A 144,179-nucleotide genomic window follows, 5' to 3' on the forward strand; every position below is an offset into this window, starting at 1 on the left:
TATATTGGAATTGTTACAAAAGGTTCTTTTAAACGTAACTTAGTACATTAATTTATTTTGGAAGTTCAAAACGTATTAAGAGCCCTTCAGAGTACTATAAAAGGATTTCATTTACAAACTAAATTAATATTTTCTTCAAACTTTCAATTCGTTATAATTTGAATTTAAATGAAAACATCATGGATTATAGGTGCGTAATCTACTATTAGACCGAACTAATTAAAAAAATACTTAAAGTAAGTGGTTTTACTGATAAACTCTAAAGGAATTTTGGAATTTTCTAGAATAGCAAAGTAAAACTAAAACGTAAACCAAGTTTAAAACGAAACTAATAACTGGGAGAAAGGTCGAAGTAAGTAATTTTTTTGATTTTTCGTTTTTTAATTTTTGAGTTCCTTATATTATTATAAACTAAATTAAATATAATTTATGAAAATTTGTGATAAAAGATCTGCTCCTTCGTGTTTTACATATATTTAAAAACTCGAGATTTTAATGAATTGTTTTCAAAGCATGAAAAATATAGCAGATCCTTTGATTTTAATTGTAGTTAGTAGTTACTTAAAAAAAAAGTCGCTAGCTGACTTGGAGCTGGTGTAGTTAAATTTTAAAAATGTGTATTTTAAATTTTGTTTGTAAAAGTTTTTTTTGAAAAAGTTTAGTATTATAGTTTAAATTTATTAAATAAAATAAAATATAAATTATACATTTGGTTTAGTATTTTACTATTGCAAGTAAAATTAATAGTAATTTCAATTACTTTTTTAGTTTTTTTTTGACAAATATGCAAACTATTTAGTTATTTCAAAAACAAATACGTCGAATTATTTGGTATTCGAAATACTATTGGTTAGTTTTTATATCGTTAATTTTATTTTTCAGAACAATTTCTCTTTGTCTAGCTTCTTCTAACTTTAATTTAGATGGCCTTAAAGCCAAGTATTTAACAAATTTTGTAACCAAGTAGATGGAGCTTTAAACAATTTTTCTGTCATGTAGTCAAGGAAATGTTCAAATATACGTGTATTTGGTCATTTTGATGGTCAAATAGCCCAGTATGGAACTGCGAGATGATAGTCAGACATTGAGACGCGGGTGGCGCCCGTGCCCCAGCGTCCGCGCCCTCGCCTTGATGGTGCCCCGAGCCTCCGTCGACGTCTGAAATGTGAAATGGGGCACCGACGGGGCTGGCGCGGACGCTGGGGCACGGGCGCCACCCGCGTCTCAATGTCTGACTATCATCTCGCAGTTCCATACTGGGCTATTTGACCATCAAAATGACCAAATACACGTATATTTGAACATTTCCTTGACTACATGACTGAAAAATTGTTTAAAGCTCCATCTACTTGGTTACAAATTTTTTTTAAATACTTGGCTTTAAGGCCATCTAAATTAAAGTTAGAAGAAGCTAGACAAAGAGAAATTGTTCTGAAAAATAAAATTAAAGATTTAAAAACTAACCAATAGTATTTCGAATACCAAATAATTCGACGTATTTGTTTTTGAAATAACTAAATAGTTTGCATATTTGTCAAAAAAAAAACTAAAAAAGTAATTGAAATTACTATTAATTTTACTTGCAATAGTAAAATACTAAACCAAATGTATAATTTATATTTTATTTTATTTAATAAATTTAAACTATAATACTAAACTTTTTCAAAAAAAACTTTTACAAACAAAATTTTAAATACACATTTTTAAAATTTAACTACACCAGCTCCAAGTCAGCTAGCGACTTTTTTTTTAAATAACTACTAACTACAATTAAAATCAAAGGATCTGCTATATTTTTCATGCTTTGAAAACAATTCATTAAAATCTCGAGTTTTTAAATATATGTAAAACACGAAGGAGCAGATCTTTTATCACAAATTTTCATAAATTATATTTAATTTAGTTTATAATAATATAGGGAACTCAAAAATTAAAAAACGAAAAATCAAAAAAATTACTTACTTCAACCTTTCTCCCAGTTATTAGTTTCGTTTTAAACTTGGTTTACGTTTTAGTTTTACTTTGCTATTCTAGAAAATTCCAAAATTCCTTTAGAGTTTATCAGTAAAACCACTTACTTTAAGTATTTTTTTAATTAGTTCGGTCTAATAGTAGATTACGCACCTATAATCCATGATGTTTTCATTTAAATTCAAATTATAACGAATTGAAAGTTTGAAGAAAATATTAATTTAGTTTGTAAATGAAATCCTTTTATAGTACTCTGAAGGGCTCTTAATACGTTTTGAACTTCCAAAATAAATTAATGTACTAAGTTACGTTTAAAAGAACCTTTTGTAACAATTCCAATATATATGTATATATATAAAAAACCGTGATTAATAGTAAAACCCACTTATTTTTCAATTAATACATTTCAGATACACAAATTAATTAAATAAAAGTATTTAAATAAGAATTGCTTCACTAAATTATGCATTTGTACTTTAAATAATACCTGATTTTGAAATTTTATTAGAATAATTATATTGTTAAACTTCTTTCATTTTTAAAAATGTAGTAGAAAATGAAAGATATTTTAATTAAAACATTTCTTAATTTCTTTATTACCTAAAAATATTTACAATATTTACAAATTTTTATATTGTTTAACTTCTTTCATTTTTAAAAATGTAATTGCTTGACTTAAATAAAGCGTGAAAATTATTAGTTTCAAATGATATTTACAAATCTTATCAACTCTAAAGTCTGTTTGTTTTATTTAAAAAATAGGCTTGTTCACTTTCGATTATTTAAACATTTAACAATTTTTATTTAACTATTGGTTATTTAAATAAATACCACTTTTATTCAAATAAATGCTTGGTTGGGTAAAAAACACAATTTAATAAGTTAAAATGATATTCTTTTTACCAACGTTTTTTAAATAAATCGGAAAATTTGTGGATAAAAATTAATCGACTGTCGAACACTAGAAGCAATTCTAATTTAAATGCGTATATTTAAATAGGAAAAAATGAACGATTCGATCGGAGGCATATCATTAATTTAACGTATTGAACGTAGAGTAAGAGGCTTTTGTAGTAATTACTACCTATATTTGCATTTCAGAAATCTATTTTAACATATTGAACGCCAAGAAAAGAGAGTGTTGTAGTATTTTTCTTCCTACGTGACTACACCGGAAACGTCTCTGTGTTATTCGCTTTAGTAATCAAGCCGACTCTGAACATATGTTTTACTCTTTATTCTACGAGGTTTAAACATACACCATTTCAGTACATTCTTAACTTATTCCATACGCTATTTAAAACACATGCGATAAAGATAACGAGGAAACAAGTTAACTCTCAACATATATGTTATGCTCTATACGTGAAGGATGTTGTAAGCTTAAATTCATAATGGTTAATGTGTAGTATTTTTCTACCTTTTTACATTTTATAGTATTTCTTTATCTATATTTGTGTATCGGAAATGTATTTTAACGTATCTAACGTAGAGTAAATTTTTTTTTATATTTTCTTTATATATTTGCGTCTCAGAGTTGTGTGTTGTCGTATTAAAAGAAGAAAAAGGAACTTTTCATAGTGTTATTCTACCTATTTACATATCGGAAATGTATTTATATTTTACCGTATTTAAAATATAGGTAATTGTTTTTATTGGCTTGACTTAAATAAAGCGTGAAAGTTATTAGTTTCAAAATGATATTTACAAATCTTATCCACACAAATTTAATTTAATTTTAATTTTAGTGTTTTATAGTATCTTTCTGACTATATTTGTGTATAAGAATTATATTTTACCGTATTTAAATAGTAATAAAAGCGAATTGAAAGTTTGAAGAAAATATGAATTAAGTTCGTAAATAAAATCCTTTTATAGTACTTTGAAGGACTCTTAATACGTTTTCAACTTGAATAAAATTAAAAACAATAATCTAAGATACCCTTTAAAGTTAAATTCCTTTAGAGTTTATCAGTAAAACCACTTTAAGTATTTTTTCAATCCTTATACCTATATTTACATATTGGAATTGCTACAAAAGGTTCTTTTAAACGTAACTTAGTACACTAATTAAGTATTTTTAATTTACCGTAATTAAAATATAGGTAAGTGGTTTTTATCTTATTTGATACCTACGGAAGCGATAAATAAATTAAAGCAATAAATTTTTGGAGTTTGGAGATGGGTGGAAAAAAAAATAAGGCTCTTCGTTTTTCCAACTGCTTTTCTGATGTACCCAAAAATGGACCAAAATAGAACAAAAGTACCCTTAAAACGACCAAAGTCACCATTTTCGGCCCTATGTACCCCATTTCGGACCAAAAGTACCCCAAACTGGACCTATTAGCTTTATTGTAATGTTAAACTCCCATAGAGATTCCCCTAAAAGAAAAAAACTTGCGGTCCAATTTTGGGTACATGAATTATTTCGGAGAGGGAATCCATGTTTTAAATTCAAATTAACTGCGCGCCCGGGCAATCCGCGCCTCCCAGGTAATCCACGCACGCGCGCGCTATCTTCCTGCCTAGGTTATCAAGTATCATACAACTTACATAATTTCCACTTATTTCGTACGATAAAACGCGATCGAGATATTCGTTTTAAGAAATACTCGTGAGATTGGTTCAAGTGTCAAGCATACTACAATGATATTAAAATGAAGTTTAAAAATATTTCCATTCTACTTTAACAACGAATATTCCATGACGTCAAAACACTCTTAAATTCAAATTAACCGCGTCCCCCGGGGTAATCTGCGCACGCGTCGCCTAGGTTATCAATTTTTACATCATTTCAACTTATTCCGTACGATAAAACTTGATAAGATATACGTTCAAGTATCTTTCGAGATAAGCGTAGATAAATGAACAAGTTGGCCTGGACACAATATGTTGATATACGAAAAAACAAATCGTCGCGAGAAATACCCTAAATACATTGACTTTTCGACGATTTTACCCCCATTTCACCCCTTAAATCCTGGATCCTCGATCCTCGATCCTAGGATCGGAGTGTCGACCTTACTTTCCTTCTACTCACTCGCACCCTTTAGTGGAGTAACGATGCTCGTAAGAGTCGTCAGCTGTGATAGTATGAATTGGAGGAGGTAACTCAAAGGTTATATAACGGTGGTCGCTACAGGACGGTTCATCCAGCACCGCCCAGTTACGCAGGTGTAAAGCACATTCGTTAGAGCAGATAGTTAAGTCGATCCAACTTTCCCCGTTAGGAGAAAAGAAAGTTGGCAAGGAATGAGGATCGTTAGAGACATATAGATCGTGTGTATTTAAAAAGTCGATCACTGCATCGCCTCTGGAGTCATTAGTGGGTGACCCCCAGAGGGTGTTTTTGGAGTTGAAATCCCCGGTGATTACCTTGTAGGGGTCATCGTGGGAGGTCAAGAGCACCGATAATTCGGATAATACAACACTTATATCCACGGAGGGCGGACAATAGACAGAGTATAAATTAAAAGTCGTGGTAGACGTGGTAATGTTCGCAGCACATATATGCCTGGAAGCATAGAGATTCAGCATATCAACAGTTGAGGTAAAAACAGCGACACCAGTTAAGGCATCGGGAGCGTGACATAGACGGGAAGTAACTGGGAAACCCAGCACCTTGCCGTCCCGAAGCATAGGCTCTTGAAAAGACAAGAAGTCAATTTTCCTATTAAGGAGAAATACCCGAGCTGCGGCTGTAGCAGCCCGGGAGTGGGCAAGATTGATTCCCAGGTAGCAAAACCACGTGTATTTATAGTGGAATTTTCGTAATTTTCGTGGATAATACGTGTTTGAAAATTACACACGTGTAGAACACGTGGAATTTAGGGTTAATAGCTCACGAAACACAGTTCGTGTAATTTAACACGTGATCTCCTGGTGTCTTAAAGGCTTTTATCTCACGATGTTTTTTTTGGTGTGAATTTACACGTGCCCTGAAGGTGTTTTTAAATGTTCAATTACATGAAAATCAGTTCGTGTAATTTCACACGTGATCTCCGCGTGTTTTAAAGGTTTTTAACTCACGATGGTTTTTTTATGTTAATTTACGCGTGCCCTGAAGGTGTTTTTACATGTTCAATTTCACAAAAATCAGTTCGTGTAATTTCACACGTGATCACCGCGTGTTTTAAAGGTTTTTTAACTCACGATGTTTTTTTGGTGTGAATTTACACGTGGCCTGAAGGTGTTTTTTAAATGTTCAGTTACACGAAAATCGGTTCGTGTAATTTCACACGTGATATCTGCGTGTTTTAAAGGTTTTTAACTCACGATGGTTTTTTGATGATAATTTACACGTGCCCTGAAGGTGTTTTTACATGTTCAATTACACGAAAATCAGTTCGTGTAATTTCACACGTGATCACCGCGTGTTTTAAAGGTTTTTTAACTCACGATGGTTTTTTGATGTTAATTTACACGTGCCCTGAAGGTGTTTTTTTAATGTTAAATTACACAAAAATCGGTTCGTGTAATTTTACACGGGATCTCCGCTTGTCTTAAAGGTTTTTAACTCATGATGTTTTTTTTTGTGTGGATTTACACGTGGCCTGATGGTGTTTTTTAAATGATCAATTACACGACACAAATTATTTTACTTTTACTTAACCTGATTTTTAATTATGTAATTAAGCTTTGAAGTGAAGAATATCTAAGCGTATAGGTCGAACATAGATGAAGCTTCTGCTATGTCGTCCGGCACTCATAATCTCAATCAAACCTAAAACGTATGGCTATTTAAAAAAAATAACGGTTATCTTTTCGCCACCCTGAAGGATTAAGGACGTAGAAATAGGCCTCTTTTTATTAATTTCTTAACAAAAATCTAAATTATTTGATAATTTATAATAAATAAACCTTTCGTCCGACCCGTAAGTGTTTTAGTTTATACATTTCTTAGAAGAAACGTTCAACTTGAAATTTACACTTTAAATTCCACAACACTAGATGTAACAATCAATTGTAAATATGTATATATGTGTGACCGTGGATATATTTTGTTTGTGATACCGGCGTTGCAGGTTGCTGTGAATAGCCCAAACAAACTTAACGCATTAGAAGGATTGTGTGTATTCTGACCGTCGTACGTCTTGTTCTTGCCTATACTGTTGGAATCTCTGGCCTAAAAATTTTCACTTTTGATATAAAAATCTTAACGTTGGAATTCGACGGAAGCCCGAGCGTTAAAGATGTCTGCTGAATAGCGACCGCCATGCAATAATTGGTGAAGAATTTCACTATAAGTTGCAATTGACTGCTCACATATAGGGCACTCTGAATGTTTATTAGATATACTGATATCGGCAGATTTCCGAGGACAACCAGAGTTCCTACGTAGTACTGATAAGCCCCAAAAGGGCAAAGCCGGTCTATTATTGGAATCCTTTTGTTCATTTTGCTTTTTTTATTGAAAAATTCATGTCAATAAAAAATTATTTGAAAATATTTTTTAAATGGAAAGTTTATAAATAATATTGGACATAAAATTTATTAATGCTATTTAATATTTAATTTAAGGCGAGTTAAAAAATTTAAAATAAAAAGTTGTGGGTGTTTTTAATTAACAATAACGCAATATTTTCATTTATGAATGTAGGAGAATTACTAGGTTTAAAGAATGGAAGTTCGATGTTCGTTTAATGTTACTACGGTGTTTGAACACGTACAATTAAAGTTATTATACAGGAACAAAGTATGTGTTCGAACACGTGTATTGAATGGTACCCTAAACCTTAATTACCGGTGTTATAACCCGTGGACGATCAATATATGATCCCGTGAACGATTCGTGTTTAAACACGTGCATGGTACGTATTTAGACACGTAGCGATTGATGAATATACACGTGGACGGTCGGTGTATGTACACGTGGACGGTCGGTGTATGTACACGTGGACGGTCGGTGTATGCACACATGCGAAAAACGTAACCAAATCGTGCTGTAACACGTGTTTGAGGGTGACACGCTCGCCGTTTTCCCCACGTGTACCGCACTATCATATTACTCGTGTTTAACACGTGTTTTTGCAATGCATCTAGGTTAAGTGCAAAAGAGTGGGTAGGTGTCCGCCTAGGAAGGCGGCCTCCCGTAATCTGTGCGTTGCTTGCGGAGTTCGAACTCTCGTTTAAAGAGAGGGCAGTTAGGATCAGTGAAAAAATGGGTAGTTTTATAAGTCGTCTTGAACTTATCGTTAGACTTACAAGCCAGGCAGCACTTGACCTTTGGCTTGCAGTCTGGGTCGTCATGTTTAGCACCACACTTCGTGCAGTGCTTGTCAGCGGTCGGACAGTGGTTCTTGGTGTGACCCAGAGAACAACACTGGTAGCAGCGTGGAACGTAGATGTACTCTTTTAAATGACACATTGTCCAGCCAATGTGAACTTTACCTAGGGCAATGAGTGTTTTGAAGCACTCTGGCGAAGCCTCTAGGACCCAGTGGTTTGTATTGCGTTTTCCCTTGAGAGGGAATTTAGCTACCAGATCTGTAGCCTCAATTTGTAGATCGTTTTGGTCGATGAGAACATCGACGATGTCGTTGTGCGAAATGTCAGAGTCAACTCCAAAGAATATTACCTTTGGTTTTGAACGTGAAGGGTGCGAAGTTTTAATAACATTTTTAAGGTTTTTGTTTTGCTTGATTGAGGATTGAAGCTTACAAGCATCCTCGGCGCTGTTACAACGAACAACCAAGTCTTGACGACCAGTGCGAATTGATTGAATGCCGATTTTGTCGGCTCTGGGATTTATCTCTTTGCAAATTGAAGTTTTTAACTGATCAGCAGTTATAGCTTGATCAGAATGTTTTAAGAGTACAACATGATTAGTCGGTGCTAATTTCGGTTGGGTGCGCTAACGACCCGTTGATTGTGGTCCCTTCTTTGAGGGACCAGGTTGCGGTTACAAATGGTTTTTCACAGAGTGAGCATAGGAGGGTTGTGACAAGAGTTTATCACAAAGCCCTGCCCTCTCTCGAAGTTGGGTGAGTTCGAGCTCTTGCGCAACGAGCACGTCAGCGAGTAAATTAAAGTGAGCCCTGATCAATTTACGGAACTCACTGTTAACACGCTGATCTTTTTGTTCCTAAGCATTGTCGACGGCGCTGCGAACCTGAGTAAGCACCGACATGTTGCTCATTCCATCAGCAGAAAGAGCGGGGTCTAGAGGGTTTTGTGTGTTTTGAGTGTTTGAAGTTAAATTATCCATGGTAAAAGAGTTTAAAGATTCATCCGTCCCGCCCCCACCCACCATGGAGCCCAACAAGGGGACCTTGAAAATAAGGCCAGGGATACGGGTAAATTCTTCCAAGGAAGAAACCAGATATACCCGAGCCCAGCCAACGAGTGACCGAAGCCCAGTTGACCTAGACCAGTTCGCAAAAGAAGCTGGAAAGCCAATTGATCGGTAGCGGCCACCACCGACCACCCGTCTACACCAGACGCAAGGACCGAAGAAGCGTGTTGTCCCGCAAACCGCCGGGCTGTATGTTAGCCTCGACGAATTAACAGAACTCAACCTCCAGGACTCCCATTGCCCAGTTTACGGGACGCCACCCACGGCAAACAGGTGGGTTGAACTGCTGGTCGAGACCAACACTCCAACATTTGGTACAATCAGTCGGGAGTCTAAGCACGGCCAATCTGGTATAGGAAGCGTTAACCCAGCATAGCCCGCACGTCAAACAACTCCCTTAAGCCCCACACCATCAAGGCGTAACCACTAGGGGATCAGTCACTTCACTCGGGGTCTCGCCACCGGGACGAGCTGGACGCAGGATAAATCAACTGCGCTAACGGCCCTTTGGGTCAACAATCTCCTTAAGCTCCCCACCATACAAGGCGTGACCATCGGGGAAACTGGGTCGCGTTTAGTCCGGAGTTGGAGGAACACATCCGGTTTCTGGCGTTCGAAGACCCACCAGTCGCCGTCAGCTTAGCCCCAACCCACGCTAGCCCCCTTACCACGGCAAGGAACGACCCTCAAGGGGGTTTTCGCATTAAGTGTAATCAAGATCGAATTTATTTTTATTGAGGGATATTGAGTACGTTGAGACAATCCTCAACCGGCATCATAGCCGAATTTTCCCCGCCACGAGACGGCGGAACGGAACCGATGAGATACCACGCGGGCTCGATTGGGAGCAAGGAGCTTACTTTTTCGAGAAAGCGTGGACTCAAATGTCTAACTAACATTTATTTTGGTTTTAATGGAACTTAATTGTTACACGTAAAAGCCTAAAGAAGTAATTTAGTACGGCAATATAATGTATTTTGAATATATTTTCGTGTACATGCGATTGGCCATCGGAAAATATTGGCTTAGTAGACCAAAATACAGTAGCTAGGTAAACTTATCGGGTGATTTGCTATTTCGCTCTATGCTAACTGAAAGTGCCGTGCAATAATCTGATCAGTGACACGAAAACTAATTCGCGACCGAAACGAGTCTAGGTGGCTTCTTCGAGGTAGCGCCTAAGATTTAACGTCTGTTACAGACAAATTAAAAAGTCATAGGAACGTTTTTCCTTAAATAAACTTATCAAAATATAAGCAAACGATGCAAAAAATATTTTAAAATCTAAGTACCATTATTTATAACAATGAGGAATAACTAATAGCGTCTACTTTAGCTGCTATCTATCTAGGTTTCAATGGTGAAACAAAGGGGGCGTTGCGATAGTTTTCGGTCGCTAATACCTTTGTCGTTTTCATGTCCCTGTGCATTTTGAAGAGATTTCTGCCACGTCGTTTTCCAAATGGCACTTTTGTTACCTTTTATTGAAAGGCCAACGCAAATGGCCATGCAGGGGATAAATTATCTTCTTGATAAAAAGAACGACTGCGCATGCGCTATCTGCCATAGCTTTTACCTCTAAAAAAGCAGAACCACATTTGCCGCGTTTATTTTATACAAATGCGCCTCTCGTGGTGCTTATGCGATAGCAAAATCCAGGCATTCTTTACTCTTTAATAGCGAAAGTGGTCGAGGAAAGTGACGTTTTAGAGCTTACCGATAAATCAGATCCTTTATACCAAATAAACTAAGGCAAATATAGTAAAACTAAGATAAATATTCTGTCGAGGTATAATGATTGGGAGGCTGGATATAGAGCCGAGTGTGTGAGGCTAGCGTCTGAGAAATACCGCGTCAAAGGGCTAATGTTTCAACCTCCATAATTGAAAATATTCAATTGGCAAATAAAACATTGTTAAAACGAAAATATCAACGTCAAATTCTCGGAAACTAACTTAGTTCTTTTCTTCATAATAAATAAATTAAGCTTAACCTAAAATCCGTGGTTCGTTGATAGTGAGCAAAGAAATTCGAAAAATTCGCGAATGAGAGCGAAATTGTACCACGTGGTTACACCAAGGAGAATAACGTTTTCGCGCGGAAAAAAATACTCCTTGAAAAACCAACTTTCGACTTGTAGAAGAAAACATAGTTCCAAATCAAGCGCCACTTGTGTTGCCCTTTATGAACTAGAGGAAAGTTTGAAGTAGAAAAATAGTAAAAATCCAAGTCAAATAAATGGAATTTAACAATGACTTTCGATATTAAATGAAAACCGTAGTCTTTAAAAACCCTTCTTAAAAAGTATGTTTTTGGGCTACATGCTCCAAAATTGTTACAGAACGTTAGTATTTTCACATTCCAAAGGCCATGGCTTCCTAGTTTGATTTGATGTTGAACGCAAATGAGTGATCTAACCAAGAATGTAGTACAACAATTTTTAGCGTTGCATCTAATCTATTTAATGGTCGAAGAGCCCCATTAAAAAAAAACAAATCAATAGAGTATCTCATTGGTTCACCAAAAAACTGACGTCTTCTTACGTTTTTCCTTTTCACCTCTCGTTCCGGGGGAAAATTGTACCAACCAAAAATTATTTATCTAACAGTATGCTTTAGTAAAATTTAAATTAATTCCAAAGAAATAAAAAATATTTTAATTGTGTGTATACAAAACTGCGGACAAATAAAATACTATTCAAATAAAAGGTAAGAAAAAGTTAAAATATTCTTTAAGATTTGATCTATGGTTTATTAAGTTGTAGTGTTTTTTTTTAAGTTATACTAAACAATCTTTTCTGTGGTATTATTTGATTTCTACAAAGTTTATGTATATATTGTAGTTTTTCTTACGAAAGATATATTTTTGAACGAAATGGCGGATTCGAAGAACTTGTGACTCTAAACATAGACGAGGCCATTTCGCCCGCTGTGGTGAATTCTTCTTCTAACGTATCACTTCTCACCGGAGAAACCACAAATGGAACGAATTTCCTGATTGAATGGTTCGTTGATTTTGGAGGCGAGTCTTGTAGCTGGAATTCCTCTTCCCTACATTTCATTGCTAAGAAATATTCTTGTTCGATCAAACTCGTTAATGCCGGAAATTCGTCTTCACTGACACTCGATGAATATGACAACGTGTGTTCCGGATAAACCTCACTTGGTCTAGTTGACGCGGAATGTTCCCGATCAAATCGTCTCGATATTGACGAAGGTTCGCGTTCAATCCGTTTTGATGATGGCGTAGGCTCCTGTTTCAGCGGTTTTAATGTTGGTGAAGGTTCCAGTTCAAACCGTTTTGGTCTTGCCGAAGATTCTCGCTCAATCGTTTTTGATATGCACGAAGGTTCCCGTTCAATCTCTTTCGATGTTGGCGACGGCTCTTCGTAATTTCCTCTCAAGGTTAACGAAGGGCCTTGAGGGTTTCCTGGCGAACGTTCTTGATGATTTCGTTTTACTGTTTGCGACGGCTTCTTTTGCATTGACATAGGGCTCGTTACCGATGGTGGTTCCGGTTGAAACAGCCTCCTAGAAGATGAAGAACTTTTCTGTGGAATTTTCCTTTTTGATAATGTTGGAGTCGCTATCTTCGACAGGGTTTTACGTTGAATTTTACTCTTCAATAATTTAGGTTGCCGCTGAAGACTAATCTTTGGTAGCAAGTCTTTCGTAGTAACTCCCAGGTTAGCATATTTTGTTTCCGGTCTAATATTCGAGAGTGACGACACCGGTTGGTCAGTAGTAACGGTTGAGGCAGCCGACGTAGCTTCAATTCGCCCCAAAGTGGGTGCCAGTAATTTATTAAGCAGTATTGATACAGGCTTAGTTAATCTTTGAATTTGATTTTCCAGCGGGACTGACATCCGTAACATACTCGAATATAAATTTCTTGGACTAGGCGGTGGCCGAAATACCACAACGATTGGTCTCGCGGCTGGTATTTGGGCAGAAGACACATTTTGAAGTGTAGATGGTGGACGTCCATTTGATGCCAGATGAACTGGGATTTTATCTGGCATAACCACTTTCCGTAATTTATCTCTGGTTGGTTCCGATTTCTTAGCTGAAATATCAGTTTTCACAAGTGTTGGTTGAACTGAATTTCGAGCCCTATTAAGTAATTTCCGAACTGATATCGGGTCTCTTGGTCGGCGATTGTTTGAAATTGAGTTTTCTAACTTTTGTACTGGAAATTTAGTAGTCGGGTCGTCCGTTATGGTCAATAGTTGTTGGGTAGAATGCTCCGGTTTTGGGATTATAATTGTGTATTGAGCTAAGTTGGAACCTCGACTGGGAGACTGTTCATTATCATTTGGTTTTTCAATTACCGGAGATTCGTTCGTATTTAGCATCCCAAGTTCTAATTTCCGAAAAGGGGATTTTACTCTAAGTAAAGGGCGCTGAACAGTTGTCCCTGCGCCGAAAATTAGTTGTTGTACGGTTGCTGCCGTTCCTAATGCCACCGGCATCAAAGTTTTTTGTTGTACTGATTGCAAGTTGCTCATTACAGTGGCATATATATTAGCCGAATTAGAACAATTAATTTGTTTGTATGCTTCAGGTGTATTTCCGTTTTCCAACGAGTTAAATGGCACATCCAGATTCACTCCTCTAAAATGTAGCGTAGGATTTACGTGCATACGCGAATACTCAACCGTCTTTTTTTGTTGATGTGGAGATGAAGGTGAATGCACTTCTCCAATAGGTTGCACACGTGAATTTCCCCTCCGATTTATAATTTCGTTTGAAATTGCTCTTCCATTGGCATTTTCTGAGGTCTTACAATCTTCAAGAATTGTGTCTCTATTTGCTGACTCATTGAAATTTGACGCCATATCAGTACTTTAATTTCTATTTATTTTGATATTATAAATAACGAATTAATTAAATAACTAGACTAATTGATATACAAAATACTTACGTGGCAGAATTTCAGTCGTTATGACCAGTAATACGGCCAGAAATTGGTTTCGACACCGTAATGGAAATGACGATTTCAAGGTGGACCCAATTTCTCAGCAGACTTACAATTTTAGAAAGAAACAAAGTAAAGTGTAATGGTCACTTTTCCAATTTGGCATGTACGAAATTTTCACCTTCCTAAAAATACTTTATAACTCGCCCTTCTGGAATCTAAGGTTAAGTCTTAAAAAATGGAAATTAAGAAAACCCGTTTTTCAAAACTTTATACCGGACAATTGGTTTAAAATTCCACAGTTTTTTAATTAAAAGAAGGAAATTTTTAATGTCATTGAAACGGTATAGGACTATCTGAATCTGCTAATACATCGAAACCACCAAAGTTCTAGCTACGCCATTTTTTAAATTTCTAAATCAGGAATCCTTGCTGCTTTTATCACTTATAATTTATAGAATATTTATTCTAAGTAAAACATGCACATAACATGACGTCGTGCATTAGCCTCTCCTTATTTTTTACGCTATAACGTATATATTTTAATAACTTCTGTAACGTCTTTTCGAAAGAATAGACTTGGGTATAGCACGCCATCCAGGTCAAAATTTAAAAACAAAGTAACACTGTGGGGAAAACTATAATATTGATAAAAAATTATGAAATTTGAATTGAATATCGATAAGCTTTATTTTTATTGCAAAAATTGGGGGGAAAAGTAATTTTTATTTCGACCTAGATGGTGTGCCATATATGCTATGTGTAAATAAACCAACAGAGAGTGTATATTTACAGCCCGTTGGAAGTCGCTCGCTTCGCGGAATTTCAAAAGATAAATGTCTCTTAATCATGTAACCATAAGTAACATCAAAAGTAAATATTGAGATATTTACTTTTGGTAACATGCGTTTGGTGCGAAACTATTTTGCTGAAAGAAAATTTGCGGCAAAGCGATTGCGTACATTTCGACACAGGCCGTCTGGTAAATCGGTCGATCTGAAAATTCATTTGGAACGTGAAAATATGTGTAAGAGTTTAAAAGCAGGTAAATTATCCTACTAGACCTCATGATGAAGAGTGCAAAAGTGTAATTTTTAAATCGGTCAATTATTATTTTCAATTTACTTAAGAGTCCTGTAGAAACCAACGTAAGAAGTGCTGTATTTTCGTCTGCTAAGCAGTCGATAAATCACAAAGCTTCTGCTTAGCAGACACCAGCAGTTAATGAGCTTCGCTTCTCCTGTTGGTGTAAAACTGTAAACTGAAAGTGCTATTTACCTGTCGCGAGATCACCATTGTCAGTGTCGAGATCGCTGTGTGAATAGCAGTTATTTTTATCATAAGATTTAAGTATATTTTGAGAAAAAATATATGATAGAGATCGCATTTTTTAATTGCGGTGTGGTTTTGTGTATTACATGTAGCTGCATACTATTATTATTGTTATTATACTATGTTTTATTTTTATCAGATATAAAAAAGCAAGTCTAGAAGGGAGAGTGTGAGCCCTTTGCGCTGTGTGATCTAGACACCTTGTCTTAGGTCAAACTTTAGATAAACAAATGAAATATATCGAAAAATCATTTGTTCGGTTGCAAATGCCTCTCTTCACAATTAAAATTACCAAATTCATGCAAGGCTTTATAGAATAAGGAGCACCTGGCGCCACCTAACGAAACTGCCTGATACGACATTTTTATGGTATAAGGACGTTGAATATATTGAGTGAAAACTTAAACTCGTAGGTATATTTTTATATTAAAAAAAACATTGTTAATTACTCAAACATCGTTGACGGTGCGAACTTTCGAGTACTATTTGTAATCGCGAATTTTACAAAATCTACTCAATTTTCATTTTTAACAAATTAGTTTTTAATAAAAATTGTAATTTATTAGTATAATTTATGTATGAAATCATCCTTGGATCATTAATAACGGTTTTTATTTTAAAATGCTTCAACACTTACGTCGTTAGAGTAGGGTGCATTGTATTATGTTTCGTCGCGTCTCCTACGTCACTATAAAATATCCTCTCTAAAGGATTTTCTTAGTTTTTCTATTTTAATCCTGTGGAATTTGGGTTCTGACTTTTTTAAAGAGTTTTAAGTTCTAGATAGTCGATAAATTAAAGAGATATAACTCATGTAAGTATTTCCAAAATCACTATAACATGTAACATTATGATTATGTACCTAGTATGTGCGTTGTTCTTAGAATACATTTAAATCATACCGTTGTCTGTTTCCTGTAAAGGCTGTAATACGAACGCGAGGCAACGGCTTAATATGTCACACTACTGTTACAAAATTAGGTATCGCAGGATACGTTAATATATATTGAATACCCCTCTTAAATCATAACTAACAATATAAGCAATTAGTTATGAGACGTAAAAATGAATTAAAATACACAATATTATTTATTTAACCGAGACGTAGAATTTTTATTATTATTATTATTATTAACATTTTGTTAAACTTGATTAAAGGATCAAAATTTTTCATGGCTCCTATAGTTTGTCAAGTATCAGCGGGGTAGGGAGGGGGTGGAATTCAAACGTAAACAATGGTGCTCGCACATAAGCTGAGCAGCAACCAAATATAATAAAAGTGAATTGCGTAAGTACAATTATTTATTTAGCATGAAAAGTTTTCTTATTCCTTAAATTAAAAGATACTTAAACGGTTTTCAATTCAGAATATATTTATTTATAATAAAATATCAGGGAATTATATTGTTGACAAAAAATTCAGGGAAATGTTTTTGTAAAGGTCAGGGTAATTTATGAGGGCTCAGATCGTTTTTCTTAAAAAGTTAAAATTTACATCAATACGTTTATTAATTAAAGATTTGACTTAATTACTTATTTTATGTATTGTAATATGGAACCAATTAAGTTCAAATGTCTATCATGAAATGAGTAAATCTGTACCGGTTTTTTTAAATTGAGGTTATCTTGCACCTGGAAAAATCTGGGAAATAGGACTGGGCGATCCTGGAAATATTAGGGAAGTCGATTCGATAATAGTTGTATGAACCCTGTCTAACACAGAGAGCACAACAATATTAACAGATATCATTGCCGGGAATTTTGATTTGGGCAGCTTCACAGTGCAATTTATGTATGTATATGGTGGAAAATAAAGTTAAGTTCGGTATAAATTGTGGAGTTACATCTGGCTAAAATCCACATGGAACTTATTCATTCAGTGCATCGGTCTTGACACCAAAAATAATATATGAAGTAAGCAAATCAAAATGTACACATTACCAGTTTCGGTTTGTATTTTCTGCATCTTGGAAAATGGCCATCATTTTGGTTACGTGTGATTAAAAGGGCCACATATTTATAATTAAGAGGCCCCATATTTGAATTTATGATTTTTTTTTATCTCTAGAAATTTGTTTTATTGCTAAGAAACGTATTTCTGGAAAAAAAATCTTTCAAAATCAATTCGTTTACTCAAGAGGATATTAGACCATTAACAGACAGATTCGGGAGGAAGGGAGCAGAAATTGAGAGAAAGTTGAATGGCCAATAGAAAGAAAAGAAAGGGGCTTAAGGCAAGGGTCGAAAAACTGCCTCGGGCCGAGGCCGAGGCCGAGGCAACGGTTAAATAGTCAAATGGATAAATAAAGCTTCCAAATAAAAGTTTTAATATCAAATATTGTAGATGTTTCGTCCCTCCAAGAAGCCGCGCGCCCTAAACCCAAAGTTACAAAACTAAAACTAAAACTTTCGAGTATTGACTCCTCCTCCGCGCAAGAGAGGGGAAAAAGCGTTAAAGGTGCCAGTAGCCGGACGATCGTCTCCACATATTCATTCTCCTTAGATATAAATTTTACGGTAGAAAATGGGCCAAAATTTCAGTTATCCATGTTTTTAATAAGAGCGAAAAAATCCTCGGTTCCTCGGCTATTTTTAGATGACCCTCGTACCGAGGCCGAGGGTTTTCCAAATGGCCGAGGCTCGGTTCGATCCTTGGCTTAAGGGAATTTAGGGAAATACCTCGGGAATGTACGTGTCCCCTCCAGGTCCAGTAGGGGTCCAGTAAACGCGACGAGAGCCGCAACAATAAAACGACCTTGCATTTCTCGCTTGCTAGAAAATATTGGGTTTTTTCGATTTCACCACTTTTGCGAAATATGGCCAATCCAAGGTTCCCGCTAAGGGCCACAAAATTCTTAGGGGCCACAAAATAATAAGCCCACGTGTGAGAAAACCTTAGCGCCGCTACTGCTACGAATGCTAATTGGATAATTGGTAAGAGAAAAGATCGCCTTTGTAAATCTCAATTGAAATCGAAGTTAAAGTTTGAGTTGATCAATAAAATTTAAAATTTTAACCACCTGGTAATTAATTTATTTAATTTCAGAGTTGCTGAACCAAACGGTCTTTGAGTGAAATGGCTAGAGCTAACGTGGTTTGTTATTCTTCAATGAACCATACCTCAAAAGATGGGACTGATATGAAGGATATCCAGGAAGATCCTTTTTATACCATAGTTGATGACGATGATGATGATTCTACAATCGTAGCTCTTGTAAGTCCAGAAACGTCAAAATGTATTTACAGAACTGACGATAAGGCGTCTCTGAGTAAGACTGAATTGAGAACTCAATCTCCTTCTCGGTTAATTCGGTGTTCGTGTAGTTATTCTACCGCTGATGCCTTTGATTTCGAAAGACACCTAGTGCAACACGGTTCTTCAGAACCGTTTCGTAACCCCGAAAAAACGGACATAAATTTAAAGCGTCACGTGGGAATTCAAGCTATCGAAAACCAGTTTTCTTGTTCACATTGTACTGCCTCGTTTAGACAGAAAGCTAATTTAACGGAGCACTTGAAAGCTCATTTCGAGGAAGCTTATTTCAGTGAAACGCCATTTAAGTGTACGAGGTGTAGTTTTAGCACTCTGCAGATGAGCGACATGGCGAAGCACGAAAATACCCACAACGAGAAAGTCGTAAACACTGACAACTACAATAAATATTTGAAACCGTTCTATATCGACGACAAGATTCGCGCTCCTTGTTACGTTCTAATTAAAAAGTTGGAAATAGGACAACTGCAAACACAGCCACTCGTATCATCAAGGGATAAAGATATTTTAAATTTTCATAAACCAGAACAGATGAATTCAAATGTCATAAATATTTCTGATAGTGAAGATTCGAGTTATGATTGTTCCAGCGAGGAATATCCGGCGAGATATTACCCACCCGAAGAGTCCAATGCGAGAGCTACGAACGTTTTTGATATCGAAGAATTAAGTTATGACAATCCCAGTGCTGATACGGAAGAGCCGTGCTCAGTAATGGAGCCTCTGGTCACCTTTGATGAATCTAGCGACTGCAGTGTTATTTCTTCTGGAAATGTGTCTTTGGAAAACGGAGAGGAGTTTAGTTGCAGTCAGTGTACTTACAGCACGGCGGTTAAATCGAACTTACAGATTCACCAATTAATTCATTCGCCAAGTTCGCCAGACGGAGCTGTTTTTAATTGCCAATATTGCACGTACAGCACAGTGGTGAAAACGTCTTTCAAGCGCCATGTAAGAACACACACCGATGAAAATCCTTATAAATGCTCAAACTGTAATTACCGCACCAAGTGTAAAGACCACTTAAAATCCCACGAGACACTGAACGAGAGAATGGGAGCAGACTGGATGGCTAAAGATCGTTCTCAAATACGCTATCAATGTATCACTTGTAGGTTCACTACGTCTAGCAGATACGTGTTCGAAAAGCATTCGTTAGAACACGACCCATCAAGAGCTTTTCACTGCCCTCATTGCTCCTACAGCACCGTGTGGCACCCTCACATGAAAAGTCACCTCAAATCCCATAATAATGACAAGCCGTTTTCGTGTCCACACTGCGACTACGTTAGCGTGTGGCAGCATCAGTTGAGAGAGCATATGAAAGTACACTCCAGTGATAAACCGTTTCATTGTACGCAGTGCAGTTTCACTACGAAATGGAAAAAGTATTTGAAGATACACGAGTTGAAGCATGGCAACCGTGGACCGTTTAAATGTGATCTATGTAGTTACTCGAGCAAATTGAAACGGGATCTGACCAAGCATACGATTAAATATCACGCATCTGAAAACTCACCGGATCCTGATGAACCGGAAGTAGAATTTTTAGCCGAATGTGACAATGGACTAAGTGACAATTCAGCTGCTCAGTCGATTCCTTTCGAATACACCATCGTTAGTTTTCAAACTTCCTCGAATGAAGTTATTGTCCTCGAATAATATATAACGTTATTTCATTAATCCCGGGTTTTCCAATTTTAACATCAACCATTTAGAAGGTCGATATCGTCGTAAATATGCCATGATTTATGTCTTTTTTGTATCATTTTCCTTGCCGTTTATTAATTATGATATGCTTTAATTTGTTGAGAGCAATTTATGGTCCTGGATTAACCACCAAGCTATAGTTTTACTAAATCTTAAATTCACATTTTGTTAATTTTTAAATCCATTTTTTTTATGAGAATGACGTAGAAGGTTGTATGGAGTTTGTTTTATTTTGTTAAATAGGCAATAATTTAAAATCTGTTCAGAAAATATTTAGATAATTTATTATATTATAAAACTAATTAAATAGACATTTAAATCACACTTTAGCCATCGTTCCAAAAATTCCACTTTTGTCGAATATTGTGCATACTACTGGTAAGTAGTGGTAAATTATGGTAAATATTGGTTTAGGTTTATATTGTATGATAAATAATATGTGAAATCAAGAAAATAATTCAAAAAGTGGAATATATCACCTTAAACTTAAAGAGATCTTAAACTTTATTTTCATTACTCTACAAGTCTGTAACAGAAACTTGTCATAACGTTATTAACCATTATTTACCACTTTTCCCATTTTATACCATAGCTTTATTTACAACTTTGCCCATTTTATACTATAATATAATTAAACACCCCTTAAAAACCACTTCGGAACCCTGTTATAGCGCCTAATAGATTCGGTTTTTCTATTATTTATTAGTTTTAAAACTTCTAAACACGTAACAACTGTTATTTTTTATTTTGCTTATTTTTTGGCCGAGATATGAATGAATAAAAATACAATGTTTCGAACGTGCAGGTTCATACTAGATAATTTATTTAAGCGATGCTCTAAGGGAGTATTTACCTCATCGGTTGGCAGAAAATGTTATTAAACATTAACAAGGTTCCCTTTAACTTTTCTTTCGAAAATGTCAAAAGAGGCGTTTTGTTTTTTAAATGTTTAAATTTTGTAACCAGATTTATTATTAATTGTATAAAATAAAATTTATAATATCTCTATTTTAAGATAACATCGAGTTTTGTTAATATAAAAATAGATTAAATTTACTTTATTGATAAAAACAGAATAATCTTGATGACCGATTGCAACGATATGTAACGACTTCATTATTTTTCAATAAACATTTCTATTAATGTTATTAGTTAGACTTATAATTATTTTACCGTTTTCTTGGAAAAATTCTTATATCATATGGTATAGACCTTTAACGAAATTGTTATCTGTAATATCAGGAATTCAACATCAGGATTGAATGATTTAAATGGCTATTTAAAACAAGAGCATTTCAAAAAATCATTTATTTAAATTTCCTATTATACTGCAATGTATCCTGGATTTATTTCACCCATGAATATTAAACTCACATTACCATTTGGTCCCCTCACCAGCGGCCAATGGAATGACGCCAAGACAGTGCCCGCTACTTCTACGCCTGTATTCTATCCGTGGCTTAGAATTAGCATTCTCACGCGGGAAATCTGGATTTAAATCCTGATGTCTATGGGGAAAATTTGCATTACTATTCTGTATTTAAGTAAAATCAGGTTTCATACATCCCTGGAAATCCTGGAAATATCAGGGAATTAGTCTGTCGACAGAAACGTCAAGGAAATACCAGGGAATGAAATGATCGACAGGATAGTTAGGGAAATATCAGGGTATTAGATGCTCGACACTCGACAGTAACGACAAGGAAATTTCAATTTTTTATTACAAATCATGGAAATGTATGAGGGCTCAGAAAATTGGCCCAATATAGTATAAATTGACAAAAATAAGTTTTCTTATAAAAGATTTGGCTTCATTACTTCTATCCTATAATAATATGAAACCAATTTAGTTTAAATGTCCATCATGAAATGAGTCACAATATACTGCTTCAAGAAAAGTTTGTTTAATTTGCAATGGCATGGTGAGTTACGCTAAGTAAGTGTAACACGGGCACCTGAATTAATGGCATTATAAGTTGCGTCTAAGGAGATCCCTTGGGCATTAGCCCAGCTGATTATTTATTATTATTTAAATGTTTGTGAAATAATAAGATCATAGGCTATCTTAATACATTAGGTGCAATTGCACCTGGAAAAATCATAGAAATCAGTTTTACAATTGTTGTATATAACTTTATTTTAACGCTTTTAAAAATATTTTACACGTATCTCTGTAACTATACACATTTTATAAAACCAAAAAAGTTATGGTAGTATTGAAAATGCTCAGTGGAGTTACCAAGATTCGATCCTCGAGCAAAGCTATGCTACCACCAAGCCAGGCAGAACTTGAGAAAATGCCGGGACGTTTGGCGTAGTTTTTTTAGTTTTAATTGATGAAATGAATGTAAGTATAATTTTCGTTACAATTTGTAAATGCTTATTCGTTAGTTAGGTTCTCTCTTAACAACCAATCACGGTGTTTTACGTTTTTAATAGCTCCGATTTCGACCTCGTGAGTCGTGAGAATATTCACGAGTGAAAAAATTCATCAGTGTATTTATGAAAATGTACAAAAGTAGGATCTCTAGCATAGTCATTTCAGTACAAACTAAATAACAATATGTAATGAAATTTTACAAATATTAATTTAAATTTTAGTAAATTATTAAGAGGCATAAAATGATTACAAATTAAATCAATTAAAATTAAAGCAAGTGGCGGCTCCGGTCTAGTTGAATTCGCTCGCACTAGATGTCGCTGGCATAATAATCAAAACAAGTTGGGTAAGCACAAAACATTAGCCTAAAAGTCGTGTCAAATTGGTAGCTCCTCGCGTTGATTGACTTTTCTGAATCACGTGATTATTAACACGTGGTTTTGGTAAGCCAATAGATGGCAGAAAACTAGCTGTTCGGTTTCCCCTTCCATAAAAACCTGCTGAGGTTAAAGGTAATAGTTAGTGTAGTTGGCGTGGCATGAAGGGCTTGCCACCACCCTCAGACGCATTGTAACCCGTCCCTCTGAATTAATGGCTTTAAAAGTCGCTTAGGCCTTAGGTGGAGCCTGGGGTATTAGCCTAGAAAACAATCTACACTGCAATACGGCCCCTCTGCACGTTATCCTGTCTAATAAAAATACGATTGAAATAAATTTAATCAATTTTTTAGATTTAAAAAACACAACCTCTGTGTTCAACTTAGGCTACTTAGCGTGTTTTGGCTAAATGGCGTAAAACTGTGGAAATTCGACTTAAACTTTCCAGTGGCTTTTATAAAATGGCGATATCGTCTAGCCGTGACAAAAAAAAGGGAGATGCAGGATTGAACATGAACACACCATAAAATGGATTTAAGAAACCCAGGGGCGCGATTCTAGTCTTTTCGGTAAGAAACTGAACGATAAAAAATGATCGTTCAACTTGAAAATTGTCGTTAAACTAAATAATTGGTATTCTACTTTGATCGTTAGGAAAGTTTGTCGTTGTAAACTACCAAAATTTTTCGTTCACTGAACGACAGGGTAAGAGGTGTCGTTGGCGTAAGTAACGACTGAAATTGTTAATTTTTCAATATAAAAATGGCGGCTAACTTAGTACGGTGCGAAATTCTTCGATTAGCCGAACTTGCGGATTTTTTAGCACGCCGTGATTTAAGAAGAGCCAGGGTCCTTCGGGATAAATCACGGGCTTTTGAACTTAGTGAAAAAGAATTTAAAAGACTTTTCAGACTGGACAAAGACATGGTTATTCATTTGTGTGATCGGCTTGAAGGAAGGCTTACTGGAAACCACACATTAGCTATTCCAGCTGATACAAAGGTAGGAACGGGGGGTACAGGGATACAGGGGTTAAATGTACCCCCTTGGAATTGGTAAGGGTTGCCAAATTGGTTTGAAAAAGGTGCCAAATTGGTTTAAAAAATGCGCCAAATTGTTTTAGAAGAGACGCAAAAAGCCTGCCGATGAGGGGGCGCCAAATTTAGTATTCAAACTGTAACCCCCCCTTAATCCAAAACGTTCCTACGCGCTTGCTACAAAATAATATTATTATAAAAAATTAAATATTCAATTTAGGTCCTAGTTGCTCTTCGTTTCTATGCAGTTGGCAGTTATCAATTATCTGTAGGGCAGGATTTGTTCCTGGCAGTAAGCCAAGCCACTGTGAGTCGTTGCGTGTCAGCTGTTACTAACGCTTTAATTGAAATGGTTTTGCCTGAGTACATAAAGTTCCCTGAAACCGATGAAGAGCAAATTAAAATTAAGATGAGGTTTTAAATCCTAACGAGGGATTATTGATAAAGTATATCTAAATTAAATGTTATTTTTTTAAGATACCATGAAAAAACAGACTTCCCAGGCTGTATTGGCGCTGTGGATGGTACCCATATAGCCATAGTTGCCCCTGCAAAGCAAGGTGATAGAGTGACTGAGTTTGTCTATGTGAATCGTAAAGGTTTCCACTCATTGAATGTGCAAATTGTAAGTACACCATTTCGTTATGGTACAATAAATTTCCCAAACCTCTGTCCATATGCTTTTCTTTTCATAGATATGTGATTATGATTTGCAAATATTAAATGTGAATGCCAAATTCCCAGGGTCATCTCATGATTCTCATATTTTCCGAATGTCCAAGGTGTCAAATTACTTAGAGAGAAAATATATTGAGGGGAATAGAAACTTCTGGCTTATCGGTTTGTACTCAACATATATATAAGGGATCCATCACTCGCAACAGGGGGAGGCATAGGGGTAACATAAAATCCAGACTTGCAGTGTGCTTCAAAACCAGTTTTTTGTGACCCCTATGCCTTCCCCTGTTGTGAGTGAGGGATCCCTTTAAGAATGTTAATGACTATTTGTAACTGTAGGCGATAGTGGGTATCCACTTCGACCGTGGCTTATGACACCTATCCTCGATGCTGAGGATGGCTCAAGGGAAGAAGCTTACACAAAAGCTTTATGTAAAGCCCGTTGTTCTGTGGAGAGATGTATTGGAACACTAAAGCAAACATTCCGCTGTTTACTACAACACCGCACTTTACACTATGACCCAACTGCTGCAGGAAAAATAGTTTATGCTTGTTGCACGTTACACAATATGCGCAGAAAGAGGCGATTGGAATTGAGAGGCGATAGTGAGGACGAAAGTGAGAATGAACTGCCAAATGAAGAGAACATACAGGAAGTGGGAGTCGATAATTATGTTCCACAACCAAACGACAATTGGTTTTCACCTGGCCAGCAACAGAGAGCAAGAATAGTAAGGCAATTTAATCTTATGAAATAAGTTAAAACACCTTACGCTAGTGAATTAAAATAATAGTTTATTAGGCCGACTAGTTTCGGCACAACTTTGTACCATTTTCAAGACGAAAAATAAATTAAAAAAATTCGTCTGGACAATGGCACAAAGTTGTGCCGAAACTAGTCGTCCTAGTAAAATCAAAGAGTATGGAGGAAATAGAGATAAAAATAACCGGGAGAGGTCCGCAACGAAACATTCACCACCGAGGGGGTAGACAATGGGGTAAAACATCTGTAAACCGAGCTTCAAAATAGCGCTGCGGTAGCTATTTTGAAGCTTGGTTTAAAGATGATTTTCCCCAAAGACGTCACGTTCTGTGAAGTGCGTGTGTCGGGCATCTTACGTAAACCGAGGAAAGAGAAAACCCGTAAACGGAGAGACGACAACGTAGCGGAGGACACCGAAACCAAGTGATGAGTAGAATTTCCATCATAACCCCCCCCCCCTTGTAGAGTACCCAGGGTCGAAATACGAAGTAGCCAGTGAAAAGTAGAGAAAAAGTTTTAGAAAAGAAAGCTTAATCCCTCGCTATTGTCCGAGAAAAGGATTTAAGACAGGTCTGCTCGAGGTTGAGAGTTCATTCTGCTTCTTGTATTTATACAGTTCAGATTACTTTTTCCGTTCGCGTTGTGCCCTCGCCGTTGTTATTATTTTGAGTTAATTATTGTCATTGTTTAATTGTAGAATCTTTAATTGTAGTATTTAATTGTAGTGTTTATTATCATTTAGTGTAAGTGTATATTTGTTTCTGCCCCCTCCATCCTTTGAAACCAAGATGCCTGAGAGTAGGGATACCGGAACTGATCCCATAGAAAATAGTAAGAGATAGTTTAATTATCAAATTTAAGGTCAAAGAGTGTATTTTTAGTGTTTAAATTCCCCTCGTGTATTGGAAAAAGCTAAAAGAACCATAGTAGAGATGGCCTAACCATCACTAGAAGCAAACTAAGATTATCCCCTCAGTTCCCCCCGCAATTTTGTTCATTTGTTTTTGTAATTTAGTGTTATTTATAAATTTGAGTGTTAAATAAAGATTTTGTGATTGATTAACGATAAAGGGTTTCCATTCTGAATTCGAATCTCCCCCTCTTTTTTTATTTTTTTTCTTTCCCCTGTATTGTAACCCCCTCTCTCAGATTTAATTCACTCCACGATAAGGCCACGACTCGCATTTTGTCGCCATCTTCCCCCCGCCTTGGTGAATTAAAATCTATGAGCAAGGGTTAGGAATATTTCCGTCCATCAATTGTATGACGAATTCCTTAAAAACCTTACAATATACCCGAACAATAAGCCTTGGACCGACGCGTTTTTCGAGACCGGAAATCGTCTGCTGTTATTTGTATTTTTGTTTTGTAACGTCTTCTTCTATTGGATGATAGTAAGCAATGACGTCATTGCATGTTACTAGGGAAAATTCTTGTCGTCCATACTACTTATCGTAGAAGTTCGTAACGAATGTTGCAAACTATAAGAGTAGAATACCATTTTTTTAAATTCACAACGATTTTCGTTAAAACGTTCGTTGAAATACGATCGTTTAGTATTTTCTCGTTGGAATAACGAAAAGAGTAGAATCGCGCCCCAGATTCGATAATTGAAATGTTCATCGCAAAATTTAAAGGTAATAGTGAATATCCTGGGTACGCCCTTGGTGAAGTCTACAAAATTTATGAGAAAATAATTCATTTACACTAGTAAAAGCACTTTGTAAAATTTCCACAACGGCATGTATTCGCGACTGAAAGCTATCGCAAGGCCCTTTTTTCGGTAGTCGACGAAAACTAAACAGGTGGCGTATTAGCCGTCGCTATTTTTAAGCCCATTGCGCTGTATGATCTAGACACCGTGTCTAAGGTTAAATTTCAGATAAAAAATTTTAGAATTTAAAAATTGATTCAAGGCTTTATAAAATAAGGAGCAAAAAGAAATTGAAATTATTAGTATAATTTATATATGAAATCGTCCTTGGTTCACTAATAACGGTTTTACTTTAAAATGCTTCAACATTTAGTGTAGGGTACATTATATTTTGTTACGTCCCGTTTTCTACGTTACTATAAGATATCTAAACGATTTTCTAATCCTGGTTCCTGTGTATTTTGGACTTTGTCTATCTTAAGCGTTAAGCGGTCACGTTATGCTGGTTAAAGTTCTAGATAGTCGAGAAATTAAAGATATATAACTTTTGTAAATATTTCCAAAATCACTATAACAAATATGATTACGTTCCTAGTATGTGCCTTACTCGTAGAATATATTTAAATCATACCATTGTCCGTTTCCTGTAATACAAACCCAAGACTTAAAATGTCACACTACTGTAACAAAATTAGGTATCGCAGGATACGTGAGTATATATTGATTACCGCTCTTAAGTCTTAACTAACAATATAGAATATTAGTTATGACACGTAAAAATGAATTAAAATTCACAATACAATATATTTAACCGAAACGTAGAATTAAAAAAAAATTATACTGTAAATTTAAACCGATTAAAAAAGACTGGTTCTAGTGTTACCTGAAATACATAATAAACAATGAAAGTTAAACAACAAATTTGGAACTAAGATTCTTTAAAAATTTGCCTACATACATACATCAAATGACCCTAAATAGAATTTAAAACATGCCTTTAATGAATAAAAGTTATTAAATTTAAACTCATTTCTTAAACAAATATTGATTTGTAAATGGTTTTTAGAAGTCGTAAAAACGCTAACTTCGTTAAAATTTAAAGCCAGATAAAATCTCAGAAGCCAGTAGACTCTAACCAGGGATCCTAAAACCTGGGAACCCTGAAAATATCAGGGAAATATATTGTTGACAGAAAATTCAGGTAAATTAATATTTTATTTTGGTAAAAATCAGGGTAATTTATGAGGGTTCATAACGTTTTTCTTAAAAAGTTAAAATTTACATCAATAAGTTTTTTAATTAAAGATTTGACTTCATTACTTTTTATGTATTGTAATATGGAATCAATTTAGTTTAAATGTCAATCATGAAATGAGTAAATCTGTACCGCTTTTTTGTAATTGAGGTTATCATGCACCTGGAAAAATCAGGGAAATAAGAGTGGGCGATCCTGAAAATATCAAGGAAGTCGATTCGCCAATAGTTGTATGAACCCTGTCTAACATAGAGAGCACAACAATATTAACAGATATTTCCGGAATATCATTGCCGGGAATTTTGATTTGGGCAGCTTCACAGTGCAATTTATGTATGTATCTGGTGGAAAATAAAGTTAAGTTCGGTATAAATTGTGGAGTTACATCTGGCTAAAATCCATATGGAACTTATTCATTCAGTGCATCTGTCTTGACACCAAAAACAATATGGAGTAAGCAAATGAAATGTACACATTACCAGTTTCGGTTTGTATTTTCTGCATCTTGGAAAATGGCCATCATTTTGGTTACGTGTGAAATTTAGATAAACTCCGAATTTAACAAATGAGGAGTCATATGTAGAACTACGAATGCTAATTGGCAAATCGCATTTTTAGCGTGTTGTGACCAAATTGCGTAAAACTGCGGAACTTCGACTTAAACTTTCCAGTGGCTTTTATAAGAATGGGGATATCGTGTAGCCGCAACAAAAAATGGGAAATGCAGGATTGAAAATGAACGCACCATAAAGTAGATTTAAGAGACCCGATTCGATAAAAAACTATCGAGCTCCAATTAGACGCAAAAATTTTAATTAATACAAATCCCTTTAAAATCAGGGAGGAGTAAATAAGCTGGATCCGTGAGCAGATTGAACTAAAAGACAAGCACTAATAAAAGCCCTTTGTATAAGTTCCACCATAAGCCTATCATAAGGTCCCCATAAGCAAAGGTCTAGGCCAAATTTTGACGATCACATTCCCGTTATTAAGAGGTAGTTATTCAAAATCTGCACCTCCTAGTGGCTAGGTCCTCAACTATGCATTTCGGAAATAAATTTCGCGAAATGCTTTATGAATGCGCACAAGCCGTTCGCGAACGTTTTTAAACATAGAACCACGCGGAGAAATCTCTACCGCGAGCCCTTAGCACCGTAGCCAAGGTTATTCATAATTTTATCGCTTTAAAACTTAACACTTAACACTTAACTTTGCAAAATCATTCATCAGAACCCAAAACTGGCTATTAGAAATAAGGTTTGTGTTTTTGAAGGTATTTATTTTTTAAATGTGAGATTTAGACTCGTTTGGTGTGGCATTTATCAACCCGAGCGGGGCTGCTCTACCAAGTATTAAAATATTTTAGATGCATAAATTTTGAAAAAGAATATGTCGTTACTGCCCTATCGTCGTTTGATAATTTTTTTATCGCATGGACAATACCGTAAACATAGGTCTCTATGCTAGACCTTTACTTATGGAGACTTATGATAGGCTTCTGGTTCCACCCGCAAAGTTACGCCACAATGGCATGTATTCGCGACCGAAAGCTGTTGCAACGCCCTTATTTGGTTGTCGACGAAAACTAAACAGGTGGCGTATTAGCGATCGTTATTTGTGTTTGTCAGCCAATAGCATATTAGAGGACTATGGTGGATGAAATAGAAGCTTTAAAAAGGTCATATTTGCATGTTAGTATAATTTTATAGAATCTGTTCCATTGCGCCGAATCTCATTCGACCGAAAAACCCGCACTTCTCCGGGTTTAGGATTCGGTTTTTTCCGTTTTAGCATCTGTCAGAACAGCATGCAGTGTTACCTAACCTAACCTTACCTAACCTAACAGACTTAAAAATAAATTAAAACGCTTCCATAAAAAATCAAAAGGAGTAGAAAGAAAAACTATTTTTTTTGCGGTTGCTCAATTGTGAGTATGGCGTCGGTCGATTAGAAAAATACAAAACCCGCCTTTGGGCTAATTTCATCAAAAACATTGGCGGAATTCGGTCGAATGGGATTCGGCGCAGTGGGAAGATACCATTATATACTGTTTGGCGTTTTCTTCATGGTAACACAGAGCAATTACGACGTCCAGATTTAACATTTGATTGTCTAATTTGACAATAGCAGACACTAGAACCGAGGCGCTACCTCGGAAGAGCGTGACGCTCAGCACCACCTACACTCGTTTCGGTCGCGTATATAGCATTCTCGACTCCTGCTAATATAGAATTTTGATATGATAGGTAGAATCAAGAATGCTATAATTTAACGAAAAATAAGAGGTCATCAATATGTTCGTCTCCTGATTCTCTGGAAGAAAAACCACGCCCATCAGCCTTTTCTCGTGTAGTTTCTGCTGGTAAGGAAGGGGAAACACAATGGTACGATACCAGGCTCTGCCTCCGTGTGGATGGATAATATTTTCTGGGTATCAAGAAAACAGAGGCTGAAGCTTTATAGCTTCATATTATATGTTAATCTAAACGCATTCGCCCTAGCATATAATATACTCAAAGATGATAAGTGTTAACTGCTTATAAAGTATAATCGAAACTTGTAGTAAAATATATTTTCCTCTTCAAATACCCACCATCAATGTATGAATTAATCGCAACATAACTGTATAATTCAATTTATTTTTGCAAACCACTCAATTTATCATTTCAAATATACGCCATTTCATTCATCATCTGTTGTTCGAGATTTTTAGAATGTATCCGTAGTGCTTAAGCCTTGGTGGACGATAACGAACCCAGTTGGGACACAATGTTTGGTACAGTCTCGACAACAACTATCTCGCGATGAAAAGAGCGGACCAATTACAAATAAAACATTTAACATATAAACAGAACAACTATATAATTTATACGTTTAAAATTTTGCTCGCCTTTCAACGTTTAGTACTCTTTGTTGTGTGAATATCACGGGATGTGTGTGTTTTACAGGACCCAAGCTCATTTTGTACAATCGTACCAGTAATAAAACTAGGCTGATATTATTATCACGTTACACTTATTCAGCCTTTTAAAAATACAATTAGCGTCACTCCTTCTCTGTCTACTAAAAATGAGCTGATATTGTATATATTTTGTCATTACATTTTTATTGACCGCGATTTGGTATTATATTAACCATCTATATAAACATTTTTTTATTTCATTTGATGTATAACACTTTTTTAATTTTTAATGATGTATATTTATTTGTTTAATATTTATAATGTTTTCTCAATATGATATTTAGAACAGTTAAATCGGCTTTTTCATTACGGCCGGGACTCATGGCTCGGCGAGGAAACGACCAATACAAACGTGAGCTTTGTAACACAAGGGGTTAATGCTTCGCTTGTAGAACACCCTGCGTTCCCTGAGTGGCGCCAAGATTTTCGTCAAATCGTGAGGTTCGCACTTGTCGCCTTCCAGGCTGCAAATTTGCGCCGTCTCCCTCAGAAACTGGACGTCACAGATTGAAGCGGTTAAACCGAATGCTTCACCCTGTAATTGTTAAAAAGATATCATATCTACTTGGGTGGTTGCTTCGTAGGAAAAAATGGAATGGAATGATAAACAATAAAAAATATTATTATTATTATTATTATTATAGCGTAGTAGGTATACGTCGTAGCTAAGCCCCGCCTTGCAAAGGCTGCTATGACTTTAATTTGACGACATTGATCACGAGGCAAAACGCCACACGATCTTGGGAAATAATCACGTGACCGCCATGGGCGTCTAATGTCATCGTCGACCCATATGCGTTACCATGGCAACGAGCACAAGCCTTAAATAGTACCGTTAGAATTACATGGTCGCGTTCGGGGGTCGTGGTTTCTTGAATCAAATTTTGAAATTTCGAGTCTGTGCACTCAGCCCTCAACTCTATCATTATACGGGTGGTGCCATCTATTACTTTCAAAGTACATTAGTACTATTAATTCAACAGCGGATGGCGCCACCGACAAATGACAGAGTTCTCAATTTTGATAAAATTCAATGAGCACAAGTCACACCCACGAGCCAGTTACGAATAGAGGCTAATAGTCTTAGTAGATACATTAATAGGCTTTTCTATAAAATAAAAATTTTCAAAGTATGAAGGGTTTTTACCGTGTCACGGAGCTTTTTAATACTTTTTTTGGCGTGCGCGTTTCGCAGGTGGACTTCAAATTCCCAAATCTTTATCGAGTCCGGCGCGTGCTCTCTATTTTTAATAACTAGAGCTAAACATTTACACGTGAACTTCCCTATTTTATGGAAACTCCCATTCAAAATAGCGTTCGAAAAGCCAACGACCAGGGTTAGATATATTTTCGTAAATGTCCGCCATTTTCGGTGTGGAAAAACAACGCTGAACCCAAAATCGTGGTTACACCACTTGTTTTCTTAGTAAATGTGAGGTAGAAATGAATAATATACTTCGTAGATGAGTCTACTTTTGTTTTATAGGCTATGTGGTTGTATTAATAATAAGGGCGAAGTAGTATCGACTAGGACTATAAGATGAGTGATATTTCGTAGAAAAGAAGTTTAAAAATTTAATATCCAGTGTAATATACCAATTATTTTCAAGTTGAATTTTGAATTTATATCATAGTCTTATCGCCAGTTAGATGGCGATAGCTTCCTTCAAGATATCTGTGCATCATCTAACTACACAGTTCTCCCTATAACCTAACTTCAAGGATGTTCAAGGCCGGTTTCTATATTCCAAATAATCCTATATTTCTAATTTTTGTGTGATTAGATTAATTTAATTTCATTTTTAATAAAAGCGACTAAAAGCAGTAGCGGTTTCAACATTTGTTTTCTGCTATTTGGTCTTTTCTGAGGCTCTATGAATCGATGGATACTCTTGGTTTTTTGTGTTTTGCTTAATTGAGCGAAGGCTTAGCTGAAGGAAAATTAATTTGGTAACCGTTGCTAGGTTTTTTAAATAATTTACAAAGTGGCATCGGTACTGAGGTGAATTTAGTGGATATTTTCGACTCTCAATTCAGGACTTTGGTACAATAAGAGTGCCTTTGTTGAACCTTCATACAGAGAATCGAGCTTTATCGCAATGAAAGCAAAGAACTTACGCAAGTGTAGCAGACTTCATGTTTGTTGCATGTATGCTTTAACTCTGGAGAGACGCTGGTGTCGGGCGGCAGGATATCATTGAGACTAGAGCAATCACTTGTTATCAGACGAAGTTCGGGACAGTCAACTAAAACAAAAGAACAACAATAATGTATTTATTTCAACTTCAGGAGAATGACTAGGCTGAGGGGATGCGCGGGCGAATTTTTCCCTGTCATGAGAGGTGGGGGGGGGGGGGGGGGATAATCTCAACTAGTCATTCTCCTCTAAATATAATTAAATACATTCTTGGTAAAAATACGGTTAGTAAATGTATCCTAGCAAACGAGCTAAAATATATAAATTTTTTATAGAGTCGCCAAGTATAGTAAAAATTGTAATAAAAAGATAAAGGCTTGTTAGGAATTTAAAGCACTTTTTTGGGGCAAATGAAGGGCTTTTACCTTTCGAAAACCTTTAATTATTGAAGGAAATAAAAGTAATAGTAAAACACGTAAGGAGAACTTGTAGAAGTGTAGATTGTACACCAAAGCTACCTCTACGCTCAGCTACAAGTTTCCCCGTTCACGTTTTGAGGGCTGTCTTAACCTGCCTAATGTATATTTTACCCAAATTACTTAATTTATAGTAATTAAAATTTAGGTACAAGAATATTCCAATTTGATACGCGTATGTAAAAATTATTCGTTGTTGTTTTGTTGGTAAAATTTGGTTTTACACAATTCTGTACGTACCCGAAAATTCATTACATTTGATCGAATAGCGTGTGAACTTAAATATCTAAGGTCACATGGCTAATAAGAAGGGCCGCTTCATTTTAGTAGGTGGCTTTTTATTTAATTTAAGTTTAGTTTAGGATCAGCACGTATGGCTTCGGAAATCGGACTTAAACAAAATGGTATACGGTCGTCTACAACGAAATGGCTTTTGAATACTCTTAGACCGGTTAGATAAATACTTTTTCTTTAATTTTATTTGGATATTCTAAAAAAAAGATTTACTGATTGAATAGTGTTTTATAAGTAAGTTTATGGTAACAAAATGTAATGTAAACGAAAAGTATATTGTTACTATCACAAGGCTACATGTAGTTAGGCAAGGCAAAAGTAACAACCTAATTTAGTTCAGGGAAGATTTCAGTGCCATGGTCTAAAGCTACAACACATTTTCGTTGCTGTGTAATTTACAGCCTTTGGTTTCACTCACCGACTTCCGGTCTTCGCTTCATATCATTTGATGACATTCCGCTCAAAGCTTCAGCAAGGTTTCCTTAACGTAGAAAAATTTAAAATATATCTGTAATTGCTGTATATTCTACATAAAGGCGTTTATAAAATTTGAATCTTAAGCTGGAATCACATTCCTTCGAGAGAGTGTTTGAAAAAAATATCAAAACCAAATGCGGTAATTTCTATTTTGCCCAAAAACTTACATTCTAGTTTGAATATGGTATAATAAATTATGAAATAAGTTTTAAAAGTAACCTGTTTACTAAAATGAAATTGTTATATTAGGTGTACAAATGTATTTTCCCTGGAAATCGTGTTACATAAGAACAAACCTTTTAAATAAATTTTTTAAGCAAAGTATCATCTGACATGGCAGCTCATTTGATTTACTGTGCAGCTTTAATCAGAAGCTTGTAAACTTGAAAGATCTTATGATTTTGTTCAGAAGCATGCATTTTTGACGCGTCATTTTATGGTGAGAAGCGTGAAATGTTTAATTTTTTTCTGCTAAGTTTTTTTCTAACAGTAAACACCGTAGGCAACTATGTCCTATGGAGTAATAATAATCAGCTAGGCTAATACCCAAGGCACCACCTTAGGCCTAAGTCATCAAGCGACTTTTGAAGCCATTAATTCAGGTGGCCGGGTTACAATGCGTAGGAGGGTGGTGGCAAGCCCTGCATGCCACGAGATCGAGCCAACAGCTCCCTACACTAACTATTACCGTTAACCTCGACAAGTTTTTATGGAACGACCCATTTGACGTAGCTTAAGAAAATGTATAGAAGATCATACCTCTTTTAATTGGTCCCTCTTCGTCAAAGTCTACAGTCTCTCTGTCTGCTGGTCTCCAGGTGTCTTCATCTCTGTTGTCGTCGCCTTCATCGTCCGCTTCCTCGACGACATTGCGAAAAGGTATTCTCGAAGGCTTCTTCTGATGAATGGCCACCGCATTCGGCTTAGAAAATTTATCTTCTATTGCCTAATTTCAATATGAAAAAAGAGGCTATGACAATTTCGAGCTATGGGCATTTAATAAGAAGCTCTTTTTTTAAAATAGCTAGTTCGAAAGAGCTCTCAAGATAAGATTATTTCAAAAAGTTGCTATAATCAGTGAAGCTGTAAAATTTCAGTAGCTGGCCCAACATTTACGGTGGTGAGTACAACAGAACTTTATCATTGATGTCTTGTCACATCTTCTGGATCCAGTCAGCAGGAAAACTGAGAATAATCTTTGTTCATGACCAAACATTTTCATAATTTAGCTTGTCTAGATAGAGTAGTCAGTGGTTTAATAACACTAGCCTTTGTTTGTATTGACGAAAATGTTATAAAGCTTTTACAGTAGCGTCAATATCGAAACCGGAACCGATAAATTAAAAAAATTAAGAACCATGACCGTAACCGGAATGGATAATGCAAAAACTTAAGAACCGTAACCGAGATACTCCAAAAAAGGGGAACCGTTGCTTCCCTAATAGACGCTTCAATAAAACATCTTCAAGAAAATCGCCAAGAAGTAATGTTTCCGAGATATAGGACCTGCAAAATACTGTTTATACAGTGGTTGTTGAAACAATGGAAACTTTTCACCTGTTCGGTATGCACCAAGTGTTTCTTTTTAACCGGGTAGCTTTTTTTTGACATATTAAGGCTTAAAAAAAACACGACGTTTACAAGTGAAAAGTTCCCATTATATCAACAAGTATTATATCAACAGTAACTTGCAGATCCTGGCTTTCGGATATATTCCTTCTTGGCGATTTCCTTAAAGATGTTTTAGATAAATCACAATATATAAAACTTCACTAAGATATTAGTCTACCCATTTACCTTTACAGTTATTACTTTGAAACATGTATCTTTGCAGGTTATGTTGCTTTTTCTTAATGCGTTTAGGGCGAATTACATATTTTTTCGAACATGTCGTTAACTAATTAATGATCCGAACTCACAATGTCAGTGGAATATTTCAATTTTAGTGGTCCCTTTTTAAAATAAAATCGGGGTATGCTTCCCAAAAGACATTGATTCCCAGTTAAACACTCGTGCTTGAAGCTTTACGTATCACTTTTCTGGCCTAGAAATAGTTACATTATCCGCGTTTCTTATAATTCGAACATTATTCGAAATTACCTCTTGTAATTTCTCCAGGTAAAAGGCTTCGGCGAGTCTCTGGGCGACCCGTTCTTTGGCCGCCTCCGCCATCGCCGACTCTCTGGCTCTCTCGACAATCTTCTCGACTGCTTCAGTTAAGACGGCGTTCTCTAGCATTTGCAGACGCCTTTGAACCGTTTCGGGATCGAAATCGGCTGGAAGCACTGTTTTGACGTCATCGTCTACGGCATTTCTCATTGGTTTCTCCATTTCGAAGTCTTCGTCGTCTCCCTGTAAATAAAATTAATCAATGGTTACAAGTGTAATTTCTTGATTTAAAAAAATTTGAATTCAATTAGACCAATGGTTGTCTTGTTAAAAACGGGATTTTATTTAAAGTATAGACTCTTAAACGCGCCTCCCCAATCGACCGCCATTACCTTACAATCTACGGGGAGGGTGATGGAAAAACCGGTTTTGGGGGGATGGAATTTCTGCGGTAGAGCGCTTGTTCGTCGGTTGCCTGTACGATAATGGCGGCGACCAGTAAACGTTTCTAAAAAGAGTGTATATAATAGGTGGTTTCTTTTCGCTTGTTCCGGGATTTCGGAGTGGGGTAAGAAGAGTAAAGCTATGATGTCATTTTACTCCGATTCTGTGGTGGCGAATAGTTTGATTCGGAGTAAAAACGTTTTTCCAAAATGGCTGCCTGTGGCCTTTTTAGCAGATAAATTCTGGCTAACAGACGACAAAATCCGATTTACTCCTTTACATCTCCTTTTCAGAAGGAATAAAAAGAGTAGCCCTAATACTCCAGAAGAAGCAAATAGTTTATGGGGCGGAGAAATTCTTATCCCCGGAACAAGCGAATAAAACGTTTTCGGGTTAAGAAGAGTAGACTTAAGAAGAGCAGACTTAATTCCCTAAAGCTAACTTGGCAGAACTATTCCAAAGTTGCAATTCAATATTTGACAGGCAACCTAGAACGTCTTTATTACTAAAGGACCTTTGAAATAGTGGACTCGATGCTAAGAAACGTCTAAACATAGGCGAAAGGACAACTCTTACGAATTAAGGGTAACGAGGAATGAGAAGCGAGGGGAAGTTATGAATAAAATACTATTTTTGTGTAATTAGAATTAAAATGTTTGCGTTTTAGACTGTTGGCGCTATCTGGTAAAACGTCGGGTAGTAAAAAACGTTTGCTTCAAATTGCGTAAAACAGATATGTTTTAGAGAGTGGAAAACTAAACTTCCTCCTCAAAAGTTAGTCTTTTTTACTATTTTGAGGAGTTGAATGTCCTCACAATCCAGACCAAAGGTGGCTCTATTCACTCTAATAGCTTTAGAACCAAGAAAGGAGATCATCCCTTAACATATAATATCAGTCTTGGCACCCTCCCCCCTGAGGTAGATTATAGACCAAGTAACAATTTGAGCGTTTGATCGAGCTCTCGATACTACCTCGGTATCGAATTCCGGTCCTTCAAACTCCAAGTCCACGGTTCGTTTCGTTCTCAAGTCTTCCGATCCGAAGTTTGAAGGAGAGTTCCTCTTCCGTTTGGCCGTTGACATGGAGAGTGCCATATTTCTAAAATACTCGTTCCTCAACCATTCGTCGAAGGCCTTTCTGTCGGACTTGGAACTCAGCGCTGTCAACCTTCCTCCGTGGTCCTTCTCCTTGGCGACTGGCTGTCGCTGTTCCGAAACGCCTTCGCCTTGGGCTTCCTCGAAAGAAGCTTGCCTCTTGACGTCGGGTGGAATTCTTTTGGTTTCTTTGTCATCGTCCTTCAGGATCTCTCCCAGTTCGCTGATGAACCTCCGATGCTCTTCGTGGCTGCTCGCTTTATTGTCGCTGCGTTTCCTCACTGTGAGCGCCTTTGACGATTCTTTGTGGCTGGCCGTTGTAGTGGCTGTGTTATTTGCCGGAGAAGGTTTCACTCCTGAAATTATAACTCAAATGTTATATCATATTACAGGGATGCACAAATTTTCAAATTAAATTTTATAGGTCGAGATCAACATTTTCATGGTCTCGACTGCGTTATTGATATTTGATTTGTTTGTAAGATTTTAGTATATTTTCTAGATAAACCTTAATTTAGCAGGTTGAGATCACCATTTTCAAGGTCGAGATCCCCATTTAGTCCCCTGTCAAATACTTTAAAGGATTATTTTCATGCCGTCCTAAACACCAGCTAATACATCACTTCAGTAATACGGCCTATACGCAAGTGATTGACTACTATCAGATAATATATTAGCTTAGTAATGCAGTTTCTACAAACTTAAAATAGTATTTGCAAGAATGTATTTATTTATATTTAGGGATATAGTGACTCTGTTGACACGACCTGTCGAATTTTCCCTGGCCACGAGAAGGGGAAAAGCAGAAATGACACTGGAGTGTGCTTCGATAGCTTCGGAAGACGTCAGTTTTAGGGGTCGAATGAGAGACAGAGCTGATTTTATTTATTTTAGGGAAAAGGAGCTTATTCTTCGAGCGTGATTGGAGCTTAAAATCGTCTCATCAAAGTCATTATCCCCAAGTATAAATAAATACATTGTTGGTATTTCCGTAGATGACGCCACATTCCCACTGAAGTGGTAAATTGCTTTTTATACTACTTGTACAAAACAGGCTATGGAAATGACACAATTGTGAATTAATTATTTTAAAAAATTCTAAGATTTCTATTAAATTTAAAAGATAAATATATTTTTTTATACGGTATCTGTTATAAACTAAACAAAATATTATAGAAGTTACTATTTACATATAAATGTGTTCCTAAAAATATTCAAAATATTCCAAAACTTAAATTTTCTGAAAATTCCACCCTTAGATATCGCGGCAAGTTGAAACGTTCAAAAAAGATTTCGAGCGAAAGCCGGAAATTATTTTATATTTTTAAAGAGACTGTGAACTAAATCAAAAAATCGTCTACTAAAACGTGATATAGCTTGTTTTTAACATAAATGGGTCATTCCATGACAAAACGCCTGCCACAGAACACCCGACCCCTTTCGATTTTGCCCAAATTTTGTATACAGGGTTTTTTGGGCCTAGGAAAACGATTTTGACAGTTTCATAACGATCGGTTCAGCCGTTTACGAGATACAGCATACGCGTTTTTTCAAAAGTTCGCCTTGACCCCCTAAATGTTTTCTAGTATATCTTAAGACATAATTATCGCAAAATCACATGTAATACCTCATTTTAAAGACAATGCGCACCCTAATATGAATATTTAATCAGAGTTGTCATTTGACGTAAATGTCATTAAAATCTGGGCCTTTAAATAATTTGACCTTTGACCTTGCCCAGACACCTCAGTCGTAGGTCAACGATTTTAGCATTTTTAAAATTCCCACTATCGAATACATAATAATCACTCAAAATCTCAAAGTAATATTTGTAGTTTTCGAGATATTAATTTTTGAAATTTACCCCTCAAATTAATGAAAATGCTATTTTATACACGAAACTAGTTGACCTACTAAATAAATTAAAAATATTATTATTTTGGTAATTTTGAGTTTAGAATATCAAATACACTAATTCTTAAATTAAGTTGAGTTATTTACATATTATTTTTAGTTTTGCATGTTATCTGTAGACAGAAGACATCACTAAATTGCTTGTCCTTAGTATAGTCGGGCGTTCAATATTATTGTAGCGTATCTTACTGCACCCTAAAATGGAAATGTGCTAGATATCTCAAGAAAACCCAATATTGCTCTTAGTCATATCGATTACGTTTTTAATAACGTAAAAATGTTTTAATATCTTTTTAATATATAATAGTTATAATTGAGTAGTTAAATATATTAACAGCGATAATTGAGTAGCGAAATAGAATTTATTTAACTGTATATTCTCGAACAAAGCCCTGAAATGGATCGAAATTGTTCGTTTTGGAGAGACAGTAGTAAATGTCATTTGCAAACACTTTCGAAAACAGTTGGTATCAACAACCATCTGTCCGAGGATGACAAATTAGTTCTTAGCAGCCGAACAGCTATACCTATGTCCAAAATAAGAAACATATGTCGTCACCATGAAGAACTTTTTATGAAAAGGTATTCAACGAGTCAAAAGAAGTGTATGAATCCTTTTGGGACTCACGACGCTGAAAGAAAGAGTGGACTAAAAACTATTTCATTGGATTTGTTCAAAAAATTAAAGTTACGAGGAATTGAAGTTATCGCTGGAAATAAGTTGTGCATCCAGTGTTTTATGTCTGCTGGAAAAAAAGTAAAGGATGAACTCCACAGTTGGACGTTTCAGAAGTTCACACTGCACAAGAATCGCAAGAAAGCGATTCTTTTTCATTTAGTCAACCTTGTTCATCGGGAGATGCGACGCAAGACGACAAAGCTATAGCTTTAGTGGCAGTTAACGAAACTCTAATAAACTTGGGAGAATCTCCTGTTAAAAGAAGTAAGAAATATATTCAATTTGAAAGAATTTATATATGTATACATATATAAATACATATATTTTTTAACTTTTGTACAGAAGGTTTGTCATCTCGCCAAAAAACAATTCTAAGCAGGACTAAGTTAAACGCTGTGAACAATTCATTGAAACGCAAATTAGAAGAGTCAATGGAAATTTATCTTGATGAAACAGACGATAATATGGTTACGGACGATGTTTTTAGAAAGCTCGAAGAACATCGATTATATGAGAATATTTTGAACGAACTGAGAGAGAAATTCAATAACTCCAAGACATCATACGGCGAAAAGCTTCAGATCCTGACCTTGTCACCATTTGGAATACAACGCACAATGGAGGAATTTGGAGCACCAGAATACATGGTCAAACGAAGCAGGAATCTTAAATCTAGTCAAGGAATTCTTTCGCTACCAGAGAAACAATCGAAGGGATTAATATTGACCGAAGACGTTAAATCAAAGGTCGTTGAATTTTACGAAAATGACGATAACAGTCGTATGACACCTGGACAAAAGGAGTTTGTGTCAGTTAGAAACCACGAGACAGGTCAAAAAGAACATCATCAAAAGAGGCTTGTACTGCTGAACCCGAGAGAGCTCTATAACAAATTCAAGGAAGAGCATGATTTGACGTTAGGATTTTCGTCATTTTTTTATCTACGACCACCTTGGTGTGTATTAGCAGGTTCGTCAGGTACACATTCAGTGTGTGTCTGCACCTATCACCAAAATGTCAAGCTAATGATATCAGCTCTACCGTCTCCTTGTCCTTTAAAATGTGATATCGATTTCATGGCGCTCACCGTGTGTGACACTCAAAACAGGAATTGTATGATGAGGGTGTGCAAGGACTGTCCTGGGAAAAATGGTCTACTTGAAAATGAATATTTAACGAACCTTTTAGAAGATTTTGAAAATATAAAGTTCATGCAATGGGTGACAACTGACAGCACAAAGCTCATGACCTTGAGCGAGAGTGTTGAAAACTTTTTCGACTCTTTGGCCATTAAACTACTTGAACTAACGCGTCATCATTACACATCTAAGTCGCAATCTAATTATCTTAAAAACCTCAAAAAAACTCTAAAACCTGGTGACGTAATTGTTCTCGGTGATTTTGCGGAGAACTATTCCTTCGTAATTCAAGACGAAGCACAAGGGTTCCATTGGGACAATTCTCAAGCGACAGTGCATCCCTTCGTAATCTACTTCAGGGTAGTCGAAAACGGAGAACTTAACCACTTAAATTTTTGTATTATCAGTGATACCAGAACACATACAACCAATACTGTTCACAGTTTTTTAACTTATCTAATTCCAAATATAAAAACACATGTTCCTAATGTTAGAAAGCTAATTTATTTTACGGATGGATGTGCTGGACAGTATAAAAACAAATACAACTTTTCTAATCTCTGTTGCCACAAACAAGATTTTGGTTTGGACGCTGAATGGCATTTTTTTGCCACATCTCATGGCAAGGGACCTTGTGACGGAATTGGCGGAACAGTGAAGCGTAAAACAGCAAGAGTCAGTCTTCAGCGACCAGTGACTGGACAGATTTTGACTCCAACAGATATGTTTAATTTCTGCCTATCAAACTTCGAAAATATCAAGTTCATCTATGTTAAAAACGAAGAAATTGAGCGACAAAAGGAACTTTTAAAAGAAAGGTTTTCTAAAGCCATAACAGTAAAAGGAACTCGAGGGTTTCATAAATTCGTTCCGAAATCGTTAAATGAAATCATGGTTTCTCCGTTATCTAATGACGATTCGCTAACCACAGTTAAGGTTTCGACTTTAGAATTGTCAGATACTCGAAATCAAGAGGCTGAAAACTTTAAAGTGGGAAATTTGGTAGCCAGCGTCTACAAAGGCCAACTTTACGTTGGATTAATTGAGGAAGTATCAGAAGAGTTTGGAGACTTCTTTGTAAACTTTTTGCGTCCCCCTGGTATTTCGGACAAATACACATGGCCCAGAAGGATCGATAGCAGTTGGGTGTCAAGTGAAAATGTTCTATGTGCAATTGAAATTCTTGTAGGTTTACCAAATTCGAAAGGCTATCAAATCAAAGAACACGATAAAAATAAAATTACCAAAGCCTTTTCCATGTATAAAGAAGTTTAAGCTGTTTTGTGTAAATAAAAAATTAATTGGTGTGTAAACTATAAAAATAAATGGTTTTGGTATTTCATTTTGTGTGTGGTGGGGTAAATTTCAAAAATTAATATCTCGAAAACTACAAATATTACTTTGAGATTTTGAGTGATTATTATGTATTCGATAGTGGGAATTTTAAAAATGCTAAAATCGTTGACCTACGACTGAGGTGTCTGGGCAAGGTCAAAGGTCAAATTATTTAAAGGCCCAGATTTTAATGACATTTACGTCAAATGACAACTCTGATTAAATATTCATATTAGGGTGCGCATTGTCTTTAAAAGAGGTATTACATGTGATTTTGCGATAATTATGTCATAAGATATACTAGAAAACATTTAGGGGGTCAAGGCGAACTTTTGAAAAAACGCGTATGCTGTATCTCGTAAACGGCTGAACCGATCGTTATGAAACTGTCAAAATCGTTTTCCTAGGCCCAAAAAACCTTGTATACAAAATTTTGGCGAAATCGAAAGGGGTCGGGTGTTAAAATTAAAAAAAACTAGGTCGTTTTGTCATGGAATGACCCAAATAGTGCCAAACACCCTTAAATCTGGTGGCGGAAATGTCAAATTCCATCATAAATATGGAAATTCATACTCCCTTTAAGAAAAGTATATGAACTGTATTTGAACATCCTTTACCATAGCTCTGAATTAAAATGGTTTTCTCACCCGCGGCTGGTTGCGGAGTCGGAAGGGTTTCTGGTCGGTCGTGTTTCGGTGGCGATCCTTTCTGATGGCGATCGGCGGAGGTGCTTCCCAGCGTCGCTGCTAGGCTGGACGGCGAAACCGATGTTCCCTCTTTGGAATTGGTAAACGATCGCCTTCTGTGCTTCTTCAGCGACTCTTTAGAAGAAGGCTTCGTGGAGTAAAGTACCTGGTGATAGGGCCCTTTTCTAGCGGAAGAACCTACGAGTAATTTTAAATACTGTAGACATTTTGCTGCCCTTCAGATGTGCAGGGGCGCGTTTAATATCCTATATTGAAATCAGCCAACAGAGTCAGAAGAGGACTGTTCAGGCGGGCAGGTGGGTCAAATCGCAGTGGGCTGAGACCAAATTTTGCTTTGGTGGCAGATCTTTCTACTAAGAGGGGCAGGGAGCTGGGAAACCAAGGATTAAGTTTAGGGAACCGAAAGTTGACTTCGATTATATTCCTGAGCATCCCGTTGAATTTCCAAAGAAAGCTCCGCCAGCACCTTCAGCTTGAGTTAGTTGAAAGTGGTCCCCTAGGGTTCAATGACCACCTAACTAAAACGTACCAATTCCGCCTCTGAACAGGGTTATAGCATATGTAACATTACATTCAGTAACGCTCAACAGACCTGAGTCCGATTTTTCGTGTTTCCGGTTTCGACGTCACGTTGCTCATCAGTTGCTCAACGAAATTATCGGCTGGTTTTCGTAGCTCGACGGTATAGTGAGGTCAGCACAAGTCAAGAATGGCGCGAACATTAAATTAAGTCTTTAAAAACAATCAATCGATTGATTGATTGATAATTCTATTATTTTACATATAAAAATGCCACGTAATTACGAAGAACGAATAAATAAATTTAAAAAATCCTTTATTTTATCTTAATTATTTATATACTTTAGTAAAAAAACGCCCAGCAAAATTCTACGTCACGTTGAGCAACGGTCTCAACGATTACTTTCTTTTTCAGAAAATGGTTTCTTCTAGGTTTAGTTTTACTGAGCGCACCATTGCCTGAAGACGATGCGCTGCTTTTGTAATAAAAACTAATGAAGATCGAAAAAACATTTGAAAATTGGTTATACGAAATCTTTCGAAAACATCCTTTGATCTAAATTGATTAAATTCTATTACAGTTACAAAAGCATTAAGTCCTTACAGATGTAGCCTGTTGCTGCGTTCACTTTTAGCCTTTTGCAAGCGTTTAGTCTAGATATAGAACGTTGTTTCGTGCCCAAACGTGTACGCCACCATTTTAAACAGCACTGCATCACGGTAGGTTTTTTAGGCAGTAAATCTATATGGACATAGCACTCTCGCGGCCTCAATTTTCGACAAAGGATGGGGTACTGGCGGAACAGTATTGAACTCCAAAAAGGTCGAATAAATTTTGATTACACAAACTCAACCGCCCATGGATTTTTCCTGCAAGACAAAATTTGGTCTGGGTTCCGATGGACTTTGTTCATCTACCCACGTGCCGGGTCCAAATCTGATTGTAGGTTACCTTAGATATATATTAGAAATAAACCTAAGCACTAAACAACTGGAAAGTACTTAGATAATTTAGAATTGAGGAAGGATGTTTCCAATGTCTAGAGCTTTACAGTAAAACTTGAACGATGACTTAATCTTGGCACATGCTTCCTACAGATATTTTAAGAAAATTAGGGAAAATCAACCGCATTTTAGGAAGTACGTTGGTACTAGTACTCTCTGCGAACTTATTGATATTGGCACTGCGGCTTCTAATGAGAAACGTGCCCAGTTCCGCATATAGCTCCGTAAAGTTTACGGAATATGCTATAGATTTTGTTTCGAGCCAAAACATGGGCGCCGCCATGGTCGCCATTTCCCCTCACTATGCTCGTTATTCTCACTCAACTCTCGTGCTATTAGATGGAACAGTTAAAGGTTTGACCAATCACGCACCTCTCGTGTTACTAGACGGGATAATTAAAGGTATGAATTATCACTCACCTCTCATGTTACAACTGTTAGAGCGCTTAACCTCTTTTTAAAAAGAAGGTTCAATTAAAGGTTTGAAAAGCTTTTAAATATGAAGTTATAAGTGCAACAACCCATTAATTTATCGATTTAATTTTAAATCAAACTGTTCTATACAGTGAAATAACTAAACCTCATTGTTTGTGTAAATATTATATTCATAATGGCGGAAAGAATTAATTTATTTAATCTTAGGTAGAATGACTATGTGGGGTGGCACTGGGTTAATACTCGGAAGATATTTTTGTGCGTTGAGTTTACAAGTTATATCCCCACTGATTATCTGAGTTTTTCGGTTTTCCCTTTCTATAAAAACTTGTGGAGGTTAACGGTAATAGCAAGTGTAGGGAGCTGTTGGCTCGCGTGGCATGAAGGGCTTTCCACCCCCTCCAATGTATTGTTACCCAGCCATCTGATTTAAATGTATTAAAAGTCACTAGATAACTTGGGCCTAAGGTGGTGCCTTTAGTATTAGCCTAGCTGATTTTTGGTGTTGCTCCCAATCTGCCACAAGCTCGAACCAACTCCTTCTCCCAAAACCAATTAAATCAGCCCGATAACTAATTGGTTCCGCCAAGCATACATCTTCCAACATGATTCAAGTGCACGTCAGTTAAGTTTTCTTTCCCCGCGGATCGACTGAACATAGTCATTCTCTCTAAGTATAAATGAATACAATATTACAATATTTTGCTAAATACTTCCTTCGCGTAGGCTACTTTAGCTAGATGAGATTTTCGACTGGCGATTTAGGATAAACCAAATCAAAGATAGAGATTTTTGCAGTAACTGGTTGCGAAGACAATATACCGCGTACTATAACTACCCAGGTAATAGTTCGTCCACATTTTGTCTCGAAACAAAGTGTATAGAAGTACTAACTTCTTTTAACGGGAGAGGGTCGGAATCGGTTTTTATTCCAAGTGACTTTAGAAGTGTGAAAATTAGGAGCTGCCATACTGTCGTCGGACTGGTCAACCAGCGCGTGATCCACCCATTCCGACGGCGATTGACTGGACTTGTCGTTCCTGGTCCACAGATTGTCCCTCGAAGAAGCCGGGGAGAAAGGCGCCGAGACGACGTCGTGATCCACTACGTTTCCGGAAGTGGATCTCCTGCTGTGCGGCTGACTCGAGAACCTCTGCGGCTTGGCTAGTACCATCCTTTGCTGGAGCAGAACCATACCGGTCGACAGGAGCAGTATGGCTCTCGTACAACGAAACTGCCAATAAAGAAAACCAATTTTTAGCTTTTCATTTTTCAATCGAGGGACGGTGGACAAAATAATAATTTATTTCAATGCAAATTTAATGGCGAAATTGGTCTATTGTCGCGTATTTATCTGGTTGAAATATGAACTTTTGATGTATTTATCTGAACGTCAGATTTCGGAGGAAGCCCGAGCGTAAAACTTATTTGATAAATATCGAGCCTCCAATGTCCGCTATGCAATAGTGTTGAAAAATTTCGTTAAAATTGTAAAAATATACAAGTAGTATAAGTTGATTGGTTACATAAACAACTTATATCAATCTCATAGTGTTGAACCCCAAAAGGGCGATACCGGTAAGTTGTTTGAATCTTTGGCTGAAATTCTCAATATTTAAATCTTAAACATACTTGTTTGAAACTAGATATTTATCATCATGTATGATGAGGCGGTGTGGTTTGCACTTTCGCCTCGCAGCAAGAGGAGCCCAGCTTGTAGCACTGGGTGAAACTCGGAACTACTCATTTTGCGTAGAGTTTGCAAGTTATCTGCTCACTGGTAAGATGTGTTTTCCAGAGGTTCTTCGTTTTCCCGTTTCCATATAAACTTGTATAGGTTAGTGGTAACAGTGAGTGTAGGGACTCGGAGCTGTTGGCTCGCGTGGCATGAAGGGCTTGCCAACACCTTCCTACGCAATTTAAACCGGCGACCGGGGATAAAGCCATTAAACGTCGCCTAGGTGGTGCCTTGGATATTAGCTTAGATGGTTAATTTAAAAATATCCAGATTTCTTCAGTGTATAAACCATACTCGTTCATATTTTTATTTCGTTTTAATTTACTAACAGATTGTTGCCAACAGCTGGAAACGAATGTCAACGATCGACGACTTAATAAGAGTTTAATTAAATTATATAATATTAATAAACTAGGTCCGGTATATATTCACTACAAGATAGCCAAGGCCATAATATTAGCCTCATTCCCATCTCTTTTCGCAGGGGCAACAATTTTTAAATGTGGCGGGGTTGGGTGGCCATAATGGTAAAAGATCATTTTATAATTGATAGAAATTCAAAATCGTTAAGAATAAACCAAATCTTTATCACTAGAGGGGATGAGGCTAAAAACGGCTTATAAGGTCATTGAACATTCGATGTGTAACCAATAACATTTCGAATGCAAATTATTATTCCAAGAAACCTTTATTTTAAATTGCTCTTAGTTTGGTTTTTGTTGCGGACAGATAAAGAAGCAATGGTTACACAGGTGCAAGCAGTGCCGTATTAACTATCACCTGGAGCAACAATAACATTTTACTTTTTTTTCAGCACTGGTTTCCAGGATACGATCAATACGTTTAATGCGGCTGGACAAATTCAAACGTTACAATTTAATTAAATCGTCTCTTGTGATAGACTCTAAATGGTTCGTGTCAAAGTGAGAAATTCCGTCTCGTACTGGGATTACATGGTATCTTATAATAATAAGTCAGACTATTCAAACTTAGAAAGAAGGTAACAGGTAAGTCAGAGCGAGTTGAAAATTGAATTTGTCTCGACCGCGAGCTAAAAACATAATCTATAATCATTAATCAGTATGGATTCAATTTTTGAAATTAACGAATTCTTATTTGAGGTGATAGTTGACCATTTCGTATGGAAGAATGTTGATTAAAATTACTGATATCGATTAGTAGCTTATTTCACTTTAATGTAGGTTCACGAAAGACAACCAATAGGAAGATGTACTTCCTCTTAATCTGCTCTTTCTTTGGTAATGCGCAAATCAAACTATTCCAATTGGAAAACACCGTTAAACGTTTTAAAAGAAGACATTGCGCCTGTAAATGATTAACAAATTGATTGCGGATTGCGTGCTTTAAATAGCTCGAATAACAGTGAAGGTGAAACGACTCCAACTCAATATTGTCTGCAGCGATGTTTACCGCGAGAGGGACCTCAGTCCTCGAATTATATACAGGTATTGGAATTAACAACATGCGTTGCTAATTATTTTTCGTTCCATTTTGAAGGCGTGTTCGCTACAATTACAGTGGCTCTAGTGAAATCGATAAGGGCAGACCTAAACGCGAGTTGGCTGTCCCGGCGGAAATAATGACGAAATATCCGCTCGCTTCCGGCGGAAGGAGGAGTCCCAAATGACCCGAAAAAGCTCTTTCCGCTCATTAATTATCCACGCCGGCGAATGTAAGCAATTTCCAAAGCCCGTAAACGGATTGAAGTTAGGAGACTTCGGCGTAGTAACGATCTGAGGATTATTTATAATCACATATTATACATATTTTTCTTTCTCTAACAAAGTAGCTCTTTTAACTTCCGGATGAGTGGTTCCGGAGGTTTGGCGCGACTTGAATAATGAGCGAAAGCCAGTGACATGACGGGATTAAATCCGTTCGTCGGCGGTCGCGCCAACGGAGCAAAAAATTAAATCACATCTCGTCCGCCGCCGGATTCGTGTTGAACGTGTCCGCCTGGTCTAATCGTAATTACTAAGTACTCGCGCCATTTCGCGATACAGTTAATTGGTTCAATAATTAATTGAATACTCTATTGGAAATACACGAGAGGGCGCCACCTTCAAAGTAGGGTCGACCGTTTAAACTCGGCTTTATCTATTGGGCATTACACTACGCGCCGGCGCTGTTAAGGAAGACTTCCCGGAAATCAAACTAATGAGCCTGTTTCTACGCTTCATTAGGTAGGGCCGTAAGAAATGGGAGCGAATACCTCGACGAGAAGAGGTTGAATGTCATTGGAAATCCCTTAATGCATCATTTCAATCTAGATTGCTCTTTCAAATCACGTCTCGTAATATGTGTCGTCGAAAATTATTTGGAAGCTCATCGTGAGGTCAAAGGTCAAACGAAAATTACTCGCTTACAACGAAACGAAAGGCTTACACTTTTTACGCTTTTCCAAATTTTACCATTATATTGGTAAAGTTTCGGTGTATTTGGGATGTTTGTGGTTACACTTTTGACTCCTGCTCGGAAATAATCGGTAACTCAAGGCACCACATTAGGCCTAATTCATCGAGCGATTTTTAATGCCATTAATTGAGGTGGCCGGGTTGTACTGCGTAGGAAGGTGATGATCGGCACTTCATGTCTCTCTAGCCAACAGTTCCCCACACTCACTATTGCAAAACTCCTTTATAAGTGGTGAGAGAACTGGCAAAATCGAGGAAATAGGACAGAAAATCGTATGATTAGACTGAATAGTTATCTGCTTTATAAATTATCCCGCTGCTAAAAAGGAAATAACACTTTTGTTAATTATTCATTAGATAAATAATGCTAAATTCTAACGTCATCTTGAAAATTCTAGCGCTACACTAAATGCCACGGAAAAGCGAATAATTTCTCCCTAATTTGTTATAATCGTATATTCTGAGCTAATTTCAGTAATACCATTATTATATCATACTGTATCACAAGTATGTCTTTTTAGTAAATATTTTACAGATAGTTAATAACAGATTGAAGTCACCACAGGAAGAAAATCTCCCTCTAGCGAGGCGCTGTCAAAACCTAAATGAGACGCGACCAGAGAGTTTGCTGAATGAATAGCTCGTTGACAAAATACTTATGAAAAAATATAACAGACTTTTGGTATAGATCCTAAAGAAACAGTAGCGTAATTCGTCCAAGATAAGCCAGACTATGTAAAATTTCTGAAAGATTGACAATTTAGTGAAGTTATAGCTACATCCAAGAGCGGTGGCTTAACAAGAAACCCCACCTTACGTCTACGCCATTGTAAAGACGCTTATGAAAGACCCATGCGAATTGATGTCCTTTCTTCTTATAATGCATGAGCTCGTTTTATCGTTACAACGGTACTTTGTTTACTCTGCAGAAAGATGAATTACCGAGAAATGCACTTTCACGACGTTTGGCTTGAGGGAATTGAAATGCCCTCTTTTTTGGCCATAATTTAGGCGCAGGGGAAACTAATCTTTCTACTCTAGAATTCTAACAACTATAGCAAAGAGCTAAGAGCGGTTTTATTTTACTTCTAGCCATCTTTCGACTCGTCTTTTTAAACGATAAAAGGTTTTTTTGAACTACGTACAGGAATATTTATGAGCAGTAAGAAAAATACCTGGTTAATAATTTTAACGAAAAATAAGTGGTTCGTAATTTTGACAAAAAATACGTGGTCCATAATTTTGACGAAAAATACGTGGTTCATAATATTCACGAAACATTCTTTGTGAATACTATACACGATAAATCCTTTCTTAATAAATTTTTGTTAAGGGGTTTTCCCCCGAGCTCTTCGGTTTCCCCTTCCATAAAAACTTGATGAGGCAAACGGTAATAGTTAGTGTAGGTAGCTGTTGGCTCGCGTGGCGTGGAGGGCTTGCCACCACCCTCCTACGCATTGTAACCCGGCCACCTGAATAAAAGTCGCTTGATGAGTTAGGCCTAAGGTGGTGCTAATTATTTATAATATTAACGAAAAATACTTTGTTAATCATATTCACGAAAAATACTTTGTTAATAATATTCACGAAAAATACTTTGTTAATAATATTCACGAAAAATACTTTGTTAATAATATTCACGAAAAATACTTTGTTAATAATATTCACGAAAAATACTTTGTTAATAATATTCACGAAAAATACTTTGTTAATAATATTCACGAAAAATACTTTGTTAATAATATTCACGAAAAATACTTTGTTAATAATATTCACGAAAAATACTTTGTTAATAATATTCACGAAAAATACTTTGTTAATAATTTTCGCAAAAAATAATTACGTTAATTATATTTATATAATTAGCAAGTACAGTGTACACAATTTCCCGATACCTTATTTTCACCTTCAGCTTTGGATTTTTTTGGTCTTCTATGAGAATTAAATAAAATGAATAAAAAGTTAAAATATCAAATGTGTTAAAATGCAAAGCTTTATTAGTATAGTCTTGGCTAGAGGCCTGCGCCGATCTGATATGGGTCGGCGGCGGCGTTTGACCCAAAATATACCGGCGGCGGCGGCGGCTTACGCCGGCGTTTAGGCCTACAGCGGCGGCGTCTTCGGCGTGGCCAAAATGACCGGCGGCGGTGGCGTACGTCGGCGTTTGTATAACTTTTAGAGCTATTTCTTGTAGCGACAGTTTAATAAACACGCGACCAGAAGGGCAAAGGCAAATACCAACTCGTACTAGTCCTTCCATGGACTAATTAATGTACTTCGCAAAGGGACGCCCCGCTCCCGAATATTTGCTTCGGGCGATTGTTAAATGTGCGCTCTGGCGGCGGAGTTAGGAACTAACTAACTAATGATAATCGGGGAAGAAGGAAAAGGGGTGAGGGGAGGGAAAATACAAAGGTAGCTCAGCAGCTGGAAAACACGAGGGACTAGCTTAATTTGTAAAACGTTTGTTTTAATGTTTTAATGTGCGAAGTACATTAATTAGTCCATGGTCCTTCCGAGGTAGGCCACTGGCCTGACGTCAAACGACAACCAAAATTATTCGCAGTTATGCCGGGTCGAAATTCGGTTGAAGGCTCGATATTGCCTTTTTATTTTTTTGGTCGTGCAGACTCGTGCTCCACGATAACGCTCTGCAGTGGCGTAGACAAGGAGGGTTCAATCATTGAACTTCAATGTCAACCCACTGGGCCTATCTTGACTATACTAAATTGACACCCCCTTCTCGACACCCCTCTTAATATTAACATTCTTGGACCCCCTTTGACGAATTTCTGGCTACGCCTTCCAATCAGAAATAAATCCGAGTTACGAATATTATCATTTTTGGTTATCATCGCACGGTGAACATACATATTGCTATTTTGATATGTTATTTTCCATTTAAATATAATTTAAGGTATTATGATTTGATTTTATAAACGTATTGGACGTCTAAAATGCAGTATATAAAATGGTTCATTTATTGAATTTAAAGTAAAAAATTATTATCAGTCTCGGATTGGCCATAGAGGTAACCTGCCCGATGGCGTGGTTCCCATGGACCATTCATGAAGTGGGCCTCCGTAAACATGGTAGCGTTATAGTTGTTAAAGCTGGGACCCTTAGTCTCCTAGCAACCAAAAAATATTAGACCCAGTCCACCACTGATTATTATAATGCAGTTTTAGAAAACATATCGATAAACCAAGCCACATTTAAATTTAAAGATAATTAAAATGTGGATAAGCCTTGGTTATATTAGTGACTCTCTCTATAGCCAAGATAGCAATGCTGGAATCTATTGACGCTAACAATTGTAAGTGAAAAGACAAAATGCTATTACTCTGCGTCGACCGAAATCCGAAAACCAAAATTTGACGTTCGACGTCGTGTTCAAATGTAGTTATGAAAACCAAGCTTAATATACCAAAAAAGTGTATAAAGAAAAAAAAGAAGCGGCGGCGCGCCGTTCTTTGTATCGGCGGCGGTGGCGGCGGCGTGCGCCGATTTTCGAACAATCGGCGGCGGCTCGATCGGCGCGTTAAAAATAATCGGCGGCGGCGGCGTTTAGCGGCGGCGCAAGCCTCTAGTCTTGGCACGTGCTCTAGAAAATTCTGAAATTACCCAAGTTTTGACTGTGGCACATTTAAAGATACATAAGAACAATAAGGTCACGCTATTTGATTTATATAGAATTGCAACTAGTTCGTTTCGAATTATTATTCTTTCGCCTTAGCAGGTTTCATTAACTAAAAGTTTAAACCTATCTTTTTGATAAATGACCAATGAGATACCGGCTTGATTTTTTTAATGGGAAAAGTGGTTGCTGTTCGAGGGTTTAGCTTTTTTATCCCTTTTCATAATGGACTAATCTACTTATTCGCTAATCTTATCATCCTTTGCAATGCAGTCCATAGGTGGTTCCTTTTAACGCTAGATTGGTAGCCACGCAAAAAATCGTCTCAACGTAGTCCTTTTCCGTCAGTATAATATAATACGTTCTTGACAAAATCACACTAACAATTAAAGAATCACCACGATGTTTAAATATTACATGAAATTTGTCAAAATATTATTCGTCTTGTCTGCAACATAAAAGTAACATTTGGATGACCTATTGCATTTTCTTAGAGCATTTTCTAGAATGAAAAATTATGGTGGTCTTCACAATAAATAATTAGGCATTCCTAATACTAATTTTGAACACCGATAGGTGGCACTATTACGTAGCGCATCCAGAAAATATTTTCCAAATACTAATTTTGGTCACCAATAGATGGCACTATTACGTAGCGCATCCAGAAAATATGGATCCTCTGTTAGCTATCTCTTCCGTGTTCTTCCCACGAACCCGTATGCAGCGTAAGGTATATTGAGCGCGTGCATGAAGCCGTGCCTAGGTGTAGAGCTGAGGCGTTATTATTTCGGTTTTAGTCGCGTGTTTTTCTCGCTAGAGGGCTTATCTTATCCGGTATTACTCCATTTTTGTTTCACGTTACCCATAGGTATCAGTAATTATTTTCATAATAAATATACGTATATTGACAAACCGCAATTTATATATTCAATTTGCAAAGCTACATTACGTAACCCGAAAAAATACTCAAGAGATATGTGTTAGCTCTGTAGATCAATATCAAAAATTTTAAATGTTAGATAATCATCCCTGTGGTTTGGGTATCAATGATCGAAATCTGGTGCGAAAGTACGAATCGATTAATGATCGAAAAAATTCGAAGTCAAATGATCGAATGGAATTTAATAAGAAACTACTATTGTAAGGATAACTGAGGAAAATACGAAACTGGGAGTAAAAATAGATTAATGGCACCTAATCTTAAAAAAACAAATACTGTCAAATGGAAATTTAAAGCTAGGAAATGGAAATTAAAGGCTGGGAAACCGAAAACTAACCTAACCTAACGTAATGAATATTCGATCAATTGATCATTCGATCTAATTGAACAACATCTCCTACTACAAAATTCATACGAAAATATCGACCAAAGCAGTATTTAAATTCCATTCGATCAAATTAACGTTCGATCCATTCTACTAAAATTGAAAGTGTGAACGAAAAATGTACAGATCAGAAGCAATTCGATCATTTCATTTGCAATCATTTCGCGGTAAATTCAACAATTGGACCTAAACCGTTCCCTTAAACTGACGTCTTTCGACACGATTGAAGCACACGGAGGTTACTTTTTTCCGGCCCCCTCTCGCGCCGTGCAAAATGGAACCGTGATGCCCGTGGATTGTCTCAACATTGTCATTCTCCAGAGAACAAATAAATATATTCTTGATAAACCCTTTTAAAGGAAAACAGAATATGTGTTTTGGGAAGCAACAAAGTACGCCTGTGTCACGTGACGGGAGAGGAGGACCTGCCTGAAATTCTCCCAAATTTTTCGATTCTGTGACCCAATAACAAAAGTCCGTAATCTTAATAACTTTTTAATCAACCTTCTTTTGTGAAATATAAGACTGAATTTAATTTCCTCAAGTAATTTCCCTTCCTTAAGTAATTTCCCGAGAAATTTTATATTTTATAGAAAGGAAACTTAATTATGTGTCATTCAAAGATTTCCCACGAAGAGCTGCAGCTAACGACGTAACACAAATATTAAACAGAAGTATACAGCCATTAAGCTTTGTTCAGCCTTATTATTAAAGTTTTCACTAACGACTTAAGGTTCGTAGGTGCTTGCATCTTTTACGCTATAAGTCCGTTGACTTCGCTAATAGATATTTATTTAAATAAGCATAAATAATTAACTAGCCCATAATATCGTTAATGAATTCCCATTCGCACGTTGAAATAGCTAGTCCTTGGCTCAAGCGGAATTATAAGTCTACAATATTGTTCCATAAGTTTGTCTATTTGGGAAGTATTTTACTAACAAGGAGAGTACCCGATGAGAGTCGGGCGTAATGTAGACCTATAGATTCTTTTACGCGCGTATTTCATGGGAGTCGCCATTACCGTGCTACACGCGAGATAACGGGTTTTGGGGGAAAGAACTTTCCACGGAAGAGCTACGTGCAGTACGTCTATGGCAGCTGCCTGTGGAGAAAATCGTGGGAGGGTCCTTGATGGGGGGAAAGACGCGCGTAAAAGAGTGTATATGAGATTTGAAATTTTCCAAAAGGAGACGTTGCACTACCCATTCGATTTGCCATGGCAACCGAAAATGTCTTTGATCACTTAAAACAAAAATAAGATTTTATCCTTATTTTACCCAAAAATTGTTACAAATTTATTCCAATATTGTTCCAATTAAAACAAAAATGACGAAATTTACCTAAATGTGGTAAAAATTACCCATTTCGTGATTTTCAATTTTTTAAAAAAATTTCGTAGCTAGGACCCTGTGAAACCGAGAAATTCCCGTGCTTTTTTCAATGGAATTTTTTGATTAAGTGATCAAAAACATTTTCGGTTGCCATGGCAAATCGAATGGGTAGTGCAACGTCTCCTTTTGGGAAATTTCATATCTCATATAGGTCTACATTACGCCCAACTTTGAACAAAATCGGAAATAAACACCTCGGGTATTCTCTTATAAGAGCGGTTCACAGATTGTCATGAGGTACGGTCACAGCTTGGATAAATAATAGTAGTTCCTACCTGGATATATCACTCTAGCGTTCCGCGTGCATTTGCTAAGTGTTTGTTACGGGTTCTGCATGTAGAAGGCTACGTGTTACGGGAGTTTCGGAAATTCTCCGTTAACTTCGCCGAAGCGGTGCTGCTGTCGCAAAGGTCATTTGCTTGTCAGGTTTTTTCCAAGTGATATATCCAGGTAGGAACTACTATTATTAATCCAAGATCACAGTCTATGAGATACTAGAGAACCAGCCGAAGCAAAACGGCAACGAAGTTGAATATAGCGTATGTGCTCTGAGTAGTTCTCTGTTGATCTTTTGCATGTGTAGAATGCAACGAAGGCAAATATGGCGTCTGTGTTGTAAATAGCCTTCGGATCTTTGGCATGCGCAGAATAGGAAGCGTCATACTTATATACGTTGTTATAAACTTATGATGTAAATGAATTAGAAATGATTCGATAGTATTATAAATCAGTACGCATTACTTTGAAATATCTTTAATTATTAACAATATATCGAGATTCAACAAGCAAAAACGCTAAGCATTCATTTCAGTGCACGACATCAGAAACATACATCTCGTTCCAATGTGTTATAAAAACTAGATTGCGGCACACTACGTAAATACGCTAAGCACTGTCGATACTCATATTTCAAATAAGAAACATCGTTTTATCACAATACCTTAAATTTCAATATTAAAAACCTACAGGCCTAAGCCTTGGTTAGTCTAGTAATACTCAGGCAGTAAAAAAGCAAAAAGTTTATACATCATTAAATCGCGTTTTAACGTGATATCTCAACCGAGAAACCAAATATCTTATAAGCCGAAGTATGCAACTAGCGCCGCGTAGTAAATGATGCTGAAATTCGTCTTTCGAAATAGTTGTAAAGAGGTCATACAGTTACAAAGATTTTACGAAGCATTGACGTCATACCCGTACCATTAATAGAACTATCATTTTAGGAAGTTAATCATTTGCTATGGGACATTTAGAGTAGGGAAAATAGATTTAAGATTGTTTAGAAGATGACGTCAGAGTTTAACATAATTGTTCTGTCGAATAATTTGTAAAGTGAAATTTTGTTTCATTAGCCAATCCGGCCAATTCGAAGCTGCCGACGAAAATATACAGGGTGTTACGGATAAGAGTACCGAAACTTTCTATATGCATTCTATGGGTATCTATGAGTAAAAAATGTCTAATAAACATGGGTCATAAAGTGCTTCGTTTCAGAGATATGGGCTCCCAAAAAATACCCCAAAAACCCGGACACAGCCTTAAATCTGGCAAACAATATTCTTCCTTGAACCAAATTGTTTTCATTAAACTATCAATTGTTTTTTATCCGTGATGCAAGAAACTTTAATAACAAGTGGCAAAAGTTCATTAATGTCCTTTTAGAAGTAGAATGCGTTTGAAGACAAAGCCATTTTAATTTTATTGAACAAATAAAATAAAAACATTTAGTCGTTACGAACGATTTTAATTATCAAAATAAAAGATACAAATGTCATAAGATTTCTAAAAGAATGCTTTTAAGTTTGTCTAATTCATTCTGTGGTTAATATGGCACGTCCAAGAACGCTTATTGGGTTAGAAGTTCAAAGATTCAATCGTTCGTCTATTAGGTAAAACCAGTCGAAATATTATTTATATTTCTCTCCAGGTTACATTCCAATCTTAAAAAAACAATGTTTAAACTTTGTGTCGATCTGACACCAGTCTTTTAGGAATCTACTGCTGGTTGAATCTTTTGAGCTTCTAACCCATTTTTCTTGCGCCTGTTCGTGCAATAAGCGTTCCTAGACCAATGTGACATATTAGCGACAATTTTAAAACCATTCCTTTAGAACTTTTCTGACATTTGTATCTTTAAATTTAATAATTAAAATCGTATCACTAAATTAAAATGGCTTTGTCTTCAAACTCATTTTACTTCTAAAAGGAAATTAATGAACTTTTGCCAATTGTTATTAAAGTTTCTCGCCTCACGGATAAAAAACAATTGATAGTTTAATGAAAACAATTTGGTTCAAGGCAGGATATTGTTTGCCAGATTTAAGGCTGTGTCCGGTTTTTTTGGGTAGTTTTTTGGGAGTCCATATCTCTGAAACGAAGCACTTTAGGACCCATGTTTATTAGACATTTTTTACTCATAGAGACCCAAAGAATGCCCATAGAAAGTTTCGGTACTCTTATCCGTAACACCCTGTATAGCAAAACCAAAGAATTGAAATTTGAAATGAGTGTCTCTTTCCGGTCTAATTTGTTTACTAACTTTTATAGCGGCAGACGATAGAGCAGGCGAAACCGCAAATAAACCTCAGTCCAAAGATTTTGGCAATTGACCAATAGCGTTGTTTTATTATTTATAAACAATTGTTTTTATGAAACTCGTTTTTTAACACTGACTTTCTTACCTATTGAGTAGTATATTATCATCCTTGGAATTAGTATATTTCGCCTTAGGCATATTTAGACACTAGAGGGCTTTGCACTGGACTAAACCGTGAATGCCAATGTTAATTGAAATACTTATGAGAAATATGTTACTTATTATTTATCTGTTACGGTCAGTAAGAAAATCATTTAACGCAAACTGTCGGTAAATTATACGCATTGGACACGCAGTCTTCACTTTTCCCTTTCACGTTTCGTTTTCCGGGTTTTAATTTCTTAATTAATGATGAAATTGACGGAATTCGTTTAAAAAGTATTCGGAATCGTTTAGCAAATAAACGGGGTGACGTGGTCAGTCTATTTGCTCGCGCAGTTGCTTGGAGACGAAAAATCGATTTCGCCAATTGATTTTTCACTTTCTATGCAGCCGCTTCTTTCTATTGGAAAAGGGAGCTCTTCGGGCGATAACGCGAAAACAAGCCATTAGCCTCCCGCCCTCCTTATAAAACGTGTTGGGAGAACGCGTAGGACAGTGACGTCGTCAAGTTTCAAGTCTGAAGGCGCTTAAAGGGAATATATATAACGCTTTCTTTACTGAGCAGCCTCAAGTTCGAGTTGAAGAGTGTAGGCAAGCCGTTCGTGCAACGCGAGTCCATAGCTCCATACACTCACAAGGAGACTACCCGAGGTGGTTATCACCGATTTTGTTAAAACTCAGGGATTAGGTAGACCTTATGGTAGTATGAAAATTGCTAAATGGAAAAGTTAAAATGGGCTTTAGTTTTTACATGGCAACCGAAAATGTTTTGACCTCTCAAAACCAAAAAATCTCCATTTAAAAAAGCATGGGATTTTCTCGGTTTCACTTACTTAAAAAAATTTTAAAAATTAAATTTTCAAAACTTACCCAAAAAGATGAATTTGACTTATTTTGGGTAAAATTGATTCAGGATTTTAGGTAAAATTTATCAATTTTGGTTAAATTGTAACAAAATTTGGGTAACCGAGAAAATCCCATGCTTTTTTAAATGGAGCTCTTGTCAAAAACATTTTCGGTTGCCATAGGAAAACTAAAGCCCATTTCAACATTTCCCTTTGGGAATTTTCATACTACCATACGGTCTACCTAACCCACGAGTTTCAAAAAAATCGATTGTAACCACCTCACACATTTCTGTATGAAACAACATTTTTTGAAAATACTGAGAACGTTTTACTTAATATTTTTTAACAGGATAATAATTAGCTCTCTTTAATACCTGATACATCCCTATTTAAAAATTGATATTTTAAGTTTAATGTGTGATTTTTATGTTAAGCGGATGACAACAGGAAGGACTTTTCGCAAACTTTAGGAAGAGCTTCAGAAATGCAAAGACTCCCTAGCCCGTAGATGGTATCAAACTTCTCTTAATTCTGAAAACTTTTTGTCTAAGCTTTAATTAACTCATAATGCGAGCTAAACAACTAAATAATCAGGATAAAACCATTCGTATCACGCGAAATTTAGCGCCTGAATGCGTTCTTTTTACTTAGCGGACTTAATCCTTCTCGGAGTCAGTGGAGCGTAATTCTCCGAAGCCAGACATTCGAGATTTTAAAAGTCCACGTCCATTGGGCGAAAAAATAATCAAGACTCAAGATGGCACCTCTTTCTAATTAAAGGGACTGAAGTGTTCGCCTAAATCTGGCGCGTAAAGATCAGAGGGCAAAGCTACAGTTTCAAGTGAAAAGCCTATCTAGCTTATCGCTACTAATCACTATCGAACACAGCTGCTCCTTCCTGATTAAGTTGATTCTATATAATTTCTTCTGGCTGAGTGCTTACGCAAAGCAAATATTGCTCCGAGGTCTAATAAAGAAAAAATAAAGCCGGTTTTTAACTTCCCCTATTTTTTTGGTAAATTCTACGTGTATAATGGTATTACATTTTTCTAAATCTTCATTTTACTAAGTTATATTCATTCAAATAGAAAATTCGTCTACTGACACGTGCTTCAGTTAGTTTTTGACATGACTACCCGAGATCTTCGGTTTCCCCTTCCATAAAAACGTGCTGAGGTTAATGGTAATAGTTAGTGTAGGGAGCTGTTGGCTTGCGTGGCTTGCAGGGCTTGCCACCACCCTCCTACGCATTGTAACCCGGCCACCTGAATTAAAGGCTTTAAAAGTCGCTCGATGACTTAGGCCTAGGGTGGTGCCTTGGGTATTAGCCTAGCTGATTATTTTTAAATTAAAGCTAACCCAAGCTTCTGTTAAATCTGATCGCAGAAATGTTAAATTAGGTTTTCTACCATACGCAATAAAACTATCACATGGCAATTTCCTTTGATCGCTCTTAGATCATTTTTAGCTGAATAAGAAATGGACCTCGACGTGTTCATCGGAGAGCGTAACCAGATCTCAACTTGAAATATCAAGGCTCAGATTGTTAGTATATTGCCAAATTAAAATCGAAGTGAGTGTCATATAAAGACTTTGAGAATCAACCCGTTTTCGCCACTTCACGCATTATAATGAATTCTCAATCTTTAAAAGGTGTAAAATCTAAAATTACACTGCGTAGTGATGTAACAGTTTTAGAAAATCAATATACATGACGGTCTTCACATCTGTTTTTTCTTAAAAAATCAATGTAATTCAAGCGAATAAAATTTGCAGGAGAGGTTGATGAACACGTTTCTCGTAAGAAAGATATTACATACTTCTGATTATGCTGTTCACAAAATATTATAATTATCGCTTAAGCAATTAGTCGTTGAAATTTATTTTAATTAAGTTTTTTCGAGTGAACGCGTAGGAAACTCAGTGTCAATATTGTAAAAGAATGCACTTTAATCCCTTTATTAACTGAATTAAAAGACGTATATTTTAGGATCAAGTTTGTTAGAAACAATCCCACATCTTTGGTACGAATTGAGATATATATTGAAAAAAGAAGCATGAAGCTTCGTTTAATCAAGATCTTTATTTACAAATAAAGTTTTATAAGGAAAACCAGCTTTTTCTTGTACCTAACCTAAGGTCGTGCCTTCCTTGGGTATTAGCCTAGCTGATTATTATTATTATTAAATATATATATATATATATTTTTAATAATAATAATAATAAAAATAAATATATATATATATATATATATATATATATATATATATATATATAATTTAAGAAGTGTCTTTTTACCAAGGCATTCCTCAGTGCAAGTTTCCACACCTAAGTGACTGAGGAAAATCATATCACCTCGAGCAGAAATCGAACCTACAACCTTTGGGTTACCGTCCCAACGCCACTACCATCGTACTACCGAGGCCATGAGTAATAGGCCTCGGACATACAATTTATGAATGACTCGATCCATTCATGTTATAAATGTTAATTTTGAATAGTTAGTAGAGATTTAAAATTGTAGTCTCAGAAGTGACATTTTAATTTTACGCGTGGTTAAAGGGGGAAATGTTAAACAGAGGTACCGGATAGATTAAGGTTCCGTCTATTGTAAGTTTTGTAACTACTTTGTCCGTCATTCCTTCTTTCTTTTCTGCAATTTATTTTAATAAGATTTGATCCACAAAGGGCCTCCCTGGGGCGATTAGTCCAGGCTTTCCTAAGTATGGGCTGTTGGAGAGAGCCAATGACACGAAGATCGATACGATTATTTTGGTCGCCGCCTCCTTCGTTATAGTGCCGAGGAATTCGCGAGATTTTTCACGAGAACTACATAAATTTGTTCGCGCTTTAGTATTTCACAGTTCGATGACACTGACATAAACATCTCATTAAAAATAAATTAAAACTATTTTATTTACGTAATAAAATTTTTACTAAAAATTATTAAGTAAATAAAGTGGTTTTACTTATTACTACATATATATGTAAGAAGCCTCCTTTATTTTATTAGACTCGCATTATTTAATTAAATTCTTAAAATAAAACATTAAAATGTTTTGTGGAAAGTTCTTCGTGAATTCAGATTTGTCTCTTTCTATCTTTCTATCTTTCTATCTTTCTATCTTTCTATCTTTATATTAGCCGCAGCTAGTGACGTAGAAAAATCATTAATACGGAATAGCCGTTATTTTCAAGAAAAAATTAAGATTCGTTTGTATTCTATAGTGTCTGCCAACCGCCTTTCGTTCGTGTTCGCGAAATCGATTGTACGTCCATCGACAATACAATACCAGTCTTTGTTGGCCCTCCAAGACAATATAATGAGAGCACGTACAATAATAGAATTGAGGACGTGAAACTAGTGTTTACGATCGCTGGGTCGCGCGGCTTTTTCTACCTAGCTGATTCGAAGATAATCGACAAATGGATGTAGGGACCTACTTCGTTCACCCCAACGTCAGCTTCTTCGCGTTTGCATCTCTGATTTCGTATGAGTTTATAAGGAATCTTCGCTAATTTTTTCAGGCTGGATAAATTTTACCTACTTGCGTAAATCCTTTAGCAACAACTAGTTAAAGATTTAAACCAACTTTAATTAAGCAATACAATTGATAGTATTGCGCAATAAAAGTTTTTTATATGTTTAACTAGTTGTATTTTCAATTGTATTGCGCACTTAAAGTGGTTTTTAATTCTTTCACTAGTTGTTTCTATAGATATCAGGTTGATTTTCCAGCCCCAAAACGAAACCAATTATAACCCTATATATGGTATACTTCAAATTATAAAGTATTTTGTTAAATACTTAGTATACCAATAGTTAAGTTCTGGGATGTCATATAGAGAAATTGATAATATTTCAAAATTTTAAGACAAAATGAATAAAAATTTTAATCAAAACCCACTAAACCTAAGTAGAAAGTTACCAGTTAACATGACAAATGTCCCCCTTAAAACCTGTGGAGTTTGGACTTGAAAGTTTTATCTTGGGGTGTTTACCTTCTCTACTACGTAAAATTAAAGAGATAGCACGTGAAGAATCTCTCAATTTTTATTGTAATTTGTTTTCTTACAATTACCCGAATTTTGTCAAAATGATATTATTGAATTTATTTCTGTCGAGAAAATGTTTTTTTCGAGTTTCCCAGTATGGCTCTTAATCTCTCTAATGATGAATGGGCCTCAAACAGCGTGCCATGGTGGGGTTTGTTTGCAAATCCGCGGCATTATTTTACAACGAACACGAACACGTTAACTCTCATTAACGTAACCGTCTTATTAATCTTTCATAATTATGTAAATTAGATCTGGTCTTATAACACAAAGCTTTTCCTTAATTAATTCTGACGGACTTCTTGAATGAAATTGCTGTTAGTACGCAGACCAAAGTATTGGCAAAACGACACGACTCCCAAACTTTCTGGCAGTAACCGAACCTGATCCTATATCTGGACAATCATAATTGATCAATTATTCGGCGCATCTAAGACTGGTTTTTGTGGCTACACTTACGTTGCGGAACCATTGCGGAATTTTACATTCAATCAATATTTTGTTCAAATTTTTCTTGATGTGAATGTACGCCGCGGAATATTGGCGTTCTTAAAATGGGATTACGCAAAATATGTACCAGTAAACATCAATAACGAAGTTAAGCCTTAGCCATACCATCGCGTCGTACTGGAATTGATAAAAAACAAACCATAGAACGCGAAGATAAAAATGATAACGTACCATTTTACGGCGGGGTGATCGGTAGACTTCCTAGTTTTCAGGATGTTCCGAGCTTCAACCATCAAAATGAAAGGGACTGAAATAGGAATTATTCAGGGTGCAAGAACCCAGGCTTCGAAACTAGAGCTCGTCTTCCCGAATGACGCTCGCCTGTTATTGTGACACCAGAGCCCGCTCTCGAACGGAAGAAAGCGGCTCTGGGCTGGCTGCCGTTACCATGGAAGTGCCCTATCGATCCGTCTTTCGCGTTGATTCTAGTTTCAGCGGGCTGTTGGCTTGCGCGAGACTTCATTGCAATTTTATACCTGCAAAGCGGGTTTGGATTCTCGTCTATATGTACGCTCGGGACTCTGCCTGCGTAGATGGCTTTCTCAAGGGAACATTTTTTCCCGTTGCTTAAAAGGCAAAATATACAAAGTGCAAATCTGGTTTTTCAACTAAAATGCTAACGTCAGAGTTTTTTATCAGAAGAATTTAAACGAAACTCGCTATCTAAGTTAGTAAAAAATATATAAATAAATTATAACCATTGGGAAAAAAGTTTCAAAGGAACCCGTAATTTTATTTGGAGTTATAGAGAAGCTCGACAAACATCACCGCACGTGGAAGGCATCGTATTAAAATGAAGAGATAGAGATGGGTTGGCCAACTATAGAGTACTAGAAGAAATTTCTATAATAAATCTGAACTAAATGGGCAAAGTACTATATAGTACTAGAAGATACTACTTGAATTTTAGAGGAATTTTTAGAACACTTAAGTTAGTTACTAGAATTCTAGACCAAATCGCTATTAAAGGTTTATACTATAAGACGAAATGATTAAATTTATAAAAAAAATAACACTATACTTCTAGAAGATATTGGTTGCATTTTGGAGGAATTTAGAGATTACTATAGAAAGTTGCTAGAATTCTATCTGAAATTATTAGAGTTCCATCTGAAATTATCAGAGTTCTATCGGAAATTATTAGAGTTCTTTCTGAAATTATTAGAGTTCTATCGGAAATTATGAGAGTTCTATCCATTTGAAAATATATGTTTTGTATAAACTGAAGGTGTAATCTTAAATGCTAGTAAGTTATAATATTACCCTATTTTCAAATATAGTACATTGATGATTGAATGGTTGTAAAAGGCTGTAAACGTAACTGATAACCGATAACAAAGGTTGTACGCATTTCCGTAATCCTGAAATCGGTGCACAAAGGTTTAAGAAGAGATTAACTCAAACAAATAACTTCCATATCAATTCGGAGGGATATACAATGTTTTTGCGCGCAGACGGCTCTTTAGGCAGTCCTTGTATGGCATTCACGAGGTTTATTTTTAGCCATTCGCGATGTCGTCGAGATGCTCGGCTTTTTCGATATTAATATTTTCCTTTGAAATCGGGAGGACCCTATATTGCCCTGAAATATCGGGCCGCTTCCTTTAAGCCCGCGGAATGGTATTTTTCAGCTTTAATAGACGCGCGGGACAGGGTCGTAAATTTTAGGCAATGGCTCTCAGCCCCGGAGATCAGGAGATGGGAAGCTTGTTGAAAGAACTTTATTATACGGGTCGCGATATCGCCCTATATCCCAACTTTCGGAATCGACCCGACGCGTATAAACTCAATAGCTTTAACGTAATTCAAGTATTAAATATGGTGTAATTTGACCCAACCCTATACATGCACTGGCGGTTAAGGCCGTTATCGTCAGTAAAGAAAGATGTCGCCTCTTAAATGTTCCCTCTAAAATTCATATTTGGTCTGGTTTCCTGTTATAGTTATTTAACCCAAAGACCCAGGTTTTCTTCTGCCTGTCACCAGGGTATTTGGTTGGAAGGAAAGTAAATTAAAAGGGTGAAGTAAACCTAGGCCTTTAAGGATGCTACAATAACACCGTAGATGAACTTACAACCTTCTTCCAAAATCGTACGCTCAAGCGAAGATTATAGTTAATTTCGGACGAACGTGGTGGAGCTGCGATCAGTTACGACACTACTTTGTTAATACACAGATGGAGACTCTTATGGAATCTGCAGAAGCTGTTCCTAATTATCGAAACTCAAAGTAAAGGACTCAAACGGTGGCTCTCGTTGTATCTTGGGGCAATCTGAACAACAAAATCTTACAATTTCTCCAGTTTTAAGAACGTCAATAACTTATGGTGATTGTTTAAGTCGAACTATTAGGATGGTACAGATCACAATAACGGGAAGCCTAAACTAACGCCATAGGTCACTGAGGTCATGCTGAGTTATGTCGTCCAAACGAAATCCTCGTCTAATTTTTTTCCTTAATCCGTACGCGTCGTATAGTATTGCCTTTAAGCCTCCCCTTCGTATAGATAAAACACTAGTGGTGAATCATTCTAATAATTTCTGGATTTATTAAACATTTATACTCTATTAATGATGACATGGCGCTTCAGTCATTTTTGGGAAGTACAAATGTTTTAAAGCACCTATTGAAAAATGCAGTATGACGTGCGCTAGTGGAAATCAAGCTTTACGAAATTTTATTTTCGCCAACGCTTGTGACTGTTGACAACCAGACTTTTCCACTAGCTTGGGAAATGGCGCGTCACTCAACTTTGGGACGTACAAACGTTTTCACTGCGGTAAAGACAAATAGATTATAACGCGAGCTTGTGGAAACCAAGGCTTAGAAAATAACAGAATTTTTTTGCGTCGGGCCCTAGTGAAAACCAGCCTTAACGATTAGTCTACAATAGCGCGCGTCACTTAACTTTAGGGCTTACATTATTGCGCACGCTAGGAGAAAGTCTTTTTAAAAACCTTGGGAGAAAGTAAACTTAAGGCAAATGCGTAAGAAGGCTAGAAACTAAATTGTGGCCGGGGCGTACAAAATCCCAAAGACGGCACGGCTCTGAATCTATCTTTAATAACAGAAAGGTATAATAATTTCTGTTGAAGAACGTTGTAAAAAATTAATAATGCGTAAAAGATTTTCAACGTTTTTTAAGATTTTTATCATAAGTAACATAATAACATAAGTATGGCACAGAACGAACTCGGTTAATGATAGTCTGTCATGGAGTGATTGCGAAATATTAAGTTTCCGAACCGAAAACTCGTCCCTTCCTACTCTTTCCGTTGGCAATAGTTGATTAGTTTGATGGCGAGAAATATGAGTGTGCACGCGTTTAGGTTTGAAATTTGAAAATAACTAACTTCTGAAATGTAGCTAGTGTTTATAATAGTTATTTTTATCTTCCGATTTAATAATTCATCATTATTTTACAAAAATTGGCGTTTTTTACACTTTTGAAAGAAATCAATTTTCAATAGGCCTTATCCTCCAAATACTAGGAGCAGTTCGCGGAGAGTTGTCACTCCGTAGGTACGTAATGGTTTACGTGGTCATTGGCGAAACAGACTATCATTTAAAAAAATGCATCGGGTGAATAGGAAATGTCATACTCATGTTTATTATGTTGCTTATGCTTTTATTTATAACATTGTCTATTTGTGACTGCTTTATAAATATGATATCTTTTCCCAAGCATTTCCCTTTAGAGTGTCGGTATGGTTTCTCTGGTGCTCACTGAATTTAAAGTCACCAAAAAAGATTGAAAATAAAGTAGTAACATATAATTATAGGTATCATATACTTACATTTTGGAACATTTGTCATATTTCGTTTTGACCGTTCAGCAATTAAGCTTATCACGAGGCTTACATACAGTGGCGCCGCCAGGATTTTTTCCCACGTAGGCCCTACAATTTGGGGCCCCCTCTTGCCCACCAATTTTTAATATATTTACTTCAACCATAAGTAACATAATAAACATAACACTACCTATTTACCTAATGCATTTTTTAAATAATAGTCTGTTTCGCCATTGACTGTGTAAATTATTATGTGACTAAAGACTAATAACTGTCGGCGAATTCCTCTTAGTCTTTGGAAATCGCCGAGTAATACAGCCAAGGCCCATTAAAAATTGAAATGCTTTCAAAAATGTAAATAACGCTTACTTTGTGTGAAAATATTTATGCATTATTATATCAGGAGATAAAAATAACTATTATAAACATTAAACATTAGCTAGTTATTTCAGAGAGGTTACCCGTAGACCTCTCTACAATGTCGAACGGTTCTCTCCCGCCTTTACGGGCACTACGAGCTGACCATCTAATTGTACCACTATTGAGTAAACACAGTATTTCTTACCCCGCCCCCCATATAGGGCAGGCACAAAATAAAAAAAGAAAGTGAGTCACCCTTTTCTTTGAAATAATACACTACATGTCTACATCTCTGCTACTGACGATTATTTCATAATAGTCAAAATGTAGCGAAGAGAACTATATACAAGCCTTAAATCTAGTCACAAGATAGCTTGTTGTTTGTTCAGAGCCATACCTAGTCCAAATGGCACCCTGGGCCAAAAACCAAAACGGCGCCCCCAGAACCTTAAGTAGAAATTTTTAAATTTTCAATATCTAATGTAAATGAAAATCATCGATTTTGCGCCCCTAACATTTTGGCGCCCTGGCCCCTGCCCCTCTTGCCCTACCCAAGGGACGGTTCTGTGTTTGTTTATTTCTCTAGCCACGCGCGTAACTATGGAACGCCATTTCGGCCAAAATTACGGAAACTGTAGTTGTGTACTTCGTGGCATGACGCGTACTTCGTAGCGGGTTGTTTCCTACGTGGAGATAGTTTTTTCGAGCGACACGTTCTTTCTCTACTCACTAAACCGATTTTCAGTATCGTCAAATATTTTTAAAAATACGGGGGGTCGGAGGTCTTTCACATCGGTAATATCATAAGTAACATAACTATATGTATGACAATTATGGAAAATAAAATAATAATAATAATTTATTATCGTTAATAGTTAAGAGAGTTGTACATAGGGGGGTGGGAGGTCTTTCACATCGGTAATATCATAAGTTACATAATAACTATAACTATGATAATTATGAAAATTATCATTAAACTGGTTTTCAGTATCGTCAAAAGTTAGTTTCCAAATAATTAATAGCGCAGTTCCGCAAATAACAAGTTGGCAAGCCAAAATATACCTCTCCTCGGAAGAATTGTCAATAGTGGTATTAATTTCTCGAGATAACCCTTAAGGATAAATCTCCGCAATTTAGAGTTATTTGTTTAAAATGTTATCCCAGTTCTATCCCGCCCGGTATAAAATTTTAATTATAATTAAAATAATTGAGACGAAACGACCAATTTTAATTTATTCAGAATATCATAAGTTAAGTAGTTACAACAGTGAGTTAGACGTACTATAGCAGGCACAATTGAACTAAACCCTTTTTACAGTACAAGTTTATCAGTTGAATATAATACGACGCAAATTTTAATGGAAGAAATATCTACAGAGGGTATTATAACGACCGTTCGCTTTTTGGTTTATAATTTTAACGGAATTAGGCCGATTTTAATTAAACGAGAGATTATCGAAATTTTGTTAAAAGAATATTCCCTAAGGCCGCGCGATAAATTTACGAGAATAATTTCCCGAACTGTAATGTTGTGGGCGAGTGATTAGAAAATAAAATTTCAACCAGAATTATGCAAAATTATAAATGTTTATTTTTATTCAGAACAGTCTATGGAACGTTCTAGATTTAACTTTCATCAATAACCCAACAATATATATTCTGTCTACGTAATTGTACAGAACTGGTACTTAAGTGTCTAAGACTAGATTTGTCTTAGTTCATCTTGATTGAAACATAAACCAAAACACTTAAGTAAATATTATAAATTATACTGAGTAATTTTAACTAAATTCAAACTACCTAACTACAAACTCCGTCTTAATTAACAGCTGAGAGCTTTTCGCTACTAATTACTTCCAATCTACTTAATTAGCCTAACAGGTTGAGTTGACAATTTCAAGGGTATAATTAGGTTATTCCAATTAAAAAAAAATAACAATCAATTTTATCTTACAGCTGACTTGAGTTAGTCAGTGGTGTAGTCGGGCCAGGGCGTCGCCCCGGTGCTTTTTTCAAAGGCAGGGCCCCACCCCGCCTTGGTTTATCCATTTTGCCAGGGCACGCCCTGCTCTTTTTTTCCACTTGCCAGGGCGCGCCTTGTGAATTTATGATAAATTTTGGCCGCAGAAAAATGCCATAACAACTTCAAATCGTTACCTAGGTACGGCCAACTTCGATCGAAGTTGGACCTACATTTATAGCAGCCGGTATAGCCAAATTCGGTTACGCGCGAAATCGAAGTTGGCCGTACCCAGATAGCGCCCCGGTTCTTTTTATTTTAGGACTAAACCACTGGAGTTAGTTCACAATTACTTTAACACTTTCAGTCTTAAGCACGCACTGTTCATACACTTAAGTACATTCACTCACGTTCCAAACGCGAAACACAATTTAACTCTTTTCTTGACCGAAGACTGAACATACTAATTAAAACCGCAAAGTTACGTCATAACTTTTGACCGACACCAGGACCCCGTCCTGTAGTATTTCGTCTGACAGCCAAGAACTAAGAAAGACTAAATCTTCTAAATTGACGGCAACGGCCTTAAATACCTTTATTTCGTGTTTTTTTTGACTTCTCGAGATTTGACTAAAGTTCGAAAAATTGAAGAGATTATATTTTTTACCCGGTTTGATTGATAGTTCTCCATACGGTGGCGCTATATTATTACTTTTACATAGTTTCCGCGGGAGTTTTGAATAATTATCCTTTTTCTAAGCGTTATTAAAAGGTAAAAAACCCGCCTTATCATAATGGTTTCTTTACTTTTTATTTTCCTAAAGGAAGTCAATGGCTCGGCGGTAAACTATCTGCATTGTCACATTCCTGAACACGATCAAATAAATTAAAATACTCAGATATTTAATTAAATATAATATTATTATAATTTATAAATATTTAATTAAATATAAGATTAATATAATTTATAAATATTTAAGTAAATATAAGATTAATATAATTTATTAATATTTAATTAAATATAAGATTGATAAAATTTATAAATATTTAATTAAATATAAGATTAATATAATTTATAAATATTTAATTAAATATAAAATTAATATAATATATAAATATTTAAAATGATGTAGAATAAATTATAATACCTAACGTTATAACTTTGTAAATGACATTCGCCAAAGCTGTTTTTTAGAAAAACACCGTTACTTAACAAGCGTTGGTGGCTGAGTGGTTATAGTAAATCTCTTACACGAGGCAGACCCAGGTTCGATTCCCGGCCGGCGCCAACAAATCGCAAATTGATACTAAGACGAATACCGTGAACAATTGGTGGAAACCCTGCCATTGGACGTTGAGAGGCTGCATAACACTCAGCATTCGATCCGTCCCTGAGTCATTAAGTAGAAGCTGGAGACGCAGACACACCACAATCTCTACACCCACAAACGACATAACACGAACTCAACATGCACAACCATCAAAACCCAATCACAACAAACTCGACACTCACAACCGTCATAACACGAACTCAACATTCACAACCTACGCATAAACATTACAAAAACGTAATACACCAAACCGTCACGACGGTGAGCGAAAAAACACCATCCAAACCAAACCGCAAATGCAATCGTTAACGCTCACCGTCACCCTTCGAGAAACTGCGTACGCAATGATTAACCTTTGCACGGAAAATGCGACTCACAGACAGACCCACAGACAGACACGGTGATTGTAATTCCCCTCCAGGGTACAAAGTCCCCTCGGAGAGGTAAAAAGACCAACCAAACCTACCCTAACCGCAAATCAATCCGTTAACGCTAACCGTCACACGGTGGTTTTGACAACCCTTCGAGAAACTGCGTACGCAATGATTAACCTTTGCCCCGAAAATGCGAACGCGTTCGCAGGCCTGACTGACAGACAGACAGACCCACAGACAGACACGGTGATTGTATAACCCCTCCTAGGGGACTTTGTCTCCTCGGAGAGGTAAAATCATTCCTTTTACTTGTGATGCGTATGTCGTTACGACTTGTTTCCTTATCTATTGTTACCAATTTCTTTCGTCGAAGGGATTCGAGCCCTCCGCTATTCCTCTCACAACGGGAGATGTCGCCAACGTGTCAAAAAGGAAGGAACTGATTTACGGAGAAACTCTGTCCGAGGAATAATTCATTTTTCAGTTTATTTCACATTTTACAACTCTCAAAAATCTTAATGTTAAGGGGAATATAACTTCTAATATATCTGTGTAAGGTTAAAATATAAACCGCTTTCTCCTAGAGATTTGGACATTTCCGGCTCTACTTTGAAAAAAGTATTTAAAACCGTATTTAAAATACTACCCAACACTGGAGTTAATTAAAACGCAAACCGAGAACTTCTCTCTCACGACGTAAAAATATATGTTACGGTATTATTGAAATATGGCAAGTTTGCAGGTAAACCCGCGTAAACATGATCTACCCCACCTATACACTCTTTTTCGCGGTCTTTTTGCCCCTTCTTTTTGGCCGCATGCTAGTCGGCCATTACCTGCACTCTTAAAAATATTGGGTTGTTTTGACCCAAATTGGGTTGTATTTTTACCCGTTGTTGGGTCAGTATTTAACTGAACAAAATATTGGGTTGTTTTCGTTTTCACCCAAAAAGGGTTATTTTCATAACGCTTTTTTGGGTTAAATTTAAAAGTTACCCAAATATGGATTGAACATTAGCCCAAAATATCGTTAATATGTGACTTAATTTTGGGTTATAATATAACAATTAATTGGGTTGTTTTCTTTACCCATTGTTGGGTCAGTATTTAACCAAACAAAATATTGGGTGGTTTTCGTTTTCACCAAAAATGGGTTATTTTAATAACGATATTTTGGGTTAAAGTTATAAGTTTCCCAAAATATGGTTAATATATTACTCAATTTTGGGTTATAAATTAACAATTAATTTGGTTGTATAAAAGTATGTCTTGAAATTATAAGCCTTCCAATTTTATTCTTTGTACCTGCATGTCCTGTTAAGATTTTTTTCTATGGGGATATAAAGATGCCTATAAATTGACCACTCATTCAATTTTGTTTCCACAAAAACATCCATTTATAAATTTGATCACACTTGAAAGAATACCGTAAGGCCTTGGCAATTGGCAATAAATTTAAACATAGGAGCTCATTACGTTCTTCCGCTGAAATATCAACACAACATAAAAATAAATTTAAAATATTGGAAAAAATTTTAATTATAAATAGTAAATAAATTTAAAAATATTCTATACCTTTAGAATCAAAAAATAAGAATCCTTTCAAGCACTCGTGGAAACGATGCAAGAATGGCGCAAAATCTTTAATTTCCCGTCTTCTAAAGACTACAAGTTCGATGGACATATTTTCGATGCTCATATCGCCTCTGGCGCGTGGGAACTTTAAATTCGATAGTATGACCCAATTTTGCGTTGCTATTATATTATCTTGAGAACAACCTAATTTTGGTTAACCCAAATTTTGCGTTTCAAGATTTTCAACTACATTTGGGTTATTTTTGACTAAAAAAGTAGCTAAAAATGAAATAACCAAAATCATTTAACCCAATATTATTAAGAGGGTGGAACCACCGGTGGGGGGTCTAGGCTGGAGTCTTTGGTTACAGGATATGGAGAATGGGGGTTAAGGGGGGTAAACTCAACATGAACGCGCCCAGCAAAATTACCAAAAAAAAGAGTGTATATCTGCAGTTGTTTTGACCTGTCCAGCCTGCAAACTGCTGAATTTGGTTTTTATCGTGATCAGGATTGACCTCCGACCCCCCGTATTTTTAAAACTATTTGACGATACTGAAAACCAATTTCATGATAATTTCCATAATTGTCATACATATAGTTCTTATGTTACTTATGATATTACCGATGTGAAAGACCTCCCACCCCCCGTATTTTTAAAAATATTTGACGATACTGAAAACCAATTTAATGATAATTTTCATAATTGTTATACATACAGTTCTTATGTTACTTATGATATTACCGATGTGAAAGACCTCCGACCCCCCGTATTTTTAAAAATATTTGACGATACTGAAAACCAATTTAATGATAATTTTCATAATTGTTATACATACAGTTCTTATGTTACTTATGATATTACCGATGTGAAAGACCTCCGACCCCCCGTATTTTTAAAAATATTTGACGATACTGAAAACCAATTTAATGATAATTTTCATAATTGTTATACATACAGTTCTTATGTTACTTATGGTATTACCGATGTGAAAGACCTCCGACCCCCCGTATTTTTAAAAATATTTGACGATACTGAAAACCAATTTAATGATAATTTTCATAATTGTTATACATACAGTTCTTATGTTACTTATGATATTACCGATGTGAAAGACCTCCGACTCCCCGTATTTTTAAAAATATTTGACGATACTGAAAACCAATTTAATGATAATTTTCATAATTGTTATACATACAGTTCTTATGTTACTTATGATATTACCGATGTGAAAGACCTCCGACCCCCCGTATTTTTAAAAATATTTGACGATACTGAAAACCAATTTAATGATAATTTTCATAATTGTTATACATACAGTTCTTATGTTACTTATGATAGTACCGATGTGAAAGACCTCCCACCCCCCGTATTTGTAAAAATATTTGACGATACTGAAAACCAATTTCATGATAATTTTCATAATTGTTATACATACAGTTCTTATGTTACTTATGATATTACCGATGTGAAAGACCTCCCACCCCCCGTATTTTTAAAAATATTTGACGATACTGAAAACCAATTTAATGATAATTTTCATAATTGTTATACATACAGTTCTTATGTTACTTATGATATTACCGATGTGAAAGACCTCCGACCCCCCGTATTTTTAAAAATATTTGACGATACTGAAAAATAATTTAATGATAATTTTCATAATTGTTATACATACAGTTCTTATGTTACTTATGATATTACCGATGTGAAAGACCTCCAACCCCCCGTATTTTAAAAAATATTTGACGATACTGAAAACCAATTTAATGATAATTTTCATAATTGTTATACATACAGTTCTTATGTTACTTATGATATTACCGATGTGAAAGACCTCCGACCCCCCGTATTTTTAAAAATATTTGACGATACTGAAAACCAATTTAATGATAATTTTCATAATTGTTATACATACAGTTCTTATGTTACTTATGATATTACCGATGTGAAAGACCTCCCACCCCCCGTATTTTTAAAAATATTTGACGATACTGAAAACCAATTTAATGATAATTTTCATAATTGTTATACATACAGTTCTTATGTTACTTATGATATTACCGATGTGAAAGACCTCCGACCCCCCGTATTTTTAAAAATATTTGACGATACTGAAAACCAATTTAATGATAATTTTCATAATTGTTATACATACAGTTCTTATGTTACTTATGATATTACCGATGTGAAAGACCTCCGACCCCCCGTATTTTTAAAAATATTTGACGATACTGAAAACCAATTTAATGATAATTTTCATAATTGTTATACATACAGTTCTTATGTTACTTATGATATTACCGATGTGAAAGACCTCCGACTCCCCGTATTTTTAAAAATATTTGACGATACTGAAAACCAATTTAATGATAATTTTCATAATTGTTATACATACAGTTCTTATGTTACTTATAATATTACCGATGTGAAAGACCTCCCACCCCCCGTATTTTTAAAAATATTTGACGATACTGAAAACCAATTTAATGATAATTTTCATAATTGTTATACATACAGTTCTTATGTTACTTATGATATTACCGATGTGAAAGACCTCCGACCCCCCGTATTTTTAAAAATATTTGACGATACTGAAAACCAATTTAATGATAATTTTCATAATTGTTATACATACAGTTCTTATGTTACTTATGATATTACCGATGTGAAAGACCTCCGACCCCCCGTATTTTTAAAAATATTTGACGATACTGAAAACCAATTTAATGATAATTTTCATAATTGTTATACATACAGTTCTTATGTTACTTATGATATTACCGATGTGAAAGACCTCCGACCCCCCGTATTTTTAAAAATATTTGACGATACTGAAAACCAATTTAATGATAATTTTCATAATTGTTATACATACAATTCTTATGTTACTTATGATATTACCGATGTGAAAGACCTACCACCCCCCGTATTTTTAAAAATATTTGACGATACTGAAAACCAATTTAATGATAATTTTCATAATTGTTATACATACAGTTCTTATGTTACTTATGATATTACCGATGTGAAAGACCTCCGACCCCCCGTATTTTTAAAAATATTTGACGATACTGAAAACCAATTTAATGATAATTTTCATAATTGTTATACATACAGTTCTTATGTTACTTATGATATTACCGATGTGAAAGACCTCCGACCCCCCGTATTTTTAAAAATATTTGACGATACTGAAAACCAATTTAATGATAATTTTCATAATTGTTATACATACAGTTTTTATGTTACTTATGATATTACCGATGTGAAAGACCTCCCACCCCCCGTATTTTTAAAAATATTTGACGATACTGAAAACCAATTTAATGATAATTTTCATAATTGTTATACATACAGTTCTTATGTTACTTATGATATTACCGATGTGAAAGACCTCCGACCCCCCGTATTTTTAAAAATATTTGACGATACTGAAAACCAATTTAATGATAATTTTCATAATTGTTATACATACAGTTCTTATGTTACTTATGATATTACCGATGTGAAAGACCTCCGACCCCCCGTATTTTTAAAAATATTTGACGATACTGAAAACCAATTTAATGATAATTTTCATAATTGTTATACATACAGTTCTTATGTTACTTATGATATTACCGATGTGAAAGACCTCCGACCCCCCGTATTTTTAAAAATATTTGACGATACTGAAAACCAATTTAATGATAATTTTCATAATTGTTATACATACAATTCTTATGTTACTTATGATATTACCGATGTGAAAGACCTACCACCCCCCGTATTTTTAAAAATATTTGACGATACTGAAAACCAATTTAATGATAATTTTCATAATTGTTATACATACAGTTCTTATGTTACTTATGATATTACCGATGTGAAAGACCTCCCACCCCCCGTATTTTTAAAAATATTTGACGATACTGAAAACCAATTTAATGATAATTTTCATAATTGTTATACATACAGTTCTTATGTTACTTATGATATTACCGATGTGAAAGACCTCCGACCCCCCGTATTTTTAAAAATATTTGACGATACTGAAAACCAATTTAATGATAATTTTCATAATTGTTATACATACAGTTCTTATGTTCCTTATGATATTACCGATGTGAAAGACCTCCGACCCCCCGTATTTTTAAAAATATTTGACGATACTGAAAACCAATTTAATGATAATTTTCATAATTGTTATACATACAGTTCTTATGTTACTTATGATATTACCGATGTGAAAGACCTCCGACCCCCCGTATTTTTAAAAATATTTGACGATACTGAAAACCAATTTAATGATAATTTTCATAATTGTTATACATACAGTTCTTATGTTACTTATGATATTACCGATGTGAAAGACCTCCGACCCCCCGTATTTTTAAAAATATTTGACGATACTGAAAACCAATTTAATGATAATTTTCATAATTGTTATACATACAGTTCTTATGTTACTTATGATAGTACCGATGTGAAAGACCTCCCACCCCCCGTATTTTTAAAAATATTTGACGATACTGAAAACCAATTTAATGATAATTTTCATAATTGTTATACATACAGTTCTTATGTTACTTATGATATTACCGATGTGAAAGACCTCCGACCCCCCGTATTTTTAAAAATATTTGACGATACTGAAAACCAATTTAATGATAATTTTCATAATTGTTATACATACAGTTCTTATGTTACTTATGATATTACCGATGTGAAAGACCTCCGACCCCCCGTATTTTTAAAAATATTTGACGATACTGAAAACCAATTTAATGATAATTTTCATAATTGTTATACATACAGTTCTTATGTTACTTATGATATTACCGATGTGAAAGACCTCCGACCCCCCGTATTTTTAAAAATATTTGACGATACTGAAAACCAATTTAATGATAATTTTCATAATTGTTATACATACAGTTCTTATGTTACTTATGATATTACCGATGTGAAAGACCTCCGACCCCCGTATTTTTAAAAATATTTGACGATACTGAAAACCAATTTAATGATAATTTTCATAATTGTTATACATACAGTTCTTATGTTACTTATGATAGTACCGATGTGAAAGACCTCCCACCCCCCGTATTTTTAAAAATATTTGACGATACTGAAAACCAATTTAATGATAATTTTCATAATTGTTATACATACAGTTCTTATGTTACTTATGATATTACCGATGTGAAAGACCTCCGACCCCCCGTATTTTTAAAAATATTTGACGATACTGAAAACCAATTTAATGATAATTTTCATAATTGTTATACATACAGTTCTTATGTTACTTATGATATTACCGATGTGAAAGACCTCCGACCCCCCGTATTTTTAAAAATATTTGACGATACTGAAAACCAATTTAATGATAATTTTCATAATTGTTATACATACAGTTCTTATGTTACTTATGATATTACCGATGTGAAAGACCTCCCACCCCCCGTATTTTTAAAAATATTTGACGATACTGAAAACCAATTTAATGATAATTTTCATAATTGTTATACATACAGTTCTTATGTTACTTATGATATTACCGATGTGAAAGACCTCCCACCCCCCGTATTTTTAAAACTATTTGACGATACTGAAAATCGGTTTAGTGAGTAGAGAAAGAACGGTGTCGCTCGAAAAAACTATCTCCACGTAGGAAACAACCCGCTACGAAGTACGCGTCATGCCTTGAAGTACACATCATGCCACGAAGTACACATCATGCCACGTAGCAAACTACCGTCCCCGCACGTGGGAAACAACTCACTACGCAGTCAACACTTCGCCCCGATGTATAAACATCTGTCCCCGAAGTACACAACTACAGTTTCCGTAATTTTGGCCGAAACGGCGTTCCATACGTAACTCCCCCTCAGCGGGATGAGAAGTGACGGCCGCGTAAGGCACTCGTTGCGATTTTGCTTACGCCCTTACCCCCTGGTATTATACAATGGGTATTATCCTTTTTAAATGGAGTAAATATAAACCCATAAAATATGTGCATTAGTTGATAGTCACAAGTTTGAAATTTTTCAGCAATTTCTCTATTAATTCGGCTACGGAAAATTTACCAATATGAAAAAATAGGGCCCCTTTTTTAATAAATTTGGGGCCCCCTCTAGTTTTCCACGTAGGCACGTGCCTACTCGTGTCTATTGCTGGCGTCGCCACTGCTTACATAGTCACGTAGACCTAGCGCAAAAGCTAATAAAAGATGGTTTCTTTTCGCCTGTTCTCGGACTAAAAGTGTAGTCTATTTAACCCTAAAATGTTTTATTCGCCTATTCCGAGGATGATAATTACTCCGCTCCATAAACTATTCGCTTGTTCCGGAGCATTAAGGCTACTCTCTTTACTCCTTTAGGAGTAAATTGGATTTTGTCGTCTGCTAGCCAGAATTTATCTGATGATAATGATTAATGCAGCCATATTTTTACTCCGACTCAAACTATTCGCCATAACAGAATCGGAGTAAAAGGTCGTCATAGCCTTACTCTTCTTACCCTACTCCGAAATCCCGGAACAAGCGAAAAGAAACCACCAATTCTTGGATTTTCGTTTGATAAGCAGACGATTTGCTATTTTAAAAAAGCGTCTGCTAAGTAGAGAAAAATCCACCAGTTTATGATCTTCTCTTATGTAGTTGAACTACATTTCTTGATGAATTTTATTCATTCGTTTATTTTTCGATTATTAGAAATAAGATAAAGGCTCAGTTATTAGCGTTTGGTTTTCACACTCTTTATAAGATCTGTCCTTCCTCGTAATTATATTATTATAATTATACCATAAATGTATCTTCCTCAATGAACCTTTTCGTAACTTTTAACGGGTCTTGAAATACACGTCTTCAACTTTGGATGGGTAATGCAAGGACGATTAAAGAATGGAACGCCAGTCTGGCGGAATTTTGCAGCCATCTTCTTCAAGGAAATTTCGAACTAGTCGGGGGTAAAAGGGGGGAAACGATCTTCGGTATTAAGTAGCTAACGCCATCTACTTTTAGCTTGAACCATATAATGTGTATTCTGCTATATTATTTTGGCGCGTAAAAGCGATAGATTCCCACAAAGTATGTTCCTTGGTTTCATCTTCCTTGATCTTAATCTTAAATAATGGGCAAAGTTTGTGTGTTTCAATCATGTAAAAATTCATCCGCGAAAATAAACAGAGATCCAAGTTTGCAAAACCTTTTTTTTTATACCTTTTCCCAAACCAAGCCGGCAGTTTGAGAAAGGCCAAAAATGGGTTTCAGCTGTTAATTTAAAAGAATTTACTTTAACCTCAGTAAACAGAAACCATTTTGTATGTTCAAAACATTTCCAAGGTGGGGAAGGGCCTACTAAAGAACATCCAGTTCCAATTAAAGACGAAACTGGAGATTTATTTGTTACACATGAACTGGTAAGTTAAGTTTCGTCCTTGTTTTGGTTCTTCGATCATAATTATTCGAATCACTTATTTGATTCAGGGCTATTGTGAAAATGACACTGTCAACGAAGATTCACAATTACAAATTAATATCGCTGGATGTGTTGAGGAAGATGATTTGTGTTTATTACAACCTAAAGATAATGCAAAAACAATCTATAATAGTGGTGGCCTTATTCATGCTTCTCCTGATGACCCAAAAAGCTTTACTAACTTGCAAAGACAGAAAATCTCTACATTGGAACAATAAACCTTTCGTCACTTATCAGTCGGTGGCTATTTGTAGTGACATTTATTTTATCTAAGGTGTTTTTTGGCGTTTTAGCAAGAGTACAAAGCAAAATTAAGGCTTCTTTGGTCAATGAAAAAAATGAGCCTAGTTTCACTAGTTCCATAATGCATTTCTAAAAAAAGTTAAAACTATATGATACTTATTTTTTAGCGGTAGTTCATAATTATATTACCATTACGTTTGGTCCCAACTTTCGATATGTTCGAAGAATTTTGAAGAACTGGTTTAAATATTGCTCCGCAGTTGCTCCGCAGTTGCTATTTAAAAATTCCGAATTGTATAGCGGATCTAAAATTGAAAAGTAATTAAAGCCAAGGCCTCAAAGCCGGTATTCCTATAGGAATAGGCACGTAATATATATTTCCAAGGAAGATTAAAGAAGATTAATTACAGATTCTTTAATTTTCCTTGATATTTCTTACCTTTGAAATCTCCAAATCTTCTTTAGAATAATTATGATTGCGTTTAATTATTGAATACATCTTCATTGCTTCTTCTGACTAGATTATGTACACAGTACCCGTATCATACGGGCCGTATGATGTCGCTAGCTTCGTCAACTTTCACCATCTTTATTGGATCTGAACTGAACTAAAGAGCGTTTCCCCTACGAACCTTGAAGAAGCTGGCTGCAAAATTCCGCCAGACTGGCGTTCCATTCTTTAATCTTCCTTGGGTAATGTAACTTAGAATAGTACCGTAATATAACAAAGTCTGGAATTAGCTTTTTCTGTTAACATATAGGCACCTAGCAATGGCCTTAGCCTCGAAGCGCGTCTCAGTTTTACTGACTGCAAAAATACCAAAATTGTGGAAACCACTCAAATACTTTTTAAAAAGTGGGAGGAAAAGCGTTCTAAGAATGATTAGTGACTGACCCATGTTTTCCCTCTCTGTAAAGTTGAGATTGGTTTTATCATGGACACTGTATTTCTAACCGACCTGACTCTATGTAAAACATTTAAAATCTCTAAAAATTAGTTTTGTCTAAAATTTTATCTAAATTAACGTGTTCACGTTTCGCTACCTTATTTCCAAAACCAGGTAACTCGAAAAATTATTTTTCGATAAAATTCCTATTGGGTTTAATAAGTTACAAAGTGATTATATCATGGTTAAAAAAATGAATGTATATATTTATTTCTTTATACTTGGGGAGAACGACTTGGATCCTCCCCCCGTCGTGAAAGGGGAACAAATTAGATACTGGGTCAATCAATTTAGATATTTTTATTATTGTCAAGTAAGTGAACTGGTTATTTTATACAAAATAATTATAGGATTAAAAGCACAAAAGTTAGAAAATACATATAAATTACCGATAAGTGCGATTGTGTAAATTTCAAAGAAAATTGTACATATTCGTTTCAGATATAAGAGGGCTTAAAAACATTCAGGGTTAATTATGTAAAATATTCAAAAGATTTATTTCGTGCACAGATGGAAAATAAAAAAAAATAAATGTTAATTTTTCCTGTTGTACAATATGTTTTAAAATTATTTTTTTACCACTAAATGCAAGGTGGAAAATGAAACAGAAAACCAACAGATACATTTATATCTATGTCAAGTTTTGGAAAGCCCTGCAATTTTGAACCGTGATAGTTTGGGAACGGTTTATCCGATTACGATACATATATAACGAAATTTTTCTCAATTGAATCGGAAAAATAGTTTTCGAAATAACCAGCGGAAAGTTGGAATGGCTGGAGTGACAATCTGTATTTGTATATTTTCGGTGTGAGTTGCAGCTAATTACTGAAGTGAACAAATACTTTAATGATGAGTAGTTCTTGCTACTTGAGGGAATACTTCAGGTCGTAACTGTTTTCTAAATTAATTTGCTGAGTAAGACAATTTTTGTTTATATTAAAAAACACACCTTCAATGTGTGTGTTTTTTTTTAATTTTCAAAATATGTATTTAAGGTTATAATTAGAATAAAATTGGGTTTTTGAAAATTTAGAGTATATTTTGATACAAAATACACGTATTAATTATTTTGGAGATACAATTCCCCAATACCTAATAAAAAAAATACATTTTAGAGTTTAAAATATTCTGTTTGCCGGGTTATTTGTGTACAGAATCACAACGCAGAAAATATTTTGAGAATAAAAATATTTTTTTAAGTAAAATTATACGTTTTGGAAAGTTAAAATCAACAAAGTTCAAGTTGCGTCGGTATTTATTTTGTGAATGTAACAAATGCATCTGTTGAAAGGTTGATTAAGAAATGTGCAGTCTCCGCTGAGTGCATAGTGCAGTTTCCTGCATTGTCTCCTGCAGGTTGGGGCTTTTAGAGTCGGATTTCCGTCTTTGCATATTTCCCTGGAGGCTGAAGTTAGAAATTATCAATGAGCTAGTCGTCACAAATGCCACATATTGACAATATTTATAATTATTCAAACTATCATAAGTCTATAATATTGTTCCATAAGTTTGTCACTTTGGGGAATATTTTACTGAGAGCTAGTAACGGAGTGACGTCATCACAAGAAGAAAAACTCCCCCTTGCGAGGCGCTGTCAAAGGCTACGTGTGACGCGTTAGCAAGCGGACGCAAAACTGCGACGGAGCCCGTAATACAGTCGGTCTTGTAAATAGCTTTAGGGGGTTTTCCCGCGAGTTCTTCGGTTTCCCCTTCCATAAAAACTTTTAAAGGTTAACGGTAATAGTTAGTGTAGAGAGCTGTTGTCTTGCGTGGCATGTAGGGCTTGCTACCACCCTCCTAAGCATTGCAACCCGGCCACCTGTTTAAAGGCATAATAAGTCGCTAGATGACTTTGGCCTAAAGTGGTGCCTTGGGTATTAGCCTAGCTGATTATTATTATTATTATTATTAGCTCTCAGTAAAGTTTTTGCATGTGAAGAATACGAAGTGTGCCATTTATGTAACAATGTTATACACTTATGAAACTATGCATGGTAGGCTAGTGTAAGTTAATAATTACCTAGTCATTTCTGCTAAGTGCACTTTCCGGCAAAAATCGTGTTGCCAATATTATATTTGCAAATTATATTATCCGTAAATTCGCAAGTTATATTACAATTATCAAGTGGTCTGACCACATATTTTCTGTTAACCCTGAATAAATGTTCTTATTTATAAAACAGATTTCTTACTCTTTAAGACAGCACCGCAGACCTTTTCTCTTGGCTTTAAGATGTGGATGACGTGCGTGAGATTTCTTCTGCACCAGTTTCCCCAGACTTTCTTCCTGTTCTTCATGATCCACAATAAATCTCTCTTTTTGTCGCAGAAATCAGCCTTGGCATACGGTGGACATATCCCTTTTAGTTGCAAACAAATATTATATCAATATACTACAAAGTTAATTTCAATATTTCTCCTGTTAGGCCTGATGAAAGGTGTAAAAGGTTTATATGTAGGACATGCAAACTATATATGTAATTTTTGTGCCGTCCGAATTGATTTTGTGCACAAGCCCTTTTAGTGCCATTTCAGTTAGCTGCTTTTCCTTTTAGCTTCATTTAGATCCAATGAATTTTAAAAGATGTTATGGCACATCTCGCAGAAAAGACAAGACCACACAAGATATTAAGATACATTTTTAATCTTTTTAAATGCCAGTTTTAAGAGAAACTCACCATTAAAAATGGTTTTAAAAGATAGTATGTTTCACTTACTTAGGTCGAATTCTCCATCTTCATATCCAAAGACTCCGTAGTCACAATTGGCTACAGTCACCAAAGCGAACACAAAAACGACCAAATAAATGAAATATTGACAGTAATTATCTTGAAACCTAAAATTTAATTAAAGAATTTGAAAGAAAAATAATTTATGACATTGGAAACACTTCAACTTGTTTATATATTTTTTCAAGAAAGTATTCAGGTCAACAGATAATATCTGTAAAACCACGCCCCTCCGCCTTTTCGCGTGTAATCTTCGACCCTGTAAGGGGTAATTAACTCAGGAGCGAATGCAGGCTCTTAATGCGTGTTTGATTTTTCCGGGAACCATAAACACAGAGTTTATAGCCGCACCGTTATATTATCTGTTAACATGAATACCTTTTCGATTTTGTACTATCAATTGATCTAATTTTCCGGTGTAAAGTTTGCTTAGCGAAGTCAAACATAATTTGCGCATTTAGGATGTTTGTGATGGTTTTAATATTGTTGAATTTAACGGTCTTCAATGACAAAGCCGAAACATAATTAATTCCAAAAAAGTTAAAATTTCGTTTAAAGTTACCATTTCTATCGCTAACAGTGCACAGAGTTAAAAATTTTATGGAATTAATTTATTGTTTCTTTTGCAAAATGATATTAACAGAGGTTGTCGTATAAAAGCTGGAAACTGTAATGATTAGGAAAAATCATGCTTTATTATTAAATTGATTTCTTCCCATTTTTGAGCCAAATAGAAAGGCAGGTTAAAATATTTATGGTGTATTTCCAATTTACATAATACTAAGGTCTTCAGAAATTAAAAATATTTCTGATTTCAAAGCAAGATGCTGCCATCGATTTTTTTAAGGAACTAGTACCAGCCGGAAGTGGTGGCGCGCTTCTGTAATCTCGCTTCTGAGAGGCTAGAAAGAGGGATTGCATGCGTTAATCACGTCGATTCTACACCAAGTGCTTCCGACACGATGTCCGGGTCACTAATGGCCCCGGTTTAAACCACGCAACTATGACGTAGTCAAACTTCAAACCTGATTAATCACGTGAAACATCTGAAAAACGAAGTATAAAATGAAAATTCCTAAGATGCAGTTCAATATAGTGAACTACCGAAGCTCAGTACGTCATAGCTGTAAGTGGTTTGAGCATGGTGCGCTAGTAAAAGACGTACTTGGTCAACGGCACTGCACAGCGAGACCTCTTTCTTTTTGAGAAGGTCCCAGTAGTGGTTTATTGGTGCAAAAAAGACAAATACAATTGGTAAGGTAATATATTAAGCATAGCACCATTTTCCCTCCTAGCTAAGAAGTACTTGTGTTTAGGAAGGTCAAAAATTTTAATTGTGAAATATAACCAAAATTAATAACAATCAGCTAGGCTAATACCCGAAACGTACCGATATTAATGACTTTAAGGTTTAGCCTTAATCCAGATACAGCCTGATAACAAAAAGTAGATAAAAGAGTTTAATAGATCTCTTACGAGATCTAGACCATTCATATGATACTTGCACTTTCGCATAACGCCTATAGGATATATTATTCCGATTGAATATGTAAAATTTAAAAATAACACTATCAAGAGATATTTACTTTATTTATAAATCAGATGTTCTCTCTATAATATATTTTTTAAATTTTGTTTTTTAAAAACTATTATAGGACGACCTCTAGAATCTCAAATTTTGTCACCCCTGTCCCTTCACCATATGACAGAGGTGACAAAATTTCAGATTCTAGATGTCATCTTTTTGAAGGTCGAGATCACCATTCTCAATGCCGAGCTCACCATGTTTGTAGCAGTTATTTTATTATTAGGTCCAATCAAATTCAAATTGTTATTATAAAGTGTCAGGAAATGGTTTTACGAGGCTATTAGGGCTAAGTCATTTCGAGATAACCATTTTGAAGGTCGAGATCACCACTTTCCACGCCCTATGCACTCTGATCAATTTCATCGCGATATTTTCTTACCCGAAAAATATTTGGATAGTCTCAAGTGATTAACACCAACAGTATAGGCAGATGTTTTATGTGCGGTGACATAAAAACTTGTTGAGGTTAACAGTAATAGTGAGTGTAGGAAACTGTTGTAACCGGACCACCTGATTTAAAGGTATAGATGACTTGGGCCCAAGGTGGTGTCTTGGTTGTTATAGCCTAGCTAATAATTATTAAGCATATCTCGTAGGACATTACATGTACTTCTGGAAATAGGAAAATACTCCAAGTTTTCTCAGTAAATGTCATATGCATATTGAAGCGTTTGAATTTCCTAAATACTAAAATACATATAAACGCCCAGGCCCGACATGACCAGGGCCAGATATGGGTTTGAAATTTTCTCGATATGGACCTCAATCAGGTATATCAATTAAGAAGAATGGATAATTTTTAAAATTTTACTAATTTCAGTAGAATTTTATTTTTAAATTACATTTCCCGTAAGTATTTAGTTATCTACCTTCTGAACGTTTCCTTAGAGTCATTTCTAGAATGGCCAAAAATTATCGGTGGACATCAGACTTTCATAAAGCCTAATACTTTCGCCCTTTGCTTCGTGGTCATATTGAGTGCGTGCTATAGGGTGGCGTGTCGAGGCGTAGGACAGGCGCCTGCTAATTGCTTTCTAAATTGCGTATTTATAATTATCTTTAATTATTTCGAATCACTAACACACGTATTTTATTATTATGCTACCAATAAAAATATTTTTCATGTTTTAGATAAAAACAGGACTAGGGTACTGGTTTTGATTTTATGACAGTGTGCGTGATAAATAAAACTAAATTGGCGCGCGCCGTCTCGTGCGGAATACAAACGCGGAGTCCGATTCAGCCTAGTTGCGCAGTGCCCTCTTTTATCTAAAAACATTGCAAGTGGCTCATTTATTACTTTCGCACCAAATCATTGAATCTGGCACCAGCTAAACGTAAATTAAACGCATTCAAATCTGATCTGAAGTAGCTTCCTCTTAATATTTATTTCTCATTTAATATGAAATGAACAAATGAATATACCACGAATAAGTGAGTTTCAATATAATCCTCTGTCTATGACCAAAAATAAATTGACTTTCTAAAATTAGCAAATTTAACACGAGTGATAAACTAATTTCCTATGCATGTTAGGCCCCCTTCTAAAAACGAGTAGAGGTAAATTGTAGGGAGCGTAGGTTGTGTACCATAAAACTACGCCTACAGGTTTCCCGTTTACGTTTTCAAGGAGTGACTTAACCTGTCTAATGAATGCTTTTATGCCTTTTGGAAATGATAAATTTAAAATATATATCTGTTTGTCGGTAGATGGTGTCCATGTCAAACTTGCTTATTATTGTCTAAAATAAAGTTACACGTAAAATAATAAGATTCTATATAATAACATATCGATCTTTCTATACTTTTAATGCATAGACCTTGGTGCCTTGGGTATTAGCCTAGCTGATTATTATTATTATTATTATTATTATTATTATTATTACCTTCGTAGGCTTCCTCTGATTTTTCAAAGAAAAAATACTTTATTTAGCTATTACACTGGGAAAATATAATAATAATTAGTTAGCTATGTTTAGAATCTGCATGGTAACAGGCAGTTGCGTAACTAAGATCATTGAAACTCGTTTTGAAGCTCCTTGTCATCAGGACCATTTTCACATACTCTTTCGGGGCCCTTTATTCTTCGGGGGTCCGCCGGTGCCGCAAACAACCACTAGCGTCCTTACACTCACTATTGCTTTGAAAGTTTGAATCATCTGCAAGTTTTTTACGAAAGCGGAAAATTAAGTACTTGGAAGAAACTCCCATTAGAGAGGGGGAGAACTTGCAAACGCGGGAGTGGTTTTCCAGGGACTCACGAAGTGCCACAAGCTGAGACAGAACTCGGGCCCCACTTGCTGCAAACCACCATAAAGCCTTACACAATAGTGAATATCTCTAAACGGTGCAATTTTTACATATTTACGCCTTTTTTTCTTGTTCACGATCACTCTTTCAATTGCTACAGCCGCGCCACAAAATTGGTAACGATATTTTTGTGAAGAGGGTAATAGCTATCCACCCATTCATTCCTTCTGCGTGGAGTTTGTAAGTTCTCCCCCCACTGGTTAAAGGGGTTTTTCCCCTAGGTTTCTTGTTTCCCCTTTCCATAAAAACTTAGAGGATAACGGTAATAGTTAGTGAAGGGAGCTCTTGGCTCGCGTGGCATGAAGGGCCTGCCACCACCCTCCTACGCATTGTAACCAGGCCACCTGTTTAGGCATTAAAAGTCGTTAGATGACTTGGGCCTAAGGTGGTGCCTTGGGTATTAACCTAGCTGATTATTATTATTATTATCATAAATCATATTTTCTTATTTATTGAAATGGTATTTAAATACCTTCGAGAGGTCTCCGTCTTGTCACTGTCTTTCGCCATCAGAGGAACTGTGTCAATTGAAGAACGACAATTCAACGAGTTTCCCACTACGCGGAGCAATTAAATAATAAGACAATAAGAATTTGACACGCGTAATTTGTCTCATTATGGATCTGGTCCAACTTGAGCGTTAGATGTGTTGCTTTTTTAATTTTTTCTTTTTGGAAATGTCTTCCGAGCCAACACAAATTTTTATATTAAAAAATGTACTCGCACGATCCACCAGCTTTTCTAGCTCGTAGTGGTAAACGAAAGGAAGTCACGTGACTTGAGCTTGGCCGTTCTCGTGCTATATCCACATATTATTTCATTCATTCTCATTATCTTATTACGCAGCCTGTTTTAAAGTACATTACGATACTTAAATATTAATTAAACAAAGCCAAGGTTGATTGAATTAAACCAAAAATTTCGTTTGGACAACGGATGTTTTACGCAATTAAAAGAACATTATCGAGAAGCGCGAGTGCAAAATACAACTTTTAATTAAGTAAAGAATTTGCTAGGGATAGACTAGTCAAATCACAAATTCTAACATGACATCGCAATGGACAAAATAGTACCAAATAAAAAATTATAATTACGCGTATTTATCCGAACATTTGAATTTCATTGCTAATTTCGTTGTCATGACATTTTAAATTGTTTATATGGTCGCTTTCTAAGTATTTCTTATTATTTACAATATTCATTTAGTAGTACATACTGGACCACAACGACCAAATTTATGTAAAATACTGGATATATTTATATTTCTACTATGTACAAACACTACATCGTAAGGGAGACTTGAAATAAAAATATGTGCATAAATATTTACGTCGAAATTTTGCAGTGCATTAAGTCCATTAAAGCTTAGGTAGCATCGGTATTTATCTTATGTACGTAACAAATGCATCTGTTGAATGGCGTATTGAGAAAAGTGCAGTCTCCGCTGAGTGCGTTGTGGAGTCCCCTGCAATGTCTCCTGCAAGTGGCTGACTTCAAAGTGGGATTCCCATCTTTGCATATATCTCGAGAACCTGAAATTGATAATTAATAAATAGTAGTGAAACGTTTAATGAGAGCTTCAATAGTTCGGAATGATAAAGTGAGAACTTCCTCGTTAGGTTGACAAAACATCGAAATAGAGGTTTGAGTGTACGTATCCATTTGTAACGTGAAAATCAAATTATAGAACTAACACCAGAAAATTATATATTCCAGAAAGAAAATTATAACACACTAGAATATTGTCAGAATATTGAAATAAAAATTAACAATGCTTAAATAAAGTTGGACCTATTTAAAAAAATACCTAAACCAAAAAATATATAATTATAATATTTGAAAATTTTACTCGAGCTTCAAAACACCTCTCCTCGTAAAGGCAGATCCGTATACTCAAATACTGTAGACTAGGCCGCGAAATTACCGAAATTAGAACGATAGCGTGTAATAAGCATACTTTTTACGGGGATTCCGCTAAATTCCAAATTTATCGTACAATATTGTTTTGTGCTATAAAAGTGAAGGTCTTAAAATGGTTTGTTTGCGGACTAGATTTATTGAAATAACTTGTGGAAGACAGGGGAATTAAATTTTTCCCTTCGATACGCGTTTAAAGCTGTTGGTATGAAAAGCGATTGACAACGTCATTCCAGCCTTCGGTACATACTATATTCACGCTCGAGCTGTAAACAGTTTTTTCCACTTACCTTCACGTTGAAAGCAGCTGGCTTTTTCTGCAGATTATAGGGAAGGCAGCTACCTTAGGTGTTTTGAAAAACTCTATCTGATATAGACACAGTGGCGGTGGATGTAATTTTGTAAGGGTTGGTTTACGGTGCATCAAGGGCATATGCAGGTTTTTTGGGTAGAGTTTAAACTGTGCCATTTACGTTTTGCACCGCTCTTGAGACTTGAAAGAAATGATACGATTTGCACCTACCATTGATCTATTTCAGGGGGAACTCAAACCCAAATAAAACCCTCCTTAAATACCCCTTTGCCGTGTGTAATTAAAGTTGGCAGTCCGAGAATCACAAGATAGTCATTTTCGCCCCTAAAATAATTGAACTCACTTCTTGGGTCTCGCTGTCCCAGAGGCGTGGGGCGTTTTTACGTTTTCCCTAGTTTTTTGAACTTTTTACGGCCAAATTAAATCCGTAAAATAATGATAATTACTTAGAACGGGTCCCTAACATTTTAAATATTTTAATCAGATAATTCTTAACTCAACCCTTGTCCAAGGCTTGCCCTTTCAGCTCGCACGTAATCGACTTTAGTTATGCATAAGTTTCTGATAAAACCTGTGCTTTTAGTTCCAAGATATATGTGACAACTTTTATACAAAAGCCTGGGCTGTAAACAAGCTAGAAATTATGGACGTTTATGTTAATTTTCGTAAGTCTGGCAACGCTTAAAACGTAGCTGCTTTATGTCTTATCATTGCTAAAAGTTTTATTTCTTTTTCTGGTAAATTTCTCACCATTTTACTATAACTAAAGCTCATACGACAAACTCTCTTACTGCCAGTGATTAACTATTTTCAAGCAACGCTGTAAACCTTGATTAACTAAATCATAAATTCTTACCAAATGGAACAGCACCGCAGACCTTTTCTCTTGGCTTTAAGATGTGGATGACGTGCGTGAGATTTCTTCTGCACCAGTTTCCCCAGACTTGCTTCCTGTTCTTCATGATCCACAATAAATCTCTCTTTTTGTCGCAGAAATCAGCCTTGGCATACGGAGGACATATCCCTTTAGTTACAAATAAATATAGCTCTTAATATTGCACTGCCGACGTCAGTAGTTACGTAAGGCTTTCGCTACCTTCATTTAAAAATGAAGAAACAAATAAAAGTACGAATATTAATATTGGAAAAGTAAGTAAAACTTTTTTCTTTTGAAAATCAATTTATCATCTAATCATTTTATCGAGAACGATAGCCTTTAAAATATCATCATTGTCTGGTGGTTTAAGCGCTCGTTTTGCTTAAATCGTTTTAATCACGGACCAAGATATTTGTAGAGGGGCTTACTACAACTGTCTTCTCAGCAGTTTTTGGCGTGTAAGTGAAACGAAGTGCCGCAGTCGCACGTTAAGCTATTAAAATAATTTGCTTTTTTAGATAAGGAGAGACTGGAGTCGACCATTTTTTGGTAATGTCAAAAGAACTAAATAGAATTGGTGGTGTATTTACTTTGCAGCCATTCTGGTCCACCTAAAAGCGATTGTTGATCGTGAGTTTCGGAAAATACCTCTAATAGTCATCCCGCAGGCCCTTCCTAGAGTGAAATCACAACCTTTTGTGTATAAATATGCAGATTTTAGGGTGAAAACCACATCATTTCCCCGTTAAAGTTTTTGAAACAAACCACTGCACGCAGCAAAATAACGATACATCGGTGTTGTGTTAATATTCAATTTAAAACTATCTAGAAGAAGCCACTAACGGTCATTGAATTATGAATAAAATGAAACAACAAGAAAAAACGGGTTACTTCCGCGGAATATGTCTTAGAAGCACTTACAAAATTTAGACTAATAAATTCTGCAAATTATTAGCCTTCATTTTGTAACCGCCTCGGAGGCATATTCTTCTATAGCACTACGTTTTTTTCTTATTAAAAATTAACGTTCCTATTACCATAATTTTACTTGATTCATAATTCAATTTAAAACATTATCTTAACGTAGGGTAGCTTAGCCAAATACAAAAATCGGCGTTCTGGCGGGACATACATGTATAGAAAATTCAAAATAAAATTGTACGTTCCTTGCTGTACCTTTTATTCTGTCTAAACAACCATGGTTTGCGTTAAATGGTAGTGCCCATATATATTTCCGCGAAACAAAGTGTTTTCCCTTTGATGTGTAATTAAGCGTCTTCTTTTAGTAAATAAAGAAAGTTATTCCACAAATATCTTGTTTCATTATCGATAAAGTTTTGATAAGCTTCAATAAAATAAAATTTCTTACTACCTACAAAAATATGTTTAACTAAAATTCTAGGGCATATCTGGTATAAGCATGCATTAAAATTACTCAGATCAAATTCTCCATCTTCATATCCAAAGACTCCGTAGTCACAATTGGCCACAGTCACGAATGCCAACACCAACACGGCCAAATAGATGAAATATTGAAAGTTATTGTCTTGAAACCTAAAATTAATTATTCATTTAGATAGGTTAATAAGGCGTAATTAATTTTCATTTCTCCATTAAGATGGAGTTGTTAAACAAACATTTCTTTCATTTCGTACTAGCATTTAATTAAGACAAACATCTTGAGAATAAGTTTCATAAAGATAATTAGATTCCAAATTATTAAGGAATAACCTAGCTAATGAAAGGGCTTAGAATTTCCTTCCCAATTAAATACTAATAGCGTACGTTTATCATTTTACAAACTGTGATACCGCTAAGCGACCAACGATCATATTTTACCAATTCATAGAACCTCTATACTAAACCAAATTTACGCGTAAATAAGTTGTTTACCATCTATAACGTTTGAATAGAGCAAAGATTTAAAAAAATTGTCAACAGCCACGGCGCATAATTCAGTACTTTAATATCAAGTTTCTTTAAATTTTCTTGTTCAAAATCGGCCTTCCAACCGATTGAACCTGAAGTTTTAAGGTTCAATGTGATCGTAAATTTAGAAAATCTAAATCAAGTAGTTTTATTTGAAAAAAAATCATATTATTATTAAATAACTACTTAATTATGTTTTATCCTATTATACGGGAGGCCTTACTTTTCTTCAAGTGGTGTACTGGTAATTTTTTTTAATTAAATTGTCCTTTTCAATTTTATTCCATTAAAAAATAAAAACATGTATAGTTTCGACAAATCTTGTATGACTTCAAGGGTAAATATAATACAATTTCTAGAAATCAGGATCCAAAAAAATTAGATCATCGTAATCAGCCGAGAGTGGTGACTCGCGTCTCAGATTGCCAACGACGTCTGTGCGCTAGTGAAAGATGTACTTACGAGGAGACGACCCGAGGTGGTTCTCACCGGTTTGGTTCAAAGTTGGGGGATTGTTAGACCTAGATGTAACATGAAACCCGTTAAAGGGAAAAGTTACGCTGGGCTTCCGTTTTGCCATGGCAACCAAAAATGTTTTTGACAACATAAAATGAGAAAAAGTCTATGTAAAATAACATGCGAAAATGACAAATTCTAAGGGTCCCCCCTGGTGCAAAACTTCGATTAATCAAAAAAAAATTATTTAAAAAAAAATAAACAAAATAGTAAATTTAACATTTTTGGATTACTTTGGACAAATAGGGGGAATAAAAACCAGTTTGGGTGAACTCGAGCGAATTTGAATAAATACGTCGAAATTTTAGGTATAATACAAAATTTTTGTAAAACTTATGCCGTGATAACTGCCATATATTTTCGCCGATGAATCTTAAAATTTCTATATTACATTATCTGAACGATGTAAACAGATTTTTAGATTTCGATAGAAAAACGACGCCATTTTATAAAATGGCTGATACAAATATAAATCATGGTGCAATAAGTTAGGTAATTTTTATCCGATTAACCTAAGATTTTCTACGTTACATTATCTGCCCGAATGAATTCGTACTATAGATTTTTATAGAATTTGTCATTTTCGCATGTTATTTTACATAGACTTTTTCTTATTTTATGTTGTCAAAAACATTTTTGGTTGCCATGGCAAAACGGAAGCCCAGCGTAACTTTTCCCTTTAACGGGTTTCATGTTACATCTAGGTCTAACAATCCCCCAACTTTGAACCAAATCGGTGAGAACCACCTCGGGTCGTCTCCTTGTTAGTCTGGTTCTTTTTAAACTAAAAACCTTAAACTCTGATCAGAAGTACTTTTTGTCAGCTGGTCCTCGACATGTATTGTATATTTTAAACATGATGGAACATTTTAAAGTCAAGTGGGCCAGATAACTTAGAAATATTAATAGAATATACTCAGAAAATTGAAAAAGATTAGCATTGATGTAATAAGGATTAAATACATTAAATCTTGATTAAATTGTATAAATCTTGCTTAAAATTAGTAAATATTAAATCACGATTAAAATAATGAAATATTTATTAAATAATAACTAAACAGTTACAAAAACCTTTACCGTGAAATTTAAATTTTTAATATTTTTCAGTGTTCGGTAAAACGATTTTCCGTAATTTTATTTATAAAATAGTTACTGATATGATAAAAAGTGATTGATATGATTATTCAAACAGTAATTTAAATGATTAAACCGTGATATAAATGATTAAATCGTGATATAAATGATTAAATCGTGATATTAATGATTAAATCGTGATATAAATGATTAAATCGTGATATTAATGATTAAATCGTGATATAAATGATTAAATCGTGATATAAATAATTAAATCGTGATATAAATGATTAAATCATGATATTAATGATTAAATCGTGATATAAATGATTAAAACGTGATATTAATGATTAAATCGTGATATAAATGATTAAAACGTGATATAAATGATTAAATAACTAATAATATTTTGTTTTGATTAATTGTTGTACGTAATTAATAATTTTAAGTATTTCAGGCATAAACCTTATCGACCTGGGTGCCGTGCAAGGAAGCGGGAGTGGGGAAAGTTGACATCATCACGCATAAACCGGGGCTTCTCAAACCTCAAGTAGAGTAAAATGGAATTTAGATTAATTTTTGAAATTCAGGTATAGCTTCTTATTAGATTAAGCCATGAATTACTAACAGAAGATAGAATCAAAGTCAATTCTCAACTCCAGATTCACTCACTACCAATAGACCCATGATGAAAGTTGGCGGGCCGAAAATTAACATTTTTACCTGGCAACTCAGCATTTAGACGGAACATCCATTTCCTTACTTCCACCTGTATATTTCAATGGCGGTCACGTGGTTCAAAACGTCACAAACAGGATGTTCCGTCCAGAGGTCTCACTTAAGCCTCGTCTACGGCCCCTCTTTTGTTATGAGTCTATAGCTGAAACGTCGTTTTCGCATTGCTGTAAATCACAAACAAATCTGCGACATACCTGCAACTGCCTCTCGCCATATTAGTAGAAGTGTGTCAACTCATCCAGTTGAAGATTGATACTATCAGCCAACTCTGCGGAACGCCGAAGAAGTAAAACCCAACTTGAAAAACGTTTTTCTCGTTTATATGGTCCGAATAAAATGGCAGATGTGTTCGACGAAATGTCTCGCTATAACGTATCATTTTCTCCAATTAAAAAAACCCTCTTTCCGCGGTAATTATTTCAATGACGACTTATGTTTCCATGAAGTCACGTGACCGTCGGCGTTAGTGCCTTCATCTTAATTAGCTAATCCATATTAATTCGAATCATCTTCATTTTTCTACTGTAAGTAGGGCTCGTAATTATTACTTGGCGTTGAAATAAATAGATTCGAGGTTCAATCAATTAAATTGCTAATCTTGCATTCTTTATCGCAAATATAGTAGACACGAAATGGAAGTGAAATTTTTAATGAATTAACATTTTGGTATTTTCGAAGATTTGAAGAAGGATCGCCTTTGAAATCTCTTAAAAATATTGTCATTTTAATTTCATTATTTACACGAAAAACCTAATTTTAAATTCAAAAGCCAATTAATTATAATAATAATGAAATTAACCGGTAGAAATAATAAGCTTTCTCTAGCTCAATTCTAGACCTAGGAATTTCTGTATCCTTTTCATTGTATCAGATATTCGTTTAGTAAGTAAATTCAATTCCAAAAGTAAGGTACTATGAATTGATTGCGAGATTGAAGAATATATAGTTGCCCGTTTTCCAGAAAATAATGCCACCCCTTGCACGTGTAAGGAAAAACGTCACCTGAGTTATAAGAAACTAATGTGAGACAATATGTGGCCCTATTAATATAAGAATTTAATTTTATATATAAATATAGAATGTCTAATGACTCTAATATCTTTAATCATATTACGCTTGAAGTAAATAGATGTTACTTAGACGAAACTTTCAATAGTTTAGATACATCCATACTATAGTACACATAGATAGCTCGAGAAATATAGATACAAATTCCAATATACTACACATAAGAAATGTATATAGAGTAAAATGATACTTGAACCATGCTAGATTAGCCTGTTTATGTTCTGACAGCATTTAAAATGTTTTAATTCCCTTAGTTTTTGTTCCCTATAAGCACAGTCTTGGCGTAAGAGCATAATGTTAGAGTGTGAGGTGAAGACTTGAGGACAGGAGAGCTGAGGTCAAACGTCTTGCTGACCTATGTGGTGAAGCGTGATTCCCCCCTTTTTATGGATGGCTGGTGGAACCATTTCCCAAGCTTTTAATTTAAAAGATAACTATTTTCAACAAGAGATTTTGATCCGTGGACCTTATTCAAGTAAGTAATACAACCTACAAAAATTCGTGAAGTTTCGAAGTTTTTAAACGTTAATTAACATTTATATCTTAATCGTAAAAAATAATTGTTAAAAACATACAGTTCAATCACGTGCGAGAAAGGAAATATTCAAGAACTCCGAAAATTAATATTTCGGTTAATTTAAAAAAGCGCAGCCGTTTCAGTGAATTTTTCATGGTTGATTTGTCTTATTCTTCAAAAGGGAACAGAGAAGCAAACCTATATTAAAGACGTATAAATTTCTGGTTAAGAAAATACTTTCAAAGGAAAAATATATTTACTGGCAACACTAAAAGCTATAACGGTTGTGAAAGACTGCCATGTCCATTTGAATTGTTGTTGTATTTCTTGGGCCAAAAATGCCCCTGCGAAAGAGCCGATTGCCTGAAATAATAAATAAATATCATTTATAATAGGTGTTTCTATAAAATACAGGAGGTCACGTGTAAATGTGTGTTCTACAACATTAGTTATAGCATAAGTGTATAATCTTTTAACATAAGTGTGACACTTCCTATTTGTTGAGGTTAACGGTAATCGTTAGTGTAGGGAGCTGTTGGCTCGCGTGGGTTGCAGGGCTTGCCACCACCCTCCTAGCAATGTAACCCGGCTACCTGAATTAAAGGCTTTAAAAGTCACTCGATGACTTAGGCCTAAGATGGTGCCTTGGGTATTAGCCTAGCTGATTATTATTACTATTTTTTTCCCTTGGAAAAGTTTTACTGAGGTCTATTCACAAGACAAACGCCACCGTTTTGCGTCCGCTAGCCCCCCGCGTCACGTGTAGCCTTTCTTCTTGTGATACGTCACTCCGTGACTAGCTCTCAGTAAAATATTCCCCAAAGTGACCAACTTATGGAACCATATTACGACTTATGGTTATAGCTTTTGAAGATAGTGAGCACCCGCAGGAGTTGGAGTCTATAAAGAATTTGGAATTTGAAGTCCACGTACTAAAAAGCTTAAGCTCGTAACGCAGAGAAAAACATTTTTTTAATTTTTTATAAATTGATTTTATGGAAACCGCCATTGAATGAAAAATAAATTAGTGTTTTCTATACGAATGTCTTCGCAGTATCGAACGAAATACCAGCGGGACTCCTACATGCTGTGAAATATAAAATCAGATTTAACGATTTCTGAAAATGTGTGTTATTTTGATTAAACTGGCTTTTCCGAGAGATTTAACACATTTCCCAAAAGACTAGGAAAAACTGTTTCTACGGCGGCCTTTAATATGGATAAAAGCTGGAATTTCTAACTCCACCTTGTAATGTGATTATCATGATTTATGGTAAAATCTCGCGGATCGGTTTGGTCCCCATCTCAGCGGCGTCTCTCCTTCACGATACTGCTGTTGGCGTTTTCACTTCGCAAAAAATATCGGTTTCCATACATTTACGATTAACAGTCATTACGGTTAAAATGGTAAATGAATAATTTTATGTCACCCGAGTCTGTTGGTTAGGAAATTATTTTAAATATGCTATAATTCGATATAAAAATAATAAAATGTGAAATATTTGAAATGAAGGCAAAAACTAACTAACACAAGGCTCAGCCTTCCCTACCGTTTCGTCTGAGCCCTGCCTCGTAACAGCCCCACCCTGATTATTTTCGAAGTAGACTGTATAGCAGTATCAAGTATGAATCAATTGTGCAAAATGAAATAAGAGTTCAAGGTTTGTAATCCATTGTCACCAATGTTAATTAGTGTTTTGAAATCATTCTATGAAGAGTGACTGTCAGTCTAGAAGGTTCATCGCTGTCTCGCCTTTCATTTTATTTTCGTCGTTTACCCACTTTCTCCCTTCCTCATTGCGGATGACGAGGTTTTTCCGTTTCTTAGCCAATGAAACGCGTCGAGACCCACAATAATCCTTCCTAGGTGGGGATATGAATTTTTGATAGAAGTTAATGTTGAATATGGTACGATAATAACCTGAGATGAGAATAGAAGTCCAAAGTTGGCTCCCACGTGACGTAATCCGAAGGCTCTCCCGCTCACTCCGGCGATAATACTGTAGATACCTCCGACGAAGGCGTATCCTAGACACACAAATGTCGCGTACACTGCTTTAGCGCCCACTTCTGTTGAGACGTGTTGCGCCGCGTACAGAGCCTGCACTGAGACGCTTATTCCGAGACTCAACACCGCTAAACATAACTACAATGAAAACATAATATTCTGTTCGTTAATTTATAAAAATAAATAATGTTGCGTACATAATTACTTATAAGAGTGCCTATGTATAACATATCCATAGAAAACCAATTATTGCGACGTTCTTTCACATACGATAAGCGAAGCCAAAAATTCTAAAATTCTAATAGGTGATTCTGAGATTTAATATCGACAAATACATGTACAAAAGAGTTAAGTTTTTGGGCGTAGTAGATTGTGGCTCGAGCGATTTTGCACCCGCGTTGAAAATGAAAAAAGAAGTGCGCGCGAAAATACTTTAACCATACAACAGAAAATAACCAAATCATGACTGTGACCACCTATCTTTTCCGGAATCACCTATTATCATTGCGCTATTGAAAATATTACCGTGGAAATAAATTCAAGTGATCGCGAGGCACAGTTTGAAGGATCAAGTTAGTGGGAAGTGACGTAATTTACATCATATCCCGTGAACGTAGATATGAGTGACTATGATACACATGCTACTACCGAAGTGAAAAATAACCGTAATATTATGGTAACGTTATACGCATTGGATATGGATACGTGAATATATCTACATTTTATAGGCATTCCTTTTAATTACACTCGAAGTATCACGCAAAATATTTTCAAAGTTATCTTAAACATACTAGCTTCGTCGTTTTTGCATCCGTATTCATATTATTATTATTATTATTATTATACTTTATAAGATGTCCTATCCATTAGAACTCCAAATGACACTTTGCTAAGACAAGTTAAGAAAGTTCCTACGGTCCCAATTGTCGACAGGAAATGATCGTCGTTAATGAATGTCAACCCGTAACTCTGGCAGAAAGTAAAGAGTAAATGCGTTGTTATTATTTTATTAAATATACATAATTAATTTAATTAAAAAGTATTATATTGCGTTTGTGACTACTGAACATAATACGAAATAAATCGTTACGACCAAACTAAGAGTTAAATAATGATAATTTTTTTAAGAACAGAGAAAATAGATACTTCATAAAACAAAAGAATAACAGTTTCAAATTACTTTATAGTACGTTGTTAAGAAACTAACAGGCATCATGTGAAACGCAAAAATAACCCACAATATGTAGAACTCCTTATGGCGAAATAACTCTTTGGGTGAAAGACCTTTTTCAATATTTTCTGACAACTCATGGTTTTGACTACTTTCGTCCTCTTTTTCGACAGTGAAAATCTGTGGCTGTAGAAAACGACACAATATGCAGATTTTTAAATACGTTTGGTTAACGTTTTAAAACTTACTACATGCGATATTGGTAAGGGCTTATTAGTCGGTGCCGTGAAAATGAAAGCAATACCCAGCACTTGTATGATCGTCGTTATGATAGCAGTGATCCAAAATATATTTGGAACTCTTTCAAGTAAGGATTCATCCGTGAAGTAGCTATCAAAAGAAAAATTAATTGTATAATTATGCAAGTGGACAATCAAAATAAGAAGTGAAGTAGATGATATGAGATAATGTTCAATTTTGGCCGGGATTGTAGAACTTGGGACAATTTATCAATATTCCTAGATTGGCATCACCAGACGATTGTAGCAAAACTATAGCATTGTAGTAATCAAGAAAAAAAATTACGAAATGTATTTTCGGCGAATTGAAGTTCAACTTCAAGTGTTACAACTTATACGTAATTGTAAAATTTATTGGTTAAATTTATAATATTTCTCTAATTTTTTATTTCTTAAACTTCTCAAATTGACCACATGAAGGACTATCACAGGAAAGAAAACCTACTCAATTTCTATATTTCTAAGCACAATATTTCAATAAAGTCTATTCTATAACTAAATATTGTCTATTAACCCTCGCTTATTGGCACGAAGGATTGGTATCTCAGTGTGTTGACATTTCTGTTATTGCAGCACGTTTGGCGTGTTAGTTTTTGAAGTTCATTAAATTCAAAATTGGAACCTAGATCTTCGACCGTTCATTTATATTTTTAATTTCTGCTAATAATGTGAACAGTTTTTAGTATCCCCTGACCGCCAATCTCTTTAACAGTTTAAGTGTGGCTCGTTTTAGCTGCTACTGTGCTAACCCATATTGTTTACTTAAGATTGCGTGCTTCTCGTTCAAAATATGTTAGTGTTTATTTGACGTGTTTGACGTGAAGTTCGTCAAAATCTTCAACGCTCTCTTTGGCTAGTTCTATGATTTTGTCGTTAAACGTCACGTGTCATTTGTTGTTCTCTAATTCTTCTCTCTTTATTGGTTTTTATTAGCTATCTGCCAGTACAAAGCTATTATGGTTTTTATATTTCAATTGGGTGCCCCCAGCCCTCTCTCCAAACAAAAATGTTGGCTACGCCACTGCCTTAGAGCCAAGGAAGCCTTTTTCTCTTACGGTAATTATAATAATAATAATCAGCTAGGCTACTACCCAAGGCACCACTTTAGGCATAAGTCATCAAGCGACTTTTAAAGCCATTAATTCAGGTGGGTGGTGGGAAGCCTCGCAGCAAGAGGAGCCGGGTTCGATTCCAGCTTGTGGCACTGGGTGAAAACTCGGAACAACTCCTTCTGCGTTGAGTTTGCAAGTTCTCTCCCCATTGGTTTAAGGGGTTTTCCACCGAGCACTTCGGTTTCCCCTTCCATAAAAACTTGTTGAGGTTAACGGTAATAGTTAGTGTAGGGAGCTGTTGGCTCGCGTTGCTTGCAGGGCTTACCACCACCCTCCTATGCACTGTAACACGGCCATCTGAATTAAAGGCTTTAAAAGTCACTCGATGAATTAGGCCTAAGGTGGTGCCTTGGGTATTAGCCTAGCTGATTATTGTTATTATTATTACAAAGCCCTTCATGCCACGCGAACCAACAACTCCCTACACTAACTATTACCGTTAACGTCAAAAAGTTTTATGGAAGGGGAAACCGAAGAGCTCGAGGGGAAACCCCTTAAACCAGTGGGGAGAGAACTTGCAATCTCAACGCAGAAGGAGTTGTTCCGAGTTTTCATCCAGTGCCACAAGCTGGGATTCAACCCGGCTCCTCTTGCTGCGAGGGGTAAGTGCTAACCACTCCGTCACCACACCTTGAGCCCTACCCAGGTTCAATTTACGAAACTGACAGCTTATGATCTTTGTCATACCCAATGTGGATGCCTGTCAGATCCGGTGTAAGGTTCTCCGGGTTGATGTAAGCAGTTTGGATGGCGTTCAAAACGACTCCGCCTACTGCAAAGCCGCACAGCACTAATGAGCTGACTAATCCTTTATGAGCTGGAAACCACTATGGAAATAAACGCGTAATATTGGATTAGTATTAACAACAGGCTTTGCGCGTAGTTTAAAATTTGGTCACCGCCTAACGATGAAGTTACTCAATTATAAAATTGAAGATATGAAAGCTGCTAACTCGATCAAAATTCTCTCTGCACAACAGCTGAAAATTTCAACTGAAAAACATTGAAATTAAAAGTTTATCTGCTATTTCTTCAAATATTTAGTTGACGGATGGCGATATATTTCCTAAGCTTGAAGCCTATTTCGAAGATATTTTCATATCAAATTAGATCACCTTCGCAAGTAACATATATAAGGCGCAGTCAGTTTTGACAATTAATTACCTAGAAATGGTCTAGCTATTGAATTTGAAAATATTTCGAGTAAAATTTTATTTTCTTTAAATTTTAAAATTATCTTATAGCATAAGTGTCGCAAAGTCTCATTTTAAAAGATCGCCATTTTTAAGGTCTCGATCATTATTTTCAAGATTAATATCATCTTAGTTTTTTATAAAAGTTAATTTTATTTGAAGCTGTTAAAGGGACACAGGATCGTTTTAATTTTGAGGTTTTGGTTGTGCTCACGTGTTTTGAGAATGGAAAACTAATGTCTGAGTCACGTGACGGAAAGGGTGGAGCTACCTGCAATTCGAGAATCCACAGAAGAAGACGACTATTCAGTGATTTCACTCTCACGTGGCACGACGTCATCCATGCCTTTTCGCGTAGAGAAAAACCCCGCACAAAATGGCTGCCATAGCCAAAGCTAATAAGTGAAATTACTCTATTAGGACGCTTCCGGAGACGAGGAGTTAGACCCAAAAGAGAAGATGGAACAACAATACTGAAATCTATTCCTCCAAAGGGATTTCGTTTGGGGTTCCCTCGAGAAAAAGGTACAGGACTTCACAATCAACCTCAAAGAACTTCGAAAGGAGTCAAACGACACCGATCGTTACACCGAAAAATCACTATTCACGACCGAAACGAGTCTATAGGTGGCGTAACGGTGCAAGCTTCTCCTAGGTAGCGTTTGCTACCGACAGATTAAAAAGTCATAAGAACGTTTTTTCTTAAATAAACTTATAAAAATATAAGCAAAAAAATATTAAAATGCAATTATCATTATTAAAAATGTCAAATTAATGAATAACGATGAAGAAAAATTAATAGGGTCTGCTTTAGCCGCTACCTATCTAGATTTCAATGACAAACCAAAGGGGGCCTATCCATAACGATAGTTTTCGGTAACGAATAGCCAAGTCAGGAGCCAACCCGAAATTCAAGCCGCAGGTACAAAAATTTTAATATTTACTTTCATATTAACTGCCGAAGCTAAAAATCTTGTAGCGAGCTATGAAGCCAAAGATGCAACTGTAAAATTATTGAAAGAAATTTATGGTAAGTCAGATGCTACAATTAATTATTTCCAAAACGTATTGTTACAATTAGAGCCAGCTAGTGTCTACAGATTTAAAAGTGTTAAATTTAATTTAGCGTGCGATTAATTTTCCATTAAGCTTAAGGGGTTTAGATCAGTAGCAGTGTTTCGTGTCTGTGCCCCACTATTTTAAGGAAATAAACTAGGCTCGAATATAGCCGAACGCGTACGTATGCGGAGAAGCTGAAAGCCGCGAATAATGTAGTTTACCAGGCGGTAAAACTGAAAAAGAAAAATACGAATCCCATCACCTCGCGTAACCCAAGAAGATCGACCACCGGAAGAACTATGTAACTTTTTCCCTGGGGTTGAGATTGTAATTGGCGATCTAGGAGTGGTTCGTATTGATATTCTTGACACAGTTGGCATTTAGTCGTTACTCATGTTTGACCCCTAAGTGCAAGAATATCTGATCTAGCTTTCGCGGGTACGACTAATCTATGTCCTCGGCAAAGAATTTAATGCATTCAAAATTGAAATCGTCATAGAAAGGAATTACTGTACTTTCATTCAAAAAAATTAATTATTTGTGTGTGCAGTTTAAACGAGAAATCGAAATGGTCCCAATGGTGTAGCGAATATTGTAAGGTACGACGATTCTTCTTCGAGAGGTTGTTGCTAGAACCCGTTTTTAGCATCAAGTAAGATTAGGGATTAGTATATCCGGACTTGGTATTGAATAGTGCGCTCGTTTAATCGCTTCATTTAGAGGTCGTGGATCGTGACATATTCGAACAGCAGGTACTTTATTCTTGCGAGTAGTGTCATTGTCAAGTGGTTTAGTTCGTTTTTCTACTATTGTAATTGAACTCATCCAACCGGTAGGTTTATCCACCTTAAGCCGCGTTCACACTACACACTTTAGAAACGTTTGAAAATGGGTTCGAAAGATCAAATTGAAAATTTTCGTAGTCAACTGTTTTAATAGACACGATAAATATTCTTGATAAAAAATTTTATCATTTTAGTTTTTGAAACCGTTTAAAACGTTTCTAAAGTGTCTAGTGTGAACACGGTTTTAGTGTTTATACCGTTGTTTCCATGCGTTGAAGTTCGACCCTTACTACATCGTGTAAATACAAATAGAATTTTTCAAGGTGAGGATACGTGAGATACAGCTTATTCTTTCAGCTGTATTTTCACAACTCGATTGAGTCTGCCTATTCCAGAAAAACGTCGTGAAATTCTTTAACGATAGATTCCGGTTAGTCGTGAGAATGCAGCTTTGCTTCTGATACTTTTGAGACTGACATAATATTAAGATCAGATTTGTCTTGAAGCTTGCGATATTTGATTCCGGAGATCAGGTTCAGATTGAAACTATAGCTTGGAGTCCCAAGATAAGAACGCAGTTCAAGGAAGTTATCAAGAATTTCAGATTAATCAGTGGTACTTTAGAATTAGGTACTAGAGCGTATTTTACGCAAGAACCAGTTAAAATATTGACCTGAGCCTACTGCTCCCACGGTCTTGAAATTTCGGTCTACTATTCCCACGGTCTAGCGCTCCTGGCGTCCACGTGTACTCTCGGTTGTTTGGCAGATTTGCGTGCAGTTACGGCCTGTTCGAGACTCGTAGCCTTTTTAGTGCGGCATTATTTCGTTGGCCTTGAACTAATTTATCACGTAACATGCGATCTTCCGAGTTTCCATAATTACATTCGACAATAGTATATCTTAGTCGGGTATAGAAATCTTGAAATTTTTCACCTTGTTTCTATTTTCAAAAATATAAAAGCTGCGTAGATTCATTTTGGTAGTCCTGAAAATGACTATCGAATTCGTCCAGTATTTGCGTTAAAGTAAACTCTGTTGCACAAGCTATCGGTTGTAGGGTAAACCATCAGTAGTTTTGCTTGAGTTCATCACGAAAATAGAGCGGTTTGCGAATCCTCAGGCTCAGCACTGTATTTCATAGCTGTGATGTAGTCTACAAAGTCTTGCTTCCAGAAACGTCAAGATTCAGTAGGGTAGGCAAAGGGTTTAATCGTAGGGATATTTGACGCTATTGTCGTAAGAGGAGAAGCACTATTACAAAAGAAACACAGCTATACCCGATAGATTTAGGCAGAAAACGAGAGTTCGTTGTTAAAACTCTGACACCATGTTATATTCTTTTACTTTGATGTTCCGGTCTAACTTTAACTTGAATATGATTAAGCGAATTGAATGAGCTACAAGCGTAGGGTACGAGAGATAAACTACTAACTTTATTTTTAGGCGAGCGCTCTCCAGCGGTAAGGGGTTTATTACCTTTAGAGTGGCGCCATCTATGAAATATATACAATATGATTTTACAGTGGATAACTTTCGTAATTTTAAGCGTCCTCTCGGTGTTTCAGTCCGCCGACTTTATCTCGCCCCATAATGTTCCCGGACCGATTTAAGTTTACTAATGGTTCTAGCAGTTGGAACTACCTTTCAAAATTCCAAAAACCAGGAAAAGTTACAGGCTTCAGTTCCGGGCCGAATATAGCCCGGGGGCTATACTAAATGGCGATCTCGACCGAAAATCCATAAAAATATATAGCAATTCAATTAAAAGCATGCTTTTTAATGATTATAAAATATTTTTAAACCACTAAAATAAAAGTAATATGATGGAATACTCATATAACGAAAATATTCTGAAGTTATCAATATATTTCTAAAAAGAAATAAAAAATAATGCCCAAGTCAAGTTTGGTAAAATACCATTTGAATAGAAAGTCGAGATCACCATTATCACTGTCTAGACCGTCATTTTCTAAAAGTCGCCCGTTTAAGCACGCTAACCAATATTCTCCCTCCAAATTACCTTTGTAATTAAAATTCGGCAATTCTGTTTTGAAATGATCTTATTCAATAATATTTGAAGAATAAAATCAATCCTACGCAGTTGACGTTTCCTACATTGAACACGCATGTCACAAATATAAAATACGTATTTTAATTATTTTCGTCACATTTCAAATAAAATATAGGTGATATACTAAGGTAACGGTATTATATATTTTTGCCACGCTGTTGAAATTTTAGTTTATCGCTTTCAGGCTTTGTACGCCAAATATGTTAACCATCGATATGATCAGGGGCGCAACAACAGGTGGTGTCCAGGGTGTCCACACAACCATTTTGGAGGTTGTTGCGTCCCTGGATATGATATAAAGACATAACATTTACAATAGCTCAAATTTTCATATTACAATAGCTAAAATTTTCATATTAAAGGAAGGCAGAAGTAACGGGGAAAACCCACGTGGCAGGACCTGCACCGTGTCGCTGGTGACAGGGGAAAAATATGGCATGATCTATTTCATAGGAAGTCCACCATTGGCGCTGCCGTATAACGTCCAATGTATTAGCTAGTAACTTCAATGTCATGCTGCAGTTTCAGCAATTTATACCACGCCACTTTTCTTGTCTTTTAAAAGGTCCGGATCTCAATATGTCTATAGTTGTAGTTTTTTTTTTAATATAAGATTTTAATATATTTCCGTGATTTTGAAAGTCGAGATCGCCCCTAATGTATGTACTGTATCTTACTCTGCTTAAGATAGTGTTTTTACTCTTTAACGTTTGTTAAAACAAGGATTCTTCATAACACGATGAGTTGTCGACCGTAAACCGCGACGGGGAAAGCCTGCGATCATGCGCAATAGCTTTCGGGACGTTTTTCAAAAATCTACAGGTTCAAGGACAAATTGTTTCTTTGTCGCCTGCTAGTTTTATTTTTTAGTAGCCTTCTAAAAAACGTTTTAACCTTGGTTTAAAGGCCTAGGTTCACCCCCTTACTCGAAAAAGGGTTCAAACCAAGGTTCTTACAAGCGGCACTATTGGGTTCAAACACCTTTTTCGCTTCCCCCTCGAAACCCCTCCATTGATAGCGACGGTCAGCCGCCATTGTAAGCGATGTCAAAATTGTCAGCAGTTACAATGCCCTTGAGAACAGCGAATTCCGAATTAATGATATCAAAGGTATATATGATATATAAAAAAAAAATTCCAGGAACGCGCCATTTTGTAAAGACTGGAATTTGTCCTTCAGACTGTCAAAACAAGATGCTCGCACCCTTAGAGTATGGTATTAATCCCCAGGTTGCTCGCGCAGTTTCTCTAATACAGGTTTTATCGTAGGCAACTATCCTGTTATGAAGAATCCTTGGTTAAAATGCCGGGAACCATCCATCAAGTGATTTTATTCGGCCCATTTTCAGACCTTGTTCTCCAAATGCTACAACTGCTTGGTAATTAAACAAAGAACGTCAAGGGTCGGTATTTATAACTTGAGACAACTTATTTTACTAAAAGTCAATTGCGAAAGTCACCTGGTGAAAATGTCGTTCCCCATACTATATGAAGACTCACTTCCCTTACTTCTATATCTTATCTGACCATCTTTTTATCTCCCGAAATTATGGGAAGTCGACGGAAATTAAAGACGACATCATGATGTAGCGAAAGTGAGTCTTCATAATAGAGAGGGAACAGTTTTCACCAGATGGCTTTTGAAATGAACCTATATATTAACATTTTAATAATATTTTTGAAAATTAGTTGATGTAATTAAAACTCAATTTTAAGTAAACATTTCCTACACATATCGATGTCAGGAGAAAATACCGGTAGAGTTCTCTATTCAGAAAGTTCATTTAATATGATAACTGTACGGAATTGTCTTACCCCTTTGTCATTAACAGGGCCTAAAATAGTGGGCAGTTCTGGCAGATTTAGGCAGTTCTAAAACTCGGAATTGGGCAGTGCTATTTATCGTTAATTTATCACAAAAAAGTATGAATAATTTACCCGATGACCTCATGGGAGATGTTGCAGTCGACGGGTCTTTCCGGTACATATCGGCAAAGGCAGCCAATTTTGCTAAACCAAGTTACTTATTTATAGCCCTTTTTTCTCAGAATTTGGTAAAAATATTCGTCTGCTACAAATTCAAAATTACCACTGTTTTTATAAGACTTACCGATCGACAGGCGGTCTGGGCCTACCAGTGGCCTACATGTACCTTTAGCCAAGATAAGTGTGAATTGAGCCAACTTTTTATGATAGTTTCTAATTATTATTATTTTTTTTAGAAGCTCGTTATGAGCGATTGTGACGGGTGGGACAATTCAGTCCGCTCGTCCATTTGATTAATCAGGTGCGAGATATGTGTTACCGCCACGCCAACGGGGGGATACTTAGGGATAGGGTTGGGACACCCGTGGCGGAAGTATGACAACCATCCGTTGGGGGATTAGTGGTCTACCTCACACGGCCATCCACCAACTCTGCCTCCCAGACGCTTGGGATTACAGGAGTACGCCACTACTCCCGGTGTTTCTAAAGAATTTTACGTTATATTTTTACAGGTTGGCCTTATTTTAAATGAAACGTATTATTACTTAATTTTTAGATAATTATCGTAATATTTTGTATATTTAAACAACGCATCAGCAATTTCAAAAGTAAAAATTTGCGTTTTTTTTAAAAGGGCCTACTCGATTATTTCTTCTGTTTATCGATTATTTTCCCATTTTAAACGAATTTTCCTACCTACCTACCTTCGATCGATTATTTTGCCCTTTTAAATAATTTTTCGGTACTTAAGAAAGGGCCTACCAGTGGCCTACCTCCCGTTAATTGATTATTTTACAATTTTAAATGAATTTTTGGTATTTAAAAAAGGCCTACCAGTGGCCTACCTCCCGTTAATCGTTATTTTTTTAGCCCCTGTATTTCAACAACGTGACCGTGTTTTTATGTGATCCCTTGAATTAATTGTAAGATTGTATTCAGTTGAGCAGAGAATATGTGGGCTTGTGACTCCAGGAAGAAGACTACGCCATTCCTCGTGAAAGCCTTCCCCTGTTGGGGGAGACAGACACTACGATACTCTCTCTCCATAAAGGAGGAGTACGTTTTTCGTGTGTGTGGCCAATTTTCGTATCTTTGGTAACTTGCTTTTGTCGACCATGACATTAAGACGCCCATGGTGGCCAAGTGTATCGCAGGATCGTGTGATGGTAATGTTATGGCTTCCCTTTCAAGTCGGGGTTTAGCTACGACATTTGCTACGACGTTAAGAGCAATCACAGAATGCATTTTTATTAATCATTACCTACTTTCATGCCTTCGGTCGTGATAACCGACGATACAATTCCGGCTCCAATCCAGGCGACGAATCCATACGTGATGCAGAATAGGATGAAGCTTTGGTTTATAGAAAACGCCGAAAAAGCCGAAAACCCACTACACGGAAAAGATTTATTCATTACAAAGAAATTTCTAAATACAAAATGAAGGTATGAATACGCCTGACTAACAATATTTTATTTATGCTGTCGGAAGAATGACTATGCTAAAACGATTCTAAGTGTTTATCAAAATCCCCTTCATGTTTGAAGAGTAGGATGCTTTACCCCAAAAAAATCAAATATGACAGGTCAAAATACGAAGTCTTCCGAAGCGATTGAAGCAAACACCAGTGAAATATTTCCTCCCCCTCTTGTGCCCGGGGCAAATTCGACTATGACGCCACGAATAGTCTCAACATAGTCATTACAACTAAACATAAATAACTAAATTCTTGGCGTGACCATACTGATCATTGTGAATTTCTATGAGACAATTTTGCCACCGAATAAATCAATGGCGAAAGACTCACTTCCATCAATCACATCTATTTTTAATACTGAAATATTTTTCAAGGACTAAATAGTCGATTACTATTTACTCCTCATTAAGTAAAACTGGTTATTACACCAAGAACAAAAAACACTCTGTCCATAGGGGCCAATAACTTTAGCATTTTTTTACGTTAATGAAAGAAATCACGTTAAAAGATTAAATCCCTTAAAAAAGTACACGTAACTAACCAAAACGCCAACTACGCACAAAGGTCAAGTTTTCAATTAGTATTTAATGTGAAATCTTTTAATTTTCAACCATTCGCCCAGTAGCACACGAAATCCCATTTTTGGTCGGGGTCGGGGTCGGGGTCGGGGTCGGGGTCGGGGTCGGGGTCGGGGTCGGGCAGGCGTCGGATTCTGTACGTCATGCCGACGCAATACCGATTACTACTTTAATTATAATTACCTCTCCTAGGAGGTGTTATACAATCACCGTGTCTGTCTGTCTGTGTGTCCGGCCTGCGAACGCGTTCGCATTTTCGGTGCAAAGCTTAATCATTGCGTACGCAGTTTCTAGGACTCTTTGCGTTCGCAGTTGCTAGGAATTAGGGAACGAAGTCGAAGGGTTGGCAATACCACCATGCGACGGTGAGCGTTAGCGGATTAAGATGCGGTAGGGTTTTGATAATTTTTTCGTCGCAACAGTTGTAAGTCAGGTTGATTGGATATTTCGTTATTGTAATGTTTATGTGTATTATGTGAATGTTGAGTTTGTGTTATGACAGTTGTGGGTGTTGGGTGTGTGCTGTTTGTGTTATGACGGTTGTGGGTGTTGAATTTGTTGTGTTTGTTTTTGTTGTGTTTGTGTGTGTATGGTCGTTTTCTCTTCAACTTCTTCTTATTGACTTTTGGAACGGACCGAGTGCTGAGTGTTATGGCCACCACTGAACGTCCAATGGCAGGGTTTCCACCAATTGTTCATGGTATTCGTTTTAGTATCAATTTGCTATTTTTTGACGCCAGCCGGGAATCGAACCCGAGTCTCCTACGTGCCAGAGATTTACTCTAACAACTAATCCATATCAAATATTTATGAATTAAATTTATAATTTTATAACTAATTTATTAATTAATAATTTAAATGTAAAATACGATCATGACCAAGAATCGAACCCAGGTTGCCGTGTTACTAAGCAGATGTTTCACCGCCGAGCAACTGACTTCCATGAAAACAAAACACATCACAGGCAAAATATTGAAGTAAAGGAACCATTATGATACGGCGATTTTTTTTATTTTGGTGAACTTGTTTATATTATTCTGAATAAATTAAACTCCGTTTTTTCGTCTCGATTATTTTAATTAAAATTAAAAATTTATACCGGGCGGGATTGAACCGGGATTACGTTTTTAGTAAATAACTCTGAATTGCGGAGATATCTTTAAGGGTCGTCTCAAGAAATTAATACCACTAGGGACAATTCTTCCGAGGAGTGGTATATTTTGGCTTGCCGACTTGTTTTCAATCGCGATCGGGCCGACGATATCTTACAAGAGTTGTAAACATATATCTCTAACGTTTATTGAGTCTAATCAACATGCCACTAAATTATTCTCGTGGTCAACGTGCTTTTATGGTGAAGCCAATTGTAACGCGCATAGGGTTAGTGAATTGTTCGCCGTTCGATATCCAGATAGAAGACCAAGCCACAACTATGTTCTTGGAGCTGTTCGTGACTTTCAGACTTACGGAAACGTCAATCCCAAATTTCGTTCTAGCCTATTTTGTTGCGTATTCTCAGAGGTGCAAGCGACGATCTCGGATTAACGACGAACTACGTCGTGTGGACCACTCTTCACAATCACAACTTCCATCCGTATCGAGCGACTCTCCACCAAGCTCTGCACGAAGGAGATATGGAACGTAGATTTGATTTCTGCAACTGGCTAATAACCATGTCTGATGAGAACCCAAATTTCATCAATCAAATGCTGGTGAGCGACGAGTGTTCCTTTGGGAGAGATGGCCTTTTCAACCATCAAAACAACCACATGTGGTGTGAGGAAAATCCTCACTGGGGTTTTCCTCACCATCATCAACAACAACTCCGACTGTTTGGGCGGGTTTGCTCGGGGATCGAGTTATTGGCCCATTTTTCCGCCCAGCCTGTCTTACTGGACAACGATACTTTGCGCTTTTGCAGAATGAAATAGCAGACGCTTTAGAAGATATTCCGCTGGAAGCTTACAGACAGATGTTGTACCAACATGACGGCGCACCACCCCACATACCTAGATGTGTAGTGGAGCATCTTAACAACGAGTTCCCTCTGCGTTGGGTTGGCAGGAACGGTCACGTTCGATGGCCTGCGAGGTCTCCGGATCTACCTCCGATTAACTTTTTCTTGTGGGGGTTCATCAAAGCACAAGTTTACTTGACGCCTGTTGAGAACATCGAAGATTTGCGTCACCGAATCATTGCAGCCTTCGAACTTGTCACTCCTGATATGATCAGACGCTCGTTTCAAAACATGCTTCATCGTGCCCAAACATGTATCGCGGCAAACGGAGGTATCATAGAACCTCACTTGTAAAATTCTTATGTTTATTCGAAAAAAACATTCAATTAAATCTTTCAGACATTTCTTTCATTTACGTACAAAAATACGAAGGCTAAAGGCCCCTATGGACAGATAGTTTTTTTTTCATCAGCTCATGTCTTCGTGAAAAAGTGTTCTTTTCCAATGAAACCAATTTCTTTGAACATTTTCGACAGCACTCTACAGCTTTCTCATAGAAACGTTTTTTGTATCACCTACCGGTGAAAAAATATTTTTTTACAGCAACCCGAAATTATTTCCGATTTTTTTGAAATTTAGGATTTAACACGATCCTACACTAGAAATAATGCTCTGAAAATTTCGCAACTCTATCTCTTGCAGTTTCTGAAAAAATGCCCAGTCAGAGCTATTCAAAACACCCTGTATATTTTTGATAAAAATAATTAGGAGGTCGATATAAACTAATAAACATGGCTAAGTTTAAAATATTTTCAAGATTAACATTTTGAAAGTGGAAATCATCAGTTTCGAAAGACATCCAGTTTATATACGCAAATAACTACCGACGGAAACGAAGTAAGTGTTTCTAAAAATCCATATGTTCCGTTTCGAAAATTAATCATATTAATCAATTATTTTTAATTTGGAAACATTTAAATTTCCAAAGGCCTTCCGTCAGCCGTAAGAAAGCTCCGGTGGCGAACACTTTTCAGACACCATTTCCTAACACTTCCCACTACTCATATCTTACGGAGAATTCTCAATCCTCAGTCACGCTAGCCTATGATTTAAGTTATCATGGTCGAAACAACAACTAGTCTATCATTTAAAATTTTCGTTGGAATAATATACGTATTTTATGTTACTTATGGTAATGCTTAAGAGAGATTATGAGGTGCAAAAAGCGTACCTGAAAATGAGGCATCCGACGGCAGCCACGACGCGAGTGCCGACATAGGGAGCGACGTAGCCGCCCAAAGGCATCAGCAAACCATCTCCGAGCATAAAGAAGCCATTAATCCAAATCATGTAACTTTCCGTGAACGTCGGATCTACCTTGATCCGCAAGTACGACGTGATGTAAGGACTAAGGGTGCCCAAAGTGTAAAAATTCCCCAAACTTAAGCCCACCAATACGCTCCCGGAAACGTTCAAAAACGACTTGCTTCTGTCACTAAGCTTCATGTTGCGCTGTGCGACAAATTCGAAATGACTTGGCATAGGATTGGGAAACCAAATTATACATTTCAACAGGTGGTGTAGAAGGCTGTTACGGTTCTATGAAACGCGAGAATAAAGCCTATCGCAAACACTACATCGAGAATAAAATATTAGAAGCACTTATCGTACACGTTTTTAAAATACACATACCGTTTCGAGTGCGCAATACTCCTACATTAAAAGGTGGGTAAAAATGTCGACCTATTCTACGAAAATTTAATTTATATGGAGACTAATTTCCTATCTCGCGTAGTTTCGGGTTTTCGGTTAAAAATCGTTAAATATGGTCTTTCATATAAATTAAAATTTTGCTGGATGGATCAGCATTTTTGACCACCTTTTAAAAAAGGTGTATTCTATTATGTAGCTTAATATCACAGAAATTGTGGAAGTACAATATGATGGTAAAAAATGCATGTGAATAAAACATGTTTTACTGAGTTAATCCAAGATTTTAACTAATTGCGATTTTTAAATAAATAATACTATCTTTGCTGCGATACAGAAATAGCAATAGCCAAATAATCCTGGTCAAGATTTTAATGATAAAATCATGATTGAAATGATAATTCCGGGGAAGGTACCACCCCCTCGACCTTCGACCTTTGAAACGTTTCGCACTTTGCTAAGAATTTCAAACGTGATTGAAATGATTCAAATTAGAGTTAAATACTAGGCCACTTACGTATCTGATAAACAACTTTATAAAAATGACTAGTCAACTTTATTCACGCAATAAAACCGATCTCATTTGAATCATTAAATCTCATTTGAATCATTTAAATTTCTAGAAATTATGTTTAATTCAGAGAAAACGGCATGGTATTAGAAGATAAAACTTATTTTATACAAGACGTTTCGAGCCGAGGCTCTTCTTCAGTCGTTCGTTAGTTTTAATTTCTCTGAATTAAACATAATTTCTACTAATATTCACCATGGTAAATAATAAGTTTATTATATACATTTAAATTTCATTTGAATCATTTAAATTTCATTTGAATCATTTAAATTTCATTTGAATCATTTAATACTCATTTGAATCATTTAAATCTCAATTGAATCATTTAAATCTCATTTGAATCATTTAAATCTCATTCGAATAATTTAAATCACATTTTAATCATTTAAATCTCATTTGAATCATTTAAATCTCATTTGAATTTTTTAAATTTCTTTTGAATCATTTAAATCTCATTTGAATCATTTAAATCTCAGTTGAATCATTTATATCGCATTTTAATCATTTAAATTTTATGTGAATCATTTAAATCTCATTTGAATCATTTAAATTTTATGTGAATCATTTAAATCTCATTTGAATCATTTAAATCTCATTTGAATCATTTAAATTTCATTTGAATCATTTAAATCTCATTTGAATCATTTAAATCTCATTTTAATCATTTAAATCTCATTTGAATCATTTAAATCTCATTTTAATCATTTAAATTTTATGTGAATCATTTAAATCTCATTTGAATCATTTAAATCTCATTTGAATCATTTAAATTTCATTTGAATCATTTAAATCGCATTTGAATCATTTAAATCTCATTTGAATCATTTAAATCTCTATTGAATCATTTAAATCTCATTTGAATCATTTAAATTTCATTTTCAAGAATCATTTAAATCTCATTTGAATCATTTAAATCTCATTTGAATCATTTAAATCTCATTTGAATCATTTAAATCTCATTTGAATCATTTAAATTTCATTTGAATCATTTAAATCGCATTTGAATCATTTAAATCTCATTTGAATCATTTAAATCTCATTTGAATCATTTAAATCTCATTTGAATCATTTAAATTTCATTTTCAAGAATCATTTAAATCTCATTTGAATCATTTAAATCTCATTTGAATCATTTAAATCTCATTTGAATCATTTAAATCTCATTTGAATCATTTAAATCTCATTTGAATCATTTAAATCTCATTTGAATCATTTAAATCTCATTTGAATCATTTAAATCTCATTTGAATCATTTAAATTTCATTTGAATCATTTAAATCTCATTTGAATCATTTAAATCTCATTTGAATCATTTAAATCTCATTTGAATCATTTAAATCTCATTTGAATCATTTAAATCTCATTTTAATCATTTAAATTTTATGTGAATCATTTAAATCTCATTTGAATCATTTAAATCTCATTTGAATCATTTAAATTTCATTTGAATCATTTAAATCTCATTTGAATCATTTAAATCTCATTTTAATCATTTAAATCTCATTTTAATCATTTAAATCTCATTTGAATCATTTAAATTTCATTTTCAAGAATCATTTAAATCTCATTTGAATCATTTAAATCTCATTTGAATCATTTGATCAGAATGACTGTTGGAGGGCACGAAGCTTTTAGAAATAAAGGCTAGTGAACTACCGAAACCGGTCAAGGTCGCCTTCAGGACTAAGGATGTCTGGACGAAGGATCCTGAAGTCTTTCTAAAGAGGCTTTACCTCGACAACAACAAGCTCAATATGAAAGTGGTGTGATAAGAACTTTATTCGAGGGATTTTCCAGATGGATGAAGATTCTGTCGCAGTCTCAAAGGAGGCAGGATGTTCTGCCTACACAGGGGTGGATAGGGGGACTCTGCTACTGAGATGTTGGACTTTGATCTGGTAGGAGAACTGGGTGATGTCACCTTGGGCTCCATGTCGGATATTTCCAACATCACAGTGGTGGGGGACATCTTCACCGACAAAGAAGCGTGAAGATGCGAGTGGTTCAACTGGTGAGGAGGTAGGGTCAGTCCTGTACCCACCCCATTAGCCGGCGAGAAGCCCAGCACCAACACCGGCAACTGCGGTTGGACATGAAGGTGATACCACCGGCAAAGTCTACCAACCAGCCAAGGTTAGTTCCTTAGTTGAATAATGAGATTGGAAGAATTCGCAAAACTACTCGCCAGCTTTTTAATAGAGCTAAGAGGTAGGGTGATTGGTCACTTCCTATCATAAGGCCATCCGAGAAGCTAAACAGGCTTCCTGGGGGGATTTTTGAGAGAGTATCTCTGATATTCCCACTACATCCAAACTAATGAAAATTATGGCTAATGACAATCCCAAACATCTGGGTACTATCAAGTTGAAGGTAGTTACTCCAGTTCTGGAAAGGAGACACTCAAGCCTATGCTGGAGGTTCACTTTCCAGACTCCAGATCCACTGATACAAATGAATCTTCCTCTTCGGTTCAAAAAAACTAAGAAGATTGATTGGGACTTGGCAAAACAAGTTGTCACTCACTCCAAGTTTATGCGGGCTATAAAGTCATTTAAGCCTTACAAGGCTTCTGGGCCGGATAGAATCTCACCCATCCTATTGATATTCTCTGTACTGTGTTGTGCAGAATCTACAGGAATTGTATTGCTCTCGGGCATATACCGGGCTCTTGGAAACAGTCAAAGGTTATCTTTATTCCTAAACCCGGGAAAACCAGTCGTCTCGAGGCTAAGGCATTTAGACTAATCAGTCTAACTTCATTTATCCCAAAGGTCTTGGAGAAATTAGTTGATAGACATATTAGAGATAAGGTTTTTAGTGTTACACCCCTCTCTGCTGCTCAGTATGCCTATCAAAAGGGCAAATCTACTGAAACTACCCTTCATTGCATAATTCACTGCATTGAACGTGCAATTGAGTTCAGAAAAATAGCGTTAGCTGTTTTTCTGGACATCTAGGGGACTTTTGATAAAGTCTTTAAGGCTGTCAAACGTTTCATATCAATGATACGTTGGGTCTTTGGATCGATTCTATGTTGACTGATTCGGTCGCGATGATCTCCTTGCTTGGCGAATCACTGCGGGTCACCACCAGCCGGGGCTGCCCTCAAGGGGGTGTTCTTTCACCTCTGCTGTGGTGCCTGGTTGTGGACGAACTCTTGGTGAAGCTGAACAGGGATGGCTGTCGCGGCTTTGGTTATGCTGACGATGTTGCGATGATTATTACTGGGAAGTTCCCAGGAACCATTTCGGCTGTGATGAGAAATGCTTTCATCTTTGTGGAATGCTGGTGTAGAGAGGTTGGCCTCACCGTCAGTTCTGATAAGACGAGCCTGGTTCCTTTCACGCGATGGAAGGTAAAGGACTTGTTTAACGATATTTCATTCTTTGGGACCGTCTTGGTCAAGTCAACTGAGGTGAAATAACTCGGTGTTATTCTCGACAGTAAGTTAACATGGAAGCCTCATCTTGATCTTAGTACCAGGAAGGCTAAAATGTTATTCTGGAGAGTAAGGGGTACCATACTCAAGACTTGGGGTTTGGTCCTAAAACCGCGCTCCCGGTTCAATTCCCGACGAAATAAAAACAAGTTCACAAAAATTAAAAAATTAAGTTATATAAAAAATATCCACAGATATTGTATTCATCCGTTTAGTAACAAAACCCGCCTTATCATAATGGTTCCTTTACTTAAATATTTTCCCTAAGGAAGTCAATGGCTCGGAGATGAACCATCCGCATGGTAACAAAGCGGCCCGAGTTCAATTCCTGATCACGATCAATATAATATAACATTAAAATACTTAAACATTTAATTAAATATAAGATTAATATACTTAAACATTTAATTAAATATAAGATTAATATACTTAAACATTTAATTAAATATAAGATTAATATACTTAAACATTTAATTAAATATAAGATTAATATACTTAAACATTTAATTAAATATAAGATTAATATACTTAAACATTTAATTAAATATAAGATTAATATACTTAAACATTTAATTAAATATAAGATTAATATACTTAAACATTTAATTAAATATAAGATTAATATAATTTATAAATATTTTATTAAATATAAGATTAATATAATTTATAAATATTTTATTAAATATAAGATTAATATAATTTATAAATATTTTATTAAATATAAGATTAATATAATTTATAAATATTTTATTAAATATAAGATTAATATAATTTATAAATATTTAATTAAATATAAGATTAATATAATTTATAAATATTTAATTAAATATAAGATTAATATAATTTATAAATATTTAATTAAATATTAGATTAATATAATTTATAAATATTTAATTAAATATAAGATTAATATAATTTATAAATATTTAATTAAATATAAGATTAATATAATTTATAAATATTTAATTAAATATAAGATTAATATAATTTATAAATATTTAATTAAATATAAGATTAATATAATTTATAAATATTTAAAATGATGTAGATTAAATTATAGTACCTAACGTTATATCTTCGTAAAGGACATTCGCCAAAGCGGTTTTCGAAAAACACCGTAGTTGAACAAGCGTCGGTGGCTTAGTGGTTAGAGTAAATCTCTTGCACGCAGCAGACCCGGGTTCGATTCCCCAAATAAATCGCAAATAGATACTAAGACGAATACCGTGAACAATTGGTGGGAACCCTGCCTTTGGATGTTGAGAGGTTGCGTAACACTCAGCACTTGGTCCGTCCGCAAAGTCAATAAGAAGTTCAAATTAACACGCGCCTCCTGAGAGAAAGAAAATCAACTTTAGCCTTACAAATAAAACCAACATAAACACGTGACTATTTTATACAGTGACTCACGCGCATGCGCGTAGGGGAGGGACGAAGAAGAGAGCAACATTTATTGAAGCGCCTATTATATAGAAAGGTGGAGACAAACTTTATAAAACGTGTGTACTGTACTACTGTGGCTACTTTCGCTACGGCAATTTATGGGAGAAGACGTCGTTGCTTAAAATTAAGCACCGATTATTTAAATTATAATTATTGGCTAAAAAAAATTAGCTTTGGTATCAAATAAGCAGTTTCAGGGGAATCAGTTATTTATTATTTGAACACTTACATTACAGCTACATTGCGCTAAACCGGGACCCCCCGAGAATAAGCCGAAAAATCTACACAATATTATATTATATATGTTATAAAAATTTAATATCGTCTACCTTCTAAATGTAATGGCATCCGTCCTTCTTCACAACGCGAGGTAGAATTGGAACAACTAACTACCTTTCTATCAAAATGTTTGGTACAGAGAGACTAATGATGACTAAAATGTTGAAATAGAGTTATTAAAATTATGATTTTATCACTTTTTGTTTTTTTTTTAAATTGTTATTTTGATGATTTAAATAATTAAATAACTATGCGGCGTACATAGTTTCGAACAGCACCGCCACCAGCCTTAAATTTTATGTGTGGTCAAGGTGGGGCACACTTTTCTAACTACATATTTTTCAAGGGCAAACTGATGTTTTAAAGTAAAATAAGTAAACATTTAAAACAATTATTTAAACTGACAATCATAATATGAAATCCTTTTATGTTTATACAAATACAAATTCATTTGAATTGCATTCATTTAAAGCATGGTATAAAGATAGTGCGGTCTTTAAACTTCTACATAAAAAAATCTTGTTAAAGGATTGTTTAAATTGTGATTTGCGCTTGTGTGCAGATTGTAGGTTTATCTCTTTATTATTCATGATTTTCTCAGTTGAATTAAAACCTTATATTAAAAAATCTATTAAATTAACAAATTTACTTCTGCAGTGTTATTATGGACACTGTATCTCTAACCGGACGGGAAAAGCAGCCTAAAAGAGGTACCCCCTCACTGTCCGTTTGCGTCCTACTTCGTATTAGAAATAGTCGGCCGTACTCGATTCGCAGGGCCGTCAAGGTCATTCGAAAGAATAGAAACCCCCATTTCAAACGGAACATTTTGTCAACCACGTGACGAATTATATGGCCTTGACAGCCCGAAACTTTCAAAATTCTTGAACCTCCCCCCTTTACAGAGAGACGGTGGCGGCGGCATGTGATTTTGTATGGTGGAAGCTACAGCTTTCCCCGTCCGGTTAGAGATACAGTGTCCATGGTCTTATAATAATTTTCATTTAACGAAAAATCCATCTATTTTATTCGCTATTAATAATGAGTACGTAAGTTACTTATAAAACAAACTTTTATAACGCGAACTAGCCTTATACATGTGTTTTGGAAAATTAAACTTATGAACATTGAGTTCTTAATTTGGAGAGCTTAATTAACTTAATAACACGGACTGAAACATTGTAGCTAATTTCCTAGACAATAATACAATATATCAACGATGACAAGAAAAATTATTTATTTGGGACTACTACAAAATTCTTTTGGATGCGGACGAGAAATTGAGTGACTGTTATATTTTGATCTTAATATGAGAAACTTCGGTCCGGGGGCAGTGTTGCCAGATGTAAAAAATAAATTATGCTATACAAGCTCCAAAATTATTGATTTCTTAGCAAAATTATTTCAAGAGATTAGAGAGCTTTTAAAATTTAAAAGTAATTTTTCATGATAAAATTACGAAATATTGCCGTTGGGAACGTCAAGATTTATTTGTAACAAAGGCAACTAATAAAATATAAAAAGTCAAAATTTAGGCCAGAGATTCCAACAGTAGACCGGTTTCGCCCTTTTGGGGCTCATCAGTACTGTGTAGGAACTCTGGCTATCCTCGGAAATCTGCCTATATCAGTAAAACTAATAAACATTCAGAGCAGTCCATTGCAACTTATAGTGAAATTCTTCACCAATTATTGCACGGAGGTCGCTATTCAGCAGACATCTTTTACGCTCGGGCTTCCGTTGAATTCCAACGTTAAGATATTTCACTATAAGTTGCAATGGACTGCTCAAATATAGGGCACTCTGAATGTTTATTAACTAATAAAATTTTTGAGCTGAACATGAGTGCAAAATGTTAGTGGGTTCGTAAATTATTGAAAATATGGTACACCTTATTAATTTTATTGTGAAAAAACGTACCATATAGCACACTGTTAAAATTATGGTACGAGTTAAATTCCAAGCTAGAATTATTGAATTGTACCATAATTATGGTACGTCTGGCAACGCTGTCCGGGGGTTTTAATCCCGCTAGGGCAGAGTCGTTGGGATACCGCGCGCGATGCGAACGTGGTATTTCCATCTACGTCACGCTCGTGTCCTCAACCCTTGCACTAGCAGGCAATACACTACAAACACTTTCCAGGGAATTTCCAGCACCTGCAAAAGAAAAACCTTACAATATTTACAATAGCAGGCTTATAATACAGCTTATTTTTCTGCATCTAACAATGAACATTTTAAAAATACATACAAATTTACAGAAAAATATTTTTGACAATTATTTTAAGGTAATAAACACTAATTATGTAAATCGAATAATGGTCATAGTTTTTACAGTTACTACCCTCAAAATTACTACTTTTTTTTCAAAACGTTTTAAACTAACTTCAAAGCTTAGTGTTTCCCTCTTAACGACCATTTTTATCATTGAAGATAATAACAACGTGGCCCTGAAGACTCTTACGTTGGCCGAGAAGCCCAGAACAATCGGGACAAATTGACCTTCAAGTATCCGATCGAACACGGAATTATCACGAACTGGGACGATATGGAGAAGATCTCGCAGCACACTTTCTTCAACGAACTGCGTGTCAACCCCGAAGAAAAGCCCGTCTTGATAACCGACGCCATCCGCAACCGAAGAGGCATCAAAGAAAAATTGACTCAAGTCATGTTCGAGACATTCAACACGTCGGCTCTTTACGTGGGCAACCCAGCGGTCTTGCCTCACTTCGCGAGTGGACGACACGCTGGCATCATTTTGGATTGTGGCGATGGCCTTACCTATACCGCCCCCTTTGAAGGACTTAGTGTCTTCGCAAACGCCATCTCTCGCGTGGACTTAGCTTTTGGCGATCTGACCAACTTCTTGATGACTATCCTTTATGAACGAGGCTATTGCTTTACTACTACTGGTAACTACAAAAGTAAATATTGATATAAAGTTTAATACTATCGCCTCGACCAGCGACATCTTATTTGAGGGGTAAAAAATTCTTGGCTTTAGTGATGCCTTCCCCCTCGCCACTTTTCAGGAACATTAAGTGTATCGATGTACTCCGTCGCTGTAAAAATAGTTCACTTTAAAATACGCGTATATTAAACTTTCACTTGCGATAATTTGATAATTTATTTTCCAAAATAAAGTATATAAAGTAGATATATGATTGAACCTATAATATAATATTTTAAAAACAATAATACGCCTTTTTAAAAGATACACATGTAACTTAAATCAGTGATATCGCGCTATTCACAAATTTATGTCATGTGGAGTATATTACAAGAAAACGAATATTTAAACATTAAAATGAGGCTTTTTTCGTGGTTTTTAATTAGTTAACATTCAATTCTATAGCCAGAAAAGCAACATATTAATTGGTTTCATAAAAAATGACTAGCCAAGGGTTAAGTATTGAAGCATTGTTGAAGAATTATAAAGATTTTTTTTCGAACTGGATGTAACCTATAAAGCTATTAAAATCTTTAAACGAGGTTTAAACAAAACCGAGCGCGAAGTAAAATACTAAGCTAGCGTTTCTGAAACAGAAGCGGACGATTCGAGACGTCGAAAGCGAGGACCGAAACAATGTGTCCCAAAATTCCCCGGAATGCACTACTTTTCGCGGGAAAATAAAGTGCTTTTCTATTGGTGGAAAAAATGACGTGATCGAGAGCTCTTTAAAAAGGATGTCAAGCATGGTGGAAGGTTAAATCTGAAGGCACTATTAGACTTTATCTCAATATTTACTTTTGGTAACTATCATCCACAATAAGTAAACTTCGGTTAGATATTATCTCACTTGGCTGTTTCACACAGACAGGGCTACCACAGGTCAGGAAACAGGGAAAGTCAGGTTATCTTGAATATTTTGTGGAGTTGTTTTAGTAATTTTACTTGTGGTAAAAGTAAACTAAGAAATTAAAAAAAAAAATTTTGGGCTTATAGGTCAGAAAAACAGAAAGGTCAGCGGAATTTGAATAATTACCAGCAAACCTGATTGAGAGGAATTTGAAGTTGAATATTGAATCTGGCATATTTAATGGAATAACATACAACTTAGAGTTCTTAAAACTGATAAGAGCATGTCCTTAAATTTATTTGATGCGTTTTGGTCCGACAGAAAAGTAATTCCTAGTAAAAAGAACATGCTACGTCGATTCACCTAAGCACTTATACGCAAAAAAGGTTATCGATATGGATTCACCTAAGTACCTATGCTTACAAAAGTTCTTCGATATTTTTCACATAAGCACCTATGCTTAAAAAAGATTCTCTACAGGGATGCACCTTAGCGGCTGTTGTTAAAAAAGACATTCGAAATGGATCCACATGAGCACTTATGCTTAAAAAAATGGATTGTCAAATTATAGCTTACACTATTCCAAAATATTTTTTGGCAGGGGTAATTAGCCATCCCAAGCGGTTCCACTTCAGATCTATCAGATCATTATTTTCCCGTTCGCAAAGATGGCGCCTACTTTCAATCAGGGGCAAATTAACGGATTTCAACCAATTGTTGAGTAAAATTGGAAGGTAATATTTTGAAAAATCGCAAAAGGTGTATACATTTTGTGCGAGAGTTAGTTAGATGTACGAGGTGCGATAACTCTTAAGGATGACAGATGAGTTCCTTTTTAGTACTTAACACATCCATTAATGATCATATTAATTTCTTTCATTGCTATCTAAAATAGTCGAAAGGGAAATAGTGCGGGACATGAAAGAGAAACTTGGTTACGTCGCGTCGCTCAAGACTTTGACGAAGATATGGAAACTGCCGCTTCGTCTTCTTCGTTAAACGACACTTACAGTCTTCCCGATGGCCAGCAGATTGCGATTGCCTCTGAAAAGTTTAGATGTCTGGAAGCCTTATTCAAACCTTCATTATTGGGATTGAAGTGTCCCGGCATCCACGAGATGGTATACAACTCCATAATGAATTGCGAAAGGACCTTTACGCGAACATTATATTGTCGGGCGGAAGCACCATGTGGCCTGGTTTCGCCGATAGAATACGGAAGGAAGTTACAGCACTGGCACACAGTTCTATGAGGGTCAACGTCGTCGTTTTACCGGAGAGGCAATATTCCGTTTGGATCGGGGGTTCCATTATGGCGTCTCTTGGGACATTTCAACAAATGTGGATTTCGAAAGGATAATACGAAGAGATAGGTCCGAACATTGTTCACCGGAAGTGTTTTTAAGTTATCATATTCACATGTTTCAGATTGTGATGATCTAGAGCGGGCTGCCGAAAGGGGCGATCTCAACCTGCAAAATGTGTATCTCAAAATTGTATAAAAGTATTACAACCAGAAATAACTATAAACAGGGCGATTATGATCTTGAAAATGTTAATCTTGACCTTCAAAATGAAAATAGAATTTTGCTCCATTTGTAAACTTTAAAAAAGAGCACCAAATCGTAAGAACTATTGTTTATCTAGTCTCGGAGAGTTTTTTTAATTTTAGTCGCTTCCTGCCAAATAACGATGCTATAAAGATGGTGTCCATAACATTGAGATTTATCAGCTCGTCTGGTTCCTTATCCAAATGATTTAAATTTGAATAATATTTAGTAAATGCTGGTGTATCACCACGAACGTTACACTAAAAAGATAGAAAATGTATTCGACCCTTTGCCCCTATATTTAATAGTTAAAATTCCTTTCGGCTTAATTAGGGCGGTTGTTGATCTGGACGATAGGGTGTGTGGCCTGTACATAATTGTCCCTAAACCTCTTATTTTAAATGAGATAATTTATTAACCACAGGAATAAATTAGAAGCAATTGCCTTCAGCACCTAGGTGTTATAATTACGAAAAGTATGTCAATTGTTACGTTTTTAATGACACAATAAAATCTCAATTGTTGATAAAGGAACTACAGAACTGTCGCGCAGTGAAATATATAGTCTAGATTTCTATATTTCAAAAAAAGGGATATGCAACCCTGGTGTACAGTTGCGACATACGTGATTCTGTTAGTAGTAAACCACCAATTGGGATAAAAAGTCCGTTTCCTTACTGTCTCCTTTAATTATTGCATCATTCGTATAAAATCTACTGTGATTGTTCCTTATTTATGGTGCATCACTTATTTTCGCATTTTCGATTTCAATACGCTCCATTTAACGTAGCCATGCACAGTACGAATAACTCCAAAAACACTAGATTTAGAAAGCAATTAGAATTTTTTTTATGTAATATACTTTTAAATGAGCCTTGGAGCTCAAAGATTTATATTTGCAAGTCGGTTAAATGTTATGATAAAAAGGGAACTCTAAGCTTTACCTTTCTTTTTTACAAGTGCCTGTTTCGTTGTTATAAAATTGTTTTTTTTTTCAAACTTACTTATCTAGCTCTAGAGCATAATTAATATTTTATCCTAATACATGTGTAATATGTAATTTCTTATCTATCTTATTTCAACGTGAGATAATTACGTTTACCAAGAAATCTACTCGTACGAGCTACATTTGATAAGAATAAGGGTTTGAAGTTACTTCACTCAAAATAACGTCAAATCAATAAAGCCGGTTTTCTTTGTCTGAATATCGTTTGACTTTCCGCTTTCATCGTAAGTATTTTGAAATATTAATAAATAATATTTTGTTACGTGAAATTAAGTCTTAGCTTATATCGTTGGTACGTAAAGTAAAAAGAGAACACGGTTTTTCCAACGCCAATAAAAAACATTAAGGATTGTCTAACCCTGGATTGAGCTACCAATTGCTTAATTTTAAATCCCCTAACTGGAAAAACAGCGTATTAATCAAAAATAAATTTGACGGTAAGACAAAGACAATAGCTTTGAGGTGAAATAATCACGAAGAGGCAAATGGCAGCGCCCAGAAACCTGACAGATAAACAAAATAGCGGAGGATGGTTCATAATCGTGAATAAAGTAATAATGATAGTTATTTTATACAATTTTAATATTTATATCTGAACCAAAAATGTAGACAGGGGCTTATTCTGACTTTCACCAAACAATTTTCCACATTGTAAAACAAATGATTGCTGGTCATTTTATTTGTCTACATAACTTCGAGGTAACCAATCAATACCATGAAAATTTATTCCGTGAAAACAAAGATTTATAGTCGCTGCCAAACTATATTGGATTTATTAGGGTCGTTACCAGAGTTTCAAGTTTGAGTGCCCTTTACCCAGGACATCGGGCATTAAATTTTTTTTTTTTTTTTAGTATTTGAAGGGCAATTTCCCGATAACGTTCAGTGAATTAAAGGCATACAATAGAACACATTCTAAGAACAGAAAACATTTTATATAAAAACTAAATAAAGCATATTATTTTTGATTTTTTTAATTAGTCTGTGAATTTAACTATCCTCAAAGTTAAATTAGTATTTATTAAACTAAATAATTTCTACACATCCCCTCGCTTTGGAATGTAATAAAGGAAAAGCGTTTTTATAGGGTAATTAATACTTAATTAATTACTTGGGTATTTCTCTTAGCATTGCAAGTATGTGTGACGACGAAGTGGCGGCTCTGGTTATCGACAATGGATCCGGAATGATTAAGGCTGGTTTCGCCGGTGATGACGCACCCCGGGCAATTTTTCCTACCATTTTGGGAAGGCTCAAACATGATGTGAGACTTTTAGATTTAGTGTTAAACACCTTGAAGAACTATTTGTAGATTTTTAAATAGACCAGACTACTAGTTAAGCAGCATTTACAATTAACCAGAAGTTGGAAATATTTTAAGAGAAGTATCCACCTCGGCGTTAAAATGAAACATGAACCTCTGCAGTCACTATGCAGATTTCAATGGGCATTTTTCGCTAATTCGCGGATTCGTACACCGCATCTGGGTACAAAATTTACAGCATGTATTATACGATTGTAAAGGGCTGAAGACCGAGAGCATGTTACCTACGAAACGTACCGAAACTTAAAATGTTTTTAATCAGTGTTACGCAATTTTTCATTTATTTAACCATGCACGCGCAATTTAAAGTTGGTGTAGCATTACTTCACCTAACGATGAAAAATCTAAAAAAGTCACCGCCTAGGAATATTTTCTTATTTAAAACAAAATTTTTTGATGTAATAGTTTTAGGAAATCACAAAAATTAGTAGTTCTTTGTTCCAAATTGTCTTTTTGAAAAATCAATGAGGGCCTGCGAAGAATATGTTTCAAGTGGATAATATCGGCACCATAATAAGAGCTCTATTACAAACTTTTGGTTTAACTAAACACCTACAAAGCATTATAGAACTACACTTGGTCAAACGAATCCAAAATTTCGTTAGATGAATTCCACAGAGTGATGTGGTATTCGTTTCCCTATAGGGTTTAAGAACAAACGCGGCCAATGATGACATTATCGTCGGAGACGACGCTGTGAGTAGACTAGATAGTCTGAACTTGACTTATCCCATCGAACACGGTATCGTCACCAACTGGGATGACATGGAGAAGGTCTGGCAACACGCGTTTGACAAAGAACTTCGCGTTTCCGCAGAGGAGCATTCCATCTTGCTGACTGAAGCTCCATTAAGTGCTAAAGCCAACAGGGAAAAGATGACTCAAGTCATGTTCGAAACGTTCAACGCGCCGGCAATGTACATCGCCATACCTGGAGTCTTGTCATTGTACTCCGTTGGACGCACAACCGGCATCGTTTTAGATTCCGGCGATGGAGTTTCGCAAATTGTTCCTGTGCAAGAAGGGTACGCCATTTCCAACGCCATCTTGCGGCTGGACCTGGCTGGCCGTGACTTAACTGATTACTTAATGAAACTCCTCACTAAACAAGGATGTTCGTTAACAAGCAATGGTAAGTGATCAAAGTTAAAGCTGTGGCTTGCGCTGTCCTTTTTTGTTATTAAGTACATTCCAGTCATGTTCCCTCTAAGAGTTTTATTTCATTTATGGCCGAATTGTAGCAAATAATAGAATTTTGAATCAATTTTGTTCTGGAAACAGCTGAAAGAGAAATGGTCAGGGTCATGAAAGAGAAGCTTTGTTACGTGGCATTGGATCCAAGGCAGGAGACCGAAACTACGTCTTCCTCATACGAAAGCACGTACGAGCTTCCAGACGGTCAGATGTTCACCGCCGGCGAAGAGAGGTTCAAGTGTCCGGAAGCCCTTTTCAAACCATCATTGCTGGGAGTCGAATCACCCGCTATCCACGACGCCTTGTACAATTCCATCATGACCTCGAACGTCGATGTTCGCAAAGATTTGTACGCTAATATCCTCTTGTCCGGCGGAAACACAATGTTCCCTGGTTTCGCTGATAGAATGCAGAAGGAAATAACAGCCGTCGCGCCAAGTACCGTGAAGATCAAGGTAATTGCCCCACCAGAGAGGAAATACTCAGTCTGGATCGGAGGTTCCATCTTGGCGTCCCTGTCGACATTCGAACAGATGTGGATCAGCAAACAAGAATACGAAGAGTCAGGGCCTAAGATTATTCACGCTAAATGTTTTTAAAGATATCACGGTGACCATTGGGGGTATCCTTTGGTTTTGAAGGAATATAACGTTATTATTTGTATTTAAATCCCTGAATTTAGTATCAAATCAATTTTTTAGAACAGAATAGCAAGTTTTATTTTACACATTGGGATATCGCCAACCGAAATTAGCAATTTTAAACCAATTTCAGACACTTCTCGAGGAGCGCTACTTTATAGAATTTAGAGCTCCATTTCTAAATTTCACCGATACAACTGAAATAGCTTTTTAATCTGTAACTCGAAAGGTAATTTTCGGCTTAAAATTATAATTAAAACATTTAAATTATCCATCGCTTCCTCAACTTTATCTTTCCTCGTGAACTACTACTACTACTACTATTACTACTCTTTTATTAATTTGGAGGAGATTTTAATGAGTGAAATATTTTAGGGAAATACATTTTATTATAACTTACTAGCTGTGCTTCAAGTAATTGGGCTACGATTTAATTTTTCGTACCGGTTATTATAAATTATGACCTATTGATAAACTTTCTTTACTCTTTTGAGGAACTATAAAAATTATTCAGGGGTAAATAATGTTTATAAATATTGAATGTTTGAAACCTAAGAAATAATGTGATATTCTAAGGCTCGCACACCTTAATGTTGAGAAAGTGTTTGACTTAGGGGCCCGCGGACCTTTAAAGCTGAGCAAAAATTTTACTTAGAGACTCTCGAAGCCTTGGCTGCAAATGCGTAGGGCAATTGTTGTGTAAAATACTTAGAAGCTCGCCAATACTATCTCTCTACTGCTACCAGACAGACACTCGAAAAACCAAAATGATAGTATTCGATTCGACTGACTGTTAAAAGTGACTAAATCAACGCTTATGTTTGATAACACCATTTGATAACGATTACTGTAATGATGCCAGAGCTAATATCCGGTCAAAAATGTTATGTTAGAAATTTATATTTTCAAAATGGTTAAGTCTAAAAATTAAGTGTATGCTACTTATCTAAATTATCTCTGGAATATCCATAAATGTTAACGTTACTTTTATTTAAGGAAATAAACATTACTTTCGTGATCTAGGTCATTTTTAGGTAAGTGAAAAGTGTACTAATCAACGTCTTATAAATATATACAAAGAGTATATTATACTTCAGTCTTACGCGATGAATTTACTGTTTTTACCTTTGCCCGCCATAAACGGAAATTTATAACGAACTACAATTTTTAGATTAGATTAAAGGTTTTATAGGAATGGATGTTAACAGTTTTGCTAATAAACAGATGTGATAAAGAAGTGTTTTTAAAAAGCCAGCTTCTATTCTTTATCATTCGTCTTCCAGGAGCTTTTTGGACAAATTATTCGACGGTAAGTTGTTCATTTTACATCATACCGATATGCACATATTGCTTCGTATATAGCTTTATTTTTCACTTCGTATCTCAGTAGCGCAGCCAGCCAAAAGTCGTGTAGTTAGACTTACTCGAACTGGCACACTAAACACATACTTCAAACGTCAAAACCAACCTTTCGCCACAAGTGTTTTTAAATTTGGCAAACGAAGCGATATCGCCAGATTTAAAGTTTTAAATTTCGTGTGACCGATTGCCAATAGGCTTGTCGGCGGGGCGGGTTAGGGTTAGTGGTTACTTCAAATCCAACCCGATCCGAAATGAGAACACCCTTTTCGTCAGGTTTCTGGTCTGGTCGGGTCGGTTCAGGTTCCGGTCACATTAAACTCGACCCGAAGGCAAGCCGAATTGCAAATATTTCCTAATTTGATGGTATTTATCCAGTGCCGTGTTTAATGTGTTTTAGATGCGCTTGAGGATAGTTAAACTCATAGCCTGTTGTTCAAAAATGGAAATAAAATGTTTCGTTACATGCCTTTAATTTTAAAATCCCAGGAAACTAGTTTATTTGTTAAATGCCAAGCGCCCTGGGAAAAAGCTTATGGTTTAAGCGCCGCAAACTTTGAACCCTGGCAACGCGATTTGATTTGAGTCGGAGGCGGCATTTCGCGAAAATCACCCGGCGGTGGCGGTGCGTAGGGTAAAAGTTTATATCTCCCCTCCCCCCCTTTAAATATTTGGGAAAAATTTCAAAATGTTTTTGCTGGACAAAAAATAAAATTACGTAGAATATCTAAAAACAAATCGACGACGGCGTCGCCGGCGCGCCGAAAAATAAATGATTCGGCGGCGGTGGTTCAGCGTTAGAGAAAATATCGGCGACGGCGGCGTTGGATCGGCGGCTATTGGCTCTAACTGAATTTATCGTCGGCTCAACTCTGCTTCTCAGTGTTCTATTAGCGGGTACCTCACAGAGATATAAATGATGCGAACTTAGGAGATTTGCAATTGTAGTAGCTGACCAATACTAGTGAAGTTAATTTTCGGTCACTTATCCACAAAGTATTTAATTTTCACACAGATGGTACAAAAATAAAAGGAACATTCTTAATTATGTTTTGGTACCGCTTTCGAAATTAATTTAACATTAAATCTATCGCCAGAATTTCAACCATGTCGTTCGACTGTCTATCTCCTCTGGTCATTGACATTGGATCGGGAATGTCTAAAGCGGGTTTTGCTGGCCACGACATGCCCCATTCCGTCTTCCCTACTATCCTCGGGAAACCCAAACACGAAGTACATTTTCTTTTAAAATTAATTTTTTTACGACTGATTGTTTAATATATTTTAGTGTAACAAGGAAGAATTAGGTCTGAAGGACAGTTACGTAGGTGATGAAGCTAAAAGCAACCTTTCTGTGTTGGTCTGCAAGTACCCCATAGAGCACGGTATGGTTGCGGAATGGGAAGATATGGAGAAAATGCTTCAGCACACTTTTCACGAAGAACTTAGTGTCGATCCCTCGGAACACCCAGTGTTGCTGACAGAAGCGCCTTTAAATCCAATTGACAACAAGGAAAAATTGGCTGAAATAATGTTCGAAACGTTTAGAACGCGGGCTATGTACGTCGCTATACCGGGAGTATTGTCCATGTACGCTTGTGGTCGCACTAACGGCATATCTGTAGATTCCGGCGATGGGGTCATACAGGTCGTTCCCGTTAATGAAGGTTACGCCTTGAACAACGCCATTTTGCGTCTGGACATGGGCGGTCGTGATTTGAACGAGTACTTGATGAATGTCCTCGGGAAACGTGGCTATTCCTTCAAAACCACAGGTAAATATCTTCTAAAGCAGGGGTGCCCAAAGTAGTGATCTCGACCTTCAAAATGTTTATCTCGAGAATATTCGAAAACTTTATTATAAAGAATAAATGATAATAGCATGGCAATCTTTACATTGAGAATGGTGACCTTGACCTTAATAATGGCGATCTTTATGATCGGAAACGTGGTCAACTCTGTTCTAAACAAGGCTTTTTTAAGAGTAGAACTTAGGTAACATTGTCAACTGAAATGTCAATATTATTTCATTCGTTTCCACGGGCATTACACATGTATTCGCATTCTCAATTTTTTCCTCAACTTTAATCAATCACAACAATTAACTAATTAAAAAGCCACAGAATCGATTGAAAAAATGCCATAATATAATTAGAATCATCTGCTATTACTAGGTACGGAAAAGCCGGATGCTCTAAATATCCCCCTAAATGTTTTTTTAATGATTCTGGGGTTCCTACGTTCAATTCTGATTGAAAGGTTTTTTACTCATATTTCCTATTTACGTTGAGCCTTGTATTTAATAAGCAATTTTGTGTCCTTCAAACATTTAAGCCGAAAGAGAAATTGTCCGAGACATCAAAGAAAATCTTTGCTACGTTGCGATGGACTTTGATCAGGAAATGAACATAGCCGCAGCTTCCACGTCAATATTGAAGTCCTTCGAACTTCCAGACGGAACAATCTTCACCATCGGAAGCGAGAGATTCAGCTGCCCCGAAGCACTTTTTCAGCCGTCATTCATGAGAATGCAATCGCCAGGTATCCACGAAACCCTGAACAATTCCATCAAGATGTGCAGTGCCTATCTTCGAAGGAACATGTACGAAAACATCGTCGTGTCCGGAGGAACCTCCATGTTCGATGGCTTTGCCGAAAGATTGGAAAAAGAGGTGGCCGCATTAGCGCCGAGCAGCTTCAAAACTAATATCATCGCGCCACCAGAGAGAAAGTATTCGGTTTGGGTTGGAGGCTCAATCTTGGCATCCTTGTCGACATTCGAATACATGTGGATTAGTAAACAACAGTACGAAGAGTCAGGCGCGAGTATTGTTCACCGAAAATGTCATTAGAATTCAAAAATGTAAAACCAAAATGTGCAGTTAGAAAGAAATCAAAAACGTTGTTAAGTATTTAACGTTTTTAGAAAACTAGCAAACATAGCCAATGCACGATAATCCATAAAGATGAAATATTTTGCATTTTATAATAAAATTTAGTAAGGTTTTTAATTTAAATTGCGTCTTACTTTCCAACTGCTTTTAATAAGGTTTCGTGCTACATAAATTTAGTAATTAAGATATCATTAACAGATTGTCAATGAAGGAATTCTACTCCGAGAGTAGTAAATTTTGGTAAATGGATCTGAGGTCTCAATTCGCTTGATATGAACCTCCTTCAACTATATATTAACGGACAAGAATGGATAGTTGTTAAATTTTCGGTAATTTCAGTAGAAAATAAAAAAAATATTTCTTAGCCACGCATTGGACCAAAAGAGTAATTACGTGATTTCTAACACCACAAGTTTATAATTGTTTCACTTAAGTGCATTAATTTTACACACAGTTTTGCTGGTCTCGGGACAAAGTAATTAAGCCTAACACACGCTCGCATCCTCGTGGTTAGAGTGGGCGCGTGCTGGGAGGTAGAACCAATGCGTGATAAGTGGATTTTCAGTTACGTGTTTTTCTACCAAAAGGCGCTTTAGATGGGAAGTCAACAATAACTCTAGAAATAAGACGTTCTTACGACACTCTCTTATTCTACAAAAATTAAGATATAAAACCTCGGATTTTTGCATAATTTTGTTAGAACCCTTAACTAGTCAATGATTGAAGATTTATATTCAAATTTATTTTTAATATTTTATTTTAAATATTTTACAAACTATAGTATTTCTAAACTAGCGGCCTCGAAAAAATCTTAACTAGTGGACCGATTTTTAAAATTAAACCTGTTCTCCATAGGTTTGAAATAAACCTAGTGTACGATTGAAAAAGGCACCGCAAGCCCAAGGAACTAATTTGATAATCAATTAAAACTGTATTTTGGAGTAGTTAGCCTAACTGACGCGTGAAGTCGCTACGGTCTTGCTGAGCGACTTTCTTAAAGGGATGGTGAAACGCCGATATAACCTACTTTCTATCGATTCCTCTTCTTTAATTCCTTTCAAAAACGATCGTCACTCAATATTATAGATTAAATTCGAATTTTAATAAATTAAAAACTGCGGCGAAATCGACCAAGAAAAATGGCTACCGTTTTCTACGCGAAATAGGCCGCGATTTGTTGTAGCGGCCAATGAATGACGCCCGTATAATCCGCAAACGACAGCCATGAACGGCGAGTTTCTCGGGGTCATGGTCTGTACATCTCCGGCTGTTTCAAAAATTGTTTTCATTGCGTTTGATTCCCGGTCCCCGCTAAATCTCTCTTATCTATCCTTCAAGACCAAGGCTTTTTATTTATTTAATTTGTATATAAGATTTTTTTGTAAAATGGCTGAAGAAGTTGGAGTCCAGCCCCATAATTTTGAATCACTGTTAGCAGACCACCCCAGTAGCGGCGCCAGCAGCAGACTGGGGTAGGCCTGGGCCTACTTGAAATTTTGGTAGGGGTCTCCAAAAGTCGTCTTAAGGGGGCTCCGAAATTTAATATATGGGCCTCCAAATTATTTAATATCAGAAAATTCTGTAATTTGTTTGCGAAATAATGTATTTATTTATTAATATTTTAATATTCAACGCGAGTGATTCGCTAAACGACACTGCTGATTTAATTCCTTGCAAAGGCACGAGTAACTTTTCTTTGACAGTAGTTTATTTTTTAGTTCTAATTTTTGGCGAGCGCTAATATATCCATATTGTATCTTTAATTTTATCTTTACAAATAAATGGTTCTTAAACTTACTTTACTTATTGTACCTATGTACATTCATTTTCGTAAAGTTGTAAGTTCTGATGTAAGGGATGTACATGCGAAGTATCGAAGGAATGAATGTAAATTGATAGACTTGAATTCAGTCATAGCAATAAGTAAATAACCACTCATTTGTCCAGTGTTGTTAGTGCTAATTTATTCGTCGCTTAGCCATTTTACCAAAAAATTGCACTACTTTAGGTGCAAGTGTGGAAATTGCCAACCAATGGCCACTGCGGTGGAAAGCCTGTGCTGCCAAGAAGTTAGACGTTATGTCACACAGGCCCCAACTATAAGATGTATTTTACAGTGGACCGCCTTATATAGCCCAAAAGCAGAGTCGGCTCTCCATGATAATTGTAACTTACTGGTGTATATCATATTCTTTCCTATCAATTGTTTCTCTGACGTAATGAAAATATGCTGGTCCCAATACGTCAACATCTTAACCGTTTTTATGGAATTTTGTCCATTGTAAAATACATCTTATATATCGCTCAATTACGAGTAGTAATTTCTCAATGAATGATAAATTTGGCCCACAAACGTTAAAATACCCATTTAAGCCATGACTTAAAACAATTGGTCTAGTAAATCGTATCGCCATGGCTAAAAAGGTAACTAAATCTTAAACTAGACCATAGTGCCTTTCCTTTAAAGTTTTTATACAAAATTCGAATTAAGCGCCGAAAATTTCAAATTTCCCGCCCAGAAAAAGAGTGGAAGTGATAGCCTTGATTTATTTAACTCTTTCACCGAGTGAACTATTTAAGGGTAGGGAAAGAGTGATAGTAACAGAAAATGTTTTTCTCACTCTCGCGCTATTGCGGGAGTTATTCCCGGACTAGAATATTTTCGCCACTCCCGCTCTTGAGCGGTAGTGAACTTGAATTGTTTTCGCCACTCTCACTCTTGAGCGGGAGGGGACTAGAATTGTTTTCGCCATTCCCACTTTTCAGCGAGAGTGGACTAAAAATGTTTTTTGCCACGCTCACTCTTTAGCGGGAGTGGTCTATAATTTTTTCCACCACTCTCACTCGTGATTTTGGTCATGTCTTTATATACACACAAATCGGTGTTGACCCAAGGCCTTAGACACCAGCACAAAATAACCAGGGTGAGATAAGTGTAACGGCCACGTCAAAGGGGGGATACGTGGAAACAGGGGTGTGGACACCCGTGGCGGAAGTATTCCGACCACCCGTTGTTTGGATTGGTGGTCGTCCTCACACGGCCCTCCACAAACTCTGCCTCCTAGACGTCTGGGATTACAGGCGTACGCCACTTCTCCCGGCGAAGCCCATAGACGCAAACACATGTTGGCCTATACCAAAAATTGTTGTTTAAATCCGTTCAATAGACGCTAAAATAATTAGGCGTGGAATTTATAAGTCTTGCAGCTAACTGATGTTTTCGCACGCCCAGAGACCAATAACTATGGGAGACGTAACTAAATCATAACCCCTAATGGAGAACGTGGCGCCATCTATACTAGTCCATTGAGAGGGGAATGGGATACTAACATTGCCCAGCTGCGCACTTCGACCCATCGTGCAACCCCTTACATAATGGAAAACGGCGGATAAATTCTTCACACCGATGTGAAGATATTTGTTGAGGACATTTAATCGACTCCTGGTTTAACACGTTTAAAGACAGGCAAAGGAAGCAAAATACTTAGGATAAAGTAGCTGAAAAAATTAAAAACAGCCCATTTATCATAAGTTATTTGATATCAGCTTGTGTATTATAACTATAATTAATATAAACTATATTTGAAGTTGATTTTAGTAAAAAAAAATGAAATCTTTAAGAACAAGGTTTTGTTAGGCACTGTCGCACTGACGATATAAAAATTTCTCTCCAAACGTATCAAAAGCAAAAACCAAAATAAAAACAAATAATGGCCATTACGTGAACACATATGTTCTACAAAAGATGGTAGATAATTAGAAAAATAACTTTATAGATATTTTCTAGGAACCATTTTAATATTGGAAATTTTTTTTTATAGTACTACAAGTATGTACAACTCTCTTGCTGAACTTGGCTGTTAAGGTTTTCCTTTAACGACCAATGAAACATCAAAAACATGCTTGATGACACTAACGACGAAGATATTTATAGACCGATTATTTATAGCAAAGATGAAAAATATAAGATTAATATATTCTTTACCTTAATTGAATATACGTTGATTGATTCAATTTATAATTTAGAAAAAAAAACTAATATCCTATGAAATGTAAATAATAATGATGCTCTTGATCATGAAGAGAATGTTACACCTGATTCCGTCAGTAGCACTTGCCTTAGTTTTTCATCCTACTCTTCTTTGGTACTCTCTCATATTAAAAAGTGGTCTTGTAAACTTGGTTTGCCCTCGATCGATACGATACAGGAACTTATTTTTCATTTGCTGTAACTTAACCTGTTCACTTTGCTTGGATATAGTGGTAGCTTTGTTTAGGGTAATATCTTTTTCCAGTCGCAAGTGTTCTCAAATCCCTACAATTACCCGATTACCGATTATCTTGCAATACACAAATTCTCAATATTTTGCTAGAATGTGAAGTGAATGAATGTAAGCTTCAAGGCTTTCCCCTTCTTGCTGTATTCTAGAATTGAATTTTGCTCTTTCGCGAGTCCTACTTCGTTTTACAACGTAAGGCCCTTCAACCGTAATTTGCAACTGTTTTATAAACGAATTCTCTTCGGTATTGAGATTAAAGGATTGCAAAATATCTTCCGCTTGTGGTTCCATGAAATAAATTTAGGCATTTATGATTCAGCTAATCATTTTGATCGCGTTTGTTTAAACCTGAAACCTGGCGATAACGCGATTTATTAAGGCGTTGTTTCAGAAGTCTGTAATGAAGTGGACGGAGGTGGCAGTGTTTTTCTATCCCAGCGGTTCACAATTTATATTACCGCGCTGTCGGTCGACGCGGGATGCGAGGTCGGACATCTAATAAGGGGAAAGGAAAGCCCACATTGTGCTTTTTTTCTGGGGTTTCACTGTTGTAAGTCCCCATATAACCCGGTATAGGGGAAGGGAGATCTCGATTTTAGTCGATTTTGGGGTTCGTTTGTAGGAACCTACATTGACATTCTCGGGGTTTATAATTCTCAATACGTATAACAATGTTTACACCAAAAACCAAAAATGGCAATTAATATTTCAAATAAAATTTCGTCAGATCCCTTAATTTTATTTTATCCGGTGGCGCCATTATAATACCGCGCTGTCGGTCGACGCGGGATGCGAGGTCGGACAGGTAATAAGGGGAAAGGAAGTAAATGAGGTAGTTGGCAGTGAATTGGAATCATGATGAAATTCAAATAATAAAAAATACCTTTATTGACACTTTCCCTTTAAACAATGAATTAACAAAATAAAACAAGTTCTACTTACATAAATCAGGTTTTGAACAATGCTTAATGGGAGACATTGGGATAACGAATTACTTTAATTTTAATTATTTAGGGGCTACTTAAGAGAGATAATATAAATTTAAATTAAGAAATTTATTTTAAGGGGGATAAGGGAAAAAACCTTAACCGTCTATCTTAAAAGTTTGCATTATTGGGTCATTTACGCGGGGCTTCGAGAGAGAAAAAGAAAGGGTGAGAGGGGGAACCTTTGTAACAGAATTTTAAGGGTGAGACTCAATGGCGACAGATTAGTGGGAGGATTATCGTTTTAGCTTGATGGGTGATCCAAAGTGGGAGGAGGGAAAATAGGAAAATTTCAACGTTACGATAGATGAACGTCTTCTTTCTGGGGATAATCTTTCTTGATGTCTCGCAGTTCTGGGTGTTTGAAGATGACGAGGACGACTTTGTTTCTGGACAAAGAAGGGACGGAGCCAGGATTGTCTCTTACAAACGGGTCGAACTTTGATGACGCGTGAATTGGAAGATTTCTCCTTCGGGAAATCTAATTAACCGAAAATTGTTCCTACCAACGTTAAAAAGTCTCTATTTGGGAAGTTGTTGGATTTAAAACGATATTCGTGCTAAATTTGCATCTTTTAGGGGATTTATTTGGGCATTTCAGCCTCTTTTATTTTAACTTGGGGCTGTCGCGGAGAAAAAGTCTGAACTGGGGAAACTCTTCTGTCATAGCAAAACTAGTCTGGTCTCATGGTGGCTTGACATCAGCGGCGGATTCTCTGCCTTCTCTTGGGGTGCTCTTTGGTTTTGTTGTTTTTCAGCTTGGGGAGGGTTGAAGATGTGGGGTGCCGGAAGTGTATGTTTGGGTGTGCTTATTGATTTTGGTTGTCGTTTCGAATGACGTAGAAATACTTCCACGACTTCGATTTTTCCGGGCTGTTGCTATTACCTTTAAAATAACATAGACGCTTCATTAAGCTTATTTCGGTCCCTTCTTTCTCCCGTCTTTGAAGTGACCAGCGGAAATTTTCCAGGTTCATGGTCGTCTAAATTGACATGTTGAATGCTACTGATGAAGTATAGTTTTCAGCAGGGGGTTGCTGGGGATCTTTTGGTTTGGTTAGGGTTCGTGGTGCAATCGACGTTCGACTGGTTTTTCTAGACTTGGCTGGCGCCAAGGAGAGGAGACGGAGGAAGGTGTGAAACGAGTAGCAATGGGAAAGGATTTTAACGAAGCCAAAACTAGGGAATTGGTTTTAAATGATTTAATTTAATATCAAAGGGAGTAATAATTTCTTATAGCTTAGGAGAAGGGTTTCTTTTTTCTCTCTCTCTCTCTTCTCTTCTATATCGATATGAATTTAATTATTTAAATTATACCATATTTTTATGGATATCTGTTACCTTTTTCCTCAATGAAGGGATCCAATCTGAAACCACTACTAACAATAGTTATCAGGATGCTAACCAATTCTACAACAATGATACCTGAAAACCATATTTAAGGGATTATTTAACATTTTAAAATCTGATAATTTTACTGTTCTCATTGATTCAGGTGAAGTAATAAAATTTCGTATGGATTTAAGTTGGAAACACATTGGTTAAGGGAAAAGAAATGGTTGCTTTATATTTTATCTTGGCTATTATTATTGGAGTCAAATAAAGTAATGTTTAAATATTATATCCCTTTTATGGGGGAAACAATTTTTTTTTAGATTTTTAATAAAAAGGGGATTAACAAACATAAAAAACACAAAAAAACTTATTTAAGATAAAAAAAAACAGAAAAACATGATATCAAAAGTAAATGAATATCTATTTTTTTTTGCCTTCAGAAAGATGACTTCTGCGGGGGTAACATTTGTTTTTGCTATGGAACCCTAAATTATTCAGCTAATTCTGGCGGAACCCCAACTAATTTTTTTAACATATCTTAAAAAACTCTTGACACAAACAAAGATGACTGCGCTGCGAATTCTCTGAAACCCTGTTACACCTTTTGCGAACCGCTGCTCTATCCGACATGATGTGTGGTAGCTGGTGGATGTTATGAACCTAAGCCTTGTGGCCGAGTGCACAAAGAAAAAGGAATTACTTATATTTTAAATAATGCACGAGCTAAGAGAACTACTTTCACTTGTACTTTTCACACCATGTACAGCCATGTGCTTAAATTGAAATACTTTATATTGTAAATATTTTGTAAATAAACTAACTTTAAATAACTGATAAATTTAACTACGTTACTAATAGTTCCGGTAGTTCCCTAGTGTTAAGAATCCCTAGCTTAATTGTGAAACAAGTCCCGCCATCTCGTGAGAAAAGTTTTAACTAATATTAACAGCATGAATCTACAGATACGCCAGATGACGGGAAAGAACTGCAAAATTTAAACTCATTTGATGCCCTTTACCTCATTACAATTGCCAAGGGGTCATTCCATGACAAAACGCCTGCCACAGAACACCCGACCCCTTTCGATTTTGCCCAAATTTTGTATACAGGGTTTTTTGGGCCTAGGAAAACGATTTTGACAGTTTCATAACGATCGGTTCAGCCGTTTACGAGATACAGCATACGCGTTTTTTCAAAAGTACGCCTTGACCCCCTAAATGTTTTCTACTATATCTTAAGACATAATTATCGCAAAATCACATGTAATACCTCATTTTAAAGACAATGCGCACCCTAATATGAATATTTAATCAGAGTTGTCATTTGACGTAAATGTCATTAAAATCTGGGCCTTTAAATAATTTGACCTTTGACCTTGCCCAGACACCTCAGTCGTAGGTCAACGATTTTAGCATTTTTAAAATTCCCACTATCGAATACATAATAATCACTCAAAATCTCAAAGTAATATTTGTAGTTTTCGAGATATTAATTTTTGAAATTTACCCCTCAAATTAATGAAAATGCTATTTTATACACGAAACTAGTTGACCTACTAAATAAATTAAAAATATTATTATTTTGGTAATTTTGAGTTTAGAATATCAAATACACTAATTCTTAAATTAAGTTGAGTTATTTACATATTATTTTTAGTTTTGCATGTTATCTGTAGACAGAAGACATCACTAAATTGCTTGTCCTTAGTATAGTCTGGCGTTCAATATTATTGTAGCGTATCTTACTGCACCCTAAAATGGAAATGTGCTAGATATCTCAAGAAAACCCAATATTGCTCTTAGTCATATCGATTACGTTTTTAATAACGTAAAAATGTTTTAATATATTTTTAATATATAATAGTTATAATTGAGTAGTTAAATATATTAACAGCGATAATTGAGTAGCGAAATAGAATTTATTTAACTGTATATTCTCGAACAAAGCCCTGAAATGGATCGAAATTGTTCGTTTTGGAGAGACAGTAGTAAATGTCATTTGCAAACACTTTCGAAAACAGTTGGTATCAAC

General features: G+C 35.9%; 5 protein-coding genes, 2 long non-coding RNA genes and 1 pseudogene across 8 annotated transcripts; 4 read left to right on the plus strand and 4 right to left on the minus strand.

Moving 5' to 3' along the window:
* The first annotated feature begins 16,267 nt into the window (after nt 1–16,267).
* Nucleotides 16,268–20,905, plus strand: LOC149954548 (uncharacterized). The gene is made up of 2 exons (XM_090169129.1): nt 16,268–16,328; nt 18,561–20,905. The coding sequence occupies exon 2, from the start codon at nt 18,591–18,593 to the stop codon at nt 20,448–20,450; it is 1,860 nt and encodes a 619-aa protein (XP_090025255.1). The 5' UTR covers nt 16,268–16,328; nt 18,561–18,590; the 3' UTR covers nt 20,451–20,905.
* Nucleotides 20,906–31,265: 10,360 nt separating this feature from the next.
* On the minus strand, nt 31,266–65,367 carry LOC149954549 (uncharacterized). Of its 2 annotated transcripts, none has more exons than XM_090169130.1 (9): nt 65,182–65,367; nt 47,264–47,603; nt 44,351–44,587; nt 38,514–38,992; nt 37,089–37,340; nt 35,748–35,934; nt 34,930–34,992; nt 33,723–33,850; nt 31,266–32,139 (listed from the first exon to the last, which is right to left on the minus strand). In XM_090169130.1, exons 1-9 carry the CDS (start codon nt 65,182–65,184, stop codon nt 31,924–31,926), a joined length of 1,905 nt encoding a protein of 634 aa, XP_090025256.1. In that variant the 5' UTR covers nt 65,185–65,367; the 3' UTR covers nt 31,266–31,923. The 2 variants fall into 2 exon arrangements, with proteins under 2 accessions (XP_090025256.1, XP_090025257.1); XM_090169131.1 differs by having other exon boundaries at nt 47,342–47,603; nt 65,182–65,366.
* An 18,004-nt stretch (nt 65,368–83,371) lies between these two features.
* Nucleotides 83,372–86,978, minus strand: LOC149954550 (uncharacterized). Its single transcript, XR_016479793.1, has 5 exons — nt 86,953–86,978; nt 86,645–86,689; nt 85,776–85,894; nt 85,251–85,418; nt 83,372–84,463 (listed from the first exon to the last, which is right to left on the minus strand). It is a non-coding gene; the product is annotated as an uncharacterized LOC149954550 (long non-coding RNA).
* An 11,746-nt stretch (nt 86,979–98,724) lies between these two features.
* On the minus strand, nt 98,725–100,724 carry LOC149954551 (uncharacterized). The gene is made up of 3 exons (XR_016479890.1): nt 100,556–100,724; nt 98,895–98,997; nt 98,725–98,832 (listed from the first exon to the last, which is right to left on the minus strand). It is a non-coding gene; the product is annotated as an uncharacterized LOC149954551 (long non-coding RNA).
* A 1,089-nt stretch (nt 100,725–101,813) lies between these two features.
* LOC149954552 (apicoplast pyruvate carrier 1-like) lies at nt 101,814–115,837 on the minus strand. The gene is made up of 5 exons (XM_090169954.1): nt 115,563–115,837; nt 111,585–111,711; nt 103,891–104,051; nt 102,062–102,203; nt 101,814–101,999 (listed from the first exon to the last, which is right to left on the minus strand). Exons 1-5 carry the CDS (start codon nt 115,835–115,837, stop codon nt 101,814–101,816), a joined length of 891 nt encoding a protein of 296 aa, XP_090026080.1.
* Nucleotides 115,838–124,309: 8,472 nt separating this feature from the next.
* On the plus strand, nt 124,310–126,984 carry LOC149954553 (actin-1-like; annotated as a pseudogene).
* A 1,289-nt stretch (nt 126,985–128,273) lies between these two features.
* On the plus strand, nt 128,274–131,513 carry LOC149954554 (actin-87E-like). Its single transcript, XM_090169134.1, has 4 exons — nt 128,274–128,359; nt 129,264–129,399; nt 130,105–130,591; nt 130,741–131,513. Exons 2-4 carry the CDS (start codon nt 129,274–129,276, stop codon nt 131,250–131,252), a joined length of 1,125 nt encoding a protein of 374 aa, XP_090025260.1. The 5' UTR covers nt 128,274–128,359; nt 129,264–129,273; the 3' UTR covers nt 131,253–131,513.
* Nucleotides 131,514–132,515: 1,002 nt separating this feature from the next.
* LOC149954555 (actin-3, muscle-specific-like) lies at nt 132,516–135,670 on the plus strand. The gene is made up of 4 exons (XM_090169132.1): nt 132,516–132,603; nt 133,751–133,886; nt 133,942–134,428; nt 134,988–135,670. Exons 2-4 carry the CDS (start codon nt 133,761–133,763, stop codon nt 135,503–135,505), a joined length of 1,131 nt encoding a protein of 376 aa, XP_090025258.1. The 5' UTR covers nt 132,516–132,603; nt 133,751–133,760; the 3' UTR covers nt 135,506–135,670.
* Nucleotides 135,671–144,179: the final 8,509 nt, after the last annotated feature.

Source organism: Leiobunum rupestre, chromosome 3 (assembly GCF_980474605.1).
Source record: "Leiobunum rupestre chromosome 3, qqLeiRupe1.1.hap1, whole genome shotgun sequence".
In the NCBI taxonomy this organism is placed as follows: Eukaryota; Metazoa; Arthropoda; class Arachnida; order Opiliones; family Sclerosomatidae; genus Leiobunum; species Leiobunum rupestre.

Bases quoted from the DNA above. Each gene is read 5' to 3' on its own strand.
- LOC149954548 (XM_090169129.1), top strand. From the start codon at position 18,591: ATGGCTAGAGCTAACGTGGTTTGTTATTCTTCAATGAACCATACCTCA.
- LOC149954549 (XM_090169130.1), bottom strand. The intron at 38,993-44,350 runs GTGAGAAAACCA...TTATAATTTCAG, and splicing joins GACTCCGCAACCAGCCGCGG to GAGTGAAACCTTCTCCGGCA. The intron at 32,140-33,722 runs GTAAGTTCTTTG...TAACAATTACAG, and splicing joins ATGAAGTCTGCTACACTTGC to GGTGAAGCATTCGGTTTAAC.
- LOC149954552 (XM_090169954.1), bottom strand. From the start codon at position 115,837: ATGAAGCTTAGTGACAGAAGCAAGTCGTTTTTGAACGTTTCCGGGAGC. The intron at 102,204-103,890 runs GTCAGTTTCGTA...TTCTTTTGATAG, and splicing joins TATGACAAAGATCATAAGCT to CTACTTCACGGATGAATCCT. The intron at 102,000-102,061 runs GTAAGTTTTAAA...CGTTTTCTACAG, and splicing joins CCTTACCAATATCGCATGTA to CCACAGATTTTCACTGTCGA.
- LOC149954554 (XM_090169134.1), top strand. From the start codon at position 129,274: ATGTGTGACGACGAAGTGGCGGCTCTGGTTATCGACAATGGATCCGGA. The intron at 129,400-130,104 runs GTGAGACTTTTA...GTTTCCCTATAG, and splicing joins TGGGAAGGCTCAAACATGAT to GGTTTAAGAACAAACGCGGC. The intron at 130,592-130,740 runs GTAAGTGATCAA...TTCTGGAAACAG, and splicing joins ATGTTCGTTAACAAGCAATG to CTGAAAGAGAAATGGTCAGG.
- LOC149954555 (XM_090169132.1), top strand. From the start codon at position 133,761: ATGTCGTTCGACTGTCTATCTCCTCTGGTCATTGACATTGGATCGGGA. The intron at 133,887-133,941 runs GTACATTTTCTT...AATATATTTTAG, and splicing joins TCGGGAAACCCAAACACGAA to TGTAACAAGGAAGAATTAGG. The intron at 134,429-134,987 runs GTAAATATCTTC...CAAACATTTAAG, and splicing joins CTATTCCTTCAAAACCACAG to CCGAAAGAGAAATTGTCCGA.